Raw genomic sequence first — 137902 nt, 5'->3', positions numbered from 1 at the left:
ACACAGTCAATCATTTTCTCCCACTCTGGGCTGCCCCTCAGAAGCCTGCACTGCCAGGGCCCCAGAGCCCCTGCCCTACAGAGACCCCGTCCCCATCAGCCAGCCAGAGGGAACAGCAGGCCCTGCAGGACCTCGTGGAACTGGCAAGAGAAGGGATGAACAGCAGCCAGTGGCCCTGCAGTGGGGGCTCAGGAAGGGCCACAGGTGGGACTCTAGGCGGGGTGCCAGGCCCAGAAGGGGTACAGACTGCCTGGGTGCGGGACGATGTTCATGAGGCACCTGACCATGTGGGTTACAGCCTCGCTGTGTACCCCATGGAGTGGGAGGAGGCGCCCCAAATAAGCTGCTGGGGCACATTCCTAGCGGTGGGCACTGTGGGATGGAGTCATTTGCCTGTAACCTCTTCTTCAGGGGAGCACTGGGAGCCTGACTGCCTTCCACTGACCGGGTTTGTACCACCCTCCAAGGAACAGCACCCAGGCCAGGATGGTGGAGCTTCTTCGCTAAGACAGGTTGGGCCGTCCGGGCTCAGGCTCTGCCCCTTAGTGTTATATTCTTTAGCATCTGTGCCCTGGGCTTGGAATGAACCTCTGGGGACTTGGGTCGGTGAGGGTAGGGTTAGAATTTAGGTTTTCGGTAGTGCAGACTAGGGAAGTCTCCTAGTCAGCCTCAAATTCCAGTTTTTCGGTTCTCAAGGTGTAACACACCCACCCCTGGGTGGCCAATAGCTCAGGAGCACCGAGAAAGTGGCTGGGTTTGCTGCTGGATCACTGTGAGCCTGCCTAGATAGAGGTGAGTTCACAGTCTCACCCCTCTGCAGGCCACTCTGGACAGGCTGCTGGCTGATTTCCGGGCCATGGTCAACAACCCCCACCTGAGCGATGTGCAGTTCCAGCTGGACAGCGGGGACCTGCTCTATGCCCACCAGTTCGTGCTCTATGCCCGCTGCCCGCTTCTCATGCAGTTTGTGAGTACTGGAGCACCCCGGGGCCCTTGCCCCACCTCCCTGTGTCTCTAATCTGGGGCCATCAGTGTTAAACTTTCCTCAAGAAGGTTTAGTTGTGGGGCCAGAGTGGTAGGACGTTTGCCTTGCATGCAGAAGGATGGTGGTTCAAATCCCAGCATACCATATGGTCCCCCAAGCCTGCCAGGGGTGATTTCTGAGCATAGAGCCAGGAGTAGCCACTGAACTCTGCCAGCTGTGACCCAAAAACGAAAAAGGTTTAGTTGTGGTGAGGAGACTGGAGAAAGATGAGAGATCAGAGATCTCATTCCCATAAATAAAAGTGCCCCCAAGGGCCCGGAGGGATAGCACAGCGGTGTTTGCCTTGCAAGCAGCCATTCCAGGACCTAAGGTGGTTGGTTCGAATCCCGGTGTCCCATTATGGTCCCCCGTGCCTGCCAGGAGCTATTTCTGAGCAGACAGCCAGGAGTAACCCCTGAGCAACGCCGGGTGTGGCCCAAAAACCAAAAAAAAAAAAAAAGTCCCCCAAGAATTGCTTCCTTTTCTCTGCCTGCATCATCCTTACCACCTGGATCCAGCGGCTTTTCAGTTGCGAGCTGCCTTGGGCCCCTCTGAACACTGCTTTCTGTGGACATGTTCTTTAGGGGATCCACTGGCTCTTGATTATCCTTCATCTGATCTTGCTTGGATTATCTAGAGAGGACCAGGCCTGATGTGCTCTGGGAGGGCTACCCTGTACCAGGCATGTATTCAACACTTGAGCCACCTACAAACTCTGAATTGACTGGAAGCAAACCTGGTAGCCAGGCTGCAGGGCTGCTGGGTACAGGGAGGCCAGGGGCCGGGAGCCACGTGGGCTACACCCTGGACCTCTGACCGACCACCACTCTCTCCCCGCAGGTAAACAGCGAAGGCTTCCTGGCCATGGAGGATGACAATCTGAGAGTCCAGCGTGTGCTGCTGAGCGACACCAGCACAGAGGCCGCCCGAGTTTTCCTGCACTACCTCTATACCGCAGACACCAGCCTTGTTCCTGAGCTGGCCACTGACCTGAGCTCCCTGGCACACAGGTGTGGCCTGGTGTGGACTCACTTTGAGGCCTATGAAAGCAGCTAACAAGGATGAGTAGCGCAGGTGGGAGGGCAGGGCAGGGTCCTTTTGATCCAGTTGTGGCCCTGAGGCATGAGGATGAGTCCTGTTTGGAGCAGGATGTCAGCTATGGGCCCTCAGCTGCCTGGCCAAGAGGGTGGGGAGGGTGGGGAGCCTCAGCCTTCAAACCGTGATAGTTGCCTTGATTGTTGTCTGGGAAGCCATAGAGCAGTGTCGCTTTTCTTCCCTTCCTTTTCCCTTCCCAGGTACTGGGCATGGGGCTTGGGAATTTAGACTCAGCCTTAGGGGACAGGCTTGGGCTGGAGCAATATGAGTACCAGCAGGGCACTACTTATTTGCTTTGCACAGTCACCCAGGTTCAATCCCCAGGACCCCATATAGCTCCCTTGAGTACCACTAGGATGATCCTTGAGCACAGTCAGGAATAAGCCCTGAGCATCACCAGGTATGACCCAGGTACTAAAAACAAGGTGACAGGAAGCTTAGCTTGGCAGAAAAAGGACTTCTTCCCCCCAAAATGATGGGCTGTGCATAAAATTGTCTTATTCATGAGCTTTTGTGGCTGAATCCCCAGTCCCGGGGACTACCCTGTTGCAGTAGTTAAGTGAGTACACCCTAACTTAGTCTCAAGAGGCCTCAAACTGAGTGGTCTAGAGCATGCTGGGCATGAACAGATCGGGAATGGCCAGGATGGGTTCTTGGCATCTGTTGGGTACCTGCCAGTGCCCAGATGTTTTTTTTTTTTAACTTGGGTAATGCAGTGTTTTACTGTGGCAGGTTTGGCATCCCTGAGCTGGTGCACCTGTGCCAACAAGCCCTTGCTGTGGCTGGCACCAAGATTGGGCAGCAGGAGGAGCAGGAGGGCAGCGTTGGCCCAGCTGAGAGCTTCCAGGAGCTGCTGAGGTCTGTGTGGAAGGGGGAGGCGGAAGAGACCGAGGAAACAGCGAAGGAAGCATGTGAGGAAGACGGAGAGAAAGTGAACGATGCGGACATAGATGAGATCTATGAATTCGTAGCTACCCAGCGGAAGATGCTCCGGGATGAAGCCGGTGTGGAAACAGAGGAGAGGGAGCCGATTGAGGAGGAGAACCTGGGCCAGGTCCTGCTTCCAGAGCCCTCAGCAGGCCCCCTGGGGATGGAGTCACCTGAGAGAGCAGGCAGGGAGGCCCCAAAGGAAGAAGCCGGCCCCTGCAGTCCCTCGAGCCCTGTGGGAGGGTGCAAGGCCATGGGTGAGGAGCAGCCCTTTCCTTCGCCAGGGGACCCTGGAGTACCCAAGACTTGGAGTGAGCAGAAAGTGGAGCGCAGCAAAGCCTGGAACAATCCTCACCAGCAGACACCCGCAGTGTACCCCTGCCTCCTCCCATCACAGTCCCCACCTCACACACACTCAGGGGACTCGTCCACCCCTGTACCCTTGGCACAAGAAGACGCTTCCATGGCGCACACCCAGAACTCACCGTCCTGGAAGAAGAGGCACAGAGGGGTCTCTACCCAGCCTAAAGAGCCAGTGCGTGAGAAAGGTCGGCAGCAAAGCTATTCTTGGGAGTGCATGAATAAGGGGGCTCCGGTTTCCCCAGAACCGTCGCCCTCCATCGACTTGACCCAGTCGAAGCCCAGCCCTGGGGGCAGCAGGCCAGGGATGGCTCCATTGGGTGGGAGCAGAAGTGACGAGGTGATCCTTCTGTTGGACTCAGATGAAGAGTGGGAGCTAGAGCAAAACCAACACAAGGCAGAAGGAAGGAGTGTTCTAGAAGACAGCTCCAAATCCTGCGAATTGTTCCCCATCATCGATGTGGACTCTGATCCAGAAGACCTCAGGAGCCCAGCTGCTGGGGAGGCAGATGGAGCAAGCCCACCGCTCTTCCAGGACCCCGATGAGGCTGACATCACAGAGTCCTCGTGGCTGGTGCCTGCCACCCCACTGGCCAGCAGGAGCCAGGATTGCACCTTACACACTCGGTTGTCTGGGCAACCAGTAGGAGAAAGTGACAGGCCCAAGGCCACGAAGTTGTCACCAGTACGTCCAAACCCAGTGACCCCAGGAAGCTCCAATAGCAGAGGGCGGCGCCGCAGAATTTTTGACAATCCCCTTCCCCACTGCCACCAACACTGCTCCCCAGTGGCTCCCCCTCCCGATTCGGGGGGCCTCCCCAGTCTTTCCCCGCACTTCCAGTCCCCCATACGTAGCGCTCCAGGTGATGCCACAGCCAGTGAAGTAGTGGAAGTGGAAGACAGTGAGGATGAGCAGGAGATGGCTTCCCGCCAGGCCCACAGCAGCCCTCTGGCCGACGGTGACTCCCCCATCCCATCTGACTGCTGCTGGCATGTGGAGCCCCTCTCGCCAATCCCCATCGACCACCTAAACTTGGAATGCTCAGGACCCCTGAGCACCAGCAGCCCTGGTGGCAGGGCTAGGGAGGCCGGGCCCAGTGGTGCTGAGCACTCGCCAGCCCCACTCAGTACCACTCCAATCCGGGGCAGTTGCCCTGGCCCCAGGGGTTCTTGGGCGAGACATGCCAGGCCCGGCTCCCCAGGGAGCAGCAGGCCGAGCTTTCTGAACTCCTCTCTGTGGGACAGCTGGGATGGCGAAGAGCAGAGGTCTGCAGAGCTCCCGGTGCTGGCCAGGACCCCGACTCGGACGTCTGGACGTTTCGAGACACCAAGTGAGAAGTGATGGCAGGAGGGGCACTGAGGAACTCATTTTGGGAGATGGACCTGAGTCCATGAGGACCACAGGCCCCCTAAAGGCCCTCCCTGCCTTCTAGATCCTTCTGCATGTCTGAGGGAGGATCAGCTTCTCAGGGGCCACCTATCTGCCATAGCCTGAACTCAGCATGGCAGCTGTTAGGGATCCCTGTGCCAGACACTGAGCCAGCTTGTCCCCCCTGAACTCAGTGGGCATAAACTAGGCTCTAATGGTTTGCGATACTGAACAGAAATGACATTGAGCTTATTGGCCATTGGTTCATCTTTTTCTTTTTTTTTTTTTTTTTGGCAAGAATTGTCTACTGGGTCCTCTGCCAGTTTGTTGGGTTACTATTTTTGTGCTATTGGGGCCTCACCCAGTGACAGTGAGGTTCCTGGCACTAACGGGGCAGAGGGAGTGAAGAAGTGAGGATAGAAACCGTGCTACTGAGGCAAAGCCTGTGCGGTCTTTTGTGCCAGTGCCCATCCTCTGCTGTTGAACAAAAAGTGTTAGTGTCCAAGCCTGTTTGGAAAGTTGCTTGGTGTCCACTGTTTTGTCTTGAGGAAGGGCGCGGGTAAGGGGTGGCTAGGTTTCTGCTGCAGCATTTTTCCCGTGGCAGAAACTAAGCGAAAAGATCGGGCTAAACTCTTTCTTTTGTTCTACCCAGAAGGTGCTAATCAGAAGTTGCCCCCAAAGGTGCCCATAACACCCATGCCAAGGTATTCCATCATGGAGACCCCAGTACTGAAGAAGGAGCTGGACAGGTTGGTGATGCCCTGGAATAGCCCCCAACCAGGCTCTGGGCAGGATGGCCAAGACTACCAGTGCCCTGGATATAATCCCTCAGATTTCTTGCTCTAGGAAGTCAGGTGGCAAGTCTGCTTCAGGCTCCCATCAGGACCTATGACTCTGAGTTCCAAGGGATGGGTAGGGGACCAGAGGGTCTTAGTCTGGGAAGGAGGGCTGGATTCTCTTCCTATATTTTAGGGGAGTTGTGGGAGTATGGGCGTGCCTGGAGTGCTGAGAATCATACCCTAACCAGCCCAGGGCCTGCTTTCCAAAGCCAGCATCCAAATGGCCACAGCCCAGTGAATTCTGATTCCCAAAAAAGTCCTCACTACCTAGTGTGCAGCGCATGGGCCGGCCCTTTAGGAACCCCACTTCAGTGACGCGGCTGTCACGTGGAAACCACAGAAGTCACCCTCACCCGGTGCCATCAGTCAGTGTGTCAGAAGCTTAAAGTCATTTGTTTCCCGGTTCAGGTTCGGGGTTCGCCCTTTGCCCAAGCGCCAGATGGTCCTAAAGTTGAAGGAGATTTTCCAGTACACACACCAGACGCTCGAGTCGGACTCAGATGATAGCTGCCAGGCACTGTGTGGCCAGGCCTGCACCACCACGGCCTCTGAGGCCTCCAGGGCAGCTGGCTGTGCCCAGCCAGATGCCACCACAGGGCTTGTCCCCCAAATGTCCAAGGACCCTGCTAAGACCAAAGGCCCCCAAAGTCTGAGGCAGCAGCAGAGGGAAGACTTTGCTGCAGAGGGGATACCTGGAGTCCCTGATGATGACATCCAGCTCTCTGCCTCACAGGAGTCCACAGCTGCTTCCGTAGCCAGCAGCGACACCTTCAGCTCCCACAGGTAAAAATGGAGGGGCAGAACCAGGTGAGCTTCAGAACACTAGGTGGATGAAAGGGCCTCCTCTAAGCCAACCTAGCAGGGCCTGGGGCTTTCTGCAACGCGGGCATCTGTGGGTGGGGCTGCAGTGTTGTCTACTGCCTTTCAGTTCCTCTGGGGAGTTTGGCACAGCCTTTGAGTCCGTGGAAGAGGATAAGGAGGGCGTCAGTGCTTCTCAGGTGGCCATGCAGACAACAGCCATGGAGGAGGCTGTGAGCCGCTTCATCTGCTCCCAGCCAGCCCTCTACCGCAAAGTGCTGCAGTACCAACCACTGGAGTTGGCAGTGCTGCAGGCCGAGCTCAAGCAGCAGGGCATCCAGGTGGCCACAGGAAGGCTGATGGACTTCCTGGATGCCCACTGTATCACCTTCACCACGGCTGCGGCCCGCAAGGAAAAGGCCAGGCAGAAGGGGCAGCAGCCTGGGGTCAAGAAGAAGGGGCGAAAACCTGGCAGGCCCCGGGCCCCTTCCTCACCTGTCGCCTCCAGCAGCCAGAGGCCTATGCTCCCTGTGGGATCACAACACCCTACCTGAGCTGAGCCCAGTTTCCCAGACTGGGGGAGCAGACTGGGGGAGCAGTGGACCAAGGGCTCCTCAACTGCCTGAGTCTGTCCTGAAATGGACTTGCCACCCCAGGTTTCGTCACCAGCAGTCTGTCAGAGACCCAGGCATGTGCCAGCCTCCAATTCTCTGTGAATATCCTCCTGTGTTTTGTATCATGTGCAATAAAAGTTTTCAGACCTGCCATGCCTGCTGCTTGCTCTCCAGGACAGGAGGGGGTACCATAGCTTCAGCCTCTTCTCCCCTACTTGGTTCAAGGGGGAACCCAGACACCCATCATCTCATTTCAGATTTATTCCTCTCAGCCTGCCCATGGAGAACAGTGGAGGTATAAGTTGCTCCTGGTCACCTAGCAGGTGTGAACTGATGGGCCTTCAGTGCCTGGGCAGTCTCAGGGAAACTTTGTGAAGAGACACTCTCAGCCCTGGAGGAAGTTTGAGGGGTAAAATGGGTATAGGTGACCACAGGGATGAATATTACTCTGACCTGCCCTATATAATATACAGGAAAGGCAGAAGCCATGTGGGGTCCTGCTTTCCCCCCAGGCTCATGGGGGAGACTGACCAATGATGGTTAATGTCCCCTGCGAGGGGAAGATGGTGCCCCATCCCAGGAGGGAGCCCTGCACAGACTTGGCCAGGGCCGAGCTGGGACTGTGAAGCGGGAAGGACTAGCTGCAGGGGCCAGAGAGTACAGAGGTGAATCTCACCTTTCTGCCACCAGCCTGGGTTTGACTCAGCTCCACATTTGCTTGCAAACCTGCCCAGAGTCCTAAAAGCAACCACAGAATGTGACCTTCCTCTACAAACAAAGCCCAACTCGTCTCCAGAAACTGGTCCAGCTGACAGGTTGAGGAGGAAAACAGAATCTGCACACAGCTCTGCCCTGCCCAGTGGGGCACCAAGGGCCAGGCCCCCTATGGTCTCTTTCCCCACAGCCCAGCCCTGCCTGGCAGTTGCTCAGCAAACAACACTACACACACCCTAGGCCCTACCCCACAGGCAGAAGACTCAGGGTCTTTCTGAGTTAGGAAGGGCCAAGGTCATGCCCACCAGCTATAGGTACACAGAAAGAAGCAGGAGTGACCAAAGGAGCGCCCCCAGAGCCAGGAGAAAGGCCAGCCAGGCCCTTACTGCAGAGCAGCTGAGCAGAACCCAGGGCCCCCCCACCCACAGCTGTGTGGCTACCTCAGCCCTGCTGCTGGAGTGGGGCACACAGCTCCGGAACAACTGTTACCCTTGTGCTCTCTGGGCCCTTTTCCCTGAATGAGCAGAAAGGACCCTACCAGCCTATCACTCCCCCCACTGCTGTCAGGCTCGGCCACCAATGTACATGCAGCTAGCTCCTCAAGCGGACCCAGCAAAGGCTGGGGGGTGTTCAGGGAGTACTGAGGGGCAGCAACAGGGAGGCCCCATCAGCCCACAGCTCCTGAGACGAGGGGAGACTCTTCTCTCCAGAGTCTGCTAAGCGTGTATCCTCCTCACCCTGCCCTGCACCCCCCTAGGCTACCACCTCCCTGTGACTCCACATCAGTGGCTCCCCACCCTCAAGGTGTCTCCCACACTGCTCTGCACCACTCCGGGGCCTGTCCCTACCCACACCTCCAGAGAGTCATGTCAGGTGTTGTGTATGTAAACATTGTATGCGATTATTACTGACCCTACCCTGATCGGTGATTGTGCCCTACCCTAGGGTGTGACCTCCCATTCTGCCCCCACCCTAGGGTAGTACCTGATTCTGATTCCACCATTGGGTGGTATCTGATCCCACCATTGGGTGGTACCTGATTCTGGGGGATAAAAACAAGGGTCTGTGGAAGGCGAGGGATTTTTTGGCTGGAACTGATTCTGAGGCTTTGGACTTCAGTCTTGTCCACCGAATAAAGCTAATATTTCCACAAGCCTGACTGTCTGTGAGCTGTTTACCTGCTGCTTCACCTCAGAACTGCCAGCTGAACAGGGTGGCAGACTCATGCTCTGAGCTGGAGGGAAAAGACCTCATCCTCCATCCCTCCATCAGTCAACCTCTTCAGGAGCTGACTTGCAACATAATGGCGCCCGGACAGGCTGAACCTGGACCCTCAATAACTGTAAGTGAAATACTTCATTGAAAATTTCCTCTGCTGACCATTAAATGGTTTCTGTGGTTAGTCATGTGGATTCTGCTTACGCATTGGTTCTCTACTATACAAGTGGATTATTCCATTTTGTTTAAAACTAATTGGTTTTGATCTAAGGACAATCACTGCAGTTGGATGGTTGTGGTCTATATTTCAAATGAAAATTGCATTGTCTCCAGCCGTCATAGTTTGTGGAATTTCTGTGTTGGCTCACATTGTTACTGTGAGCATAGTTATTGGCTGGTATTTAGGAAGTAGAAAGTGTAGAAATGGTGAGGCTAAAACCAGTATGGATAATAAGGAAATCTTTCCGACGAAAATTCAGACCAAGGTGCGGGCTGACGAATCCAGCCCCACCATCAACAGTATAGGAATTTTTGCTGGAAGAAAAACAGCTCGGAAAGTTAAGCCTGATTCTAGCAAATCGCATGACACTAGTGACTCAGACAATGATCAACCTCCGGTGCTAACTCCACAAGTGAGGCCTGATTCTATTCACAAAATTGAATCGCACAATAGTGCAGATTCAGACGATGAACCACATGCATGGCCTCAGAGCTCTCAGAGTAATTTTGCTAATCCGGCCTCATCCCCTTTACATGGGGTAAATATTTCTAACTATGTACCCTATCAGTTGGAAGAATTAGATTGGTTTAAAAAAGCATGTTAGATTGGTTTAAAAAAGCATGTAAAGAGTATGGCCCAAAATCACCATACAGTGTGGAGTTACTAAGACTTTGGAGTCATAACTCATCTTGGACTTTGTATGATTTTAAAAGAATCGCTGAAATATGCCTGTCATCTAAACAGCGAACTGAATGGGAAATGTACTATTCAGAAGGCGTAAAAGCCAAATTATATAGCCTGGATGGTATGAAAAAACAAGTGGCAGGTGTTACTCTATCGTATGAATTATTGATGGCAGAAAATCAATTTGCAAATATTCAGACACACACAGCTTTACCTAAAGAAATCTTAAATTTAATTAGGGATATTACATTGTCATCATGGGAAAAATTGATTCTAACAGCATTGGTAGAGGAAACTTTTTAAAAATTACCCAAGGCCCTTTTGAGTCATATGCAGAGTTTGTAGGTAAGATTAAAGATGCTCTGAAGTTACATGTCGAAGATGAGGAGATGAGAAATTTCCTAGTAAAATCTTTGGCTTATCATAATGCAAATTCTGCCTGTAGATTAGTATTGAATACATTAAATGAAAAGGCAGATGTGAATGATTTCCTTTATGCCTGTTGGAATGTCTATGGGAAACCCCAACCCCCACCCCACTTAGACTGGTACAAACCTTCCCAGTTACCAAGGGAATGATGCCTTATTCCCCTCGGGGACAGGGCACTTTCTGTAAACCAGGTCTTTGCCCAAAATGCAAAAGGGGTGCCACTGGACGAAAGTTTGCAGATCCGGAAAACTCATTGATAATGACCTAAGTAGAGGTTTCAACACAATCCCCAGGAGGCAATCGCCTGCTACCATTGTGGAAAACAGGGGCATATCAAAAAAAATTGCCTTCTTATAAATTCAGTTCCTCAAGGGCACACATACAAGATGCAGGGAAATGCCCACAGGGCCTCCCCCCAGGCCCTTCCAAATCAGGGGCAAAGTTCACAGACAAGAATCCTTCCAAGCCCAGCCCAAGAAAATTCATCACGATAAGGGAATTAATTCACTCCATATCAGTGAGTGCCAGATTAGACATATTATGCCCAGAGGACATTACAATTTACCCAGGAGCATGCCCTTACATGTTAGAAACTGGCATTGTGGGCCCGCCACCCCCAGATACTATGGGTTTGATTCTTAGCAGAAGTTCCCTCAACATAAAGGGTATATCAGTAACCACTGGTGTCATTGACTCAGATTCTATGGGAGAAATCATTGTAGTTATTACTGTACCAGTTACATGGACCTTTAAAAAAGGAGAAGCGATTGCCCAGATAGTAATAGTGCCTCATGTCAAATTTGGGACTTCAGATAAGACTAGAATTGGAGGTTTTGGAAGCACAGATCCGGGTGCTGCTCAAAACCCAATCGTGGCTCTGGTTACTAACTGTAAAGATGAACACCCAATGATCAAACTTCACTTGGAAGGGCAACCCTTTGACGGAATGATAGATACAGGTGCTCAGGTTACCATAATTTCTGATAAAGAATGGCCAGAAAATTGGCCTCTTCAGGAAATCCTGTATTCGCTAGGAGTAGGAGGCCTGAGCTCCTGTTTGTTGAGTACAAGGACTATGATATTTTAAGGCCCAGAAAATCAAAAAGTGATAATCAGATCTCGCATGGGCCCATTTTCACCATCCCTGTGGGGCCATGACCTACACAAACAGTGGAAAGCAGAATTCCACATCCCATTAGCTCCAGAAGAGCCTGAACCTTCTTTTGATTTAAAAACCCAACATTTTTAGTAGGAGCCACTACCATAAAAACACCAGCACCAATAAAAATAAAATGGAAATCTGACAAACCAATTTGGACAGGTCAGTGGCCCCTTAAAACTGATAAATTAAGGTGCTGACAGAATTAGTGGAGGAACAGCTAAGTTTAGGACATATCGAACCATCTTTTTCTCAATGGAATTCACCTATATTCACTATAAAAAAGAAATCCGGTAAATGGAGACTTTTAATGGATCTTAGATCTGTAAATTTATCCATGATACCTATGGGCAAATTGCAGACTGGTTTACCATCACCTATAGTTATTCCAAAGGAATGGACACTAATTAAAATTGACCTGAAAGACGGCTTCTACCATATTCCTATCCACCCAGATGATAAAAAACATTTTGCATTCTCAGTTCCTTCTCTCAATAATACCCATCCCTGCAGACATTTCCAATGGACTGTTCTCCCCCAAGGCATGCTGAATTCCCCAACAATGTGCCAGTTTTTTGTAGATAAAGTTTTGATCCCTGCTCGTGAAAAATTTCCTCAAGCCATGATATTTCATTATACAGATGATATCTTGCTCACAATGAACAGTGAAACAAATTTACAGGACTTATACTCTTATGTTATTGACTGTTTACAAACATCAGGACTTAAAATTGCTTTAGAAAAATACAGATAAGGCCACCGTATCAATATTTGGGTTTTATTTTGGACTGGATGTCAATACGTCCACAAAAATTTTCTACCAAAAAAGAAAACCTCAGAACGCTTAATGATTTTAATGATTTTCAGAGACTTTTAGGTGATATAAATTGGCTCCACCCTGCACTAGGAATCCAGAATGCAGAGTTGTCTAATCTGTTTAAAACGTTGGAGGGTGATCCTGCTTTAGATAGCCCGAGAAACTTAACAACAGCTGCCAAAAATGAATTGGACATCTTCTTTTTTGGCGGGGGGGGGGGTTTGGGTCACACCCAGCGGTGCTCAGGGGTTACTCCTGGCTGTCTGCTCAGAAATAGCTCCTGGCAGGCACGGGGCAAAGGCCGCTGTGCTATCCCTCCGGGCCATGGACATCTTATTGAACACATTACAAAAATAGTTTCTCTTAAGATTCATCTTGGGAGAAAAGGTATTTCTGTTAATCTTTCCTACTATAGAAACCCCCACGGGGGCCTTAATGCAACAGTCAGGACCTTTGGAATGGGTGTATTTACACAACAAACAGCCTCGCTCAGCTGTCCCCTATTTGCAACTGATTTCAGAGATTATTATCAAGGCAAGACTCAGATCTATATCTTTACTAGGTTTTGATCCAGATATAATAATTTTGCCAATACCAAAAAAGGAAATTGAGTCAATATTGCCTCTTAAGGAATCTCTACAAAGGGCCCTCTTAGATGTCACAGGAAAAATATCCTCCCATTACCCAGCAGGAAAAACGTGGGACTTTTTAAAGAAAACTCAGTTTGTTATTTCTTCAATTGTTCGGGATTCCCCTATTCCCAATGCCAAGGTTTTTTACATCGATGGATCCCAAAATGGAAAAGGAGAAATAACTGGAGACAACATTAATATGACCATAAATACCAAATATAAATCTGCACAGAAAGTTGAATTAGCAACATTAATTTACCTATTAGAAAATGTATCTGAAGCCATGAATATAGTTTCTGATTCTTTGTATGTGGTAAATTTATGTCATGTGATAGCCACTGCTTCCCTTAATGCTAATGACCCAATCATACAGAACTTACTTAAACGGTTATGGCAGCTTCTTCAAAAACTAACTGAGCCCATCTTCATCACGCATATTAGAACTCACTCAGGTCTTCCAGAACCGATGGCTCAAGGAAATAAAACTGCATTGCTAGCAATACCTATATTTAAATCACCTGTAGAGGAACATTCAGCCCTACACACAACAATTCCCCCGAAATGCTCACCATTTACATGTGAATTACCAAATTCCATGGAGGCAAGCTAGAGAAATTGTAGAAAATTGCAACATATGTGCACCATTAACAAAAAAGACTCACATAGCAGGAGCAAACCCAAGAGGCTTACAGTCTAACGAACTTTGGCAAATGGATATAACTCAAACAGATTTATTTCCAAGAAAACCTTATCTTCATGTTGTGGTGGACACTTATTATCGTTTTATGTGGGCAATTCCTATGTCTTCTCAAAAATCTAAGGCTGTTTGTAGTTTTCTTTTACAATGTTTTTTCTGTGATGGGTATTCCATATTCTATAAAAACTGATAATGGGCCAGCCTATGTTAGCAAAACTTTTGAATTTTTTTGTAAAGACTGGCAGATAAAACATCTGAAAGAAATTCCTTACAATTGTAGGGGACAGGCCATTGTAGAAAGGACTCACAGAACCTTAAAAACTCAATTACAAAAAAAATAGAAAAAGAGGTTTACCACCAATGGATTTGCTATCTTTGACTCTTATCACACTAAATTACTTAAACTTACCCCAAGGGAAAAGTTACACTGCAGCAGAAAGACATTTTAAAGAAGATAAAGTTTTGTACCATGTTTGCTGCAAACTTGTTGAAAATGAAGCCACCTGGAATTTGTGTCACAATGTAACCCCAGAGAAAAGATCCATGGATAAAAGACCCACAATCTCTGGATCCCAGTTAAACTGTGCTATCTGAATCTCTGGTTTTTCATCTACATACACAGTGCTATTGTTGACCATTTCTACAATGGCTACCCCAGATTGTACCGATCCCAAAGAAAATGCAGAAGTCCAACCAACTCATTATGGCTTCAACCCGCTTTTCCAGACCCATCAAGTGTCTTTCGCCAGTCTTTTCGGAGTTCCAGATCCCTCATCTTTACAGATTGGTATTGGACTCTGTAGAAATTTCACCTTTTGTATTTTTCTTATAATTGTATCCTTTGAATTTATATTTGGTACTACACTTCTTTTGACTATTGTAATTAATGTTTTTCTATTTTAGTTTTTAATCTTAGAAATTGATGTTGTATTACATTAGGGTTTTGCTTTCTCGACTTTAGGTTAGTGGGTTAGATATTGTTGTCTATAATTTTCTAAATATTTTTGTCTGTTCTCAAGGTTTTTTGTGTGGGTGCATCATAGGAAAAATACTAGGTTTATAGGAGGTTCCATCCATTTTGAATGGATCCTCAAGTTGTTTATTTACACAGGGAGGACCTCTGCCTTAAACATTTTGTTTTTGTTTGTGACTTAAGCTCCCATCTATAAATAATCAACCGTATTGGTACATCAATTTCAGACATCATATGGACTTCAGCCTGGATTAAGAACTTGGATTAAGTTCAGAAGCCTATTGATTATCATTGCAGTGGCCCCCACTGTGCAGGGGGTATATGCTTCTTTCTCCAAAATAAGGGCCTAATTCAATGCCATCAAAGATGGGCTTTCTGGTCTACCTGGACATAAATGAAAATGGGTCCGGAGAGATAGTATGAAGATAAGGCCTTTATCTTTATCTTTATCTTTATCTTTATCTTTATATTCTGCCTTTCATGCAGAAGTCATTGGTTCAAATCCCGGTATCTGCCAGGAGTGATTTCTGAGCGTGGAGCCAGGAGTAACTCCTGAGCACTGCTAAGTGTGATCCAAAAACCAAATACCAAAAACCAACAACAACAACAAATAAAGAAAAGGTGCTTCTCGCCTGCTACACAAACTTTCTGGCGTCTCTTCGAAGGATCTATGTACGTCGTAGATTTATCTTCTCAGGAGCTTGTAGTTGATTCCTTGATACATATTTCTGGTTTTAGACACCCTGTGTTTAGGTTAGAAGTTTTTCTTTACATTTGCGCTTATGCAAACAGCCGTTCTTTTATTATTGACTAGTTTTTCCTTTAATAATTGTAGACAATAGGGGCCGGAGAGATAGCATGGAGGTAAGGCGTTTGCCTTTCATGCAGGAGGTCATCGGTTCGAATCCCGGCGCCCCATATGGTCCCCTGTGCCTGCCAGGAGCAATTTCTGAGCCTGGAGCCAGGAATAACCCCTGAGCACTGCCAGGTGTGACCCAAAAAAAAACAAACAAAAAAAAAATAATTGTAGACAATATTGTTTATTTACTAAAAACAAACGGGGAAATTGTTGTGTATGTAAACATTTTATGTGATTATTATGTTACTGACCCTACCCTGATCGGTGATTGTGCCCTACCCTAGGGTGTGACCTGGCATTCTGCCCCCACCCTAGGGTGGTACCTGATTCTGCTCCCACCATTGGGTGGTATCTGATCCCATCATTGGGTGGTACCTGATTCTGGGGGATAAAAACAAGGGTTTGTGGAAGGCGAGGGTTTTTTTTTTGGCTGGAACTGATGCTGAGGCTTTGGACTTCAGTCTTGTCCACCTAATAAAGCTAATATTTCTACAAGCCTGACTCTGCGAGCTGTTTACCCGCCACTTCACTTCAGAACCGCCGACTGAACAGGGTGGCAGACGCGTGATCCGAGCTGGAGGGGAAAGACCTCATCCTCCATCCCTCCATCAGTCAACCTCTTCAGGGGCTGACTTGCAACAGTCAGGGACCCAGTTTTTGGGGGAGGGCACAATGGTGGGTCCTCCTTCCTGAGAAAATCTACTGACTATAACCACATCCTGATAGTAACAGCTGCTGGGTCCAGGTGTCAAGTCTCTTACTGAGATGGACTGTGTCCCACTGGTCTGGCTGAGCTGCTCCTCTGACTCTCTGAGCATCAGGTCTGGGTGTACTTGCAGATACCAGCACCAACACCCCCAACCTCCCGCCTTACAGAGTGATGACAGAGCAGCCGCGGCCGCAGCTCACTGGCCTGTGTGCATGACTATTGGGTTTTTGACTCAGACAGGAAGGAGGGCTGAAGAACAGCAGCACAGGAAGAGGTGAAAAGGCCCAGGGCCTTGACAGCAGGGTCCATGGAACTGGCAGGCTGGGTCCCACACCCAGCTACACTCCAACCCCGGGCAGCCAGGCGAGCCCACCACTGATTATCAAGACCCCTCCTGGCCACCCAGCTACCTCCATCTGCCGGGATGCATCCCCTCAATCCCCAAGGCCAACCATCTCAGGACAGCCAGGTCTAAAAGGTAAATATCGGGGCAGGGGAGGAAAAGGAGACAGCTGGAAAGATGGCTGCATCGCTGGGAGGGGAGGTTTGGGACAGACAAACAAGCAACCGAGAATGACCCTAGTCTGCCAGGGGACAGATGGGGCAGGCATCGGCAGGCAGCGATGGCTGGGAGGGAGCCGGAAGGTTCTGCTGAGGAGGCCCCACGGTGAAGCTGGTATAGCCTCCGCAGTGAGGCCCCAGGAAGTGGCTTGGTGGGAACAGATCTGGGCCACAGGCAGGTTTGGCATGGTTGAACTCAATTCACCAGAGCATCTCCTGCTGTAGCCCCAAACTCCCTCATCCTCACTCACGACGTTCCCAACAATGTCCCAGCTGAGTGGAGAGGCATTTACCCTACCACCACACCCCAGCACAGCAGCTCCTGGCAGGGCTTCCAACCTGTGGCTGTGTCTACCGCTAGCAAAGCCTTTTCCCTGTACAGAATAGAGTCCCCAGGACCTGGACCGCACTTTGTTTCCTGGCTGGTTGCCAGGAGCTAAAGAGAAAGCACAGCAGGGAGGGTGGTGGCTTGCATGTGACCAACCCAGGTTTGATCCCCGGCCCTAATGGTCCTCCACCCAAGACTGATCCCTGAATGCAGTGCAGAACCAGGAGTAAGGGCAGAGCTGAGCACTGCCAGGTGTAGTGCAAACCAAAAGAAACAGCTGGTTTCCAGCTAAACTTTCACAGCTAGGGTGCAGCTTAGAGGTTGGAGCACACATAAACGAAACAGAGGGAAGAAACAACAGAGAAAACCTAGGCACAAGAAAACCTGATAGTCCAAGGTTGGGAGGTAACTCAGGGCTGGAGCACTGGAGGGCGCTGACATTTTAGGGTCTCCAGAGCACTGTGAAGAGGACCCTCAGGCCCCACAGCAGGCCTCCCTGAAGTTCAGTCCTGGTGCCGCTCAAGTCACATGGTCCAGACCTGTGAAACCCCAAGCTCCCCTGTCGACCAGGTGAGCTGCAGCACTGAAGGGCCCGAGCAGCACCAAGTCCTCAAACCCTCACACTGAACCACAGCCTGGTTGGGTGATAACTGCTAGGAAGGAAAGACCTCTGGGCTCCTGTGTACTGTTTGAAAGACTGCCACCACCAAGGGAAAAATAAAGTAGTAATACAAAGCCTTCCAAAATTTCTCCACAAAAATGAGAAAAATGGGGGCCAGAGAGATAGCATGGAGGTAAGGCATTTGCCTTTCATGCAGGAGGTCATCGGTTCGAATCCCGGTGCCCCATATGGTCCCCCGTGCCTGCCAGGAGCAATTTCTGAGCCTGGAGCCAGGAATAACCCCTGAGCACTGCCGGGTGTGACCCAAAAACCACAAAAAAAAAAAATTGAGAAAAATGCTTCTGAACTCAGAGTCGTACCACCCTACCACCAAAGGAAAGAAAACTCCCTTGGGGCCGGGTGGTGGCGCTAAAGGTAAGGTGCCTGCCTTGCCTGCGCTAGCCTTGGACGGACCGCGGTTCGATCCCCCGGTGTCCCATATGGTCCCCCAAGCCAGGAGCAACTTCTGAGCACATAGCCAGGAGTAACCCCTGAGCGTTACTGGGTGTGGCCCAAAAACCAAAAAAAAGAAAAAAGAAAAAGAAAACTCCCAAGCACTATTCCTAATGAGCATTAGTCCAAACCAGGGTTTCTGCAACAAAACTGTTAAGTGAAACGTGTTTCTGGAATGTACGATAGATCAGCACAGAAAATCAATCAGCTATCAACATCCCATCCCCAGAATAAGGAGAAAATGCACTATTATCTCAATACAGAAAAAGGATTCAACAAAATTTGACACCATTTGGAGAATTAAGTAATTCTCATCAAAGTAGGAACAGGAATGAAGGAATGGGGCAGTAGGGCATTTGCCTTGCATGTGGCCGACCTGCAATTGACCTGGATTCAATTCCTGGCATCCTATATGGTCTCCAGAGCCTGCCAGGAGTGATTTTTGAGCACAGAGTTAGGAGTAACCCCTGAGTGCCACTGGGTGTGGCCCAAAAACCAATCAAATAAAATAAGGAATGAAGGAATGGAATCCATGTAATTGAACCGTCTGTGTGGCTGGCAGTACGACAGAAAAGTGATGGGACAGGCAGCAGTGAGCAGAAATGTCCCCTCCACCCCAGATGGGGTACATGGCTGGCTCATTCCCATCTCTGTCATAGAAATAGGACGCTGGAGACACATCACATTGGCTGCTGAATCCTCCCTGCTGGTCTGCGGGCAGTGGGCAACACAAGTACCCAGAGAACTCTGGCTGGGCTGGAAGGTGGTGAGAGGAGCCCGTTCCAAGGATCTGTGGCCCCCACCAACTGGGACCATGGCAAGCCCTCTGTCCCCTCTCTCCAAGGCCCATGGACCAGGAAAGACTGCACCCTGAGAGCCTGGGGCCAGCTGAAGGGCATCCTGCTGGCTGCGGGTGAGCACGGGCTGGGGTGGCTCAGGTGCCTGTTAGCTGAAAAGGATGCAAAGGCTTCTCTAGTCCTGGCACTGCAGCAGGTGGGTAGGAAGGCCTGTCGAGTCGGCCTTGGGAGGCGGAACCCAGGAGGGCGGGAGACCCAGGGTGCAGGGGCAGCCCTTCCAGAGCCCACCAGCATCCCACCTCTAAGCTCCCTTGCCTTCCTTCCTCTGCCTCTTCCGATTTTTATGTTTTGGTATTTGTGTTGTTTTTGGTGCTACACAAGGCGGCTCAGTGTTTGGGTGCCCAGGCAATGCTCCCGCCTACAGAGCATGTGCTCAGCCCTGAGTCATCTCTCCAGCTCTGAACTTGCTTTCTGGGAAAGAGGAGTGGACAGTGCAAGGTTCCCCACCTTCCTAGCTCTGGGAACCCCTTAGTTACAATGCATGAACCTCCCCCTGCTCATCAGGACATCTGAGCCCGAGCCCAACCCCTTTCCTGGGGTCTCCCTGAGCTGCACGTTCCACAGTGTGGACGTGGATGGGATCCCACTGCTGGGCCTTCACAGTAGCCTCCAAGCCCTGAAAAGACTTCTCCCTGGCACCCAATAGGGTTCCCCAAGCCCACCGGAAGTGATCCCTGAGTGCCGAGCCAGGAGTCAGCCCTGAACACTATTGGGTATGGACCCAAAACATAAAAGCAAAATTAGCCTTCACACTTGGCCTGTGCGTTCTCGGTTTCGTCCCACCCCCAATTCTTGGCAGTCTCCACAGCTCTGCCTTTTCCAGAACTGCAGGGAGCTGGAATCATTCCCAGGTCACCCATGAGGACTCGGCAGCACAGAGAGCCCAGGCGGCCTGTCCATAGTCACACAGCCAGTAAGTCTGTTTGTGGGAGTGAGGGGATGGTGCTCAGGCTCCAGAGCAGGCTGTGCTTCAAGAGCCGGCCCATGTTCTGTCCCCTCTCTGGGGATTGTTTACTTGTCCCAGGCCACTGGGTGCAACCCAGCAGGCTCAGGCCCTTTCTTTGCAGCTCCTGGTGGCAAGCCTGGATTCCATGAGAAAGCAGGAGTTGTGGCCTGGCGGGGAGGCTGGCCAGGGGCATGGCACTGGCTCCCCAGCTGAGCAGGTGAAAGCTCTCGTGGACCTGCTGGCCGGGAAGGGTAATCAGGGCGTCCAGACCCCCAGCAGGACACTCGACACTGCACGGAGGCCCCAGGATCATGGTAGGCAGATGAGAGATGGATTCTCTTAGGGAACACCCACCCTTGCCCAGCCCCTTTCCTTCCCAGTCATCTGTTCTCCATCTTGCAGACTCCAGAATCCAGATGTATCGAGAGGCCCTGCTGAACAGGCTGGGGGACAGCCAAGAGCCAAGGGGTGCTGGGGCCAGGCCGAGCCGCCTGCAGCTGGTGGAGGGCCTGACAGACCTGCAACTCCGAGAACATGACTTCACACAGGTGGAGGCCACCCGCGGGTGCTGGCACACTGCTCGCACCCTTACCCTCGACAGGCTCTTCCTGCCCCTGTCACGGGTGTCTGTCCCGCCCCGTGTCTCTGTCACCATTGGGGTGGCTGGTGTGGGCAAGACCACCCTGGTGAGGGACTTTGTCCGTCTCTGGGCTCAGGGGCAGGTGGGCAGGGACTTCTCCCTGGTGCTGCCCATGGCTTTCCGGGACCTGAACACGCACGAGAAGCTGTCGGCAGACAGACTGGTGTCCTCCGCCTTCCCGCAGGCTGGGGAGTTGGGCTCCACCACCCTGGCTAGGTCCCTGTTTATCCTGGATGGGCTGGACGAGTGCAGGGCACCGCTGGACTTCTCCGACACAGCAGCCTGCACCGACCCTATGAAGGAGCTCCAGGTGGACCACCTTGTCACCAACATCATCCGGGGCAACCTCTTCCCAGAAGTCTCAGTCTGGGTCACCTCCCGCCCCGGCACCTCTGGCCAGATCCCAGGGGGTCTGGTGGACCGGTTGACAGAGATCCGCGGCCTTAATGACGAAGAGATTGTGGAGTGTTTGGGACAGATATTCCCCGAGAACCCAGCCTTAGCTGCCTGGGTCCTGAGCCAAATGCAGGCCAACCGGGCCCTCTACCTCATGTGCACTGTCCCGGCCTTCTGCCACCTGGCAGGAGTAGCACTGGGCCACGTAGGCCGCCACAGGCTGGGTCCTCAAGACACTGAGCAGTGGCAGCCCAAGGGCCTGTGTGAGCTCTATTCCTGGTACTTTCGAATGGCCCTCGGTGGGGAGGGTTTGGAGAAGGGCAAGCTGAATTCTCGCCTCCTGGAGCAGGCCGCCCCTGCAGGCCGCAAGCTGGTGGGCACGCTGGGTCGCCTGGCCTTCCACGGGCTGCTGAGGAAGAAGAGCGTGTTCTATGAGGCCGACCTCAAGGCCTTTGACGTGGACCCCACTCTACTCCTCAGCACTCTGGGTCGCTGCTTTGTGCAGCGCGAGGATGGGCTGGCCTCGGGCACGGCCTCAGGCATGGCGTACAGCTTCACCCACCTCTCCCTGCAGGAATTTGTTGCGGCTGCCTACTACCACAGAGCGGCCAAGAGGGCCGTCTTTGACCTCTTTACCGAGGCCAGTGTGTCCTGGCCCCGGCTTGGCTTCCTCGCACACTTTAGGAGCGCAGTGCAGCGGGCCCTGCAGGCCGAGGATGGGCGGCTGGATGTGTTCTTGCGCTTCCTGTCTGGCCTCTTGTCACCCAGGGTCAATGCCCTGCTGGCAGGAACTCTGCTGGCCCCAGGCGAGCACCGGGGCTACTGCATGCAGGCAGCTGAGTATCTGCAGGGCTGCCTGCGGCCCGACGTGGCAGTGAGCGCCCAGGCTGTCAATATTGTGTACTGCCTGCAGGAACTACAACACACAGAGCTGGCCCATGGTGTGGAGGCTGCCCTGGAGAGTGGGGCCCTGGCCGGGCTCACTGCGCCACCACACCAAGCTGCCCTGGCCTATGTCCTACAGGTGTCTGGCGCCTGCACCCCAGATGCCGACTTGCCCCTGCACCTGACGCAGGGTGCCCTCCGGCGCCTGTTGCCGCAGCTGCTCTACTGCCAGAACCTGAGGTGGGTACTGGGTGGACTGTCTATCCTCACAGTCAGGTCCCTTGGCTGGTCCCCAGCTACCAGGCCCTTCTGCTGGGGGCCAACCCCACAGACACCTGTTCTCTCCCTGAGCAGAGAGAAACATGTTCCCCTGCTGCCCCCCCTCTGATATGTGTGCTTTGCTGTGATCCCGGGTTCATACCCCAGATTGGACCCAACATAGCTACCCACTCTCACCCCCATCTTCCACCTTATGGCCTCACGTGAGGCATTGAGGGCACTGGCATGGCTTTGATTGACAGCCCTGCCACACAATAAAGCCACATTCTGAGGGGACTGGGGCAGTGGCACAGGGGCAAGGGGCACAGCCCAGCCTAGGAAGCTGGCAGAGCTGCTGGCACTGTGGCTATATACATCTGCTGCTGTGCCCACCAGCTGAGGAAGCTCCTCCTAGAGATCTCTGAGCACTGTGAGGTACTGAGCCCAGGGACACTGCTGCCCATCGCTGGTGGCTGAGTTCCCTACTCTGGGATGCAGGGATTTTGTCTCATCTGCTGGGGATGCTGGCACTACCCATCATCCCCTGTCACTCTTCTGATCAGGCTGGATGCCAACCAGTTCCAGGAGCCAGTGACGGAGCTGCTGGGCAGCGTGCTGAGTGGCAAGGACTGCCGCATCAGGAAGCTCAGGTAGCCTGGCCCCAAATCCCTGTGGGCTCAGCTGATGTTCTCAAGATGGGGTGGCATGGAGGTTGGTTTGAGCTGTGCTCCACTTGTTTCTGTCCCTTCCAAGAAAGAGAGGAAGGACCTGTGTGGGCCCCAGGCTGCTCTGGCTGGGACACTGTCTGCGGGCACTCATATGTTGAGGTGGTGTCCATTCCCTGGATGGCATCTTGCAACAGGTGAAAAATGTCCTTGTGAGCTGAGTGTCTCAACAGACGAGACCCTGTCTCCATCAGGACAGCAGGGTCAAGGCACCTGGGAAGGGTCCCATCTTCCTCGAGGAAACCTCTGGGCCCTGCCCTTGTCTCTAAGAAAGCTGAACCATGGGAGGAGTCAGGAGCAGAAAATGAGTTCACACAGGACAGTGGTTCACCTGAGGATCTCTTCTGTGCTGAGGGAAGGGGGTGAAAGGAGCCTCCCCCAAAACCACCTCATGTTGGCTTCAGGAGTGCTGACAGTTGCAGCTCTGTTCATGGCTATGAGAGGGAACAAGCCTGCCAGATCTCAAACCACTCACCACTTCTCTCCTTCTCCTGGGCAGCCTGGCTGAGAACCAGATCAGGAACAAAGGAGCCAAGGCCCTGGCGAAGTCCCTGCTGGTCAACAGAAGTCTGACCACTCTGGAGTGAGTGCGGCGGGCAGTCAGGCGTTCCCCCTGAACCCCGACTCGGAGCCCCCAAACACACTGCACTTGGTGGGAAACAGGAGCAGAGGAGTGGTCAGGGCTCTAAGCTTCTTCCTGGTGTCAGTCTCTCTGCATCTGGCCTTTGACCTCTTCCCGGGCCTGAGACCACAACAAAGCTGAGGGGCATTGGAGACCCTTCTTCCCTGAGGGAACTGTACATTTCTCTCTCTGACCCACCAGCCTCCGCAGCAACTCCATCGGACCTCCAGGGGCCAAGGCGCTGGCCGACGCGCTGAGGATTAACCGGACTCTGGTTTCTCTGAGGTGCATGCCCCTTCCTTCTCGAGTCCAAGAAACTCCCCCAGGGTCCTCCATGAGTGGGAGAGCAATGGCACCGGCAGGACCAGAGTAGTTCCCAATCCATTGGCTGCCACAGCACCTGGGATCCTGAGCAAGTCTCCACACTCCTTCCCAATGACTGTGGTTGAGCTGGGATAGAAATATGGGAATACAGGGAGGAGGTTGGGTAAAGCCAAGTGATGAAAGCTTCCTGTTCTTTTTGTTTGTTTGTTTTGGGGCCATACCTGGGGATGCTCAAGGGTTACTCCTGGCTTTGCTCTCAGAAATCGCTCCTGGCAGGCCATATGGGACCATATGGGGACCATATGGGATGCCAGAAACAGAACTGGGTCTGTCCCAGGTCAGTTGTGTTCAAGGCAAATGCCCTACTGCTGTGCTATCGCTCCAGCCCAGAAAATCTTCTGTATTTGCCAAGTGGGACTTCCCCCCCACCCACCCCCAGTCCGGGCACCATGTGCTCCCCTGGAGCTTTTTGCAGACATAGAAAGTCCTTCCAGAAAAACTTGGGCCGTGCCCCTGTGCAATATGTGAGTCTGAGTGTATTTCCCTCCCCCTATTCTCTGTACCCTCCCCCTAGGCAGGGTTCCAGGCTCTGCCAGGCTATTCCTCAGGTGTGGAACTTCACTATGTCACCCTCATTCACACTGGGTGCTGGGGCCTTTCAGTGGCTCTGGGGGCAGTGCAAGCCTTTGTTATTGCTACCACAGTCCCTTTTATTTTTCTCCATTTATTTATTTATTTATTGACACATCTGGCCATGCTCAGGGGTTATTCCTGGCTCTGCACTCAGGGCAATGCTCAGAAGATTGTATTGGAATGACGGGGATTCCAATATGGGTAGGAAACTCCCTGGGGAGTCTGAACCAGGGTCAACTGTATGCACGACCTTATCCGCTGGGGCCGGAAAGATAGCACAGTGGTAAGGAGTTTGCCTTGCATGCAGAAGGATGGTGGTTCAAATCCTGGCATCCCATATGGTCCCCTGAGCCTGCCAGGGGCGATTTCTGAGCATAGAGTCAGGAATAGCCCCTGAGCGCTGCTGAGTGTGAGCCCAAAACAAAACAAAACAAACAAACAAACATAAAAAGACCTTACCTGCTGTGTCCTGCCCCCTGGCCCCCTGCCATCATGTTCACCTAACAGTGGTAAGCCACAGTGCTGTGGTTTCCCGGGTCCTGAGTGGTCAGGGCAATGCTGGGCCTGGAAATATTGACAGACATCCAGGTTTTTCCTTGTCTCCACAGCCTCCAGAGCAACATGGTTGGTGACAATGGAGCCAGGTCCCTGGCTGAGGCCTTGGCTACCAACAGGAGCCTCTCTGTGCTGCAGTGAGTGGGCACCAGGCAGGCACAGGGCCTGGCCTCCCTCTGCTCAAATTCTCCTTCTCTGCCTGTTTTCTGCAAGGACTGTTGGGTGGGCCAGGGGCCAGGGTTTCCTGTCACTACTTCTGCCAGAGATCGGGGTGGTGAGAGCAATTTTAAAGTGTCTTCAGACTTCACACCAGAGTTAGACCCCACCAGACCCTGAGGTGTCCAGCACAGGGTAATGTCCCGCATGTCCCAAAAGTCAACACACTCCAGGCAGAGCCTGTTGTGGAGTAAGAGGGAAATGGCACCAGGTACCATACAGCTTCCCAGAGATGCCTGCCTGTGGTACCTGGGAGCCGTCTTGCCTGTATCTGAAGGAGAGACTGGCTCGGGGGCTGCTGAGACTGAGCAGGGAGCAGAGCTGCCTTCTTCCTGGTATGCACCCCCAAAGGGCCTGGGAAGAGGCATGTTTAGCATTTTAAAGACCCACACTCCACCGCTCAGAAAAAGGGTTTCCCAGGGAAGGTTGTGATGGACTTGCTGGGGGTGGTGTATGGCATGAGGAGGCCAGTGGAATGGGGCAGCAGACTAGCATGTGTGAGTGCCCACTCAAGAGGATTCCAGTTTTGAGCCCCATTAGGGGGCCACCCACGCCCCGTCCCTCCCCGTGGAGTACCAGTCTGCTGTCAGCACTTTGGAGATGGTCCACAGGCTTGTCCTGGAGCCCCACCCCACAAGGTGGCAACTGCATAGGCACTAGAACTGGCTCCTGAGCCTGACTGTGCAGGGGATGGCTAAGGCCGGCCTGGCCTAACGACCCACTTGTCTCCTACAGCTTACAGAACAACAGCATTGGGCCTGCCGGAGCCCAGCAGATGGCAGCTGCCCTGAAACACAACAGGCGTCTCAAGGAGCTCATGTGAGGAACGCAAAAGGACTAAACGTGTGTGTGTGTGTGTGTGTGTGTGTGTGTGTGTGTGTGTGTGTGTGTGTGTGACAGATATTTGGGAACATGGAGAGGAAGACCTGGACTGATGGGATAAAGGGATGTTGGGAGGATGGGTTGGAGGATGGGTGATGAATGGAAGCCAGGAGGGTGGTTAGCCTGGAGTCCCACTGGCTTGCCTGATGTCCACCCGGCACTTCCTGGCCAGCACCTCCAAGTATCACAAACTCTTTTCCCTAAAGGGTGGCCCTGCCAGGGAGACAGATCATTTGCAGAAGCTACTTCGAGCTGTGCATGGAGCCCCTCTGTGGTGGCAGAGATCAGACGCTCCCGAGAGCTCCCCAGACCCCCTGACCCTGGCTCGACTTCTCTCAGAAGCCTATCTCCTGCTGCAGGTTCTCCAGTAACAGCATTGGGGATGAAGGCACCGAGGCCCTGGCTGAGGCTCTGCAGGAGAACCGGAGCCTGGAGAACTTAGAGTGAGTGTGTCACTCCCTGGCACTCAGCTGACAGGCAGATCCTGCCAGTCATGCCATGCCCACCCTCGCTCTCCTCCACCTCCGGGCACAGAACAGGGCTGAGGGTATGGAGTTTGGAGAATAACCAGCAGCACCTACAGGCCCTGGGTTGGTCAGCTGCCTTGGGAACAGGGCACATACCAATTCCCTTAACTGGGGGACTGGGCAGTGAATTCTCTGCCGACTGCAGACACCACATCCTGATTCCTGGAATCTGGTGGCAGGCACCAAGGCAGAGATGAATCTGTCTCTGGGCTGGCTGTTCTGGACCTATGTATGACCAGGACCCAGCAGGGGCTCTGTCATCTCCCAGGCTGGCCCGGTGGCTCTGGCCCTGGGACCAAGTGTGCCTGTCTGCAGCCTGCAGAGCAACTCTATCAGTGACACGGGGGTGTCGGCGCTGACCCAGGCCCTCTGCACCAACCAGACCCTGCTCAGTCTTAAGTGAGTGTGGGACGGACGCTGGGGAAGGGCAGGTTGGGGCTCCAGTGGCAGCTCCTACTCAAACATCAGGTCTTCTCCTGTCCTTTACCTCCTGGCCTATGGCCCATGTCTGTCTCCTGCGTTCCTATCTGCCCAGTCTGCATTTCATTCGCTTCTCCTTTCCCAGCCTTCGAGAAAACTCCATCAGCTCCGAGGGAGCCCAGGCCCTGGCCCAGGCTCTCCGCTCCAACAGCAGCCTGAGGGACCTAGAGTACGTGCCGGGCCCATGCAAGGGGTGGGGAGAGCAGCTCCGTCGCATGCTCCTTCGGCTGGACAGCCTCTTGGTGGGGGACCTGGCATGGGACCCCACCAGTGAGGCCCCCACCGCACAGACAGGAAGGCCAGTGGCTGCTGGCTGTCTTGCTCACTTGCTCCCATTCCGTTGTAGCCTCACAGCCAACCTGCTGCAGGACCAGGGTGTCCAGGCCATCGCTGGGGCCATGAGGGAGAACCGTGTGCTCACATCTCTCCAGTGAGTCTGCAGTAGGCTTGGCAGTGGGCACTCACAGGGCTGCAACCCTCCTTTCCCTGCACCTGGGTCAACAGAATCTGTGTCTGTGCAGCCTGCAGTGGAACTTCCTCCAAGCTGGTGCCGCCCAAGCGCTGGGCCAGGCGTTGCAGGACAACAGGAGCCTGGCCAGCCTGCAGTAAGTGGGGCTACGGGGCACCCCTCATCCACCCTTTTGCTTCATCTCCAGAAGTTCTGTTCAATCTAACTACTCACAGAACACCCCGCCCACTGATTTTGAGTAGGTAAGAGTGGTGGAACCCCCAAAAAAAAAAAAAAAAAAAAAAAAAAAAAAGATGGGGCCGGGCGGTGGCGCTAGAGGTAAGGTGCCTGCGCTAGTCTTGGATGGACCGCGGTTCGATCCCCCGGTTTCCCATATGGTCCCCCAAGCCAGGAGCGACTTCTGAGCGCATAGCCAGGAGTAACCCCTGAGCGTCACCGGGTGTGGCCCAAAAACCAAAAAAAAAAAAAAAAAAAAAAAAAAAAAAAAAAAGAGTGGTGGAACCATCACCACGATCGATATTACAATATTCCCGTCTCCCTGAGGAACCCGCTGCCCAAAACAGCTGCCTCAGGCACCTACCTAGCTCCAGGCATGGGGAGTCTGTCCCCCACAGTACCCACCTAGCCACATCATGATCATTTACCTGGGTGGGTGCCAGCCTTGACTCCTCATTCCAGCTCATGGCTGGGTAGCCACTGGGAGTGGACCCCACCAGCCAGCCAGAAGGAAAGAGCTGCCGCCTGCTTGAGGGGATGTGGGATCAAGCAGTGCTCGGGAATGAGGCATCTGCAGCAAGGCTGCATTTTGCTTTTCTAGCCTCAGTTGGTCCTGACCATTTCCCCATTGGCTGTTGCTGCCCTCTCTCTGCTGGCTCTTGGGGTGACTGAAATCTGTGTCCCTGTTTCTGACCCAGTTCCTCAGACACACTATCCTGGAAGTTTGCCTCCCACCTCAGGGTTCGTTCCAAGAGCCTTCCAAGTCCCAGTGATTCCACATGGGGATGGGGTGTCTTTACAAAATGCCTGAAGGACCCCCACCAGAGAACATCTTGGTCCTATCATGTGATGCAGCAGCCAACCAATCACAAACCAGACTTAAGTTCAGTCCTGCTCACTTTCCCCCAAACTCCACCATTCCCTCCTGCCCTCTTCCTCCTCAGTCCAGGCCCTAGTGACCCTCATCCTCGTGTCTCCCTTGTCCTCACTCACTAGCCTTGCTCTATATTCTGTCCGTCCTCTCCCCAGCAGCCAAAGACCTCCCCAAATATTGATAGTCTGCCAGGGCCTGTGGAGGCAAGTGTGGCTGCTGAGCCCCACTTCATGCCCGAGTCTCGGCCATATTTCTTGGGTGCCTTTGCCCCACGTCTGTGGCTACACCCCAAGGAGGAGTCCCTGGTCCTCCTGCAGGCCCCATTCTCCAACACTCCTGACAGGCATCAACGCAGAATGCTCCCTGAAACAGATGCAGTGCTGCAGGCCCCACTGGCTGGGAGACTCGGGAAGCCTTTTGGTTCTGGGCTTTGATTTGGTGCTAGGCCTGCGTCAGTCTGCAGAGCGATCTTGCAGCCATCTCTGCCTGAGGCCTTTGCTTCCCTCCCGCAGTCGCCCACATCCCACCTGGGGGATGACTTTAGCTGTGGGCTGCAACGCCCTGGTGCTCAAGGGTCGTGCCAGGGACCAAGCCTGCGCCCCCTGCACTGTCTCCCAGCCTGTGACATCTACTTCTCTGATATTCACTCTTGTTGCTTAATTACTTACCTGCTCTTTCCTAAATAAAGCTATCTTATTTCCATGAAACCAAATATTAAATGTTGCATGGGCTGCCAGTGAGTCTCCTAGAGGTGCTGGGCAACCCATTGGTCTTATATTGATATGTTCCTCATCATGCAGACCCCAGTTTCCTCTGTGTTCTGATCAGGAGCCCCCAGGAACAGAGGCTGTGGGGTTTGTGTGTGTGTATGTGTGTGTGGGGTTAGTACAGGCTGACCCTGTGCTCAGTTTACAGGAGAACAACATCGGGGACGAAGGGGCCGCGGGGGTGGCAGGTGCCCTGAAGGTGAACACCACCCTGACCGCACTCTAGTAAGTCCTGGGACTATGGTGCCCAGGGGGTTGCCTGGTCACCTCAGTATCTGAACTCTCTGGTTTCCCAGTTAGGAAGGTGGGTCTGAGTTACTAACATTAGCAGCTATTCTCCCCAAAACTGTTTCCCAAGCTCTGGGTGCCCAGGAGTGCCCCCAGAATGTCAGAGCAGTGATCCTGGAATCCCTGGACAGTGCCTCGTGCTCCTTTGCCACTGCAACCCAGTTAAGGGAAGGCAAGAGCGAAGGAGTCTGGAAGTTGGGTGGGGACAGGGGTGAGAGTTGGGGAACCAGCCTGACCTCCTAACCACGTGCCCTCTCAGTCTCCAGGTGGCGTCCATTGGTGCCCGAGGGGCCCAGGCACTTGGGAAGGCCTTGGCCGTGAACAGAACCCTGGAGATTCTCGAGTAAGTACTCCAGTCTCCCAGGAAACCAGGAAGACGAGTCTGTTTGTACAACCTCAAATCTCAGGCATGCCACCAAGCTGCACATGGGCCCTTCCCTGGCCATCAGTGTCTGTCCCTGCCCTGTAGACCTGAACACAGTGGAAAGGGTGTTTGCCTGGTATGAACTGCCCAGGTTTCATCTTGGCATTCCATCTAGTACCTCAGACATGGCCAGAAGTGATTTCTGAGTGCAAAGTCAGGTGTAAAGTCAGATGCCCTAAACACCAATAGGTATGGATTAAAAAAAAAAAAAAAGCCTGCTCTCTGGGTCCCAGGGGATCCAGTCTTCAGAGATTCTACCTTGGTCTATGAGAAGATCCTTGGAGCCTCCAAGAGCTCAGTGGGGCTCTTGTTGTGCTGTGTTCCTTGGTGCATTCTGGGATCCGGCTCAGCCCAGATTTCCCCTTTGGAGGGAAAAAGGTGGAGGAAGGGGCTGGAGTGATAGCAGTGGTAGGGCTTTTGCCTTGGGTTTGATCCCCAGCATTCCATATGGTCCCCCGAGCTTGCCAGGAATAATTTCTGAGTACAGAATCAGAAGTAAAACAAGTGCCACTGGGTGTGCCCCCAGAAAATGGTGGAAGAAGGGGCAATGCTCCCCCAGCTGGGGTGGGCCTCAGGTCTTAGGGCCTCTGCTTACCAGATCTGAACTTCTTTATGGGTGACACTGGGACCAGCTGAGCCTCATGGGATTGAGTCCCACAGCCTCATGGCTCAGCTGTCTTTGGACTTGAGGTTTTTATATTTCTGGACAGTTTAAGAGGAAACGCTATTGGTGTGGCAGGAGCAAAAGCACTGGCAGCCGCTCTCAGAGTCAACACCAGTCTCCGGAGACTCAAGTAAGTGGCTGAAGGGACCCCACGACACAAAGCTGTACAATCCTTGGTGGGCTCTTGCCTTGGGAGCAAGCTCTTTTGTAGTTGCTTCTTCAGTTAATAGCGTGGCCTGAGCTGAGTTCAATGGGCCCATACTGCATGTATCCGTGGTGGTGGGGTCATTCTTACTAAGTCTTACTAAGGTCAAGGTCACTGACCACCCAATTTGGATCTGGCTCTTGGAAACTCAGCCTCAGCTTTTGCCTCCAAATGGGATGCTGACTCTGAGGCCAAACTGACCCAGAGCTGCAAACCACTACCCCACCCCACTCCACCTCCAGAAAGTGGAGTGTCCCAAGGCAGGGCTCATACTGAACGCTCAGACCCCACCTCATCTCTGCCTAGCCTTCAAGAGAATTCCCTGGGGATGGACGGAGCAATATGTGTGGCCAGCTCACTGGTGGAGAACCGCGGGCTCCAGCACATCAAGTGAGTGGGACCTTCCCTGCCCTCTTCGTTCCCACTTAGAATTCTCCCCCTCACATCACTGTTTCCCCTGGCACTGGGGGACTCCCAGTACACCCTGCAGGGAAAATTCAGGGGAAGAGAGACCCACTCTCTGAGGCCAGAGAGTATAGTATAGTGGGGAAGGCATTTGCCTTCCACAAGGCAGAGCTGGATTTGATCTCTGGCATCCCGTAGGATACCCCGAACTCCACCAGGAATGATTCCTGAGTGCAGTCAGGAGTAACCCTTGAGCATTGCAGGGTATGGCCCCCACAAAAAAAGAGTCACTCCCATCGGTGGGAGGACTGAGAAGCAGTTTCTGGTGCTCAGAGCTCTCTCAAAGGACCTGCAGACACTACTAGTGTCCCCACTTCTTCTCCACTTCCTCCTCTAGTCTCCAGGGAAACCACATTGGAGAGTCTGGAGCCAGAATGATCTCAGAGGCTATCAAGACCAATGCTCCCACTTGCACTGTTGAGATGTGAGCCCCAGCTAGCTTATCACAGACGGGGAGGAAGGGTCAATGCAGCTGGGAGCCTTCGAACAAGACACCTGTTTCCAGAGGTGGACATGGTGCTGACTGCATGAGAGCTGGTCTCCTGCAAGGTGATCCCACCTGCGACAACTCAGATACCCCACTACAGACTCAGGGGCACAGGCCTCAAAGTTCAGCCGTCAGAGGTCTATCTGAGTTCACTAGTACACAGAGATCTTATACTGGTGTACAATCCCACTCTGAAATATCATCGGATCTGGCGCTGGCGATAGACAGAATCTATCTTTTCAAGAAGATTTTAGGATTCTAAGATATTCATGATAAAACTGTAAGCTTCGGGGCCGGGGCAGTGGCACTAGAGGTAAAGTGTCTGCCTTGCCCGCGCTAGCCTTGGACAGACCGAAGTTCGAACCCCCGGCGTCCCATATGGTCCTCCAAGCTAGGAGCAACTTCTGAGCACATAGCCAGGAGTAACCCCTGAGCATTACTGGTGTGGCTCAAAAACAAAAACAAAACAAAACAAAACAAAACTGTAAGCTTCTTATGGAGATGGAAACATAAACAAAAAGTTCTCGGGGGGCCAGAGAGATAGTATTGAGGTAAGGCATTTGCAGAAGGACGGTGGTTCAAATCCCGGCATCCCACATGGTCCTCTGTGCCTGCCAGGAGCGACTTCTGAGCATAAAGCCAGGAGTAACCCCTGAGCACTGCGGGGTGTGACCCAAAAACAAAACAAAACAAACAAACAAAAAAACCCCAAAAAAGTTCTCGGAGGCTTCTGGCATCTTTCACCGACCACATGTACCACAGCACTCTGTGACATTTCAGTTGGCACCTAGCTATACTGTGAGGGCCCAGCTTCCTGAGAAGACACACTGAACTTCCATAGGACAGGCTCCCTCAGATATCAGTACAGCATAGATTTGATGGTGAACCTATGGCAGGCGTGCCAGTGGTGGCATGCGAAGGCCTTGCACCTGGCACGCGGGAAGGCCTGCAACTAAGATATGCGGCACGGTGGGAGGCGAGTGTGCTGGTGTCTGCTTTGCAGCTCACTTGGCAACAGGGCCGAACTGGCCATTGGGAGGACTGGGCATTGTGCAGCAGTTTGGGCACTCAGGCTCAAAAAGGTTAGCCATCACTAAGGTTATGCCATAAGGTTATGCCATAGAAGCAGCTTCCAAAGGCAAGAAATATTTACAAAGATCAACAAGGCACCCTCCCCCCCACACACATGGGGGGCATAGAAAGGAAAAACCTTTGGCCTAAAAACAGGGAGACCCTATTTGTGAAACATCCTGCCATCAGACCAACTACAGGCTCAGGCATACCAAGTAGTCTAACCCCAAAGTCTCTTCAAAGTCCCAATAAAAGTTCTCAATCAGTTTTCTCAGTCAGGTTTCTGTCATTAGAGATCTTTGTTTTTGCACAGATACTATGTTGAAGTAGGGTGTAATGGAGCATCTTTTGGTTGCATCTCACCATTAGGTAGCGATGCAGGGAAACCTGTTATGAAAGCAAGTTGCTGCTGTTTCCAAGTTGTCAGGGTTTCATATGAACCCAGTCTGAAGTAAGTTGGTGCAGGGCAGCATTAGGGCCTTCCCTGGTAGAAGTTTAATTCCTGATTCTGGTGCAGAAACAGTGCTGGTTCCAAAGATGAGATCCAAGGTTTGGGGATGAACAGCCAATATTCAATTGACTGAAGCCTACATCAAGTCACTGTGACAAATGTTCAGGGTGGAAGGCCCCCTTGTTGTATTATTATATATTAGATAAAAACTTCTTTCTCTACATTGCTCCTCTTTATTTTGGTTTTTGGGCCACACCCAGTGATGCTCAGGGGTTACTCCTGGCTATGCATTCAGAAATTGCTCCTGGTTTGGGGGACCATATAGGATGCCGGGGGATCGAATTGCAGTCTTCCTAGGTTAGTGTGTGCAAGGCAAATGCCCTACCACTTGTGCCACCACTCCACCCCTTCACCTGTTTCTTAAATGGCTGCAGGAGGCAGACTATCAGAATTGGTGGTAAAATCCTGGAGGGGACTAAGGGAAGGCCCTGCAGACAGTCCCAGTTGCGTTTGATGGGAGGCACCAGAGGTTCCTTCTTCCTGCCCACAGACCTAAAATGGCCATGGGAGGCAGAGGATCAGGACTGGCCACCTGTTACTTTTTTATTGGAAACCAGACCATGGGAATTTTGCCTTATACACCCCAGGAGTGGCATCAATCCAACTTGGTATCTGTTGTATGGATTGAAGCAGAATAGCTGCTAAGTCTTTGCCTCAATTACACATACTCTGGGAAGGTGTGTGCAAATTACTCCATGAGTTAGTTCCTCTCTCAGCTAAAAAGATTTGGATCATTTTCCTGTGGGAAAGTGTTCTTCTAGAATGTTCTTGACTCCCACTTTTTTTCTCTTGACTCAGTGGGTCCTGTGTGTTGGTATAGAAGACCTTTGGATTGGTCCTCATATTGCCTTCTAATTAGATGTCTCTCAATTGATTCCTTTGGTTTTTCTGTTAAAAAGATGTTTCCCCATTGCCTCCTCATCTGACTTTTTCCTCTCCCTTTGAGGGTGGGCTTTGTTTTTCCCAATAAATGCTACTTAGGTGACCCTGAAGGGATGGCTGACATCCTGGCTAGTGGTTCCACATGATGGAGTGACTGGCTTGTGGGTGAACAGCTTGGATTAGTTATCTGGCCTGCTATTCATTCCCAACTGTGTGGATTATTTCCTGCGTCTCTTGTCCTACCTGGACAGGGGGCATGGGAATCCCTTTCCTCTCTGGGGATTGTGGAATGCACAACCCACCACTCAACACGAGAAACAGGTCCCACTGTGCCTTCCACTCCCCAAAAATCTCCAACCCATAGTTCAGCTCTCTCTCTGACCTCTGGCTAAGGTCACCATCTCCCTGCTGACAGCAATGGCGTGATAAAACGCCCCATTTGAAAGGATTTAGCACTTGTTTACCTGGCCTTTCTTTGGAAATTCTTTCCTGCCTTGGCTTCTTTTAATCTTTCTATCTTCTCAATACAATTCTCTTCAACACTGAAAAACCATAAATTTTCTGTAATTGAAGTAAAACTGCAGGGCCCTGAGCACCACCAGACATTGTCATATCAGAGTTTTTAAAAGTCCTTTTTTATTTGCTGTCAACACAAGTACCTAAAGCGTTCAAAAAGGCTCTTCTAAATGCCGGTTTCTCATCAACCTATTCAGTCTTCCTTGAATCTGTTCCAAGCATTCACCAAAACACGTGGCAGTCACTCTCATGTGCAGAGCAGGCTTCCAGTCATCATAGTGCAGGAGAGGATGTAACAAGGCACTTGTGAGTGGTGAAAGAGCAGCTCCTGGAAGGGAGCACCCAGCAGGGTGAGGGAGAAGGGGAGGTAGGCTGCAAACAGGGGAGCGCTGGTGGCCTTTGGCAAACCTGCTCCTTGCTGGCATATTTCATCCCCGATTCTTCTGAGCTCCCCTACCACTACCTGTTAGAAGCAAGCACTGCCTAAGGGAAACCAATACCTTGTTTTTCCAAAATAGGAAGTAGGTTAGATTTGGTAAACCACAGCTACGATGGATATCCGAGAAGATGCAGGGACTGGTGAATGCGGACTCAGCCAGGTGGTGAGAAAGGTTCGTTCATGCCAATGTCTCAGGGCTCACTGTAACAGCAGCTCCAGTTCCAGATGGGGAAACTGAATGCACAATCAACCTGTCGTTGTTGGAAATTTTTGGCTACACCTGAGATGCTCAGGGCTTATCCTTGGCTCTGCACTCAGGAATCACTTCTAACAGTGCTCAGGAGGCCATTCCGAATGCTGGAGATAAAACCTGGGCTGGCTGTGTGCAAGGCAGGCACCTACGTACTGTATATATGGCACCAGTCTATCTGTACTATCATATATACAAACAATGGAGAAAGGCAATTGAGGTGAGGCAAAGCAATGTCACAGAGCTGCTCAAGATATACATATGAGTTTTTCTTCAATGATCGTATGTTATGGGTGTAAATAATAAAATGATACTCTCCAGTAAAACGTTATTTAATAACAGAAAATGGTGGCGTTAACTACACATATTAAGGGAGAAGGAACTTGGAGTCTTGTGAAATAAGGGAAATATGTGTGCGTAGAATAAGTATGCACTGCAGGGCCGTTAATCCACGGTCACTGCTCAGTGCCCTGAGGAATCCCAAGGACTCTCTGTTCAGTTTAAGACTGATTTTTATTTAAAAAATCAAACACAAATCCATATGATATTTTCTTTCTTCTTAAGATACTCCTTTCTGGGGCCAGAGAGATAGCACAATGGTAAGTCGTCTGTTGCCTTGCATGCAGAAGGACGGTGATTCGAATCCCAGCATCCCATATGATCCCCTGAGCCTGCCAGGGGCGATTTCTGAGTGTAGAGCCAGGAGTAGCCCCTGCGAGCTGCTGGGTATGACCCAAAAAATTAAAATAAAATAAAAAAAAAGAAGATACTCCCTCCTAAGGAATAAGCCAGCCTTTGAAGAGGAAAGGAGCCCTTTCAATCAGGAGCACCCTCATCTGCCTGATTCTTTTTTTGTTGGTTTTTGCTTTTGTTTGGGGGCCACACCTAGCAATGCTCAGGGGTTACTCCAGGCTCTGCACTCAGTAACTACTCCCGGTAGTTGCATAGGGGACCATATGGGATGCCAGGGCTCAAACCCAGGCATGCTGCATGCCAGGTAAGCAGCTATCTCTCTGCACCCCCTCAGCAGCCTTATTTATTTATTTTTTTTTGGTTTTTGGGCCACACCCGGCGGTGCTCAGGGGTTACTCCTGGCTGTCTGCTCAGAAATAGCTCCTAGCAGGCACGGGGGACCATATGGGACACTGGGATTCGAACCAATCATCTTTGGTCCTGGATCGGCTGCTTGCAAGGCTAAAGCCGCTGTGCTATCTCTCCAGGCCCAGCAGCCTTATTTTTAAGGGAGGCTGGTTGTATCCAATTTAGCAAAATTTCTTTTAGAAAACTAAATAGCAAAATAAATAAGCTTGGTATCACAAACATGTAGAACAAAGGAAATATGACTTTGAAAGACTGGATGAAAACATACAACCCGGGATGAGGAGCTAGTATGAAAGGGGAAGCAGTCCTGTGCCCAGCTCTCCCCACACTTGTCCCACCGCCCCTTCCTTCAGAGTAAACTACATCGACACAGGCTGGCCTGAACTCTCTCCACATCCACTCCCCAGATCATCTTTTTGGTGCACTTTGGCTCTTGTGTACGCTTTCTGCAGTTACACACTGGACATTGAAGGAGAAATCACTTCATTGAGTCTGGCTGGCTCCATCAACAAAACACTTTCTTCCTAACCTCCTATGGGTCCCTTTTACCTATATATCTGAGGGGAGGGTTTGAATCAGAAGTCATTGTCACTCTCATCCAGGGGCTCAGGCTTCTGGACCCTTCGACTGGGCTTCGATGGGGTGATAACAATGCTTTCATCTTCCAAATCATCATCTTCATCTTCATCTTCCATGTCAATTTCACTGTCCTCCAACTCTTCCTGTGGGGAAACAAAGGAAAGCCAACTGAAGTCCATCTCGTCAGCGAGCTAGCTCAGCAGACCTCACTTTCCATACTCAGTGGTTTCTGGAGAGAAGTGCAGCAATGAGCAGCATCCCCCCCAAAAGAGAAGGCATGGCTGAGGGCTGGAGAGAGTCCACTGGGTAAGACAGGCTTTGCATGTGGCCAACCAGGGTCCAATTCCCACATCACCTCAATCACTGAGCATAGAGCCAGAAATAAGCCCTATGAACTTCTGGGTATGAACCAAAAGCAAAAAAATCAAACAAACCAAAAGACCAAGAAGCCCTAGCTGAGATGCCGGGAATCTCTCAGGAATGGAGACGTAACCTAATATTGCTGGAGGAACACACAGACATCCTCAGGCTGGAGACGATGCAGCCAATAAAGCATTTGTTTCGCATATAGACACCTGGGTTCACTACCACACTACTTATGGTCCTGAGCACAGTTGATATGGTCCATAACCCTCTCACCCAGAAGACAGTCTCTGACTGTACCCCTCAGCTGATACTAGGACTTCAGGTCAGCAGATAGATCAGCAGCTGGGAGCTGAGGAAGAGGAGTTGCTTCGAGCTTTTGCCAGATAAAGGATGTAAAGTAACATGGGTAGAAAACTAAAGAGCAACATGAGGGCCAAAGAAATAGCACAGTGAGAGGATACTTGCCTTGCACATGCATGACGTAGGTTGCATTACTGGCACCCCTGAACACTGCCAAGAGTGATTCATAAGCACAGAGCCAGTAGTCAGCCCTGAGCACTGCCAGTCTCAAGTCAAAAATAAGTAAAGATCCTAGGGATATACCCTAGGAACACAAAAACGCAATACAAAAATTCCTTCCTCACATCTATATTCATTGCAGCACTATTTACAATAGCCAGACTCTGGAAACAACCAAAATGCCCTTCAACAGATGAACAGCTAAAGAAACTGTGGTACATAGACACAATGGAATATTATGCAGCCATCAGAAGAGATGAAGTTATGAAATTTTCCTATATGTGAAATTTATTATGCTGAGTGAGATAAGTCAGAGGGAGAGAGAGACACACAGAATAGTTTCATTCATCTATGGGTTTTAAGAAAAACAATGGGAGGGGGGCTGAAGAGGTGGCACTAAAGGTAAGGCATCTGCCTTGCAAGCACTAGCCTAGGACAGACTGTGGTTCAATCCCCTGAAGTCCCATATGGTCCCCCCCCAAATAGGGTTGATTTCTGAGCACATAGCCAGGAGTAACCCCTGAGCACCAAACAGGTGTGGCCAAAAAAACAAAACAAAACAAATAAAGGAAAAAAAAATAAAAACAATGGGCTGAAGAGAGAGCATGGAGGTAGGGTGTTTGCCTTGCATGAAGAAGGATGGTGGTTCAAATTCCACCATCCATATTGGTCCCCCAAGCCTGCTAGGAGTGATTTCTGAGTCTAGAGCCAGGAGGAACCCCTGAGCACTGCCAGGTATGACCCAAAAACAAACAAATAAACAAACAAAGAGAAAAACAAAAGACATTATTATTGCAATAATGCCCAAAGACAACAGAGATGAGGGCTGGAAGGACTGGCTCTCGATGTGAAGCTCACCACATAGAGTGGTGAGGTTAGTTAGAGAAATAACTACACTAACAACTACCATGACAATGTTAATGAGTGAGAGAAGTAGAATGCCTGTCTCAAATACAGGCAGGGGATGGGGAGGAGGGAGATGAGGGGCATTGTTGGTGGTAATGTTGCACTGGTGAAGGGGGGTGTTCTTTTTATGACTGAAATTCAACTACAATCATGTTTGTAATCATGGTGCTTAAAGCTTTTTTTTTTTTTTTTAAGTAGAAAGTATGACTTTCCTTTGTCAAATGGAAAACCAGAGGACAGGCATTTGGTCACTCCACCGGAACATAGACATGTTGCAATTTCCATTTCAAAAACCAGCAAAAGCATCAGGAGATAGCTCAAAACAGTGGAACTATGCCTTACATGTGTAAGAATTGGTGACAGTAAAAGGTTCCTGAATGTTCAATCAAAAATCACTTCCAAATCAGCCATATTAATCTGATTTTTGGGTGGCTTGGGGGTTGTTTTTGGGTCACCCAGCAGTGCTCAGGACTTAACCCTGGCTCTACACTCAGGGATTCCTTCTGGCAGTACTTGGGGGAGCAACTGAGGTATCAGGTATCAAACCCAGGTGGGCCACACATCTGCTGTACTCTCTCTCCAGCCCCCTGCATCCAACATATTTCTGCTATTATTTTCCTGTGCTGAAATTTCAGGCAAAAAGGAGCTGCGAGTAGAAAAGTTGTGAGCAGCCTGAGCCCGGTGGGAGAATGAGAGAAACATGAAGGTGCACGAGTCCTGCCCCAGGGCCAGGAGGCAAACAGCCTACTGGTGTTAACCAAGCCATGAGAGCCACAGAGGCCACTTAAGGTACTCAGCCTGATGCAGAAAGCTATTGCAAGGCGCCCCAAAACTGAGTGAGGTTGGTATGCCTAGACACCACAGCCTGACCAGGTCCCCTCGAGGGCACAGTAGCACAGGCTCGCTCAAATGAGCATTCACCCTGGCAAGGCAGGTCTTGGCTGGTTTCTGAGGTGCAGTCCGCCTGGGCACACCATTCAGCGGGGCTGCTCTGGGCTCTGTGTCCTCTGGTCTCCTTGAGCCTCCAGCACTGCCAGGACAAGGACTGATAGGGAAAGGTGGAAGCAGTGTCACACCATCAGGGAGCCCCATGACAAGGCTGGAGGTGTTCCTCGCTGTCAATGAGCACAGCAACAAGATCATGATGAGCCTTCAAGACTACTCTGGGGAGAGCAGGACAGCAGCCTCCCTCATCTCTGGGCCACAGTCAGTTTCAGCTCCTGGCTCAGTGCTCACCCACCTCCTCCATAGCAAGGACTACCCTGCATCAGTTTATTATTCACTATGGCTCCATGCCCAGAGCTCGGGCAGGTTCTCTGCTGGCCCCAAGCAGGCTTGCACACATACATGTATATACACACACACGCAAGTGAAAATGGAAACCAACCTGCTTGTTGGAGCCGGAACTCTTGGATTTACCTAAGAGAGCTGGTTCTGCTCCCGCCTTTGGAAAGCGAGAATGGAAACAAGAGTGAGAAGGAAACCAAAAGGCAAGCGAGCACATTCATTTGAGAGACAGAGAAAGGAGCAGCAGCCCGCAGAGCTGCTGCGGACCCAGCCAGGGCTGCACTGGTGCCCCACGTCATCAGGGGACTGAGGGCTGAACTCCAAGGCCAGCCAGGGCCATAGGACAGAGCTCACAGGGTACCGCCAGGACTCACATCATCATCCGAGTCTCCACCCTGCATAGTGCCCACGACGTGCTTGTTAGTTCTTCCTGAAGGAGCAAAAGCAAAAGGAGATTAGTCCAACCGGGGAGTGTAATTTTCCTTCAGGACAAAAAGGCTATTTTTTGGGGGGGGTCCACCTCCCCAATAGGGGAAAACCAGACCACATTTAACTGTGAATGTTAACCTCTCAGCCTTACCTGTGCCTATGCCTCGAAAAAAGAGAGCTCCTCCTGCAGAACCTAGATCAAATCCAATGGAGAGTGTTACTCCCACTACCCCCTACAGGAGTATTCATACAGGAGAGAATGAATACAGGAGAACAAATGCCATTAGATGAGAGGTTTTATCCAGTAGAAATTTGGGCTCAATCTCAAACCCAACCTAGGGCTGATAATGTTCCAAATACTATCGATGACAGCCCAGAGAGACCTGCATCTCCCAGGTATGATTGACACTCCAGCATCTCAGATGTTGAGCCAGTTAACATCTCTTCAGACTCAGAGCCTAAAAATTCTCTCCCGCCGCATAGAATAAGGTCAGAATCCAGAAGATCTAGGTCTTGGGAGCGTCTATCTTACCAAGAGCTGAAAATAAATTTTATTGGGCTATTTCAAAAAGGCTTGCGCTGCTTACAGACCCACTTCTCCATATTGTAAAGATCATTTAACTGGCTGGAGTTAAAGTGCACTTTGGACCCCCACCCCATCATTTTCAAACAGTGGCTAGAGTCTGCCTAAGCCCTTCTCAATACTTATAGCGGAGAATATAGTATAGTAATGAGGCCAAGACTAAGCTAAACTGCACAATCCAGTTCGATCTGGCAGGAGACTGTCCAGGATCTGAATCACATATGACATGCTGACATGAGAGGGAGAATATGAAAAAAAAACAAAAAACAAGCTACCCTACCTCTCACCATTCTAACATATGTACATGAGATAGTATTGGGCGCATGGGAGAGGACTGATGCAGATATAGAGTTCAAGGGTAGTTACACAAAAATCTTCCAGGGAGTCCCAGAGCCTTATGCCCAACTTATAGGAAAATTAACAGAAGCAGTGCAAAGCCAAGTGAGAGGAAAGAGACTCAGCAACATCTGATAAGGCAGTTGGCCTTCAAAAATGTCAACGGGGGGCTGGAGTGATGGCACAGCAGTAAGGCATTTGCCTTGCAAGCGGCTGACCCAAGACAGTCCGCGGTTCGATCCCCCAGCGTCCCATATGGTCCCCCAAGCCAGGAGCAATTTCTGAGTGCATAGCCAGGAAAAACCCCTGAGCATCACCAGGTGTGGCCCAAAATCCAAAAAACAAAAACAAAAACAAAAAAAGTCAACGAGGACTACCAAACAATTTTGTGCCCAATTAGGGAGATGTTATGGGCTACCTGAAACTATACTGGAACATAGGTTCCATCTCATATCAGGCACACATAAATGCCCTTGCAGCCTACACAGTACAGAAACAAGCTAGAGGACCAGGTCATCTTCACAGAATATATCAAGACCCATCCAACCATGTATTTTTGAGACCACCAACTGGACCTTGTCAGAAATGCAACAAGGGAAAGCATTGGACAAGAGCTTGTTGTTCTGCTGGGGTTTGCAGAAACCCAGACCTCACAAACTGGGAGTAGATGCTATAATTGTGGAAAATTCAGTCACTATCTCAGGGACTGCAGGACCTATCTCAGGGCCTTGCCCCCTGGAGACTGCCACCCAGGCCTTGTCCACAATGCAATGGAGGAGATCATTGGGCAAGAGATTTTCCCCAAAACCAACAAGTATCAGGAAACTGGACAAAGGGCTAACCCCAGGCCACACAAAATCAGGGGCTCCAACTCATGAAGGCCAACAGACAATAAGTTTGCAGTAACCCACCGCTGCAGGAAGTGCTGCCTTAGATATCCCCTGCCCTGATACCATCACAATAACACAGCTCAAAGTCCCTATAAATTGAAATCTGGAATAAAGGGACCAACACCACCAAGCACTGTAGGCCTACTCTTAGGAAAAAGAAGTCTAACTATTAAAGGAATCAATTGCACATGTGGGAATAATAGATCCAGACTACACCGGAGAGATAATAATTGTTATCACAGTACCAACAACATGGACATTTAAAAAAGGAGAGCACATGGCCTAACTCTTGCTTCTTCCATTTGTTATTCCTGGCCACTCTGATCGCCCAAGAATTGGAGGCTCTGTTAGCACTAACCCTCTAGCAGCCTCTGTGGATCCTCTAGTGGTCTTTACAATCTCACAGAAAGCATGCACCCACTAATAACTCTAGAGATACACGGAAAATAATTTAAAGGAATAATTGACACAGGTGCTGATGTTTCCATCAGCTCTTCTCAATACTAGGCCCATAGTTGGGCACTCCAGGAGATACCTGCAGGAGTAGGCACTTTGCCTTCTTTCTCTGTTTGACGAGTGCTAGATGGGTGAAAAGCAATGGTCCGGAAGGGAAGATAGCCACATTTCAGCCGTCTGTGGTTCACTTGCCCCTAAATTTATGGGGTTGGGATCTACACAAACAATGGCATGCTGAGTTCACTATTCTTCCTCTGGCCACTTCTCTAGCTTCTGATTCAGATAATACACATTTTTAAATTTGGCCACTATGGTAGTGTCCAGGAAGCCTATAATCAGTTGAAAAAATGCCCTCAGTCCATGCCACTGTGGCTTCTGTTCTCCCAGATGGAAGATAAGAGCGGGCAGCTGACCTGGGCTCATGCCATTCTGAATAAGTCTCATCTGAAAAACCCCATGAATCCAGGTTCTGGAGTGAGCAGAAGATCACTAAGGCCTGGGAGCGGTTCCACCGCACAGTGAAGATTGACTCGGATCTAGGGGACACCTGGGTCGCCTTCTACAAGTTTGAACTGCAATGCTTTTCTGTCATGGGAGTTCCCAATACCATCAAAACCGACTGGTCCAGCCGATTAAGGTAAAACTTCCCAATCATTTTGCAAAGAATGGCAAATCAAATGTATCTCTGGTATTCCCTATAATCTTCAAGTACAAGCCATTATTGAATGTACTCACACAGGACTCTCAAAACTCAATTATTAAAAAACAGAAAAGGGGGTATTCCTCCACTTGATTTCCTATCCTTAACATTATTTTCTTTAATTTTTGTTTTGTTTTGTTTTTGTTTGTTTGTTTGTCTTTTGGGTCACACCCGGCAGTGCTCAGTGGTTACTCATGGCTCTACGTTCAGAGGTTGCTCCTGGCAGGCTCGGGGGACCATATGGGATGCCAGGATTTAAACCACCATCCTTCTGCATGCAAGGCAAATGCTCTACCTCCATGCTATCTCTCTGGCCCAGGCCCATTTTCTTTAAATTTTTAAAATTTACCTCAAGGAGAACCACATCCAGCTGCTGAAAGATATTTTAAACAAGATATACAGGCTCAGAAAACAATTTCACCTATCTGGGTGAGAACTGATAAAGATTGGGTAGCAGACAATATAATCATCCGATGGAAAGGCTATGATATATTTCTACAGACAGTCCCAAGAAGAAACTCTGGGTTCCATTATGCCTCAGCAGAAGTTGACATCTCTGAGACTCAAAGGTTTTTTTTTAGCTTTTTCATCACTTTAAGAAACCTTGGGAGGGCCGGAGAGATGGCATGGAGGTAAGGCATTTGCCTTGCATGCAGAAGGACGGTGGTTTCAATCCCGGCATCCCATATGGTCCCCCGAGCCTGCCAGGAGCGATTTATGAGTGTAGAGCCAGGAGAAACCCCTGAGCGCTGTCGGGTGTGACCCAAAAACTGAAAACAAAAACAAACAAAAAAAAGAAACCATAGGAAAGGGCCAGAGAGATAGCACAGTGGTAGGGCAATTGCCTTGCAAGCAGCTGATCCTGGTTCTTTAGACCTGCAGAGGACTATTGACTTCCTGACTGTTCTGTAATGATAGACTATATCATCAGCTAAAATTTTTTGGATCTGACCAACATAAAACTTGATTGGCAGTGTAGAACAGTATTTGGATACTGTTATTTATTCCTACTCCCCCTCCCCCAATATTTTTTCTATGGAAAAGGGAGGAGATATAAGGAAACAGAGATTCTTATTGTTCCTGGCCATCCATAAGTGCGCTTCTGTTCTTTTAGGGTGAACACATCAGTTACCAGAAGCCTGCCCCTCGTAACTGCCATAGGATGGCAACTGCGGGCAGATATAAAAGTTCCTGGGCTGAAGTGCTTGGGGGCGGGAGTCTAGGAGACTGCTGTTGCCACCCCTGCCAGATTGCTCCTGCTGGATAGTTGCTTCTGAACTGCTGGAGAAACTGTCTACTGGACTTCCGGCTCCTGCTGTCTTTTGCTGTCTCTCCTACTGCTCCAAGCCTAACACATATGGTCCCCTGAGCATCACCAGGAATGATCCCTGAGCACTGAGTCAGGAGTCAGCCCTGAGCACTGCTGTGTCCAAAAACAAAGAGAGATATTGTACCCACATGAGAGCAGTTTGTACCTCCAAATGGCACAAGACTATTCAGTAGCACTAACAGTATATTCTGTGGTCTTGGTGAGAAATATCAGGAAGGGGCTGGAGCACAACTGGTAGAGCATTTTCTTGCACGCGGCCAACTTGGGTTTGATCCCTGGCATCCATATGGTCCTCTGAACCTGCCAGGAGCGACTTTTGAGCACAGATCCAGAAGTAACCCCTGAGCGCTGCTGGGTGTGGCCCCCAAACCAAATATATATGAGATATCATATATATTATATACACACATATGTATATATACATGTATACACACATTCACACATATAAGGAGAAAATGGGCACTTTCTAGGACCATATATGAGTGTTCATGGCCAGAATGCATACTGCTCAACAACAGGGCCTGCTAACCACCGTAGAATCCACAAGAGCAGGTACCTTGCATGAACATCTCCATAGCCGTCCGTGGCTTGGACAGCCGCCTCTCTTCCAGCTCACTGTCAGATTCATCATTCTCTTGGGCGTCAGTGTCTGAGTCGTCGTTACCTGGCAGAGATACACACAGTCAACAAGGGCAGCCATGACTACTCCCCAAACAGCCAAGGAGTCCACATTCCCAGCCTCTCTGGACAAATGCCTGTGAGAGTCTGTGAGGCAATGATATCTATGGCTGTTAGTGTTCTGGGGTTGGGATGGCTGGAGCCACATCCAGCAGTGTTCAGACTACTCCTGGCTCTGTGCTCATAGGTCACTCTTAGCAGTACTTGGGAAATAGAGGGACCCCATATAAGATGCCTGGGATCAATATGGGTCAGTTATGTGTGAAGCAAACACCTTCCCCACTGTACTACTACACCTGACACCTGCTCATACTCTTTAAGATATCCTGAACCTAGGATCACAAAAGTAAAGCTGAAGTTCAGGATCAGCGGAAGAGAGCTCAGAATGATGTTTCCAAAACAGGTAACCAGACTCCTCAGATATACTCAGGGGAGACTGGAGGTGCTTTCTGTGAAGGTACTTAAAGGCCGAGGATTTTCAGGGGAGAAAATTGCTAAGTAACTGTGTTTCTTACTTTTTTTTTTTTGATTTTGGTTTTTGAGTCATACCTGGAAGCCTCAGAGGACCATATGGGATGCCGAAGATCAAACCTGAGTAAGCCGTATGCAAGGCAAACATACTACCTGCTGTGCTAGGAGAGTCTGGGAGTCTCAATCTCAGGGTCTCAGGGGAGCAGAGTAGCTAACTATCCTGGCTCTTACCTAGGCCAGGCTTCCAACAGGGAAGCAGCTCCAAGCTACTACTGTGGATGCCTGCTTCCAGCTCTCCAGGATCATCAGAACCATACAGGAAAGAGGCTGCCTAGAGAGGCCCTGGGAGTTTCCTAAACTTGCTTGCTCTCCCTATTCACATTCCAGGGATCCCTGACATTCCTGAGAAAGGTACGGCACAGTACAGGAGAAAAGAGCTGCAAAAGTGAAGAGAGCAAATCTGAACAAATCTGATGTCTCCAAGCATGGGAAAGAGTTAGATTTTTTTTATCATGCCTGAAGCTCTGGGATCACACTATGGCATGATTCCCTAAGCAGTGACAGGAACGAGCCCCAGGAGACACAGGCTGTGGTCCTCCACCCTCTCCACCAAAATGAACAGAAATAGTGTACAGAGAAGAAATGGAAGACAAAGCCAAGCACTCAACATAAAATTCATGTGTGGCTATGGGCCTGCAGAGGCCACACTGATATTGTGGAAGTTCATGAGTGAAAAGCACTAGGTGGTCACAGGAAACTCTCAGAGATTAGGGAAAGTCCACTTTTCAGCATAGTTCTAGACAGTGAATGACAATGATGTTTACACATCAGTATGACATACAACTCAATACCGACCAGGGCTGGGTGGGGGGTGCCAGGCTGAAGATTGAAGATAGGGGCGCCCCTTACTTCCACTCTTGAGAAGACGCTTCTCCTCTTCCTTAAGCTTGTTCTGCATCAAACGGAGAGTGTTTTCAGCTTCCTGCACAATAAAGAAATGAGACTTAGATGACTTTCCTTGGAAGGAGGGTCTTACCGTTCATTAAAGGAGTCAAGAAAGATCTAAATGAGGGAAAGGAATACAGGCCTGAGCACCCAACCTTGAATGCCTGTCTCCCTTTCCACCTGTGGAAAGTTCACTCTGCCTGTTAGGTGTCCCTGCCAGGGACAGCTGGGCAGCAGACAGTGCCTTACTGGGTTTTTGAGTTACAAATGGTGGTGTTCAGGGACTTCAGGTAGGGAGAACTGGGGAGTGAACAAAAGTAGACTCTGAGCAATTCAGGTGCTTCAAGCCCTGTACTACCTCCCGCGGGTTTTGTGCATGTTTCTAGGGACCAACGAGAGGACAAAAATTGGGTCACCTGCTGGCATCCTGAGTTGTGTTCTCAAAACTCTTTTATTTCACTGACCTTTGACTGTTCTTTCCCCGATGTTTTGAGTGTCCTGAATTCCTTTCACTCTTAGAACATGCTGTCTCGTGCCCTTAGTCTTTCTGACTTGCCTCACTGCCACCTGGCTATGGTGGCAAAATAGTGACAAGGTGAAGCCTGCATGGATGTCATCCCAGTCTGAAAAGTGTGGCCTAACTAAATATTGGGGGAAGGTGGACAGTGTGACCTGTCCACCAAGAGCTGCCAAGCACAGCATAGAGAGGGAGACTCAGGCCAAACCCACCATCACAGTGATTCCAAATGACTGACTGATTCCAAATGACTGATGAGCAGCACAAATATTCTTAGGAAATAAGGATAAGTAGAGAGCAGCACAGTCCAGTTTAACCCCACTGGGATCCCAAACCCTCCTGCACAGCATCAGGCTGGGCAGGGTGGCACAGAGCAGTAGGCGCATACCTCGAACCTCTCCTGCTCCAACCTGTGGTGATCCTCAAGCTGCTGTTCCAGATAAGTCAAATTGCGAAACTTCTCCAGATAAATGTCATACTGCTTTTGCAACTCCTCCTCGATCTTCTCATATTCATCCATAAAGGCTGGCCTAGAACCATCAAATCAACTCGAAGTGAAGATTCCTGATACACAGGAGCCTCAAAGTCAAGTTCTAGCTTCCTTCAGGAATTGCTGAAGTAGCCAAGAGGCCACTCTTAGAACTACTTAAAGCAACTTCATCCAGGGCTAGAGCAAGACAGCGGGGAGGGTGCTGGCCTGGCACATGGCTGACCCAGGTTCTATCCTTGGCATCCCATATGGTCTCCAGAGCCCCAAGGAGTAATTCCTGGTACAGAATTACCAGGAAGTAATCACTGAACATCACTGGGTGTGACCCAAAAACAAAAACAAAACAAAACAAAACAAAATAAAAAATTTCTTCCATTTCCTCACAAGTAAATATATTTGAATTTTAATTAAACGAAATATGTATTCTTTGGAAAAAACAAAATAATGCTGAAAGTATTTAGTAAGCAAAAGTTATAAATAATCCTACTGCAGGTATAGGTACTTAATGTCTGAGATATATTACAGTCCTATGCATAAATAAATAAATAAATAAATAAATAAATAAAATTTTTTGTTGTTGATTTGGTTACAGGGCCACAGCAGGCTGTGCCTAGTACAGGGGTGGTAAACAAGTTTGACACAAAGAGCCAAAATTTTAAACTGTGAGAGTCAGAGAGCCACACCACGCAGTGACCTGCCAAAACAGACACTCACACAAAAGCATATAATTTTAACAATAATATATTAAACACATATTGCATTTTGCCATTTTGAGTGAGGCTCAAAATCCTGTTTGCCTAGTAGTTCCTGGTGCTCAGGGACCAAATAGTACTGGGAATAAAACCCAGCACCTCACATGTATCAGGCAAGTGTTCTAGCATGTCTTATTTCCAGCCTAAGGGAAACATTCCCTTTGGTTTATTTTGGGTAGCACCAGGCAGTGCTCAGGGCTTACTCCTGTCGGTGTTACAGGGACTATATGCGGTTCATGGATCAAACTATGGATCAAACTAAGGTAACTCCTGTACTATCCCTCCAGCCTCAAGAAAAGCATCTTTAATATGCTTTGTTTCAATAGCTTTAAATGAAGCTTTGCAATCTTTTTCTAACTTAAATGCCATATCTTTCCAAAAAGATGGGGCTGGAGAGACAGCACAGAGATTCAATCCCCAGACCACATGGTTTCTTAGGCACTGGAGGGTATAGTCCTTCAAGGCCCCTCAGCTGGCTGAGGCTGGACCCCCAGAGCACACCTGGCAGGAAGGCAGGCAGGGAGGGCAGGGAAAGGAAGGGAAGAAAGGATGCCTCTCCAGGGCTTTCCCAGTCTGAGGGCAGCTCCCAGGCCACAGACCTCAGGAGGCCTCAGGAGTTCACACTTACCTGACACTTTGCAGTGTCTGGAGCCGTTTCCGATTTCTCTCTAGCTCTAGTTTCTTCTTTTCAATTTTGGCTTCTAAGTTGGCTTCATCCGAGGCCACATTGTTGAGCAGGTCTTTTGTCTTTTGAACTTGTGCCTACATTTCAGAGGAATGGACAAGACTATGTGCTAACTCTGGCAGAGAGGGTTCCTCTGCCCCCATCCCCTCAACCCCCACCAGCAGCATCACATGAGCTACACTGGATGAGCAGGGCATCGTGCTCTCAGTGGTTCCAGAAGGAGCGACACAAAGGTCCTGATAATTACCATCCTGCTTTTGGTACCACTAGAGGGATCTCTACCTAGGGAACAATTAAGACAAGAGCACAGGGTTCCCTGTAGGGCACACATGACTCTGAACCACCAGTTTTCCAGGGTCCAGGCCACCTCCTACATTAAGGCTCTGACAGAGCCTAGGTACATTCGATTTGGGGTTTGTTTAGGGGGACAAAAGGAAACAACTGAACCATAGCCAATATCTGCAACCTCTATCCTCTCCCTGGCAACTGAACCCTGGTTAAGACTGAAATAATCAGAAAACCATAGTTTGTGGGGGCAGTGCAAGCAGCTCTCAGGTGCTGGGCTGATTGAAAGCTGCCTGCTGACCAGCCTGAGCAGTAGCAGGTCTGACTCTCAAGAGGGCTTGAGAACACTGGACAGAAACCACAGCCCTCCCATCTCCCCAGGGGAAGAAACATGGCATACACAGCAGGCCTGGGAAGGTAGCAGGAGTATGGGGGATGAAACTCCCCCAAGTACTGTGACCTACAGGCGCAATAGGGCTCTCCTACAACCTCTCAGAAGGTTAGTGACCTTTTCCTGCAGGAAACTTAAATCCCCACAGGACTCACTGACACCGAGACAGTGAACATTTGGAAGCAATCACTTTCATTGATAATTAATGTGGGCTTCATTTTTCATTTTAGTTTTTATTTATTTTGGTTTTTGCCACACCCAGCAGTACTCAGGGCTTACTGCTGATTCTGTCTGCACTCAAAGTTCACTCTTTTTTTTTTTGGTTTTTGGGTCACACCCGGCAGTGCTCAGGGGTTACTCTTGACTCTACACTCAGAAATCGCCCCTGACAGGCACAGGGAACCATATAGGATGCTGGGATTCGAACCACCGTCCTCTTCTGCTTGGAAGGCAAATGCTTTATCTCCATGCTATCTCGCCAGCCCCCAGAGTTCACTCTTGGTAGAATTGGGGGACCATACAGAATGCTGGGTATAAACCAAGGTCTGCTGTATGCAAGAGTTTTAACTGTTGTACTATTGCTCCGGCCCCTTAAATTTTATTTTTAGTTTAGCCACCAAGACTTAGCATTCTACTGTACTGTCAATGGTAGGGTTTCATGCATACCTTTCAGCACTGGACCTGCCACCACAATGTCTCTCTAGCATTGACTGTTTCCCTTCAACTCCTCCACCTACCTGTCCATACCTCATCCCATCTCACTACCCTGATAAGCTCCACTCTGGGCACAAGTTCTTAGACCATTTATGGTTCCTCTAATCTTTTTTTTTTTTTTTTTTGGTCACATCTGGCAGCACTCTGGGGTTCTCTTCTATGCTCAGAAATAGCTCCTGGCAGGCTCAAGAGTCCATTTGGGATGCCAGGATTTGAACCTTCTGCATGCAAGGCAAACGCCCTGCCTCCAGGCTATCTCTCCGGCCCCACTAATCTGGTTTTTTATATTCCACATGTGAGAGAAATTGTATCTGACTCCTGGCTGACTTCACTCAATGTGATATTCTTCTGGGCATCTACTTGAGGCATCCACAAATCCTACTCAGAAAAGACATTTGTGCCCTATGTTCACTGCAGCACTAGTCCCAAACATCTAAGAACAGAGTGGCTAAAGAAACTCACCAAAGCATTTCTTTATACACAATGGAATACACACAGTGGAATACTTCTCAGCTAGGAGAGTTTAGCTTTTTTCTAAGTACACCTCTCAGATGTCAGAATTCTGTAAATCACTATCTCCAAGAGGCTTTTGTAAAAATAATCGTATAACTGCTGAGAAGATAGTCCAAAAGGCTTGAGTACAAGGTGCATGCGGGAGCCCCAGGTTGAATCTCCAACCGTGTATGTACCCCCTCAAGCTCCACCAGGAGCAACCCTAAGCACGACTGTCTGAGTGTGGTCCCCAAACATGATCATCGTCACACCACTAAACATCATTTTGTGGCAAGTATTTTATAACCCAGACAGAGATGTGGTTCATACCCACAGGAAGATATGCGTAATTTCCTTTCAGAACCAACAGTTCAAACTGATGGTGATTATTTCTCTGAATCAAAGTAGATTTAAAAGCAGTCAATTCTTTTTTTTTTTTTTTTTGCCAGGAATGACCTTTTTATTTTCTTATTTTTTTAATTATATTTAAACACCGTGATTACAAATATAATTGTAGTTGTATGATTACAGTCATGTAAAGAACACCCCCTTCACCAGTGCAGGATTCCCACCACCAATTTCCCAGATCTACCTACTCCCCACCCCACCCACACCTGTACTCGAGACAGGCTTTTTTTTTTCCCTCATTCATTCACATTGTTATGATAGTTTTCAGTGTAGTTATTTCTCTAACTGCACTTATCACTCTATGTGGTGAGCTTCATGTCATTGGCTGCACCTACATGGGAGGATGGGGGGAAGTAAGGGTTGAGACTGAGGCAGTAAAATATTAGAAATGTATCAAGATCCCAATTCAAGATGGATATTATGGGGGCCGGTGAGTGGCGCTAGAGGTAAGGTGTCTGCCTTGCAAATGCTAGCCAAGGAAAGACTGCGGTTCGATTCCCCACCCCTCGGCGTCCCACATGGTCCCCCCAAGCCAGGGGCAACTTCTGAGCGCTTAGCCAGGAGTAACCCCTGAGCATCAAACGGGTGTGGCCCGAAAAACCAAAAAAAAAAAAAAAAAAAAAAGATGGATATTATGGATATATAGAATATATGCACACAATACTATCAATATGAAAACAAAGAGAAAAAATTTCCACTGACTGTCCCAACATAAACCAGTGCTAAAACAGCCTGCCCTCCTCCCAGAGCGCATTTCCATTAGTGTAGGGAGAGATAGGTGGAAAGCCTGTTGACCCCTATAGAGTCCACCTAGACCGGTGCCCAGGGAAAGACTGAAGTCTAGGGGAGAAAAACCCTATACCTGGCAAGAGCTGGTCTCCAGAATCAAGGAGGAAACCGGAAGCCAAATGCCCGCCCTCCTCCCCATGCACCTCCCCCCTGGAGTACAGAGGGAGGGGGGAAGCCTGAGGACCACTAAGAGTCTACCTGAACCCATTTCTGGCCATCTGAGCTGGCACCCAGGGAAGGCCTGGAGTCAGGGGAAAAAGACAAGGACGGCTGGGGGCCTGCCAAGCCTCCCAGCACTCCCCAGGCTAGGGAGAAAGGCTCTGGTATGGGGCCTCCCCAAACCCCATACCTGGCAAGAGCTGGTCTCCAGAATCAAAGAAGAAACCGGAAGCCAGATATCTGCCTGCCCTCCTCCCCATGCACCTCCCCCCTGGAGTAAGGAGGGAGGGGGGAACCTGAGGACCACTAAGAGTCCACCTGAACCCACTTCTGGCCATCTGAGCTGGCACCCTGGAGTCAGGGGACAAGGACAAGGACGGCTGGGGCCCTGCCAAGCCTCCCAGCTCTCCCCAGGCTAGGGAGAAAGGCTCTGGAATGGGGCCTCTATAAGCAGTCAATTCTGAGTCCAAAGGGCTATAGTGCAGGTCTAAGCTGGAAGGTGGTTCTTGAGCACCACCAGGTGTGGCCCCCAACAAAAAATAAACTAGTGGATTTTCTTGATCTAAAAAACAAAAAACTAAAAAACTTCTTGATGGTAAAGAATTGGTGTTTTGTTTTTTCTTTTTTTAAATTTTGGGGACACACTTGGGAGTGCTCAAGGGACCCTATGAGGTTCCAGAGATCAAACCTGGTTGGTTGCCTGCAAGGCTAAAATGTCTCTCTGGACCCAGTTGGTGCTTTTTTCCATTTTGGGCAGACATGGCAATGTTCAGAGGTTAATCCTGACTCTACATTCAGGAATCACTCCTGGCAATGCTTAGGGGACCATCTGGAATGTCCAGGATTAAATCCAGGTTGGCTGCATGCAAGAATTCTACTTGCTGTACTATTGCTCTGGCTTCAGTTGGTGCTGTTTTTGGTTTGTTTCTGTTTTGTAACCCAGTGATGCTCAGGGGTTACTCCTGGCTCTATATATACTCAGGAATTACTCCAGGTGGTGTTGGGGGACCATTATGGGATGCATGGGATTGAATCCAGGCGGGTCACATGTAAGACAAATCCCTTGCATTTTTCTCTGTCCCTTTTTTTTTTTCTTTCTTTTCTTTTCTTTTCTCTTTTTTTTTTGGTTTTTGGGCCACACCCGTTTGACGCTCAGGGGTTACTCCTAGTTATGCGCTCAGAAATCACCCCTGGCTTGGGGGGACCATATGGGACACCGGGGGATCGAACCGCAGTCCATCCACTTGCAAGGCAGACACCTAACCTGTAGCGCCACCTTCCTGGCCCCACTCTTTTTTTTTTTTTTTTTGGTTTTTGAGTCACATCCGGCGGCACTCAGGGGTTACTCCTGGCTTTGTGTTCAGAAATCGCTCCTGAGAGGCATGGGGGACTATATAGGATGCTGGGATTTGAATCACTGACCATCCTGGATCTGCAGCATGCAAGGCAAATGCCCTACTGCTATGCTCTCTCTCCAGCCCCCCCTTGCATTTTTCATTTTGTTTTATTTTATAGTACCAGTGATAAAAGCCACTAACATTTCTCTTCATTGTTACTAAGCTGAGAAGTTAATAGTTAAGTTCCAGACATAAGTATATTAAATATTAAAGACATTAAATAAAAGCAAATAAATCTTACCAAAATATCTTTGATTGCAATTCTCATCACCTTTTCAGTTTCATTTATTTCTAGAGGTCTAGCGATTGCTTCTGTTCTCAATTCCTATGGGAAACAATAAAATTAAATTACATTTCAAAAAAAAATTACATTTCCAGAAGAACTTTCTTTTTAAAATAAATTTCTGGATCTAGATGCAGCTCAAAGATTGATTCTTAATAGTTTCATGCCAGGAATGATCCCTGAGCAGAGAGCCAGGACTAAGTCTTGAGCACTGCCAGATGTGGCCCAAAAAACAAATGTTTCATGACAGGGGCCAGAGGTTTAGGACAGCAGGTAGGAACTCGCCTGGCACACAACCAACCCAGCTTCAATCTCTGAAACCCCTTTGGTCCTCTAAGCACCACCAGAAGTGATCGCTGAGCACAGAGCCAGGAGTAAGCCTGAGCACTGCCAGGTATGATTCAAATGCATAAAGAAATAAAGTTTCATGGCAATGTGGTGTTTTCTCTCTTCTCTTCTCTCTCTCCTCTGCTCCTTCCTCCCTCTCTTTCACCACAAAATTATTTCTTCCTAAACCAGCAAGCCCCTAAATTCAAAAGCACAACTGTATGCCCTCATCTAATCACATACACTTCTCAGTCAACTCTGTGGTAGAAGTGGACATCGGAGGGCTGCAGAGCTCTACAGCAGCTCGGGATGAGTCTCAGAGATTCCTAGGCAGCTCCCTGAGTAAAGGAAATGCACAAACTACTCAATGAGCACTGTTTAGAACAGTGTTTCCAAGTGGGCCACACCCCAGTCCAGCCCTGGGGAGGGTCGCAATCATGGAGGTCAAACACTCCAGGGCAAGAAAGGGGGAGAGGATAGTTTCTATTTGCTTAAAGTCGGTGTATTTCCAAGAGGCAGTTAAATTAAAATATTCTGCAAAGGAAGCAGTAGTCCAGCTAAGTCTGAGAACCTCTGGGCAGAAGAGTGTGTGCAGAGAATATGGACCTTGCCTTACATGCTGTCAACCCCAGTCCCATCCTTGACACCATGTACAGCCCCCCAAGAACTTTTAAATATCAGTGGAGCAGAGTCAGAAATAGCTCCTAAGCAGCATTAAGTATAGCATGAATTCCCTCATCCCCCTGAAAAAAGGTCTGGGAAAAGAACAAAACTTGGGATCCGGGGCCGGGCGGTGGCGCTAAAGGTAAGGTGCCTGCCTTGACTGCGCTAGCCTCGGATGGACCGCGGTTCGATCCCCCGGCGTCCCATATGGTCCCCCAAGCCAGGAGCGACTTCTGAGCGCATAGCCAGGAGTAACCCCTGAGCGTCACTGGGTGTGGCCCAAAAACCAAAAAAAAAAAAAAACAAAAAACTTGGGATCCATTCCAACTATAACCCCAACTTAAATTCCTCAGATCAATCAGTAGCTTCCTACTGCATGTTAAATCCCATCAGACTTTACACTTGACAGCCAGGCCACATTCCATACAAGTGACACAGATGGAAGTCGGGTGTCACTCATTCAAAAATGACCACAGGGGCCTCAGCAGGTAGGGTGCCTGACTTGCAGGAAGCTGACCTGAGTGGTCAGTTGATGTCTCTGACATCCCATATGGTTCCCAGGCACTGCCAGGACTAATTTCTCAGAGCAGAGCCAGGAGTAATCCAGAGCATTGCTAAATGTGGCCCCAAGACAAAAATAAAAAGGTGTCAAGGAACTCCACAGGGCATTCAAACATGGAGCTATATGCCTGGACTGCAGTGACAGGCTTTTAACGGATTTGGGACTTGGACTCAGAAGAGCATTTTGTTAGGAGATTTTGTTGTGGGCAGAGTTAGCACAAAAATAGGATCATGGGGGCCGAGTGATAGCACAGCAGGCAGTGTTTGCCTTGCATGCGGCCAACCTGGGTTCAATCCCCGGCATCCCAGATGGTCCCTGAGCCTGGCAGGAGTGACTTCTGAGCACTGAGCCAGGAGTAACCTGAGCACCACTGGGTATGGCCTAAAAATAAAAACAGGAAACAAAACAAAACAAACCAGGACCATGTCAACCATGGGCATAGGGAGAAAAGTTTCAGCCAGCCCCAACACAGTTTCCAGAATCTGTTGACCTCGGATCAGTGCCCAGTAAAGCAGAATGATGGTCTTGTCACTCTCTTTGCTAGGAGGAATCCTGCCATCTATACGGCTGCTTACCCTCAGCTCAACTTCCTTGCCCAGGAGGTCGTACAGAGATGCTCCCTTGGACGTGATTTCAGACGCAAGCTGCCGGGCGGCTTTCAAATCTGCGATCTGGAAGGAAAAAATAACCCAGAAATATCAGCGACAGATTTCCCTTACTGGTGGGAGCAGGGGAGGGACTGCACCCCAGACCTCAAGAATGAGAAAAAAATCTGACCCACGTTCAGGAAGGCAAAACCCCACAGGCTTTTCATGAGACCAGTATGTCAGCCAAGAATCCAAGCATGTCTCTCCTGTTCCCCCAGATAAGTAACCGCATCTATTACTTTTTTTCATTGTTTTTAGACCACACCTGGTAGTGCTTAGAGGACCATACAGGGTGCCTGAATGAAACTGGGATTGCCATGTGCATGGAAAGCATCCTCCTGCTATCCTCCTGCAATGGCCCTTTTATTACATTTGATCCCAGAGTGGCAGCTCCCCCTTCCTTCACAGCCTTACGGCCTGGTCCTTCAGGGGTGTGCACACGCTCCTCTCAGTACCGAGCAGGGCTCAGCTCCCACACATGTGGGACACCCCCTGTCCTACTCACACTCCCTCCTACCCTCAAGGCTCTGATATCATCCTGAAGCCTCCAAACATGCAGCTATGCCTGGGGTCCTCCCCACCTTGAGATGCGAACTACTCTGTGCTCACATTCTCAGTTTACTGCAACCAAAGCCAACCACTCCTCATTTCCACCACACCAACGTCTTCCGCTCTTCTCATTTCAGCGAGCATCACTGCAGCCTTCCAGGCTCCTTGGATGACATCTAATGTGGTACCGCGCTGCTGCATGTCAGGTATCTCTAAACTTACTGACGTGTGCAGCTTGGGCCCTGGTTCGAAGACACTGAAGCCCCAGGACACAGCAGCCCCTCTTTAGAGTTCAGCTGCTGGACAGAGCTGGTCCTCCTTGCACTGGCACTGCTTTCTCAACCTACATCTCCCCCCAAACATTCTAACCTCTAACCACTTCCTCCCACTCAGAGCTGAGCTCCCAGTTGAAATGTGGGATTTTTCAAGACCAGCCTTGAGTCATCACAGGCACATCTGGCTGCAGGTCGTGTGAAACATCGAGGGTTCCACTGGTCTGCTCACACCCGGCACCCCGTGACCCTCATATACCTCTGCTGCGGCCTCCTCCTATAGACAGGCACTTCTCCACACTGACTCAGCACTCAGCACCTTCCTACTCCCTGCACCCCCATGGCAGTTGCCCCCAGTGAGCAGAGCCCAAGACGTGGGCAGTTTGGGCGCAGTTCTATGGAGGAAGCATAGCAGGGCAAGTCCCCTCCTCTGCTTCTAGCCTCTAGCTTGCACTCTGGGAAGTGGTCAAAGACTTCATGCTCAGATGGGCTTCCTGCCTCCGTGGGCTCCCCACCGGGTCTAAAGAACTCCAGCCATCTCACACCATCTTATCTCAAGTCCCAGCCTTCCTGCTGCTCTCTGCTGCCCCAAGGTCTCAACTCAGCCCAGGAGTCAGATTCAACTCCTTGAAATCCTCTGCTCAAAATTTCTGAGTCTGCATCAGTGTTCTCAGTGCCTTCCACCCCTCTCAGTCCTGGTCCCTGCAGCCTACTCCAGCTCTTGGCACAAGGCCCCAGGTATTTTCTTACAAAGCAACAGGGCTCACTCCTTCCCTCCTCATCTGTATGACATCAAGGCCAATACCTGAGGCCAGCCCACACCCCACACATTCACCACATCTGACCTTGGTGGGTGTCTTCTGCTGCATATCTACAGCCAAACTCCCTCAGTGGAGCTACAGAAGCAGAGGCCCAGTCATAGCTTTCAGTAAAGAGCTGACTTCTCTGACCGCAGCCAGTGGCTTCCACTGAAATGCAGGTGAGCTCAAAAAGATGAGCCTCGAGGCCGGAGAGATAGCATGGAGGTAAGGTGTTTGCCTTTCATGCAGAAGGTCCATGGTTCAAAACCCGACATCCCATGTGGTCCCCTGAGCCTACCAGGAGCGATTTCTGAGCATAGGGCCAGGAGTAACCCCTGAGTGCTGACCCAAAAACAAAAAACAAACAAACAAAAAAAAAAGATGAGCCTGCCTTAGTCTGGATCCAGGAAGACTGGGTCCAACATGTTTCACTCCACAGCTCTTAAAGGGACTTGCTAGGGTTGGAGGTAGCACAGCGGGCAGGGCTCTGCCTTGCATGTGGCTGACCGGGTTTGATCCCCAGCACCACATATGGCCCCTGAGCCCTGCCAGGAGTATTCTTGAGTGCAGAGCCAAGAGTAAGCTGATGTAGCTTAAAAGAAGACAAAGAAGAAAGCAACATTCTGCCTGCTGCTGCCCTTACCTTTGAGCCCAGGTCAAACTTGAATTTGCTGATATCTTCCTCTCCAAGGCCAGAGCCTGGCACTCCTTTGCTCTTCATGGCATTGTACAGGACAGAGGTGACTTTCAGAAGCTCTTTCACCGCATAGCCATCAGCTTGATACAGTTTCTTAGTATTGAGTTTGATATGTGCCTTGGTGGCCTGTTTCCAAAACGAAAAATACACATATATTTTTAAAAGCCCTCCTCTGTATGTCAAATCTAAACCAAATCTCTATAAAGATAATTTTAAAATGTCTTGCTGAAGAAAATTGTGAGAGTAGAAGCAGACAGTGGAGAGGCAGGAGGAAACTAGGAGGGAAATGTGCACTGAATGTTGAAAAGCAGTATGAGTGGCTGGAGAGAAAGCCTTGCATGCAGAAGGGTGGTGGTTCGAATCCTGGCATCCCATATGATCCCCTGAGCCTTCCAGGAGTGATTTCTGAGTGTAGAGCCAGGAGTAACCCCTGAGCGCTGCAGGGTGTGTCCCCAAAACCAAAAGACACATGTTATTAATAATGAGTGAAAAATCAGCTTTTCAGGAGCCAATACTAGGGGTTAAGGCACTTGCCGCTAACCCCAGTATGATCCCCACCACCCTGGTCACCTCCAGGAGTGGCTGGACCCTGAGTACCACCAGGTGTACCATCTCCTCATTCAAAATAGCCACACTGATGAAATGGCTTCACTGGTATTATGAACAGGTGTAGAAAGCAAACCAAGCCTGTCAAAGGTAATCAGGACTCAGTCTTGCTAATGTTTAACTTGACAACTCAATAGCCGTGAACTAACCATAAACTGAGCAATGGCCTTAATGAAGAAAACTCGGTCTTGCTCCGTCTCAACATCAGAAGGGATGTCCGTCTGCGGCTCGTACCTGCCATGGAGAGAAAAACTGTGACCACATTCATAGTCAAGCAAGCCAAGGCAACAAATGAGAGAACAGAGGATCTGCTCCAGGAAGCTCTCGAGTACTAGCTAAGGCAAGGGATTAAGAAAGACTTCATACACCACAAAATCAAAATACCCAGGGAAGGGTCTTGACAGACACGCTGGTTTGATTCAACCAAGCACCACTATTTATGGTTAAAATTAAACTTAAAAAAAAAAAATTAGGTCGAAGCAATAGTAAATCAGATAGGGCACTTGCTTTGCCTGCAGCCAACTGGGTTCAATTCCCAGCATTCCAGATGGTCTCCAGAGCACCACCAGGAGTGATACCTAAGTGCAGAACCAGGAGTAACTCCTGAGCATCACCGGGTGTGACCCCAAAACCAAAAAATAAAATAAATAAGTTTAAGAAAAAATCATCAGGGGTCAGAGCAGTGGCACAAGTATTATGGCTTTTGCCTTGCATGCGCTGACCTAGGACGGACTGCAGTTCGATCTCCCTGGTGTCCCATATGGTCACCCAAGCCAGGAGCAATTTCTGAGCACATAGCCAGGAGTAACCTGAGCGTCACCGGGTGTGGCCCAAAACAAACAAACAAACAAAATCATCATCATGCTAAAGAGATAGCATGGAGGTAAGGCGTTTGTTTGCCTTTCATGCAGAAGGACGGTGGTTCGGATCCTGGCATCACACATATAGTCCCCAAGCCTGCCAGGAGCGATTTCTGAGCGTAGAGTGAGGTGTGACCCAAACACCAAAAAAAAAAAAAAAAAAAAAAAAAAATCATCATCGCTTCTCGGCCTTTTGGCTAAGATCAAGTGTAGAAAAATCATCAAAACAACCAACAGAGCAAATCCTCATCTAATAAATCTTATTTCAGAAATAAAAATCTATGTTAGATATCTCAAAGTTCAGTTTCAATAATTTCAATACTTTCAATACCCAGAGCTGACTGTATTCAGAAACAGCCGAGTTACTGATAACCACCAGGGGTCAGCATCCTACAGCCTGTGGCCTTTGTATGGTCTCCAAGTTAACAAAGTGTATTTTTACATTTTAAGTAGGATTATTTAAAAGCAGAGAGGATGGCTGGAGATAGTATAACAGATAAGGTGTTTGCCTTGCACATGACTGACCCAGGTTCAGTTCCTGGCACCCCATCTCCCAGAGTACACCAGAGTGATTCTTGAGCAGAACTGGGTGTGGCCCCAAACAAAAAGAATAATAAGGAAAGGGGAGGCAGAGAAGTTAAGCACTGCATTATGCGCTACTGATCCCAGTTCAATCTCCAGCACTAGTCTCCCCAGTACTGTCTTGAGGGGCCCCTGTGCCTCCCAAACACTACTTGGGGAGTAATAAATTTTTTTTTTTTTGTATTTGGTCCACACCCAGTGACAATCAAGGTTATTCCTGGCTCCTTGCTTAGAAATCAGTCCTGGCAGGCTTGGAGGACCATATGGGATGCTGAGATCGAACCCAGGTAGGCAGCATGCAAGGTAAATGCCTTACCCACTGTGCTATCGCACCAGCCCCCCACCCCCAATTTCTTTTTTAAATAAACACAAGGAAGATGCAAAACATAAGGGAAAGAATGTGCAACAGAGATTTCTTTTTTAGGCTGCATACCTAAAATATTTTCTCTGATCTTTAAAAGTCTGCAATTCATGCCAGACTTCACACACACAGGTTTACATACATTGTTTTTTCAAACAGTCAACATCTCCCCTCTAATCTGGTCTTCTTATTGGGGCTTCCCTGTCCGACCAGCTGGTTGGTTTCCTAGGCTCATGACCCCATTCTATGACTTTTTTCCACCTATGGCCATCTAAAAGGCTGATCTGGCCTGGTAGGGAAAAAGCCTGAAAGGATGCAGGAAGCAGAGAAAGAGATTGGGGGTCAAGTCCGAAGCCCACCTCCTGCAGTACTCCCTGCTCCCACACACACCAATGGTGTTGGCAGGTTCAACAGTTTGTCAAACTCCACCTGCAACTTTCCCTTTTCTTCTTGTAGCCTATGTCTCTGTAAGTGGTGAAGAGAATCTAACATTAGCTTTTAGACCGCGATACGGTGCAATTCTAACCTTTTCACAAGCCAGAGCAGCACTTCAGAAACAAGCCCAAAATTTGGTGTGCGGAAATTTTCCATAGAAATATGTCGAGGATATCCCAGGGCTCTCATCATCTCCGTAAAGTCTGTCCAGAGAGAAACATAACTCAGCTGCTTGTCTAATGCTACTTTTTTTTTGGGGGGGGGGCACACCCGGTGATGTTCAGGGGTAATTCCTGGTTTTGCGCTCAGAAATCACTCCTGGCTTTGGGAGACCACATGGGATGCCAGTTATTGAACCCAGGTCTGTCCTGGGTCAGCCACATGCAAGGTAAATGCCCCCTAATGCTACTTATTAACTTAGATTTTGGGGTCTGCTGACCCTTCTTCACAACCTACTGGCACAATTAGAGACATGTTATCAACTCTCTGAGAGGGAAAAAGAAACAGAAGAAAAATATATCAGGGACCAGACTCATGTGTGGCCAGTTTCTATTCTTGGCATCACACTTGCCAAGCATCACTGGTGTGGCCCAGAGTACTGCAGGGCCCACGCAGCACCACATTCTCAAGGCCATCAGTCAAGGCCATCACACAGAACCATAAGTCTTGTTCGCCAAAAATTATAAGGAGAGGCCCACAGGCCTCCTGAGCAATACTTGGGAGACCCTACCTAAAATAACATTCAGTCACATTCTTGGGGCACCCAAGGTTAAGACGGATTCACCCAACAAGAGTCAGGAACAGAGAGAAGCAGGAAAAGGAACCAGGGGAATTGATGGGAAATAGGGCAGAGCCTTCATCACATGGACCCAAGTTGCAAACTATTTTCCGGAACTGCATGGAACACCTGCAATCCATTTTCACAACTTACATCAACACATTCTGAAACGGATCTCAGGAGAGTTTACAGGACCAGGACACAGACTGGCAGGCATAGGACCCTTCAGGTGCATCCATCCCAACACAGCTCCACACCAGGACACACAGCATGGAGCCTCCCCTGATCCCCTGGCCCACCACAGCTCATCAAGCCGTGGATGTGGATGGTGGATGTGGCCTTGGTGGCCCCCAGTCCCACCAAGCCTTAGCAGGGGGACAGCACAGGCAGGGGCTCTGGTGCAGAAAAGCAAGGGGGATGGGAGTCATGCATGAAACCCAATCAGCAATAAAAACACAGGGCACAAACTTAGCCTAAAAAGTGCCTCCCAGGGGCCAGAACAATAAATAATCTTGCATGTGGCCGACCTGGGTTGGATCCCCGACATCCCATATGGTTACCCTGAGCCTGTCAAGAATAGATTTCTGAGCACTGAGCCAGGAGGAACCCCTGAGCATCGCGGGGTGTGGCCCAATTCCCATGGAAGCAGAGTAGGGGGAGGAGGTGGAGGCAAATGGGGGAGCACAGGGGGAGGGGGGTCATGGACCTTCTGGTGACGGACTGGGGCTCCATCATGGGACCCTGAAACCCGATCAGGGCTGCTAATTTTGTAGTTTCACTCTAAATTTAAAAATAAAAGTGGAAAAAAATGGAAAGAAATTTCCCTCCTGCACATTCTCCCCAGCCCCACTCCAGGGTCTCCCCAGAAGGGCGGGGAGCCCCGAAATCTCCCGCACGGCCACCAGGAAGCCCTGCAGGGCCTTGATGGGACAATGGGAGTCGGGATGGGCCCAGAAGGCACCAGGAAGGCGGGAGAGAAACCAGCCGGGACTCCCCGAAGCGCCCCGGCCGCTCTGCCCCACTGCACCGGGGCCCCACCGGCGGCCTTACTGCGGAGGTCGCGGAAAGACATGGCGCCGGGTCCCGCAGCCGGAGCCTCGGTCCTCGGCGCATGCGCGTTCCTATGACAACTAAGCCGGACGACAGTGCGCGGCGAGGGTCAAACTCCGCAGGCTGCGCGCGCAAGTGCGGCAACGCGCATGTGCACTGGGAATCCCGCTTTCGGTCCTGGTCCCTCACCCTTTGACCCCTGACTCTGAACCTCTCTGCAGAGCTTTACCCCTCTCCTTAGTAACTAGCCCTGAACGTATGTACTTTCGTGCCCAGCGTGCAATTGCCTGTTTTCCCTTAACTGAACTGCGTGATGCTTGCAAACATCAGTGTACTTTTTTGGTTTTATTTTGTTTTTGTTCGTTGATTGGTTTCTGCTCCACATCCAGGGCTCAAGGGTTACTCCTGGCTCTGCGCTCAGAAATTGTTCCTGGCTGGCTCAGTGGACCATATGGGATGCCGGGGATCGAAACCAGAACTGTTCTGCCCATGAAGCAATCGAAACAAATGCATTATGGTCAGTTGTCATCTATGTGATTCATTTTCTTTGAATAAAATATTTTAAAAATTAAGTAAAATGTAAAAAAAGAAATTTAAGATTTAAGAAATTTAAGAAAATTAATATTCCGGTGCTTTCCCCATTTTAAAACTGGGTTATTTGTGTTGAATTGTAACAGTTCCTTATACATATAGTCTAGTCTAGAAACTGGATCCTAATCATATATATATATATATATTTTTTTTTTTTTTGTGGGGGGGGTAAGGATTTTTCCCATTTTGGTAGGTCATCCTTCCACGGATAGTTTCTTTGGCAGCACATAAATTTTTCATTTTGATAAAGTTCAATTTATCTTTTTTTTCTTTTGCTATTTCAGCTTTTGGTAACATCCAAGAATCCACTGCCAACTCCAAGATCAAAAAGTTTTACTCATTTTCGGGCCCAGAGAGATAGCACAGCGGCGTTTGCCTTGCTAGCAGCCGATCCAGGACCAAAGGTGGTTGGTTCAAATCCCGGCGTCCCATATGGTCCCCCGTGCCTGCCAGGAGCTATTTCTGAGCAGACAGCCAGGAGTCACCCCTGAGCACCGCCGGGTGTGGCCCAAAAACCAAAAAAAAAAAAAAAGTTTTACTCATTTTCTTCAAAGAATTTTTGTCTCTACATTCACATCTTGAATGTATTTGAGTTCATTTTTTAATGCAGTTGGAAGTGCAATTCATTCTTCAGCTGATTATGTGGCAGAGCAGCCCCATTTTTGGGCAAGTCGACTCCCTATGAAGTGTGGCACACTTCTAGGTCACAGGCCACTCAATTCAGAGTTCCAGAGTTCCATATTCTACTTCATAGTTCTGGATGTCTAGGCTTGGGGTAACTTCGCACCCTTTTGGCTACAATAGTTCTGTTGCATGTTTTGATATGAGAAAATGTTCTCAAACATTTACAACATTATTTTGGTCTTTAGACTTCTGCTGTGTCATGTTTACTCCTTGACTGGATCCTCAAAGAGCTCCCAGAATGAGAAATTGATTCCAATTCTCCTTTCCCCTTGGAGGGAGGAGAGATCTTGGTAATATTTATCCGCGGCAAATAATCCACACAGACAGGAGGGTAAAAAGGCAAGAAGGTCGGATGCAGAATCTTTTGTCAGCCTACCAGCAGCTAGTTAGCTGCTCCCCAAAACGCTGAGCACCCTCGCTGGAGAACTATTTATTAGGCTCTCCACAGCTCCCCCACCTGGAAGGTCGTAGGTAGGACAACAGGCAGAGATAATGATTTTATATAAAGACTTCCAGATATAATAAGACTTCCATGTAATTTCACGTGAATTTTAGGATTAACTTCTCTGTATCTACTCACAAGTGCCCACATCCTGCTTTGAAGACGTTTGGGCTAAACTGGAGATCACACTTTTCACAGAATGGTCTTCAATCCAGGTGCAACTAAGCATTCCTTAATAGCAGCATTCTATAGATTGTACACCTTCTTGGGTAAATTGATATCTTTCTCTTTGCTAGTGTATAGAAATCAATGTTTTGTTTTGTTTTGGGGCCACACTCAGTGGCACTCAGGGGTTACTCCTGGCTCTGTGTTCAGAAGTCGCTCCTGGCAAGCTCGGGTTACCATATGGGATGCTGGGAATCAAACCCAAGTCTGTCCCGGGTCTGTTGCATGCAAGGCAAAGGCCCTACCACTATGCTATTTCTCCGGCCCAGAAATCAATGTTTTATGTGATCTTACATCCTACAACTTTCATGAACTTTGTTAGCTGAAATATTTTGTGTGGATTTTTTCCCCTTTTTTTGTTTGTATTTTTTGTTTGTTTGTTTTTGGGTCACACCCGGCAGCACTTGGGTTACTCCTGGCTCTACACCCAGAAATCACTCCTGGCAGGCTAGGGGGACTATATGGGATGCTGGGATTCGAACCACTGTCCTTCTGCATGCAAGGCAAATGCCTTGCCTACATGCTATCTCTCGGCTCGATTTCTTTTTTCTCTATATAAGGTGTCATCTGGGAATGGAGACAATGTTGGTTAGCTTTTATAGGTTGTCAGGACAGCCCAGAGGGTGGGTCTGGGCCTCCTGCATATAGAGCATGAACTCTTCAACCTCTGAAGCCCTTTGACCTCTATGATTCCTGAAAATATCTATCTTTTTTTTAATAAATTCTTTACTTGAATTGCTGTGAGATTACAGTTACAAAGTTGTTCCTGATTGGGTTTCAGTCATACAATGTCTAACACCTTGCAACCAGTACACATTCCCCCCTACCAATGTCCTGTTTCCCTCTCCTGCCCTGCTCACTGCTCTCTCGTGCCTGCCTCCGTGGCATTTGACCTTTTCGGTGGGTCACATCCAGTGATACTCAGAGCTTAGTCCTGATTCCGAGCTCAGGGATCACTCCTGCAAGGCTTGGCGGACTATCTGGAGTACCTGGGATCGAACTCTGGTTGCTGTGTGCAAGGCAAATGCTCTCCCCAAAGTGCCATTGCTCCAGACCCTGAATATTTCAGAAAACAAAACAAAACAAACAATCCCCAAAGTGTTGGCACCATTTTCCTTCCTGCCAGCAATAAGTGGCATCTCCATCTCTTCCCCACAGCAAGCTTGAAGTAGCTCCCTAAAGTCGAATGCTAAGTTCCTGGCAGGCATCTACCAAAGACTCAAGCCTGGCCACCAAACCTGCATTTTCCCAGATGAGGGAGCCTCAGGATTAATCTATTTGGTCTGTTCTAAGCCAGTAGGAACCAAGGTCCTCTCCTGTGATTCTGCCTTTTCCCTAGCCCTGGTCATCATCTTCCCCAAGATGCTGGGCCAGGAAGGTGGGAGATTCCCCTGTGACGTCACAGAACTGGTTGCCAGGAGCCAGCTGAGCACCCAGGTTGGGCAGAGTGGGGCCCTGAGTAGAGGCCGCCTGCTCCTCCCCACCACACTGGCCCTCCATGGAAGCCTTGGTCTGTGCGTTCTCTGAGCTGCGCATAAGAGAAGGTGCCAGCTGTGGGGAGGAATGGTGGGGGAGGCCCTTGGTCTCATGGGGCCCCAACCACAAGGGATACTTTCAAGGAGCTTATATCTGGGCCATGACCATGGTTTCTGCACACATAGAAATGGGAAGAAGCCTGGAGTCCCCGGGTGTTTAGGCCTTCTGGTAGCTGTGGGTTGGGAGAGGGGAGAGGGTCTAAGCTTGGGCCTGGGGGAAGCAGGGATGCAGCTGACAAGTACACAAGCCTCTAGCATAGACATGTGGCCCTTGTGTCCCCCACCGGCTACCTCCCTCCTACTCTCCCCTCCACAGATGCAGTGAGCTGGACCCAAGGACACCCCAGCTGCTCTGACCCATCACAAAACATCTATGAGGGGGGTCTGGGGGCCCAGCAGCAGTGCCCCAGTGCCCAGGGCAGCAAACCCAAGAACTTCAGGCTGCGCCATCTACGGGGTCTGGCACTCTATCTGCAGGTCCCAGTGCGGCCTGCAGGGCAGTGTGAGAGCCACTGGCTGGGCAGGCTCATGGCTGGGGGAGGTGCCCCACAGCCTGAGGCCATAGCCTGGGCCCTGGCTCTGCCCTCCAGGACTGTGGGCCCAGGGGATAGTCACCACTCAGGCCTTCTGGAGGCTAAAGTGTCCGGGAAGAGCTTACAAAACCCAGGTGAGCACCAGGCGGGGGCAGGAGGGATGCCCCAAGGGAGGGCTTGTTTAGGGGCTTTGGTGGTCCCACCTGGGCCCTATTTCATATACATATATATGGTAGGCATTTCCCCTGGCTGTATCTGTAAACAAAGGGCTCCGGTTGATGGGGCCCTTCCAAGCCTAAATGCCCCACTTCCCTCCCTGGAGCTCTTTGACCATCCCTGCTCCCCTCTGGGTTTGCAGTCAGAGGATGGGGTACAGCTTGGCCCGGGGCTCCTCTAATAACTCGCCTCCTTTCCTCAGCTTCCAGTCCTAGCACGGACCGAGCAAAGGGTGTCCCCTTCCAGTCTCGTACCCCTGAAAGTTTAGGGGTCAGGTCCAAGCGGTCCTGGGGTCCCTCAGAGGAATCTGCATGTCCCTTGAACAAGAGAACCCGCTCAGGGGGCCCAGAGAGGCCATAGGAGCTATGTGACAGGGCTGGAACTCCCAGCTTGGACCAGAGGGAACAGGCCTGAAGAGGAAGCTCCGGGAGCCTGACAGATGTGTCTGGCCCAGAGTTGGGGCCGACCTCAGGAAGATTCCAGGGGCGGCCAGAGAAGACCAGGTCAGGTTGTGCCCTTCCAGCCCAGTCAGCCACTTGGACCAGGCAGCTGGGTTGAGTACAAAGCCAGGCTCTGTGGCTGGACGCCCTCACACTCCACTTCAATAAAAGTCAAGGCCTGGCCAAAGCAATAGCACAAGATGTAGGGTGTGTGCCTTGCATGTGGCCAACATGGGTTCGATCCCTGGCATTCCAATGGTCCCCTGACCTGCCAGAAGTAATTTCTGAGCGCAAAGCCAGGAGTAATTGCTGGGTGTTACTGGGCGTGACCCCAAAACAAACAAAAAATTAAAAAGGGTCCAGAGCAATAGCAATAGAGTAGGGTGTTTTCCTTGCTCATAGCTGACCTACGTTTGATCCCTGGCCTCCTCCCATAATGTCCCTAGAGACTGCCTGGAGTAATCCTTGATTGCTGTTGGGTATGGTCCAAAAAACCAAACAAAAAAGCCAAGGCCTGCACTCTGTTCACAGGCCTTTCCCGAGAGCCAAAAGCTGGACCCTGGGATGATGCCAGAGTAACCTTCTATAGGGGAGGGCAGCCTTCCAGAGTGTGCAGGACTGGCATGGGGGATCAAAATGCAGAGGAGGGCCACTGGGCTGGTAGGGGTCCAGGTCCTGCTGAGCTGAAATGAAATCACAGCACATAAGGCACAGTGGCAGCCAGAAGTCAACCCATCAGCCCAGTCTTACCAGACAGTCAAAGTATGCCCCAAAGGTCTTATCAGCTGTAAATGCTCCCGATGACCTGACCTGTGGCTTGGATGTGACCCTCAGCAAGGCTGTCTGAGTGATGCCCGGGCAGGAACAGAACATTCACTCAACTTTGATGGGGATAGACTGGTACCGGGCTGGGCTGTCACATTGACCGTCTCACTGTATCCTGGCCTGTCCTCAGGGTGGCCCTGAAAACATATTGGCTACTCCCCCATGGGCTGCCATAATGGAGGTCCTGCTGCAACTTATTCCAGTACCAGAAGCTCTGTGATCACTGTGCTGAGTTTTCTGCGAAGCCCTTTGGTCCGGCCAGCACCCACATGGACAGCCCTGTGCGGAGCTGACTTGGCTCCCTCAGCTTAAAAAGCCACTCTCCTGAACCCATATCAGAACTGCTCTGACAGAGCCCCTGAAAGCACAAGGACAGTCATGTCTATTTATTCACCAGACCAGTCAATTTTACGCTGTACATACAGTGGCGATGTGGGGCAGGGAGGAGGGGAGGGCAGGGCCAGGCCTGCGGCTCAGTTCTCCAAGTCCAAGGCAGAACCATCTAGAAGATGCGTCCCTCTCCCCGGGGTGTAGAAAGAAAATCACATGATCACCCTTGATTGGGATTAACAGACACCAGCCTGGGTGCCGCTGAGGTCACAGTCCAGGCAGTTCACCTCCATGCCGGGCCAGGAGCTGGTGATAAGGGACTACTGGCACATGCCTGGCTGGCTGCCCCTTGGGCTGGTGCAGGAACCGTGACTCCAGGACTGCTGGGAGGAGGGTGCAGGGGAGCCAGAAGCAAGTTACTGTGGTCCGCACTTGCTGAGGCAGCAGCCTATCTCCACCCCAGGAGTGGAGGGACTACAAGGCACTGAGCTGTCTGGGGTCCAAGATGCCAGCGCTCTGCTGCTCAGGCAGGGGGCATGGACCATCCCAGGACAGCCCAGGCAACACTGTGCTCACAGTCCATGTCTAGGAGCCCAACCTGAGCCCCCAGAGTCCCCAGGCCTTCACAAACAGTCTTTTCTGGGCAGCGCCCTAATTTCAAGGGGCTCGTGAGGGGTCACACATGTCCACAATACTTATTATGCTCCTCTCTCTGGGCCAGAAGTGTTTGAAGGAAGGTGCTGGAAGGGATGGCCATGGTGGAAGCGGCTCAGGGAGGTGAGCTCTTCCTGCCCTTTTGGCTTCACACCGATGGGCTGAGGACACAGTGCACACAGTGGCAAAACAACCTGGGCCAGTGGAGGTTTCCATGGGGTCGTGGAGCCTGTGGGAAGAAGGACCAGGGAGGGCTGAGACTACAGCACTGAACCTTTTACATCCACGATGCAGCATCCTGACACAAAGGCCCTTCTGGTGACTTCCAGGGCCCTGCAGGGGCCTGGAATCCAGGACTCCCATGGGGGCACCAGTCCAGATAGTCATGAGGTGCTGCAGTGAGTGTGGGGGTGGCCCCTGGGGTCCTTGCTCTAAGCCCTGAGATCTGCCATGTCAGAGGGACCCAACCATCATGTCTTCAATTCCTGATCTATGGGAGCAATTCAGGTGCCAGGGAGATGGTGGTCCAAATTACTGGGACATGTGTTCTGCATATGGGAACCCCCGAGTCAATCCCCAGCATCTCCAGGAGAGTCCTTGGAGCATTATGAAGGGGGCTGAGAGTTTCTCCAGGAGTGGCCCCAAGACCAAATAGAAAAGTATTTGAGAAAAGAAACGGACTTGTCAATACCCTCATTTGGTCCTGGGCCAAGTTGGGCAGGGGACCACCCCCCTCCAACCTGATGGCTCCTTGCCCACTGGCACACCAGAGCTTTCCTTGCTCACTCCTGTCATCCCCACTGCCCAACCTACTTCCTGTACCTGTCTGGAGCTGGCACACCCTGCCATGTGCTGCTCCTAAGCCAGTGGAGCACTGGCTGGCGGTTAGTCATGGGCTCAGAGCAGAGGCAGGCAGAGTGGGTCTCACATGGTCCGGCTGTACTCAATGCCACCCTTGGTAGAGATGCCAGACCAGGGAAGGAAGCTGCAGAGCAGGCTATGGGCCTGGCGGTAAAGCCGGTGCGGGATGGAGCAGGGGCTCAGATTTGCCAGTGCAGAACCCAGGTGCTGGATGTAGTCTGTAGGCCCTGTTAAGGACATAGTGCTGTGCTCCACGCTTGTGTCCTCCCCAGGTAAAGACCTGGTGGTCTTGACCTTTTCTTGCCCGTTTCTGCTCTGGAGAAGCCCATGTTTTCTCTCTCAATAACACTTCTCCCTCTCTTTCCTCCCACATTTTTCTAAATAAGTTTCAATTAAAAACAAAACAAAACAAAACAAAACTATCTTGCTTTGGGGCTGGAGTGGTGGCGCAAGAAAAGAAAAAAAAATGCTAGTGCCTTGCTGGCACTAGCCTAGAACAGACCGCAGTTCGATCCCCTGGTGTCCCATATGGTCCCTCAAGCCAGGAGCGATTTCTGAGTGCATAGCCAGGAGTAACCCCTCAGCATCACAGAGTGTGGCCCCAAAACAAACAAAAAACAAATGAAAAGACTATCCTGCTTCACAAAGAAGGAGAGGGGAGGAGAGAGATGGTGACTGTGCCTGCTTCACTCCCGGGGGTTAGTGTCCCTAGGACCTCTCAGTAGCCTGCATGTCAAAAGACCATTATGAGAGTGAGAGGGTTTTGTTTTGATTAGGGGTCACACCGGGCAACTCTTTGGGGTTCCTCCTGGTTGGGAGGTCTGGATTCAAACCGCGGTTTTTCCGGGGTTAGCTGCACTCAAGGCTGTCACTGTATCTTTTACACTATACTAACTCTCAAAAGACCATTATGAATGGATAGGGAGGTTGCCAGATGCATGGGAGGGATATAGATGGATGGGTTGGTGACCGGCTGTGTGCATGACAAGTGGATGGGTACATTAGTGTGTGGACAAGCAATGTATGGTCACACACATGGGCAGGATTGTGCCTTGGTGGATGGGTGGGCGGATCACATGCCACTTGGGTAAAAACCTACCCCTCGCTGCCCTCCTGGGCTGTAAATCCAAGGAACACTGGAACTTGCCTTTGGCTCCCAGATATGCTACCAGCCCAGCATTTCCCCATGTGCATGATGGATCCACCCACAACACCCTCTACTGGTGGGGTGAAAGCCACCGGAAGGCAACCAAGAGCAATGGGGCCTGTGGGCCTGCTCCCAATGAGCGAAGGATATAGTATGGTCCAGGGAGGGTGGCCGCCGTTGAGGTAGAGGACGTAGGTGAAGCCATCCTTGAGGACCCCTCGAATGGAGTAGTAGTAGGGCAGATAGTGGTGCTGCGTGAAGTCCCTGTTCTCGTAGAAGCTGATGGCTGCGCTGTTGGTGGTGAGCACGTGAAGGTAGATGGCTTTGCAGTGGTCCTGTGCTGTCGTCGAGATGTGCTCCTTCAGACTCTCGAGTAATAAAGAACCTGTCAGAGAGGATGGAAAGGAGAGAGAGTGAGGAAGGCAACGGACTCCCCTGCCTCATCCAGCAGAGCCCCTAGACCTCTCAGTGGCCAGTGCTCACACACTAGTCACTAGGCTTTGTGACCAGGCCAGCCCAAGACTGCCTCCTAGGGGCCGGACCCATGACACCTCAGACCGCACAATGTAGATCCCAGCATGGAGCGGGTGGTCCTGGGCACAAAGCAAGACCCAAGACCCACTGGCTGAGGGGCTGAGGGTCCAGGGCCCAGGTAGTCTGGAGACAAGGGTGAGCACGACCCTGAGGGGGGTGTCACAGTGATGGTGGGTGTGACCTTCTCTCCAGCAATCTCCAGTCTAAATGGAGGAGCCAGCAGGGCCAGTGAGTGTTGACGGGCCTTCCCTAGCCAGGTCTCTAAGGGCTGCTAACTAATGGATCCTTTCCCATGGGAGAGACAGGGCCCTTATCGGCAGGGGCATAGGGGATGGAAGAGAAAAAAAGCTGAAGTTGGGGTGTGTGCCCCCTTACCAATCCCGTGCTTCCTGAATTCTTTCACCACACCCAGACTGAGAATGTACGCAACCTGGGTGTCCACAGAGAAACTGGAAGCTAGAATATCTCCGTCCTGGGGGAAGAGCAGAAAATAGTATAAGGGGGGGGTTCAGCAACGCCTGGCCTGGTACAAGGTAGAGGAGCTGCTCCCACCCGCTCAGGCCAAATGAGACTGGAGTCCATGCATGGAAGACGGGCACATGCTGAGGCTCCCATATACTAACTTGTACTGTTACTCTGGGATCCATGATTAAGCAGCAGGGGATCTGCTGTTCCAGAGTAAGGACCACCCTTCCACACACACAGGGGAAAGGGCCCATCAGGCTAGCCACGGTACATGGTCCACTCCTCTCCACCACACATCCCAGAACTGTTCAGGCACTGAACAGGTCCCCTGAGCCTGCCAGGAGTGATCCCTGAGCACAGAGCCAGTAGTAAAGCCAGTAGCATAGCCAGATGTGCCCCCCCCCCAAAAAAAACCCAAATCAATAAAGAACTCAGCTTGCTAAACCAGGGCCTCCAGAACCTTGAGGGTTGCATGGAACAAACTGTACTTTATTGTCACTAAGTTTTAATGGAAATGCGGAATTTCCTTCAACAACCACCGGGCAAATGTTCCCATCTACTCAGACTCAGCAGCGCATGACCCTCCCCAAGCCTGGCAGCACAAAAATACCTCTTTGTGGATCTTGGTCCGACTTTTGATTTCAGCCACTATCATTCCTACGATGGCACCCTGGTAAGTGGCAGCGAGGGAGAAGAACTTCTTGTTGGAGGTGATGTCCCGATACCATGAGTCTGGGTACCTGAGGACAAGCACATGTAAACGCGATGAACGGCACAGAGACACTCAGGCCACAATGGGCTGGTGTCCGAGGCTCTGGGCGACCCAGTCTCTGGTCTCCCTCTAGTGCCACTAGGTGACTATTGTGCCTGAAAGGACTGGGTTTCAGAGCAAACCCCAAAACTTGACCAACACAAAGATGCATGGTATGAGGGAACACTGACCACACTATCCCCATGAGCCAGAACTCTGGATGCTGGAGAGCCTAGTCCTCAGTGCACCAAGCTTATAATATCATCCTGGATTGCAGTGAAGTGACAACCAGCCCTCAGGGCCTATTGGTACCAGGGCTGCTGGCCAAGAAAGAAGCCAGAGTGCCAGAGAGGTAGAAAAAAGGGAGCAGGCCCACAAGGCTCCGTGGGGACTCAGAATAGGGAGGTGCCTCCTGTGAACCGAGAATTGGAGGGTGTTACCTTTGCAGCTCTGCAGTGACCACCCACTGGAAGGTTCCCTGGGACTTGGGCATCGCCAAACCACCTCCGGTCTGTCTTCAGTGCCAAGATACCACCACAGCCAATTACTGGTGGTTCACTGGCTGCCTGGCAAGGCAGGCTGTGCTAACATGCCACCCCCAGGCTATCCTCACCCACAGACCGAGTCAGCCCATATCTTGAAGGCTAGGATAGTGCAGGTTTCTGTTGCAAGTGGGGGTGGACCATCCTGTTCTCCCTTCAGGCCAGCAATGGGTGAAACACCTAGTCTGAGGCCAGGACCCCTGAAACATGGTGGGCAGCAGGATCCAGTGAGTCCAGACTTTGTGGGTGAGGATGGGCTTGGCAGCAGAGCACACACCCAGAAAGGGGGGGCCCTGTGCTCTCGCTTGGCACCAAAGTTTGCTCCCTTCATCTCACTGTAAGTCCAATGTTCACATTACTGAAGCAGACACATGGTGGGGGTTGCCACCGAGCCTGGCAGGCTCCAGCCTCGTTCCCGTGTGTCATGTGAGAAGGGCCTCTCTGTAGAGCGCTTCAGGGCAGCGGGGAAAGGGCCCCACTCACTCGATAGGGAACCAGTCTCTGCATAGGAGCTTCACCGTATCTAGGTCATCGTGGCACAGCAGGCGCAGGCTGACCTCGCTGAGGGCGCTGGGTGGCACCGCCTCTGTCATTCACACCTGCGGGGGACAGCAATAAAACATTACGGGGCCTCATCACCCCACCAAGCAGATGAGGAAACAGAAGCTGGTCAGGACCTCCAGGGCCAGCCCCTCTGACCGGTCTCCCCCTACCCCCCTGCATGCCTGGCAGTGGCCATGGGCAGGTCCAGGCTCCACAGTCTCTAAGTGGCCATACCTTCCCCTCCCCAAAAGTGCTCGGAGTGTTGAGTCACAGTGATGCTGGGACAAGCAAGGCTCAGACGTGGACAAAATCTTGCTAAGAAAATGATCTGGGGGCCCGGAGAGATAGCACAGTGGTGTTTGCCTTGCAAGCAGCCGATCCAGGACCTAAGGTGGTTGGTTCAAATCCCGGTGTCCCATATGGTCCCCTGTGCCTGCCAGGAGCTATTTCTGAGCAGACAGCCAGGAGTAACCCCTGAGCACCGCTGGGTGTGGCCCAAAAACCAAAAAAAAAAAAAAAAAAAAGAAAATGATCTGAGCCAGAGAGATAGTTTGGATGTAAGGCATTTGCCTTTCATGCAGAAGGACAGTGATTCGAATCCCCAGCATCCCAAATGGTCCCCTGTGCCTGTCAGAGGCGATTTCTGAGCATAGAGCAGGAGTAACCCCTGAGCGCTGCCGGGTGTGACCCAAAAAAATAAAAAAACAAAAACAAAAAAAAATGATCTGGGCCCAGAGGCCCTCAGATGCCAGGTACGGGTGAGTCCAAGAAAGCATGAGGTGAGCATCTACATGCAGACTGGAGGGCTGGTAGGGGGATGCTGGAGGAATCTCCAGGGAGCCCAGTGGTGCTCTGAGGCTTCGAGTGGCTTTGGATTGCATAGAACAAGCCACACACTTGGTACCATGTGACCATACCAGCCAAGATCATAAAGTAGCTTCTTTATGATCGTCAACAGATTTCCCAGAGGCAAGTCAAAGAGCAGGTTGCTGCCAGCCACACTGTGGCAGGTGACACAGTCTGAACAGTCAATCACAGGCTGGATTCAGGCCAGAGCTGCCTCAGGCGGAAGTGAGGCCAGTCGGGGCAATACGTGATAGGAGGCAGGACAGGACTGAGATAGCCTCTAGGCTGTGGGCACTGAGGTGGGCACAGGGACGCTTGCCCCTGAACCTCCCTCTTGGGTTCTCTCTGGTCTGAAGGAACAAAAGGACACTTCATTAGACAGAAACTGGAACACAGACCCATGTCAAGTGTTCAGGAGCACTAAGGCCTGGCTTCCCAGTTTTCAGGGCTCTCTGGCCTTTGGGGAGGTGGCAGAAACACAAGAGAAACAGAACCTGGGTCCTCTCAGACCCAAGAAGGCCTGCTCTCATGGCCTCATCCTTTCTCCCAAACCCACTCCTGGGGGGGCCTGATAACACCAATGTCCCCTGTGGGGCCTCTTGAGGACGTGACAAGTATCTCTGGACACTTAGGCACTCACACCCACAATTTCTTCTGTGCTTGGCCAAGGGGTATAAATGAAAGCAAATTTTTTTTTTGTTTTTTTTTTTTTTTTGGTCACACCTGGCAGCGCTCAGGGGTTACTCCTGGCTCTACGTTCAGAAATCGCCCCTGGCAGGCACAGGGGACCATAAGGGATGCCGGGATTCGAACCACCATCCTTCATCATGAAAGGCAAATACCTTACATCCATGCTATCTCTCCGGCCCCTGAAAGGAAATTTCTTTTAAATGAAACTACTTTACTTCACTCTTTTACTTCCCCTGAACTTGTCTGCCAGGAATGGCTGGCTACAGTCCCAGCAATCCTGGGCACAGAGCGACTTCCCCTCCCTCCTCCAGCTGGAGTTCCACGGGACCCCCAGGACTTGGTTGTTAGAGCTGCATCGCCAGGAAGAAGAAAAAGCATTAAATCCTCCCCTAGGCACAACACTTGTGCCAGGCACTGTTAGCGCAGAGATGGGACTCAATGCTAGAGGGCAGTGGCCTCTCTTTGGAGATGTTCAGCAAGTGCCACTCACCTGACAGACAACAGTGGGGCACTCAGGCTCCAACCCCTGGCTTGACTCAGCTACTACTTCCTGCCCAATGTCCAGGCCCCCCATTCAAACACGCTTCCTGTCACCCCTACACACTGAGTACATGCCTCACACCTTGAACAGAGCAGCAACTATGTGCACCCCCGGAATATCAGACAGGTTCCAGAGCTCTGGACTGAAACTTTCCACTAGGCGGGGAGACAGCTAGAAGCGTGGGAGTGGGTGCCAGCATGCTAAGGTCCTGAGTCTGATCCCCAAAACTGCACGGACCCCAGAAGCAGCCATGCAAGTGATTTCAGTCAAGATCCTGGCTACTCTCCGCAGACATGCGGGCTGCTCCCTCCCACCTCGTACCACGGAAGGCTTTGCCAGCAGTGCCAGCCCCCTAATCCTATGCCCCGCTTGCTCCAGACATGTCTGTCACCCCCAAATCGAGCCTTTTCATCCCCTGCAGAAGCTGTTCCTAAGCACCTTCCTGTGTCAAAGCCAAACATAAGTGGGTGTGGTTACAACCAACATAGGAGTGACGTCACTTCAAGTCACACTGGCTGTAAGTCAGGAAGATGTTTCTGTGCCTGTGATTCTGGCTAACTGGCCCCATATAAGGCCCTCAGCTGTCCAGTTCCCGGGACTACCGAGACCAAGGGCCCAGCACTGCCCTTTCCCCCCAAAGTGCGGTCCCCACATGAACTTTAAGGGCACCAAGTCCCAAAACCCAGGAGGGATTTGGGGCCTGGGACCCACCACAACTGCCTTGTCCCCCTTGAATCTGTTTGTTCTTTCCATCCCTCTTTCCCAGCCCCAGATGACCTGCTGGGTTGGGCCCCAGGAGAGTTAGATTTTTATTCCAATGTCAGTTCTACCAGTGCAAGAGCTGCCCTGTCTGTGATCCTGTCATTCTTGTCCCAACATCCCAACACTCACAAAACTCAAAACCAGGGATCCCACAGTTTTGGATGCAGTAGTGGCATTTCCAGCGGTGCCCTGCTGGGAGAGTTCAGACATATCCATCCGAGTGTGACTTTTTGTAGCTAGTCTTCCCTTGTTCCAGTCCCTGTCTCTGCCAGGCAGCAGGGGCTGGAGGGTGCAGCCCAGGGAAACCGGGGCAAGAAAGGCCAAAGTCTGCGGGTGGAAGAGGAAGTCAGGCTGCCCTCCAGGCCCAGGCTGTGTGTCATCAGACAGCCACATAGGTATTTATCGTTGCTGGGACTCTTTCCTAAAGCTTTTGGGGAATGCTCGGCTCCGACGTTGACAAGTGCAGTCAGTTGACAAGTGGGGAGCCCCGGTTTCCAGGAATGCTCAGGGGGGCTTGCAAGTGGGCCTGGACGGGCAATTGGAGCTACAGGTACGAACCAGGGAGAGAGCCTGGAGTCCCCGGAAGGGTGGCACGAACCGGGTGCTGCGCCGAGATTCCCGCACCACCTCGTCCCGGGGCCTGACAACCGCGCCCCGACCCAGCCCGGCCTCCTGCTACAGCCCGACGGACCAGCCCCGCGCCCCGCCGGGTCCCGACCCCACCGCAAGTGCCGGCCCGGAGGGAAGCTCACCTCGGGCGGGAGCCGGCGGCAGCGGACGGTGTCGGGGGAGTCAGCGCATCCCGGGCGGCCGAGAGCCGGGAGCCGGGAGCCGGGAAATGGGGCCGCGCGGGGCCCCCAGCAACCAGTTATGTAACCGGCACAGGCAGCAGCCGGGACGGAGGCGGCGGCCCGCGGCACTTCCGCCTCCCGCGCCGGGCCGGCGGCGCACGCCGGCCGCTGATTGGTCGGTGTGGGGTCACGTGAGACCGAGCCCCTGACGCCGAAGCCGCCATCTTGGAACCGGGCACGTCTCGCGTCGGGACAGCTGAAGCTGAGGCTCTTGAGTGCCAGTAGGGGGCGCCACGACCTGCAACTCCGAGTCTGGCGGGCCGCGACGTCGGTGGCGCTGTCTCCCAAGTGGGCTCGACTAAGCACTGGAGTCTTTGGGGGGAGGAGGAGTTTTTTTTGGGGGGGGAGGCAGAGCTAAATACATCCCTCAGTTGCATTTGAAACTTGATGAGGGGGCTGTTCTTGACAAGACTGAAACCCAACTACTGTAATCATATTTGTAATCAAGGTGTTTCAATAAAGATATTAATAAAAAAGAGACTTAATGAACTCGGGTAGGGGGTGGGGGGCTAAGTAGCACCCCACTAAGGTCGCTGACAGTCAAGCTCTAAACTCACAGCAAGGCCCTTTAGGGCAAGTGTCTATTGCCCTTCTCTTGCAGGAAAGTGGTTTCTAAACTCAACGTCAGATTTTGTTATCAGGGTACTGTATGCCTTGAGCAAAATCTGAAGTTACTTCTAGGGATTCCAGTGATTTACTATGGGAGAGCCGTGGTAGAGCATCAGGCTGCCTCCTATCATGTCCTTAAAAGACCATATGCGGTGCGCAAGACAAATAAATGTGTTCATCTCTGTGCTGTCTCCCAGAGTGTTCAGATGAACTATTGCAAGCATAGCACTGTAAACACTTACAACATTTTGAGCACTCTGAACAATCATATTTAATGTGTTATTATTAAATTATAATTCAGATCTGTGACAGAGAAGATTAGAAAGAGATGGATTAGAAAAGATCCATATTTGGGGTCAGAGCAATAGTTTAGTGAGTAGAGTGCCTTGGCCAATCTGAGTTCAGATCCCCAATCCCATGTGTTCCCTGAGCCTGCCAAAAGTAATTCCTGAGCAATAGAACTAGAAGTACTGAGCACTACTGGGTGTACCTCCCCCCAAGCAAAACAAAAATAAAATAACCCAAACTTATGGCAAGATAAATAAGGCATTAAAGACAGAATGGATGTGTAGAGCCATATCAGGAAGTCATATACTTCCCAACTCAGCTTCAGTCCTTCCAGAAACCACTGTGAAGTGAACTAGTGCTTACAAAACTCAGTGAGTTCATGTGTCAGACATAGTTAATTGTCTTATTACTCTTTGTCCAGACCCTATTTTAAGTAATAGCTCCATAATATATTCTCTTATTGTTTGTTTTTTTTGGCTTTGGGTCATACCTGGTGATGCTCAGGGGTTATTCCTGGCTACGTGTCAAAAATTGCTCCTGGCTCGAGGGGACCATATCTGACACTAGGGATCGAACCAAGGTCCCACCTGGATCAGCTACATGCAAGACAAATGCCCTACCGCATGTTATCGCTTCAGCCCCTCCATCATATATTCTTGAACAGAATTCTACCGGAATGGTGGCACTAGCGGTAAGGTGGCTGCCTTTGCACTAGCCTAGGACAGACTGTGCATCCCCTGGCATCCCATATGGTCCCCCAAGCCAGGAGTGATTTCTGAGCGAATAGCCAGAAGTAACCCCTGAGTGTCACCAGGTATGGCCCAAAAACCAAAACCAAAACAAACAAACAAACAAAAAGAATTCTATCTTCAGGACAAATGACTGCTAAGCTGTTTATATTTTTTAGGAACTCCCTCACCTCCTCTTACATTAAGGTGAGGCCAAGGACCAATTTTTACCTATGCCTCAAAGTGAAAATGATGTAATAACATTTGTGTCATATTCTTGAAAGGAAGATCCTCATCTGTTCATTTCGGGGCAAGTTGGTGGTATTAACGGATTTCCCCCAAAATAATCAGGAAGGGGCCTGAGCACAGCAGGTAGGGCACTTACTTTGAATGTAGCAGACCTGGGTTCAATCCCCAAAATCCCATCTATTCTCCTGAGCATCGCCAGGAGTGGTTCCTGAGTATAGAGTCAGGAATAACCCCCTGAGCACCTCTGGGTGTGTTCCTTTCCCATTTGTTTTTCCTAGGGCTTGCTAGGTGCCAGGTATTACAAAACTATATTAGTCTTCAGGAGAATCTGTATCCTTTTAGTACCTGTTGTTACAATAGTTTTTTTTTAACTTTATTGATTTATTGATTGGTTTTTGGGCCACACCCAATGGCGCTCAGGGGTCACTCCTGGCGCTGCAAATTGAAATCGCCCCTTGGAGCCCAAGCAATAGCACAGTGGTAGGGCGTTTGCCTTGTACGCCACTGCCCAGCTGCCCAGGACAAACCTGGTTTAGATCCCTGACATCCCATATGGGCCCCCAAGCCAGGAGAGATTTCTAAGCGCATAGCCAGGTATATAACCCCTGAGCTTCACCGGGTGTGGCCCCAAAACAAACAAACAAAAAGAAATCACACCTGGCAGGCTCAGGAGATCATATAGGATGCTGGGGATCAAACTCGGATCAGCCATGAGCAAGGCAAAAAACCTTACACTCTGTACTATAGCTTCAGTCCACCGGTATCTCTCTTTTACCTATTTTTTTGTTTGTTTATTTTTGGGTCACACCTGGTGGCGCTCAGGAGTTACTCCTGGGTCTGTGCTCAGAAGTCACTCCTGGCAGACCATATGGGATGCTGGGATTTGAACCGAGGTCAGTCCTCTGTTCGCTGCATGCAAGGCAAAGTTCCTTACTGTTGTGCTCAGGTCCCCTCTTTTATCTGTCTTATTTGTTTTTTGGGCCACACCTGGTAGAGCTCTGGGCTTACTCCTAACACTATGCTCAGGGAACCAGGAATAAACACGGTCTGTCCAATGAAAGGCAAATGCATATACATTGTTCTATCCTGCCCTCTTTCTGATCTGTCTGGACCTATTTCTTTCATTTAAGCTAGCAGACCACTGACTTTGTGATGAATATTCTCTCCAATTCATCCACTAAACGCATATACTGTATTTAGGTTTTCACCTTTAAAATTTGTTCTTAGTTTCCAATATAGAATTCCAGGAACATGAACTCAACACTTTGGTTTAAGAAATGTCTTCCAGAGCACAGGGATTGCTCCTTGTGTGGCTTGTGGGACCATGTGACATGACAGGGATTGAACCCAGACCAGTACTGTGCAAGGCAAGGAGGGCCTGTCTCTCAGGCTCCAAAGTGGGTCATATCCCTTCACTCAAACCCCCATTCTGAGTTCATTTTGCTGTGGGAGTGTCCATGATGAAATTGATAGATACAGTACTTTGAACTTATGGAATTAAAGAGGTTCACATCTTTTGGGAAATAGAAGTGTACATAGTTTGTCAGGCTATGTTAGCACATGGTAGTTGGTATAGCTGCCTCCTATCAAAATCCTCTTTATTCTGAAATCATGATTCATTCCGTACTGCTGGTATGTTTTCTATATCATGTTCTGCCATAAATTAAAACATTTAAGAAACATAAATGCCACTCTTATTAATGTAGTTATATACATTGTAAAAAAAATTAAGCCAGCTTCCCTAACAGCTTTTATATGCTCTAATTTTCATTGCATTTCCCTAAATTAAATTTGTTTAATGTGGTTTTTTTCATACCTTGGGAGTTTTTAGGAAGACTATTTGTAATTTTGAGTATAAAAAAGGGTTTGAAAAGTTTTAATTATAAAGCTATTGTTAGCAAAGTAATCCTTTCCTTCAATAAACTTAAGTAGCATTAATTCAAAAAAAAAAAAAAAAAAGAAATGTCTTCCAGTTCCAGATCGCTTTCTTGCAGTCTGCTGGGTGTTGTGCTGTCTTCTTACATAGTGTTGTCTGTGTTTTCTGTGAGGTGTTTCACCAGGATCTGCCTATTCTGAGTGTGCTCTGCCTCCTGCTCCTTCATATGGTGACTCCTGGTGAATTATTTCCTTCTGTCCCCTTATGGCACTTTCCACCTTCAGTCACAGGTCAGTCTGAGTCACTTGGAGGGGCCCTGAAGATCCAGCACTCAGTGGCAGTGTTCAGTGAGTGCTTGAAGGCAAGGCTCTCATCTCATGTTTCCTCAGCCATCATCCTACCCCCAGCCCCTCTGTCCAGTTTCTCTGGACCTAGAGATCTCATCAGGCACTCTGACTAGCAAGATCAACAAGTCATCAAACTGACAGGTCTGAGCCTTGGCTCAATAACCTCATTATGGAGTAATCATATAATTTGAGGAATAACACATTCACTATAACAAGAACTTCCCAGACTAAGGATCTCTCTAGAAATGAAGGCATTAAAATTTCTACCTCTTGGGGCCCAAGAGGTAGGGTAAGGCACTTACTACACATACATACATACATACATACATACATACATACATACATACATACATACATTTCTATATATATGTATATATACATATATCTGATCCAGGTTTGATTCCCAGCATCCCATATGGTCCTCAGCTGTGCCAGGAATGATCCGTGAGCATAGAAGCACAACTTAAGTCCTGGACATTGCTGCAGTGGCCTAAAACACAAGAAACGCCACCCCTCATTTTTTTACCCTGTTTCCATTTTGTTCCCATGTTGTCATCTGGCCTGGAGAATGAACAAGTTTCATTCAGTAACTTCGCTCTCTTGTTCCTGGGTAACTCAGGGTCTCTTCACCTGGGTCTCCAGCCCCAGATGGTGGGATGGGCCAGGATGTACACAGCATTGCAACCAATAGCCTTGTTTAGAAGCCTACACTTTTTCAAATGGTTTCCTCAAAGACTGAGAGTGTTGGCTAAAAATGTTAAAGCACCATGTTTTATATTTGGAAATGAGGTCCACATTCACAGCCAGTGACAGGGAAAATGGCAAAGATCTGGCCAGGGGCAGGTGAGGTGTAAGGAGCAGGCTTCGGGTGCAGTGAACCGAAGTTTCCTTTCCAGCTTGATGACGGTTAAGGCTGGGGGTTGGGGGGGCCTGAGCTGGCTCGTGGGGTACGCCCACGAGCCCCAAACAAACGTTCAGCCGGACATCAACGGCCAGCAACACTGGGCTGGGCAGATTCCCCTTGACCTTCCCCAAAACTAGGATCAGGCCTCTGCTTTCCTTTATCCTAGCCGACGCATGTTTCGGACACGCATTTCGGTACCGAAGTTTTCTTTGGGGGAGAGGGTCTGGGGTCTCCCTATCTTCTTGGTAAGCATTACACAGTCCCTGGCTTTCCCAGGGACACGCATGCAGCTCCGAGGGGGAGATTAGGCCAGGGGAAGCGGAAATACTTCCTGGCAGAAACGATGGGGAAAAACTTCATTTCCCAACATGCACCGGCTCTCACTTTTTCGGGAATCTTGATTGGACAGCTCCGGTGAAGGACCGCCCACTCGGAGGCCGCGGTGGCGAATCACAGGACAGACCAGCGTCTAAGTCTGGAAGGGGGCGGGCCTCCAGGCTGCTCTTGAGTACTTGGTACCCAAGTACCAAGGCTGCGGGGTTTTCTGGCTTCTTAGTTTTGGGGGCGGATTTTCTGCTGCATCCGGGCGTCCCCCATGAGCATCCTTTTCTCCCCTTCACAGCTCTGTGCTGAAGTCCCTGCGGTGGTGACTTGAACACAAGGCCTCCCACCTCCCTCACCTGACATTCAGGCTTCCGAGCACCGGGATGCAGGTGAGGCCACCAGGGTTGTTCTGGCACCCCCAGGTGCAGCCGCTGCTTTCTGGGCTCCTCAATTTGCCCTCCTCTGAGGCAGCCCGGACATGCCCTTGCCTCTGTTCCCAGAGCAGGCACACTGAGGAAATGTGTCTGGCATGAAGCCATCGGATCCATTCCCAACACCTGACCCTGCAGGCCGACTCTAGCTCATAGGGTCTTTGGGGAGCTGCACAACATGTAGGGTTCTAGACTTCACATTTATCCAGTAACCAGAAACCTCAAGAGACTGTTCGTCACCCCCAAATTTCTACTGACTGGTTGGGCTGTGGGTGCTAGTACCTAGAGCCTTCCCTGAAAGCAGCCTCTTAGGAGCCATATTGCAGCCAGTAGGGGACTTGTCTTGCACGCAATGGACCTTCCCTTTATCCCCAGCACCATAAAGGATCTCCAGCAATGCCAGGAGCCCATTCCTGAGTGCAGAGCCAGAGGAAGCCCTGTGCACAGCCTGTTGTCGCCCCAAAACAAAAGAACAGAGCTCCTGATGGGCCTTCTCAACCCCCCAGAGTCCATCATTCTCTGGGAGTTATACCACTAACCCCCATTTGTACTCTCCTTCAAGTCCTCGTTTCTTTCCCATTGCTTACCCCTTGGAATCTTTCACACTGTTTCTAGTGCTGCTCTGGCTTCCTAGACTGAGCTGGTTCTGCTGTTTCAGGATCCATTGCTCCTGGAGGACCTGGCTGTGTATTTCTGTCAGGAGGAGTATGTGAGCCTACACCCTGCCCAAAGGCCTTCCCGCAGTGATCCCATGCAGACGGGCTTGGAGGATGTGGCATCTTGGAGTAAGACATTTAATTATTATACAGTTGGAATTTTGGCCACTTGAAAATTAGGATTCCAACCCTTACTCACATGGTGGTATGGGAAGTTGGCCCTGCCCTTGGGTTTCTGTGTATATAGTAAGATCTTGAATGTAAGTAATAATTTTAAAGGCTGAGTATGAAAAGACAAAAGTAAACAAAAAATCCAGTCCTGGGGCCGGAGCAATAGCACAGCAGTAGGGCATTTATTTGCCTTGCACACGGCTGACCCAGGATCCCAGGATGGACCTCGGTTCGATCCCTGGAGTCCTATATGATTCCCTAAGCAAGGAGTAATTTCTGAGTGCATAGCCTGAGTATCACTGGATGTAACCCCCACCAAAAAAAAAAAAAAAAAAAAAAAAAACCACCAAAAAATCCAATCCTATTTAATCAGGATTGTGAATTTTTATTTTTATTTTATTGGGGGGGCACATTCAGCACTGCTCAGTGGTTACTCCTGGTTTTGTGCTCAAGAGTCACTCCTGGGAGGCTGGAGCAATAGCAGAGGTAGGACATTTGCCTTGCACACAGCCAAACTAGGTTCAATTCTTGGTGTAACATAATGTCCCCTAAGCCTGCCAGGGGCGTACTACTGACTCTTTGCTCAGAAATCACTCCTAAAAAGAAAACAAACAAAAAAAAAGAGGCTGGAGAGATACCACAGCGGTAGGGCATTTGCCTTGCATGCAGTCGATCCAGGACAGATGGTAGTTCGAATCCCAGCATCTCATATGGTCCCCCAAGCCTGCCAGGAGCAATTTTTGAGCACAGAGCCAGGAGTAACCTGAGCACTCCCAGGTGTGATCCAAAAACCCAACCCCTCCCCAAATATTACTCCTGGCAGGCTCAGAGGACCATATGGGATGCCAGGAATTGACTCCAGCTCTGTCCCGTGTCTGTCCCAGGTCAGCCTCAGCCACTCTCAAGCCCTACTGCTGTTGCTCCGGCCCCAGGCTCAGAGCCAAGAGTAACCCCTGAGTGGTGCTGGCTGTGGCTCAAAAATACAAAAGAAATAAATACATTAAAAAAAAAAGAATCACTCCTGACAGGCTCAGGAGATCATATGGGATGCTGGAGACTGAACCTGGGTCAGCCACGTGCAAGGCAAGCATCCTACCCACTGTGCTATTACTTCACCCTAATTGTGAATTTTTCACAACACAGCAGTTCCTAATAATACTCCCATGTACTTGTTACACACACTTTCCACTTGGGCCTATTCACTATCAGTGCCTGGCTGGCAGGAGCAGTTTGCTAGGTTCCCTGACTCCTCTGTAGCCAAAGTAGCTGATTTCTTCCCTGGCACTGCTTCATAGCATCCTTTATTTATTGCTTTATTTGTATTAACAGGAGAGGCAGGCAGGACTGAGGGAAACCAGAAGGTCAGCCAGGATTTCCTGGAAGTGGAGGAGCTTGCTCTAGGAAAATGCCCTATGGCTGTACCCACTGTGTTTAAACCAGAGATTTCTTCTGAGAATGAAGAGGGACACCCCGGAAAGAAGAAATCTGGAGGCACTTCTGCTCAAGAGATGAAGATGATAAACCTTCTGGTGACCATTGAAAATCACTTACCTTTAGTAGAGCTGTCACAGTGCCTAGAGATCAGGGCATTCTCTGAAATTTTGGAAGAAGCCACAGAGTTGTCTACATGTCCGGAATATGACAAGAGCTTCAATGACAAATCATGCCTTGTTTTACATGAGAAAATCCACCCAGGAGGGAAGCAACAGAGGTGTGGGCATTGAGAAAAGACTGTAGAAAAACAGGTCCCTCACCTGCTTCAGAATGACTGCTTCAGCAGCATACCCCTCTGTCTCAGCTTACAGACAACCCATCAAGGGCAAAACTCTATGAGGTTGGCAGGTGTGGGTGAGGCTTTCTGTGTCTCCTATGATTGGCTCGGCACACTTGTTGCCCACTGTGGTAAGTGTCCTGGTCAGAAAGCACATCTTGGGGTTGGAGCAATAGTCAGTGGGTTGGATATTCCCTTGCATGCAGCTGCCCCAGGTTAAATCCCCAGCATCCCATATGGTCCCCTGTGCCCTATCAGGAGTAATTCCTGAGCATACAACCAGGAGTAACCCCTGTGCACACCAGTGTAGCCTAAAAGAAAGCACACCATTTTCCTAAGGGAATGGTCACCAGATACTGGGTCACCTGTATGGGAAATGATTTGGATAGTCCTCACCCCTGAGCTTCTATAAGGACTTTGATTGCTGCCACAATTGTGGGGAAAATTTACATTGGTTCTCAAAACCCCAACCCAGAACGTCCTGAGTGTGCAGGATCTTCTTGGTTTTCCTGAGCCTACTGCACATCAGAGCTCCATAGTTGAGGACAGGCTCCAGTTCCATACATGCAAACCATTTGCAGCAGGCTTGGACATGAAGCCAAGGGCCGCCAGGACAGCATACAGGAGTGGGACCTTTCAGATGTACAGTGCCATAAGCCCCCCAAACCAAACAAAAGTAAAAGAAAGATGGTTTTGGATGTAGATGGTCTATCTTGCATGTGTGAAGCCCTGAGTTCCTTCCTCAGTAACTCAAAAGCCAAAACACTCATAATGGGCTCCATGTATTTCTTACCAGCATCTCTGAGATTCTGCTCTGACCAGCAATGATATTCACTTTCTCCCTGTTCTGTCAGTGTAAAAAGCTGGCATGAAGCCATATTAGCTCCTCTGCTAATTGAGAACCAAGGAAGTTTCAGGCCAGGGGATTCAGAAACGGGGACTCTGAGCATAAAGAGACTACAGAGATAGTAATAGCAGAGGAATTCCTCATCATTGCCTTCAAAAAGGATGTGGTAGGGGCAGAGTTAGGTCGTAAATGCTTTTCTATGTCTCAGTTTGGATTTTCACCTTTTACAATTAACTTCAGTTTTTATTTTTTCCCCTTCCAGATTTTGGAAGATTATGCCAAGGCTCCATAAGAGATTAGGAAAAAATAATACATTTTACAAAAAAATTTAATATATATTCTGATAAAATGCCTTTTCCTTGTGCCATTGTTTATAGTTAGTAGGCAAGGAAAAAAGTAAAACAAAACCCTGGGTGTTGGTTATTGGGACAGAGGCATATTTTTAGGTGTTGCCTTATTGTGCACTTAACCAAAAACATTTGGCAAATGTAATTCAAGATGCCTTGAGCTGAAGAAGTGGCAGAGAATGTTGCCAGTGAGTTCCATGTTATCCAGGAAGTTTGATTCTACACTACGCGGCACAGCTCAGGAAGACAATGCACAAGATTGGCTTTCAGGTTGGCAGCTATATACAACTAACACTTTCTGGATCAAAATTAAGACTGAAAATAGAAATACAGGGGCTTCATTGCTAACAACTGTTGGGTGATTGTTATGCTGCATGGATGGACACATCACAGAGGAAGACTCCTATCAACAGACAGCTTGGTTTTATTGATGAAGTGATAAAAATGTGTATCCAGTCCTAACAGGAAAGCCAGAAATAGGAGGGTGTGTAACAGTCATCACTGAAAACAGCTTTGTTCCAAATGCTAATAGTTTACATTTGTAATTTTAGAAGTGGTGAAATATTCACATTCTCAAAAGAGCTGGTCCCAAAATAATAATAGATAAGAGTCTACCTGTGTCTCCCCGATTTAGCTGAAAAAATTACTAACCCAGTAATTTAGGGATTTAAACTTACAATCACCTACCACAGTAAATGCCATTTTGAAGCTTTGATACCTGCAGTGTTGTAGGTGCATAGTTTTGCCAGCTGCAGTGCATTATACAATCTGACAAATGCAGATTTCTCAGTTCCCTGTCATTGTCTCTCTCTCTCTCTCTCTCTCTCTCTCTCTCTATATATATATATATATATATATACACACACACACACATATATATACACATACATAGACATGTATGTATGTCTGCAAAGCTGGTAAAAGTTTAGTTTGAATTGTTTGTTGAACTTTTTATCCCCATAGACTCCCAGTAGGAAAGTGTTTTTGCTTTGATCCTGTTTTGAATGTAGAGGAGTTTTTTAATCACTTTTCAGGATTGTGAGAAATGATCTGTTAGTGCATATTTATTACTCTATTTTAGTATTACACACTGAGAGAGCTCTCTATCTGCCATCAAGATGATTGTTAACATGCTTTCATAATTATGAGTATTTTTCCTATTTTTAACATCCCTTTTAATTCAATCTACAATGGAGGGGAATATGCCAAATATGTTTTTCCAACCATAAAAATATGATGCAATCTCTCCATCTCTTTAGAACCTCATGTTATAAGCCCTCATCCTGTTAATGTTTCTATATTACTGTTGTTGGTCCTTTTTGCTTTGGGTTCAAGTTCTTACTTAGATATAGCTTTATGTATCTGATGTGCAATTTGGCACCTTATTAATAAATTACTTTTCATGATGACAGTGAACTGTGTTTTCTTTGATTTGGTTTTGAGGCCACTCGGTGGTGCTTTAGGATCACTTCTGATTGTGCTTATGGATGAAGAGAGAACCCAGGTTAGCAAATGTCTAATTCGCTGTGCTCTGGGAGACACGTCTGGTAGCCACAGCCTCATCTCCAAGCATGTACTTCAAGGCACTGAGGATTAGGCTGGGGACATAAGTCTGCTGTGGAAACATCCTAAGCCATGACACCATCTTCTGGACCTTTCTCACATGGGATCAGAGTTGCTTCAATACATTTTGGAGGTACTGGTTAAGCAGCTAAGTTGCCTTTAAAAAATTGCGTCTGTGTGTATACATACATAGAGGCTTTTTAGGCTACACCTTGCAATACTCAGGGCTCACTCATTCACTCAGGATGTACTCTCCTGGCAGTGCTCAGGGCCAGTTGCATGCAAGATAACTGTACTACTACTTTTTTTTGTTTTGTTTTTGGGTTACACCCGGCTGTGCTCAGGGGTTACTCCTGGCTGTCTGCTCAGAAATAGCTCCTGGCTGGCATGGGGGACCATATGGGACACCGGGATTCAAACCAACCACCTTTGGTCCTGGATTGGCTGCTTGCAAGGAAAATGCTGCAGTGCTATGTCTCTGGATCCAACTGTACTACTTCTGTACTAATGTACTATTATACCACTCCACTGTCCTATTGCTCTGGCTTAAGTCATCTTTTGGACCTTAACTTTTTTTGTATGATACTGGAGAATTAACCCTCAGCTTCACATATGTTAAGGCAGATGCTCTAATGCCCAGCTACATTCCTAACCCCTAGTTTTGCTATTCTCATAGCTACCGACTTAGGTAAAAAGAGGAGTAAAAATTCCCTTTGACACCTTCCTAACTATACTCATTTGCTTCTCATTGTAACTTTTCTCTATCTCTTGAGTGGAGATGTGGAAGCTCTGAAGATTTTCTAAATCAAAGGTACTTTGATATAATGAGATCCCCTTAAATATGTATGTGGATGTGTGTTACTTAGAAACCCTCTGTGCTCAAATGAGTTCAACTCCCTTCATTTATCTTTTGTAATGAACTTCCAGGAATTACAGAATAGTATAAAAATATTAGAAAAGCTTTATATTGCTTCTTTCTGTGGGAGGCAGCCCAGAAGAACATAATCTCTCTAGGACCCAAACCTGGTAAGATGTCCTTACCCAACCAATGTGGGGGCTGATTCCTGCCGTGTGATTGGGCACCAGAGATCCATTATAAAGGGCTGCTGCCCTGCTCCCTGCCTTTCTTCGGGAGGCAGCCCAGAAGACACCAATGAACATAAGCTCTCCAGGGACACCCAACCAATGTGACTGATTCCTGCCATGTGATTGGGCACCAGAGAGCCATTATAAAGGACTGCTACACTGCTCTCTGCCTGCTTTTTGGATGGAGCCAGAGGAGCGCTTTCGCTCTGCATGCGCATCTTTTTTTTTTTTTTTTTTTTTTTGGTCACACCCGGCAGTGCTCAGGGGTTATTCCTGGCTCCAGGCTCAGAAATTGCTCCTGGCAGGCACGGGGGACCACATGGGACGCTGGGATTCGAACCGATGACCTCCTGCATGAAAGGCAAACGCCTTACCTCCATGCTATCTCTCCAGCCCCTGCATGCGCATCTTTTAACCCCTGAACCCCACCTCAGCACAGAGTAAAAACCACACTACAAGCGTCACAGTGGGGAAATAATGCAGGACAACCCCATGTATAGAGAATGAAGATGGCTGCTCTGATGACCTAAAAAAGTACCAAACAGCTAATTATCCTCTCAGATAAGGTGTTTAGAGAATTATGGAGGATGTTCATGGAGCTCAAAAGAAAGCATAGATAGACTTGAATGGAACACAAATAAGAATCAGGAGGATATGAAGATTGAAATTAGAAAACTTCATACTGAACTAACAGGTCTGAATAACTCGGTTTATGAATTGAAAAACCTCAAAAGAAAGCCTCTCCACTGGAGTAATGGCAGCTGCAAACAGGGTCAGTGAACCAGAGGATGAGATACAGAACAACTCCATACAGCAGAAAAGCTGGAAGAGAACCTTAAAGAAAATGGTCAGACAATGTCTAAACTACTCTAAGAATGTGAACAGATGAAAATAGAAGTCTTTGATAAACTCAACAGAAACAACATAGGAATCATTGAAGCCCCAGAGACCCAGGAAGAGAATAATAGTAAGAGGAGCTGGAACAGGGCCGAAGAAATAGCACAGCGGTCAGGCATTTGCCTTGCAAGCAGCCGATCCAGTACGGATGGTGGTTTGAATCCCGGCATCCCAACGGTCCTCGTGCCTGCCAGGAGCAATTTCTGAGCACAGAGCCAGGAGTAACTCCTGAGCAGCACTGGGTGTGACCCATAAACCAAAAAAAAAAGGAGTTGGAGGAAGAGAGAAGAGGAAGAAGAGTAAGAAAAAATAGGGGCTGGAGAGATAGCATGGAGGTAAGAGTATTTGCCTTGCATGCAGGATGATGGTTCGAATCCCAGCATCCCATATGGTCCCCGAGCCTGCCAGGAGCGATTACTGAGCGTAGAACCAGGAGTAACCCCTGAGCGCTACTGGGTGTGACCCCCCCCACACAAAAAAGAATAAGGTGAAGAAGAGTAAGAAGAATAAGAAGAATAAGGTGAAGAAAAGTAAGAAGGGGAAGAAAAGAAGATAAAGAAGAGGAGGAGACTAAGGATGTGATTCAATTTGTAGTGTAGATGACCTATATATCTCAATGCTTAGATTTGATCCCTAATGATCTCAATGTTCATGCTCTATTATTCTCACAGCTTGTATGAACTCATGTATACATATCTATGTATAAAATATGTGATTTATTTATGTACGCTCACATCTAATAAAGCAACTGTAAAAATACAGGCAGGGATGGGTACAAAGGGAGGGGGCAGTGGTGGTGGGAATGTTGCACTGGTGAAGGGGGGTATTCTGTTTATGACTGAAACCCAACTACAATCACACTTGTAATCATGGTGCTTAAATAAAGATTTTATTAAAAACAAAAACACAAAAGAAAAGCTTTATACCAATGAACTTTGGCCTTGACATCCTGGTAGGTCACTTGTCTTTATTAAAGTAAGTGCATGATAAAGATTGTCTGGTATAACAGCAAATGCTATAAATAACCATAAATAGAATATATACTTAAGTATATCTTAGAGAACCAGGGGTATACCTTCATTGTACTGCTTGTCCCTCAGCCAATGTGTCCTACTCTCCAACAGATTCCACTTCTCTGTGTCCTGATGGCCATCATATGCCTGTACACTTACAGGGCCACCTTGCTTGGCTGAGAGGTCAGGCAGCCAAATTTGTGATTGTCATGCAAAGTAAGGGGAGGGGAAACATCAGACCCTTCCTCTTCACAAAAGCATGATTCAGTCACTATGGTGGAGCCGGTGGTGCTGGTGAAGGTTTGAGCTCTGCCGAAAGCTTTTCCCACATTGTCCACACTGGTAGGGTTTTTCCCCTGTATGGATCCTTTGGTGGAGTTTCAGGGTTGACTGCCGTCCAAAGCAGTTGCCACACTCTCCACAGCTGTAGGGCCGCTCCCCTGTGTGGACACGCTTATGTCTTTTCAACTCTGAATTCCACATGAAGCTTTTCCCACAGTCCTCACACTTGTACGGTTTTCTCACCAAGTGGACGGGCTGGTGGCCAAGACGTTGCAAACAGATGCTCAGGCTCTTTTTATTTCCTTTGCTTTTCTTCAGCTCCCTCAGTGGGTGGCTTTTTAAGGGATTGCCCAAGTGTTCCAGATCCCTGCAGTATCTCTGGTACTGAACAAATGGCTTTTGAGTGGTGGGAGGGCTTATCTGTCGCCATGACAAGTGGGGTTCACTTCTATTTGCTGCTCTTGGTTCAGGACTCTGCAGACCATTGTCTCTTGACCTGTTGACTGACACCACACATGTCTTTGCTCCTTTAGGCCCCTCCTTTTGCGGATTTTCCTTGTTGTCATTTTTCATTTTAGGGGTCTCTATAATTAGAAAGAAATGTTTCATTATTTATTTTTTGGACGTTGAAGAAAGAAACCCAACATAACAAGGCTTCTCAAACCATTGTCTTTCATCAGGAATTTGCATAAAACCCCCCCGAAGTGTTTGTAATTTGGAACATAGGCTAACGACTATCAGAATTAAGATTCAAGATACCATTAAGCTGGGATTGCCTAGTGTCAAGTTAGAGGATCTAGTTTAACTACATCTAGGAGGATTTATGTGTATGAGTGACAGAGCCAATAGAGCCAATAGTCACATATGGCTTTTGAGTACTTGAAATGTGTGGTTCATATTCTTTAGGACCATGAAGGCTGCAGGTAATGAGGCAGGATCTCAGCCAAGGCTCTGGTTTCTTTACCTGCTTCAAATAGTCTCCACTTCTGAGTTCCAGCATTCATCAGATCTAAGCAGTCCACTGAACACAGCATCTGTCATGGAAACAAGGCTCTAGCTTCTTTCTAACCCTATTCTTTAACCCACTGAACATGTCCTATACTTACATCACCAAGCCTGAAAGTGTCACTGCTAATCTGGGAGATCAGGCTGGTGGAGAGCACAACCAGCTATTGAAATGTCACTGTACCAGCGACAGAAACAGATACAGGGGTTTAAAACATCAACAGTATCACAAGAAGAGGATAAGCAGACAAGAATGATGAGCCTGTTCTATAACAGGCAAAAACCCCCCAACAAACATCCTTAAGTAACAAAGCTTAGCCAAAGATTGCATGGAAGTTCAATGATCATATTGACATGTCTCTATTAAAAGAAACTTTGAAAGGGACAGAAAGTAGATTACAGAAAAATATTTCATGACAGACTAGAGAGATAAGGTGCTTGCCTTGTACACACAGACCTGGATTCAATCCCTGGCATCCCATATGGTCCCCTTGCCAGCCAGGAGTGAACCCTGAGTTCAGAGGCAAAGTAACCCCTAAGCACCAGCAGGCATATCCCAATAATAAACAAACAAAAAGTATAACCTTTCATGAACTGGACTGTCAAAAAATCATTAACAAAAAGTGATTAGAAAATTAAATTAGATTAGAAAGTTATTATATTATTATTACTGGGTATAATATCATTACCATTCTACATAGTAGAATTTGTTGTGTATTAAAATTAGGGGCCGGAGAGATAGCACAGTGGTGTTTGCCTTGCAAGCAGCTGACCCAGGATCCAAGGTGGCTGGTTTGAATCCCAGTGTCCCATATGGTCCCCCATGCCTGCCAGGAGCTATTTCTGAGCAGATAGCCAGGAGTAACCCCTGAGCACCGCTGGGTGTGGCCCAAAAACCAAAAAAAAAAAAAAAATTAACTATTACTTGAGATACTGGTACAGGGGTTAAGTTGCTTGCCTTGCCTTTAGCCATCCCTGGTTCTATGCAGGTAAGGCATTTATTTGCTTTGCACAAGGCCTGGGTTCAAGCTCTAGCACCACATATGGATCCTTGAGCCTGCCAGGAGTGATCCCTGAGTTCTGCCAGGTGTATCTTAAGAACCAAACAGGAAAAGAGAAACAAAAAATCTGGGCTATAAACAAAAAATCTGAAATACAGATATTTCAGAAGCACAAACTGCTGTGATGGTGATGGTTGCTGAGGAAAGAGGAAGCACAGTGCTTACCTGTCCTGGCTACTTTGAGGGCTGGCTCCTGAAGGAGTGGAGGCTTTTCCCAATGATGTGGGCTCAATGAGTCCTGTGATCCAGCCTGGAAAGGCTCCCCTGGAGAGTTCTCCTGGAGAGATCTCCTAGGAGTTTGCATCTGAAAGCCCAGCAGCTCCTGCTCTCCAAGCTGAGATCCCGTTTTCTCCAAGAGCACCCTCTGCCCTTGTACACACACAGCCACCTAGGGATGAGGCTTCATGTTAGAGCACAGGAGACTGACAGGGCTGCTGAGTCATCAGTTTCATCCTGGAAATCCCAGATACCAGCCAGGCTGGGGAAGAAATATTGAGAGGCTCAAAAAAAGCAGAGGGGAACATGCAGAATACAGAACAAGGTGTGGTAGCTGGTAGCCCTGGGGTCCTGTGCCTGGGATCAAGGTCATAGGAAGAGAGCTGGCCTATAGCTCTGTGCTGACAAGAGCCCATCATGCCCCATCTGCCTGCCAGAAACAGAAGGAAAAGGCCAAAAAGGGCATTAAAAACTTTGCAGATCTTGGGGCCAGAGCAGTGACACAAGCAGTAGGGTGTCTGCCTTGCACACAGCTGACCTAGGTTGGACCACGGTTCAATCCCTTGGTGTCCCATATGGTCCCCAAGCCAGAAGCGATTTCTGAGCACATAGCTAGGAGTAACCCCTGAGAGTCACCAAAACCAAACCAACCAAACAAACAAACAAAACCCTATGCAGACATTGGAACTGGAGTGATAACAGCAGATAGGATGTTTGCCTTACATGTGGCCAACCCAAGTTCTATTCCCAGCATCCCATATGGTCTCCCCAAGTCTGCCAGGAGTGATTTCTGAGCACAGTTACGAGTAACCCTTAGTATTGCTGGGTGTGTCCCCCCCAAAAAAACCCCAAAACAAAACAAACCTATGCAGATCTGGAGCCAGAGTGATAGCACAGTGGGTAGAGTGTTTGAATTGCATGTGCCCAACTGGGTTTGATCCTCAGCATCCCTATGGTCCCCTGAGCCCACTGGGAGTGCTACCTAAATTTAGTCAGGAATAACCCGAGTGCCACCAGTATAGCCAGAAACAACAAAAACAAACCTATGCATATCTATGGGGCCAGAATGATAGTATAACAGATAACGTGCTTGCCTTGCATGCAGCCAACCCTGGGACAATTCCAGGCAACCAGTTTGGTCCTCCATGCACCATGTGAAGTCATTCCTCAGTTCAGAGCCAGGAGTAATCCCTGAGCATCACTAGGTTGTTGCTCAAAAAGAAAGGAAAAAAAAAAAAAAAAACCTTGATCCTTTTTCTTTTGGGAGCAAAATGATAGTACAGCAGGTAGAGTGCTTACCTTCCATATGGTCTTGAATATGGCTGACCCAGGTTCAATCCTGGGCATCCAATATGTTCTCCTAGCACCACCAGGAGTAATCCTGGAGCATAGAACCAGGATTAACCTGAACATTTTTTAGGTGTGGTCCCAAAACCAAACAAACAAAAACGATGCAGATCTAGGGCCAGACAGATATTATGGGAGGTGATGCACCTGTCTGGCAAGTGTTCACTTCCTGACTACCTCAGGTTTGGATAACCAGGTACCCTGAGCACCTCTAAGCGCCTTCCTGAGCACAGAGCTAGGAACTGCCCTTAAGCAATGCTGGGTGAGGCCCCAACCACCTATTCTGCTGCTCCCTAAAATAAAAAGACAAAACCTTGTATATCAAATAAAGTCTTTTGTCCATGTGACTGATCTAGCTTGAGTCCTGCCCCAGCGCTGCTCCAGAATCACTTCTGTTTCCTAAGCACAGAGCTCTAACTTCCTGCTCAGAATCTAACTGGGGTCTGAGATAGTGGCCAGCTGTACTGTAATTTCCTGATCCAAAGGACTATGCTACCAGTGCACAGGGGCAAGGACAGATGAAATTCCTGAGTCCAATACCTACTCTCATGGCTAAGAAAACTTTGTAGGAAAACTTTAAGACGAATGGTTGGTGGGAATAGCTGGCAGCAAAGATTCTGCCACGTTTTTTGTTTGTTTGTTTGTTTAGAGCCACACCTGTAGATGATTCAGGGGTAACTCCTGGCTCAGCATTCAGGGATCGCTCCTAGCAAGCTCTGGGGGGGGGGGGGGAGCAGGGGTGTCATGTGGGGTGTTGGAGATCTAACAGGTGCAAAGCAAACACCCTCCCTCTGGCAGCTCTCCCAGACAATTGGGGCCCATCAACGAATGGCAGACCCTCTCTGACACAGAAGCTGAAAGAAGCACTAGAAAGCACCCAGTTCACTTCTGGGCCTGTCCCTGGGGGAAGGACGCAAAGACCAGACAACCCATGCCTGCTCAGGGGGTCCTCCCCTTACCCATTGCTTTGGCATTTTGGCCTCTCTGTGGCAATCCTCCACCAGAGCCACCATCTCCTTGCTGCTCCCTGGACACTGTCCCTGGAGCCGCTCCTGAATATCGGGGGGCAGGATGTGACGGAACTGCTCCAGTACCAGCAGCTCTAAAATCTGCTCCTTGCTGTGCAGCTCGGGCCTCAGCCACTGTCGGCAGAGCAGCTGGAGGCGGGAAAGCGCCTCCTGGGGCCCTGACACCTCCAGGTAAGAAAACTGCCTGAAGCTCTGCCTCGAGAGCTCAGGGTCGGGGCCGGCTCGGGGCGACGGGTCCCCCTTCTTCTCCTCGAGCCTCGCGACGATGTGTGTCTCGGACTGGGAGCGGGCTTGGGAGCTCAAAGCCATCTCCAACTTGGCTGCCATGTCGGGGGGTTCGGGCTCAGCTGAGGCCGTGGGGGGGCCCTGGAGGGCGCTGCTGGCTCATTCGTCAGTCAGGACTTCAGGCTCCCGAGGTAGACATCAGTTTCTGTCAGCGAAGGCGACGCCTGTTGGTTAGCTGCGACAGGCGGGATCGCCTGGCAGGAAAGCTGTGGGAAAGCGCCGAGCTCCCTGACTGGAGGTCTAGACTGGCAGAGGTTGCCGCCTCAACTTCCACAGAGCGGGGTGCAGCGGTCCCGCATCTCGCCGGGCAGCGACACCCACCCAAGGGCGCCCAGCTCGAGTCTGGAGTCTCCACAGGCCCCGGTGCAACTAACACCGGGCGGACCGGAAGTGAGTCTGGCCCGGCGCCGACTGACAGCGCGATCACCTGAGGTGATCTGCAACCCAGGTGGTCTCGACCACGCCCACCAGCTCAGAGAACCGCCCGGAACGTCCCGCCCTCTCCCTGAGCTGATTGGTTCAGACACTCCAGCCTCAGGACGAGCGCGCCTCCCACGCGCAGTGCATCCCGGGAGTTGTACTTCCAGCTGCAAGGGGATGAGGAGCGTGTCTCTTACTCGCAGTGCATCCTGGGAGTTGTAGTCCCAGGCCAGGCCCGTGCGCCTGCGCTGTGAGCGATCAGTGAGGGGATGCTCCTGACTCAGATTTCCCGCCCTCTCAGCGCCCCCATCCCTGCTCCCTGGCCTGTGAGAATGAGGCTGCTTTCCTTCTGTAGCACTTTCTGGCTCCCATAGTGTCTGTCCCCTCCCAACGCCTCAAGCTCGAATGAAGGAGGCCCTCTATTGTAGATAGTTCTTCATATCCCAATCCTGAGGGGAGTGGGGACTCGGGTCTGGAAATTTAGAGCTGCTGCAGGAAATAATCCAAACCAAGATGGAGAGATGAAACGGATCTGGGGATCTTTCCATCACACTATTATAGGGGCCGGAGCAGCAGTTCAAGTGGTAGGGTGTTTGCCTTGCACATGGCTAACCTAGGACGGACCGTGGTTCAACCCCCCAACTTCCCATATGGTCTCCCAAGCCAGGACTGATTTCTGAGTACACAGCCAGGAGTAACCCCTGAGTGTCACCGGGTATGGCCCCAAAAGCAAAAAACAAATAAACAAACAAACACCATTATTGTAATAATACACTGAGATAATAGAGATGAGGTCTGGAAGGTCTGGCCCATGATATGAAGCTTGCCACAAGAGTGGTGATTCAGTTGGAGAAATGACTACATTGACAACTACCATGGCAATGGTAGCGAGTGAGTGGAATAGAAGGCCTGTCTTGATTGCAGGCAAGAAGTGGTGGAGGAGGGAGAGGGATGACATTGGTGGTGGGAATGTTGAACTAGTGACAGGTGTTCTTTTTATTTATTTATCTATATAACTGAAACCCAACTACAAACATGTTTGTAATCATGGTTCTTAAAGATATGAGGGGGAAAGAGATAGGAACTTCTCTCTTACCTAAGATTTCCCCCATTTTATTGGACCTATGCAAAAAGGAAAAAGATGGGGCCAGAGAGATAGCATGGAGGTAAGGCGTTTGCCTTTCATGCAGAAGGTCATCGGTTCGAATCCCGGCGCCCCATATGGTCCCCCTTGCCTGCCAGGAGCAATTTCTGAGCATGGAGCCAGGAGTAACCCCTGAGCACTGCCGGGTGTGACCCAAAAATAAAAAAAAAAAAAAAGGAAAAAGATAATGCCACAGAGTACGATTGGGGGACCAAGGGGCCTATGGCTAAGTAGTATATCTAGCCCTCAGTTAATGTCATGCTTCATAATCCCCGATACATATGTCTAGTAACAACACTGTTCCTCGGGAAACACATATTCCCTAACATTTTCTACTGAACAAGTCCAAAGGGACAATATTGCATCTCCATAAAGAAAAAAAAGCACGTAAATAAGTATATATATATATATATATATATATATATATATATATATATATATATAGTAAAGTAATACAGCTAAGAAATATACATATCTCCCTTATGTCTTTTGAGTAAGTCCAAAGACAGGTAGAATCTGGATTACTGCTTCAGCCAATGAAGTGATCTTTCGGTAGATGGCAGTTACGGGGCAGATGGCTAGAGTCACAGACCAAGATATGTCCTTGAGCTAAGGTCCACTCAAAAAGCCAAATCAGGTCATGGGAAGCAGTCCATAGTAATGAGAAGTGAAAGGGGTGGCGGTGGGGTGGTCTCCAGGTCATAAGAGGTGTAAATCTGTAGAAGGTAAAGGGAGGGCAGCAATTCTGGAATAAGTGAACATAGGGAAACAATAAGAAAGGTTTTGTGTACATGGATTCTGTTTTATTTATCTTAATGTTCTTTGGCTGAAAGTTCAAAGTTAAGATATCAGCAAGGGGACTTCTGAGAATTATGTTATGGCTGATTGTCCTTCCACTGTAACTTTACCTTGTCCTCTTTCTTTGCATCTTTTGTTCTCATAATTCAAAATAAAAAAAAATTAAAAAAAAAGAAAGGTTTTGTAGAGTGACAGGCAGGGCAACAATTCTGGTATAAGTGAACACAGGAAAACAATAAGAAAGGTTTTGTAGAGTGACAGGCAGGGGGAGGGAGAAAGTGGTGCAACACAAATGGACATAAGACTAACATAAGGGTGACCACCCCACCCCCACCCCAACACAGACATACATTGAGATTGAAAAGTATGTTTACAACTGTAAAACTGACCCATTCAGGAACAGGTCAAAGTGCTTCATAGATATAAAGCTGACAGGTAAGGTGGAGAGGAAATTTTCTAATTTCTAGGTATGACTGCTGTGAGGGTAGACTTGGTTATAAAAGTGTTGTGTATGTAAACATTTTATGGGATTATTATGTTACTGACCCTACCCTGATTGGTGATTGTGCCCTACCCTAGGGTGTGACCTGGCATTGTGCCCCCACCCTAGGGTGGTACCTGATTCTGCTTCCACCATTGAGTGGTATCTGATCCCACTATTGGGTGGTACCTGATTCTGAGGGATAAAAACAAGGGTCTGTGGAAGGCAAGAGGCTTTTTGCTGCAACTAAGGCTGAGACTTTGGACTTCAGTCTTGTCCACCGAATAAAGCTAATATTTCCACAAGCCTGACTGTCTGCGAGCTGTTTACCCGCCATTTCACCTCAGAACCCTCGGCTGGACAGGGTGGCAGACGCGTGCTCTGAGCTGGAGTGGAAAGACCTCATCCTCCATCCCTCCATCAGTCAACCTCTTCAGGGGCTGACTTGAAACATAAAAGTATCATAGGTTAGATAGTGCATATAACATTCTTAAAACAATCAACTTTTCTGAATTCTACCTTCAGCATATCACTACAGCGTTTTCCCCAGAATTTGCTAATTTTATATTGAGCCCTGTAACAAGAGTAGATCACAGAGCATCATATTATGAGTCTAGAACACTCAGATTCCTTTCCTGTAGAATTCTGTAAACAAAACATTAGGACATGATTGCAGAATACTTAAATTAAAAATAGTTGCCAAAACATTATCATAATGAGCACTGTAATAAGAATCTATAGTATCCTCCTTCTTTCTCCATAGATATATGTGAACAAAAAATTAGAACATTTTTTTCAAGCATAATCAATTTGAAAATAATTTATTAAGACAAAAAATTTGTTAAGACATTCTTATAATGAGCTCTGTAAGAAGAGTTAGTATAGAGCACAGTAATGTGTATCTAGGGCATCCAATTTTTTTTCTCCAAAAACCTCTGTGAACAAAAACATTAGAAAGTTATTGCAGACATATCAGTTTGAAATTAAGTTACTAAAACATTCCGTATAGTGAGCACTGTAATGGGAGTCCATGACATTCAAATATCTTCTTCAGAGATTTCTTTGGGCAAAAGCATTAAAACATCATTGTAGGGGCCAGAGCAGTGGCTCAGCAGTAGGACATTTGCCATGCACATGTCTGACCTAAGACGGACCACAGTTTGACTCCTCAGCATCTCATATGGTCCCCTGAGCCAGGAGCGATTTCTGAGTAACCCCTGAGCGTCACTGGGTGTTGCCCAAAACACACACACACAAAACAAACAAAAAACAAACAAAAAACAAAGACCCACATTATTGTAGACGTCTATGAAAGGCATAGTTGGCTGAACTATGTTCAGTTAGCTGAACAACTGCTTTAATTTATCCAGTTGTATCCATTGTTATAGGTCCCATTGAATTATAAAGAGACTATAAACTGCTGAAGACTTCTTCTTTTAGAAAATCTCTCTGCACTATGCAGTGATTGCAATAAGACCATTATTGTCTGCTGGTTTTTCTTCTTTGGAAAATAACTTGAACAATTCCATAGTTTACTTGTGGATGCTAATGGCAAGGATAGATGCATGAAAAACTCAAACCTCTGAGACTTTCTGTAACAGGTGAAGCAATGGACTGTGGATTTAAACTGGCCTTGAAAAAATATAATAATAATAGACTTATTGAGTTGCTTGTGTCTCTGTCAAGCATGGTCTGCAGTTTTTAAGTTATCAAGATGATCATTATTTTCCTCTTTATGTCTTTTTTTGTTTGTTTGTTTTTGGGCCACACCTGGTAACGCTCAGGGGTTACTCCTGGCTATGTGCTCAGAAGTCGCTCCTGGCTTGGGGGACCATATGGGACGCCAGGGGAATCAAACTTCGGTCCGTCCTAGGCTAGTGCTGGCAAGGCAGACACCTTACCTCTAGCACCACCGCGCTGGTCCCCCTTTATGTCTTTTTTACCTGTCAGAAATAGCTTTATTCAGGTCTTCATGGAGACTATTCATTAGAAACAAAATAGTGGGCCCGGAGAGATAGCACAGTGGTGTTTGCCTTGCAAGCAGCAGATCCAGGACCTAAGGTGGTTGGTTCGAATCCCGGTGTCCCATATGGTCCCCTGTGCCTGCCAGGAGCTATTTCTGAGCAGACAGCCAGGAGTAACCCCTGAGCAATGCTGGGTGTGGCCCAAAAACCAAAAGAAAGAAAAAAAAAAGAAAGAAACAAAATAGTTTATATGAATCGTGTTCGCTGTATCCTGCAAACTTGTTATTGAAATATTCAATGGTTATCTTAAAGTCTTTTGGGCTGATATGCCTTGCTGTCCTGCCCACAGAGCATTTATAATTTTGCCAAATTCTTCTCCTACTTTTTCTTTATGTCCCTGAGGATTTGACTGTTAAGATCATCCTTGTAATTGTTTCAGTTAAAATAATTAACCAAGGGGCCGGAGAGATAGCATGGAGGTAGGGTGTTTGCCTTGCATGCAGAAGGTCGGTGGTTCAAATCCCGGGATCCCATATGGTCCCTCAAGCCTGCCAGGAGCGATTTCTGAGTGTAGAGCCAGGAGGAACCCCTGAGCGCTGCTGGGTGTGACCCAAAACCAAAAATTAGCCAAACATGGGGTGTTACACAGGCACTTAATATTGAGTTCATGTGGCAACAAGTGTTCCCTACGTCCAGTGAGAGCCGGACCAATTCCCACAAAAATGGAAGCAAAATTCGGAAACTGGTCAGTCCTAATTCCTGTAATCCCTGTTTTAGTGTGATATGTTGACCTGTCCAATTACCTGTTGGGATTGGTGCTGGGTTTTTTTTTCCTCTTTGTCTCTTGAGTAGTTTGTGTTGGATCTGGGGAGGATCAGCAATGCTTTCCTTATTCTGTTGACCAGGAATCTGATTAAGTTTCATCATTTGTGAGAATTCTGCTTCTGACGAGGCATAGTGGAACCCAGAGATTTTTGGTGGGACTGTCATCAATAATTTAAGTGGGGGCCGAAGAGGTAGCACAGCAGTGGGGTGTTTGCTTTGTATGCAGCCGACCCAGGAGGGACTCCGTTCGATTCCCGGCATTTTGGATGGGTCCACAGCCTGCCAGGGATTATTTCTGAGTGCAGAGCTAGGACTAGGCCCTGAGTGCCACCAGGTGTGGCCCCAAAACCAATCAATCAATAAATCAATCAATAAAGTTTAAAATATTATATATATGGGGGCCGGAGAGATAGCATGGAGCTAAGGCATCTGCCTTTTATGCAAAAGGACGGTGGTTTGAATCCCGGCATCCCATATGGTCCCCTGTGTCTGCCAGGGGTGATTTCTGAGCCTAGAGCCAGGAGTAACCCCTGAGCACTGCCGGGTGTGACCTAAAAACCAAAAAAAAATTAAAATATTATATATATAAGCATATCTTTGTCTCAATGAGGGATTACAAGTTATCTTTTCTTTATCAATTTTTACCCAAATAGATGAGTTAACTTTTTTTTTTTTAGTCTGTGCATCTTCTTGAAAAGTGTCTTTCTACAGCTGTGTGGGACTTTCCTTAGAAAAAATTTAAGAAGTTTAGTGAAAATAGTGTTAAGGATAGAAGGTCAGCCTATGGCGTGCCCCTTTTCCTGTATTATAATAATTGAGTTTTGAGGGTTCTGTGAGCACGTTCAATAACACTTTTCCCCTGAGGATTGTAAGGGATACCAATGATATGTTTGATTTTCTATTCTTTGCAGAATGATTAAAAGGTTTTACTAGTGTAGACTGGGCCATTGTTGGTTTTGATGGTATGGGGAACACACATGACAGAAAAATATTTTAGTAAGAAGGAAAAAACAAGCCATAGCTTTTTCAGAAAGCATAGGTGTTGGGGCTGGAGCAGTGGCACAAGCTGTAAGGCTTCTGCCTTGCGCACACTAGCCTGGAACGAACTGTGGTTCAATCCCCTGGTGTCCCATAGGGTTACTCAAGCTGGGATCGATTTCTGGGCTCATAGCCAGGAGTAAGCCCTGAGCGTCACTGGGTGTGACCCTAAGACCAATTAATTAAAAAAAAAGAAGTCATAGGTGTTGAAGAAATGGCAGTTGAACTTGGACATGTCTCTTGAATGCCCCCACTTGGCAGTAATTCTGGATATGCCCTTCATATACCTCCACTATAATGACAGTTGAACATGGACATGCCCCCCTTGGCATGCCAGCTATAAAAGAAAAAACTTGGATCATTATGGGGTATCCATGATAGTGACCAGAGAAGCCTACCTACTCGTGGGGGGCCAGAGATAAAGCATCAGAGAGATGCTTCCTGTTTTGTATCTATACCTTTATCTCTTTTTTTGTTTTGTTTTGGGATCACACCTGGCAGTGCTCAGGGGTCACTCCTGGCTCCACGCTGAGAAATCACTCCTGGAAGGCTTGGGGGACCATATGGGATTCGGGGATTCACACCACCGACCTTCTGCACACAAGGCAAACGCCTTACCTCCATGCCATCTCTCCGGCCCGCCTTTATCTTTTTTTCTTGTACCTGAGTTTCCCCCAGAAACTTCTGGCTGGTGAATCTCTCTCGCTTTCTTTCTCTCTGAAGCCCCTGGGTTAGCTACATGCAAGGCAAACACCCTACAGCTTGCATTACCACTCCAGCCCCAACAGCAGTAAGGCTATATTGCCTTGCATGCAGCCAACACAGGACAGACCCGGTTCGAGTCCCGGAATCCCATATGGTCCCCCGAGTCTGCTAGGAGCAACTTCTAAGTGCAGAGTCAGGAGTTACCCCTCAGCATCACTGGATGTGCCCCCCAAATAATAATAAGAATAAAAAAAATACTTGTAAAGCTACCTTTAAATTCAATTATCTTCATCAGTCTTTTTTCAAGGACACAATGCCACTTCACAGACCAGCTTTAAAACAGCATGAGGATGGGGCCAGAGCAATAGCACAGTGGTGGGGCATTTGCCTTGCACATGGCTGACCCAGGGTGGAACTCAGTTCGATCCCCGGCCTGGAGCGATTTCTGAATGCATAGACAGGAGTAACCCCTGAGCATCACTGGGTGTAGACCCCCAAAAAGAGGTGGAGTCACCTGTCTGTGGGAGTATGCAAAAGATCTCACACCTGAAAGAAGTTCATAACTCAAGTGAACCCCTGAAATCATCCTTACAAAATGATTTGTAGTGTGAAGCTTGGTTTTAGTTTCATCATGGAGCATTGTTTTCTACTGCATGTATTGTGAGGATTCAGGTAGGTCTTAGCACTGTATGAAAATCCTGAGGAGTCCAAAGCCTACCCTCACAGCTCATCATCAGCATTCTTTTCATCTGATATATTAGTCTCAGCAGATGGTGATTTCTCTGGTTTAATGCCAGTGGCAAGTGGCAAATTATTGTCTGTGGGGTGGGTTTTAATTTGAGCACATGTGACCACTGGGAAGGTGCTTTTATGTTTTGGAAGTTTGGCCTGTATATTCCACAATACACAAAATATAAAAAAGGACCAGAGTAGCATAAAGCCTACTAAGAATAACACCAAACTGCGTAGTATAATATTACTCCTGTAAAGGACATGGAAAAGGATGTAAAAACGGTGGTAAGGGTTGTAAAGAAAGGCCAAGGTCCCTTGTTCCAAAACCAGAACAGTAGCATAGCCTTGATCCAAAGAGGTACTATGGCTTTTACACAATGGGGAATTATCCCCATAATTATCCACTTGGTCCATCCAGGAATCATCTCACCCTCCATAGTTAAGGTTCCTGTTTGAGCACCAGTTAAGATAATTGCCCATTCCCCCATCCCAAGGGACGATGGGGATGCGGGTCTGGAAACAGGGTTACTGCAGGAAATGATCCAAATCAAGCTGGAGAGATAAAATGGGTCTGGGATCCCTTCCACCACGTGGAGAGAGTGAGATCCACTGAAGCCAAGAATAGGACCACCCCATGGGTGAAGAACAGGTTGTGGTAGAGACTACCTAGAGGTTCTTTCTGCCCAGTTGTAAAGAAGAAGTCATCTTTGATTAGGATGAAGACTGTAGATAAGATATTAATTATGGAGTTCTGGATGGGGCGGGATAATGGTGAGATGGATGGAGAGGCTCCTCCAACTCCCTCCAGCTGGCAGGTCTGAGGGTTCAGGATAGTGGTGAGGAAAAAACCCACAGCAATCAGGTTTCAGGAGATGTCAGCTTTATTCAGGCCCTAGCCACCACATGTGGCTCCTAAGCTTTAAAACCTTTTATGCTGGTTCCATAGTCAGTCCTGTCACCTCAACCTCTTTCTGCCATCTCTCCTCCTGCAGCTTCTTCTTCCATCTCCCGCTGAATCTTTAACGCAATCCTCTTGTTACCTACCAAAGACTCCTCCCAGAAATGGGCAGGTCTTACCATCAGGTAAGGTTACACAGGAAGAATGGAGGGTGGGGGTAACAAAGACCAGTTAATGCATCACTCTCCCACTTCCATCCTGCTCTCTCAATCATTGTCAAATAAATTTTTGGTGTGTTTTCTTGAGTCACTTCTGGCAATGTTCAAGACTTACTCTTTACTCCGTGCTCAGATCGCTCAGGGCTAGAGGTACTGTATAGAATTGAACCCCGTTGGGTTACATGCAAGCCAAGTCCCAGCAGTGCTCATGGTTCATTTCTGAATAGGCTCAGGGGCAGTGCTTAGGGGCAGTTCTAATAGAGCTCAAGAACTATATGCAGTGTTAGAGAGCAAACCCAAATTTGCTGGCCCCTGAGCACTGTTGAGTGGGACTAACCTCCTGAAAAAAGTGTCTGAAGGATGCCTATTTTCTTTCTATTTCACCCCAAGTTATTTTGCAGCTTATTGAACTGTCTAGAGGTCCCCATTTAAGTCCCTTGAATGGTCCAAAGAATATACAGAAATGTGTCAACTGGCATTCTTTAAAAGGGTTTAGTCTTAATCTAATCTGGAGGTGCTAATTAATAAATAAATTGAGTCAGCAATAGTCTGAACATTAATACATCAAATGATGTCCCTGACAGGCCAGTCCTGAGGACAGTGCTCATCTTCTTATGGAAATGCCAAGAGAATGGGTCCCAGCTTGAAATTACACTACAGACATGATATCACTCCATGTCTGTAGAGGGCAAAGAAAAACACGCAAAGGGGAAACCAAGGTTGATGTGTGACCTGATGGTAGCAAACCTGAAAGAGCAAACACTTCATTTCACCAGTTCATGGGAAATCAGGACTCTTGAGATGTCATTCAATTCACTAAGCATTTATTTAAGGACATATTCCTATACATGAGACGTGTAAACACGGTTACAACATAGAAAGATGGGGGCCAGAGAGATAGCATGGAGGTTAGCCATTTGTCATTCAAGCAGAAGTCATTGGTTCAAATCCTAGCATCCCATATAATCCCCTGTAAAAAAAAAAAGAAAGAAAGAAGGAAAGAAAGAAAAAAAAAGAAAACAACATAGAAACTTGGAAATATTCTCCTGTCCATACTATCTCTCCTGCCCTGAAGGAATATGCTTTAGCTATAAAGGTTAATGCTATACTTGTCAACTGTGAGGTGACACAGAGGGTAATGGGATACAGACTAAAAGGAGAGGACAGTAAGATGGTCAAAGATACACGGTTGGGAAGTATGGGGTTCTTCTTTCTTTTCTCGTTTGGTTTGGGGCTTCCCCTGGCCAGGCTCATGACTTACTCTGGGCTCTGGGCTAAGACATTATTCCTGTCAAGGCTTGGGAGACCAAATGCAGTGCTGGGGATTGAATCTGGGTTGGCTGCATACAAAGCCAGCACCCAAGTTACTCTGCCATGTCTCTGACCATGACAGACTGGATTTGTGAAGAGATGGAGTGGGAGATGGACAAAAATGACAAAGACAAAGTAGGTAGGATGCAAAGAACTGTTTGGTTCATCACTTGGGGGTCCTAATAGCTGCCTTGATTTTATGGGATTGCAGTAGCATTATGTAAGATACTACAAATGGAAGTATTTTCTTTAAAAAGTACAGAACACTCTAGAAATACAAGGCCTACTATGTAACAACAGAGACTATGTAACAAAGACAGGAGCTATACTTCAGTCTCTAGTCAGACACATCTGCCCTGACAGATGGTGTCCACACAGGGTTTTTGGTAAGTTAGAATATGCCAGAAAACACTCACCACAGCCAGCAGTGGAGGTTTAATGGAAACACGTGTTGGAGGTACTGGGTTTAGTCTTCCTCTCTATTCATGGGGTTTGAGGAGGAGAAACAGTGTTTCTGTCAGACACAGAACCTGGCCTTGTGCCCCTCTCAGCTCACTTCCCTCCCCTTCCCTAGCAGTCTCCTCAGTGCCCCCTTCACCTCCTTGTTCCTCAGAGTGTAGATGAGAGGGTTGACCATGGGTGTGACCACAGAGTAGAAGAGGGAAATGAATTTGCCCTGGTCCTGGTTGCTGCTCTTGGCAGGAAGCAGATAGCCATAGATGGCTGAGCAATAGAAGAGGAAGACCACCAGAAGGTGTGAGAGGCAGGTGTTGAAGGCCTTCTTTCGGCCCTTGGCTGAGCCAATCTTTAGCACTGCCCTCACAATGTAGCAGTAGGAGACAAGAATGATGCCGAATGGGACAGCAGTGAAGAAGGTGCAGACACCACTGAGCACGGCTTCATTGAGACTCGTGTCCCCACAGGCCAGTTTGATTATGGCAGGCACCTCACACAGGAAGTTGTCCACTATCCGGTGTCCACAGAGAGGGAGCTGCAGTGTGAACGTGGCCTGAATCAGGGAGTTTCCCAGCCCACTTGCCCAGGCCACGATGGCCAGCTGCCAGCAGAGTCGAGGGTTCATGATGGTGGTGTAGTGCAAGGGACGGCAAACAGCCACGTAGCGGTCGAAAGACATCACTACCAGTAGCATGCTCTCAGTGGCCCCGAGGCAGAAGAAGACATAGAGCTGGGTCACACAGCCACCGTAGCTGATGGTCTTGTCTGGCCCCGACAGGTTGACCAGCATTTGGGGAATAGAGCTGGTCGTAAAGGCCAGGTCCAGGGTGGAGAGGTTGCTGAGGAAGAAATACATGGGAGTATGCAGCCGGGAATCCAGGCGGGAGACCAGAATGATGGTGAAGTTCCCAACCAAGGTCAGCATATAGGAGAAGAGCATGACGGTGAAAAAGACCATCTCCAGCTCGGGGCGGTCAGACACTCCCCTCAGGATAAATCTATCAGGGAAGCTGCTGTTGGATGGGGCCATTGCCTTCTCAGGTTTCTCTCAGAGCCCTGAGGATCTGTTCAGGAGAGCAGCAAGGGAAGCAGCAGCTATTTGGTCAGTCAGTGGCAGAGTTCCTTAGGGTGTTTGGAACCTTTGCAGCCCCAACATATTCCTGTCTGGCCCACAATGATAGAAAGCTATATTCCATCCAGATGTCAAATTTGGCTACCACAGAAATGCATGGCATGTCTTCTGGAGACAGAAACAAAAGCTTGGGTGCTTCTTCTATAGGCCGCTATTGTAATTGGAGAGAAAGAGAAATGTAGAAATGCTCAATACATCTCTCAATAAAGGTTTGCTAAGGCCATGGAGCAGGAAAGCAGATCTACTGCATTGGAATAGTCTTGGACGCCTGCAACCACCTTCTCTCTTCTACAGTCTCCCATCCCAAATGGATGCCCCTGAACCACGGTGATAAAGTTTGAGGAATACAGATAACCCTCGCTTAACGACCAAGTTCCGTTTCAACGACTTGTACAGTATATGCATAGTTCTTGACAATACAGTATTCTGACTAGGTAAAGTAACGAGAAAGATCAAACTGAAAACTTCCACAAGTTTTAATTTGCATAGGTTGTGTCATTTACACACAGTACTGCAATGTATTACAGAACATAAAGTTAGTAAAGTAGGTACAGTAAAGCACCAAAAATCACACTACTGTACTGTAGAGTGTACAAGATGGAAAAGGGATACTTAAAATAAAATAACGGTGAAGAGATGGTCGTAAGTGCGAGTGGTCGCTAAACAGGTAGATCGTTAAGCAAGGAGTATCTGTAATATGATATATCTATAAAATCAAGGAGGAAAGAATGGAGAATGAAAATAGACTAACCCAATACCCGAGACACTAACCTGTGGGACATGGGTGGATAATGCAGAATGAGCAAAACTTTATGGAGGTCAAGTCAGTCCAGGTGGGACAGGTAGGAGGAATAAGCTGGTTTATGCAAAAAAGGAGTCAGTCATCTTACAAGCCCCCGGAGCCAGTGCAGGAAGCTGGGTGACTTCAGCAGAGACCCTTGACCACTACACCAACCTCAAAACCAAATATAGGGGCTGGGCGGTGGCGCTAAAGGTAAGGTGCCTGCCTTGCCTGCGCTAGCCTTGGACGGACCGCGGTTCGATCCCCTGGTGTCCCATATGGTCCCCCACGCCAGGAGCAACTTCTGAGCACATAGCCAGGAGTAACCCCTGAACGTCAAATGGGTGTGGCCCAAAAACAAAAAACAAAAAAACAACAAATATAACAATTAAAAAAACCTCTTGTTAATACAAGGCAGAGATTAACCCCTTTCTTGGGGAAGATCTAGACTGTTCTAAATTTCACCAAAGTCTTCCTACAAATTCATAATAAATAAACAAGTGGAAGGGAATAAATGGAAATATCTGTTCTGAGACAGCTTCTCATTGGATAGTGAAGGTGGAAAGCAAAAGGTCGATTCTTCCTTGGGACCAGGATGGCACCAAGGGTTTCACACATTCAAGCTGGTGAACTAAAATTTGACCCATTTCCTTGGCTGAGTTTATTTTTGTATTGGTTTGGCTCTGTACTTGGGGTCAGCCAACTCCCTAAGCTCAAAACAGTTTATGAGAATTTATAGATGATTCCCAACTTAGTCTGTCTGGAAATTTAATTTGAAATTCAAGATATCGATAGACTCGAGTGATAGTACAGGTAGGGTCGAAATTTGCTTTATACGCAGTCAACCTAAGTTCAATTCCTGGCATCTTATATGGTTCCCCGTGCCTGCCAGGAGCTATTTCTGAGCAGACAGCCAGGAGTAACCCCTGAGCATCGCCAGTGTGGCCCAAAAACAAAAAAGAAAAAAAAAGCAATAGCAAACATTTAAATAAGCTTGATTCTGCATTCTTTATTGCAGAAGAGAACTTTTTTTTTTTGGTTTTTGGGCCACACCCAGTAACGCTCAGGGGTTACTCCTGGCTATGCGCTCAGAAGTTGCTCCTGGCTTGGGGGACCATATGGGACACTGGGGGATCGAACCGCGGTCCGTCCAAGGCTAGCGCAGGCAAGGCAGGCACCTTACCTTTAGCGCCACCGCCCGGCCCCAAATATTCTTTTTTTTTTTTTTTTTTGGTTTTTCGGGCCACACCCGTTAGATGCTCAGGGGTTACTCCTGGCTAAGCGCTCAGAAATTGCCCCTGGCTTGGGGGGACCATATGGGACGCCAGGGGATCGAACCGCGGTCCTGATCCTTGGCTAGCGCTTGCAAGGCAGACACCTTACCTCTAACGCCACCTCACCGGCACAGAAGAGAACTTTTTTTTTTTTTTTTTTTTGGGCCACACCCTGTGACGCTCAGGGTTACTCCTGGCTATGCGCTCAGAAGTTGCTCCTGGCTTCTTGGGGGACCATATGGGACGCCGGGGGATCGAACCGTGGTCCGTCCTAGGCTAGCGCAGGCAAGGCAGGCACCTTACCTCCAGCGCCACCGCCCGGCCCCATCTTTTAAGAACTATTTTGTCTGGGCTGGAGATGGCTCAATGTGCTGAGCACATGTTTTGCAAGCAGAAAACTGGGACTGACTCTAGCACTGCATAAACTCCTGAGCCCCACTATGGGTGACCCCACCACATGGTTGGGAGTAGCTCCTGAGCAGCACCAGGTGTGGCCCCAAAGCAAGATTATGGTTAGTACTTCCTGCATCAGGAACCAGATGATGGTATAATTCCTGAGGGTTCTAGCTATTAAGCATATCAAGTTCTATGTGAATCCTTTGCTAGAGATTTTGATCAGAGTTGATGGCTTATTTTTTAAAAATTAAGCTAGTTATGGAGTGAAAAGAAAATGTGCTCAAGAAAACATACAAGCTTCTTTAGGGAGGGCCAAACAACAACCTCATGAAATAAAATAAAGGAGTCTTTTTTTTTTTTTTTTTGGTTTATGGGCCACACCCTGTGACGCTCAGGGGTTACTCCTGGCTATGCGCTCAGAAGTCGCTCCTGGCTTCTTGGGGGACCATATGGGATGCCAGGGGATCGAACCGCGGTCCGTTCTAGGCTAGCGCAGGCAAGGCAGGCACCTTACCTCCAGCGCCACCGCCCGGCCCCATAAAGGAGTCTTAATGGGATGCAGGTGATAGCAGAGTAGAATGTTGGAATTTTATCCCCCAAAATTTTAGCATCCAAGAATGAGATAGAGGAGTTTGAATCTTTTTTTGTTATTTTGGAGGGAGCCTCACCTAGCTTTGCTCAGGGGGTTATATGGGGTCATGAGTAAAATCCAGGTTGATCTTGGGCCCCTGAGAAATGTGAATCTTAAAAGAGACATTGGACCAATACAATTAAAAACCTCATAGTTTATAGCAAGTATTTGAAAATTTCACTCCTAAGAGTCCTCTTAATTCTCAAACAGTGAGAATTATGAAACCTATGACAATGCATGATGCAGTCTATGGTGCTGGAAAGATTTTCATCTTGACATTCCACCTGGGAAGACAGCTATGCTCCCTTTTAGGAGTTTTGGACTCTCCTGTGGTACAAAGGATGCTGGCAGAGTGGACATGGGGCCCACTCAAAGGCAGCTCCAACAGGCATAGGGCATTATAAAAGCGAAGAAACACCCACACAACAAAGCTCAAATGCACAAACACTGTACCCCTTACTCAAGGTCAAAAAAAATTGGACAGGTGTTCCTGGGGTCACTCTCTGGCCGGGTGCTTGCTGGGTGACTCTTTTTCCTTGGGGATCAAAGAGGTTTTCTCTGAGCCCAGGAATAGCATTTTTCACCACAATCTCTCCTTAAGGGTCACAACATTTTGGTCTGTGTTTCTAGTTGTTTGAGGCCCAAATCCATTGGTGCTCTGAGGGGCTACTCCTGATTCTGTGCTTGGGAGTCAACTCTGATGGTGCTCAGAGAACCATGTGGTACCAGGGATCAAAGCCAGGCTTCATGTATGCACTGCATCCCTCAGTTACTGGGCCATATCTCGGCCCCCACCCCACCTGCTGCACTATTGTTTCAACCTGAAGTCCGCACATTAAGCAAATAAACATGCAAAAAACTGAAGAGATACCTCATAGGCAGAATCCACATGCTTTGCATGCAGGAGCCTTGGACAGGATCTATAGCATAGCATAGTGCTATAAGCACAGGCAGAAATAACCTCCGCATTATCAGGTGTGACCAAAACCAACAGAAAAGCACACAGGGAATGTGTTTGTGTTTAGAGAAGTTGGATCAGGAGACAAATAAACCAGGTTCTTGGGAGAACAGCCACATTAGATTATCTAGAAGGGGCTGGAGGTGGTGGTTCCCAGTTAATGTCTGGACTCCCTGGTGGAACTTTAAAGAAGCATGTTGGCAAAAAATAAGTATGAAGCTCTGGGACACTGTTTTGATCCGGGAACTGGAGACAGGTTGACTTAGAAGCCAGAGCAAAAGTGCTGGAGTCTCTGCAGCATTAAGTACAAGGCAACTGACTTTTCAGTGGCAGGTTTTGCCCTGGAGCCAGGGGACTCACAAAACATCTCTCTGCTTCTGGTTTCCTGCATGAACAACCTTCCAGCTCCTCTCCATTCTGTCACCTCTACTCTGACTTTCAGAAACTCCCACTTTCTGAAACGTTCACTCCCTCTTGAAGAGAGGTGGAGGTCCCACCCTCCACAAAGTGGCTCAAGACCCCAATGCCATGTCACTCACAGCCTGTGTTCTGGACACCCCTAAACAGTGCCTGAAACAAGCCACTGGGATATCTCTCCCCACAGTGCTCTTTTGCTCCTCTGTTTCTCCCTCCTAGACCTCATGTGCCCCTTAGGGCAGCAAGCCAGTAGTTCCAGGAAATATACCTTGAGTTTAGGGTTCTGCTGTTGATGCTGGCAGGCTCCAGGAGAATCACAGTGAACCTGCTGTGGCTGCCCTTGCCCAAGAGGTGGGACTGAGGACTTTTAACCCAGGGGCTGTCCCTGGCCCCTGAAGGGCACAGCGGAGCACAGGAAGCCCAGCTCACTCTGGCTGATTCTGCAGAGCCCAAGGGGGAAGTCTCTGTCCCCCACCGGCAATTAACACCAAGCACCAGTTTGGCCAGAATGCAGGAAAAGGCTGTCCCCAAAGAACTGACTTTCCACAAACAAACAGAGCCTTGTAACTAAAACAGGGGGGAGTAGGAGAAAGCAGGAAAATGTCCAGCAGTCTTCCTGCACCTCCAGGGCTCCCTGTTTAGTGGAAACTAAACAGCCAATAACATCTTCATCAAAGGCTGCCTGAGTTACTACCCAGACACAGGCATTCTTGCCCTGTCTCCATGCGCCCCTCTTTTTTGTTGTTGTTGTATGTTTGCTTGTTTGTTGGGCCACATTCAGTGACACTCAGGGGTTACTCCTGGCTATGCGCTCAGAAATCGTTCCTGGCTCGGGGGCCCTTATGGGACGCTGGGGGATCGAACCTCATTCCGTCCTAGGCTAGTGCAGGCAAGGTAGGCCCCTTACCTCTAGCGCCACCACGCTGGCCCCATCCCCCTCTTTGGTTTTGAGGACACTTTCTAGAGTAACTAAGGCCGAGGTTTTCTCCCCACCTACCTGGCAGATGAGTGGGCTTAGGGAAGAACCAAGTCCTGGTGAGTCCCACTCTTGCTGGCATCAAGAAGCAATGAGGAGCCAGAGGGGTGGCACAAGCGGTAGGGCGTTTACCTTGCATGTTCTAAGGCCTAGGACTGTGGTTCAATCCCCTGGCATCCCATATAGTCCCCAATCCAGGAGCAATTTCTGAGCGAATAGCCAGGAGTAACCCCTGAGCATCAGCAGGTGTGGCCCTAAAACAAACAAGCAAAAAGAAATCAGTCCTGGCAGGCTCAGAGGATCATATGGGATGCTGGGGATCAAACCTGGATCAGCCACGAGCAAGGCAAAAACCTTACCCTCTGTAATATTCCTCTAGTTCCCCTGTATCTCTCTTTTTACCGATTTTTTGTTTGTTTGTTTGTTTGTTTTTGGCGACACCTGGTGACGCTCAGGGTCTACTCCTGGCTCTGTGCTCAGAAATGGCTCCTGGCTTGGGGAACCATATGGGATGCCAGGGACCGACCCAGGTCCATTCTGAGTCAGCCATGTGCAAGCCAAATGCCCCACCGCTGTGCTATGGTTCCAGCCCCTCATCTATGGGTTTTAAGAAAAGTAAAAAACATTATTGTAGGGCCCAGAGAGATAGCACAGTGGCGTTTGCCTTGCAAGCAGCCAATCCAGGACCTAAGGTGGTTGGTTCCAATCCCGGTGTCCCATATGGCCCCCATGCCGCCAGGAGCTATTTCTGAGCAGACAGCCAGGAGTAACCCCTGACCATCACCGGGTGTGATCCAAAAACCAAAAAAAACCAAACCAAACAAACAAAATACATTATTGTAATAATACACAGAAACAATAGAGATGTGGTATAGAAGGTCTGGCCCATGATATGAAGCTTGCCACAAAGAGTGATGAGTTTAGTTGGAGAAATGACTACAATAACAACTACCATGGCAATGGTAGTCAGTGACAGAAATAGAATGCCTGTCTTGATTGCAGGCAAGGAGTGTCGGAGGAAGGAGAGGGAGGGCATTGGTGGTGGGAATGTTGCACTGGTGATGGGTGTTCTTTATTTTTTTATTTATATAACTGAAACTCAACTACAAACATATTTGTGATCATGGTTCTTATATAAAGATATGAAGGGAAAATGACAGGAACTTCTCTCTTACCTAAGATTTCCCCCATTTTATTGGGATTATGCAAAAAGAAAAAAGATAATGCCACAAAATACGATTGGGGCACTTGGGGGCTATGGCTAAGGAATATATGTAGCCCTCAGATAATGTCATGCTCAATAATCTCTGATACATAGGCCTAGTAACAACACTGTTATTTAGAAAACACATATCCCTGGAGAGATAGCACAGCAGCCTTTGCTTTGCAAGCAGCCGATCCAGGACCAAAGGTGGTTGGTTTGAATCCCAGTGTCCCATATGGTCCCCCGTGCCTGCCAGGAGCTATTTCTGAGCAGACAGCCAGGAGTAACCCCTGACCATCGCCGGGTGTGGCCCAAAAACAAAACCAAAACAAAACAAACAAACAAAAAGTAAACACATATCCCCTAACTTTATTGTTCTTTGTTTTTTTGGGTCATACCCAGTGGCGCTCAGGGGTTATTCCTGGCTCTCTGCTCAGAAATCACTCCTGGAAAACATGGAAGACCATATGGGATCATTGGGTCAGCACTTGCAAGGCAAACGCCCTACCGCTGTGCTATCTCTCTGCCCCCCCAACATATTCTACTAAACAAGTACAGTGGGACAATATTGCATCCCCAAAAATAAATACGTGTAAAGAAATATATATAGATATAGTAAAGTAATACATCTAAGAAATATACATATCTCCCTTATGACCTTTGAATAAGTCCAAAGCGGATTAGAATCTGAATTACTGCATCAGCCAATGAAGTGTTCTTTCGGTAGATAGAAGTCAGGGGCAGCTGGCTGGAGTCACAGGCCAAGATATGTCCTTGAGCCAAGACTCACTCAAAAAGACGAATCAGGTCAAGGGCAGCAGTTCATAGTGATGAGAAGTAAAAGGGACGGAGGTGGGGTGGCGCTCCAGGTCATAAGGGATCGAAGCTGTAGAAGGTAAAGGGGTTTAATAATAAAGAGGGCAACAATTCTGGGATAGGTGAACATAGGGAAACAAAAAGAAAAGTTTTGTAGAGTGACAGGCAGGAGAGGGGGAAAGTGGTGCAACACAGATGGACCGAAGACTAACATAAGGTTGACCACCATCCACCCACCACAACACACAGACATACATTGTAGATTGATCAATAAGTTACAACTATAAAACTGACCCATTCAGGGTCGGAAAGATAGCATGGAGGTAAGACATTTGCCTTACATGCAGAAGAATGGTGATTCGAATCCCAGCATCCCATATGGTCCCCCGAGCTTGCCAGGAGCAATTTCTGAGCATAGAGCCAGGAGTAACCCTGAGCGCTGCTTTAATTTATTCAGCATATCCATTGCTATAGGTACCATTGAATCCCAAAGAGAATATAAGCTGCTGAAGACTTCACAGAAGAGGTGGGATATCCAAAACTTTGCAATCATCAAACTTAAACCAGCATTGTCTTGCTACATATTTTGCAATAGACCAAGTAGTGATTAGCTCTGAATCTTTTCCATTCTGTTATCCTGAACCCTCAGTCCTACCAGGCCAAGGAAGCTGCAGGCACCAGGGCAGGTTGAGAAAGGCCATCCACTCCATCCACCATCATCCATCACCATCCAGGACTCCTATTAATTTAACTAATTCATCAGGCAAGACAAGGGGACATGTTCAGGAGTGTGTCCAAGTCTAGCTGCCATATTCTTGGTCCCAGTGGGCAGTCCTACATATTGGTGTTCCTGGGTGAGCTCTTGGTTCCACCCAGCAGCTTGGCTCTACCCTACATGAAGATAGGGTTTGTTTGGGAAAAAAAGATGAACATGTTTAACATCCATTTGTCATAATACATTTGTCTGCAAACACTGGAGTTAGTTCCAGCTCCATGTGATACACAAAATAAGGGTGCACAAACCTTGCATTCCCGGACAATCTGTCTGGCTTGTCCCCCTTGAATGCGATAATGAACATGAATGTAGTGGGCGTTTGTGTGTAGGGCTTGATGTTCTTCTAAAGGTGAGGTAAAAAAGGTACCATCAGGCAATGAGCAGTTTTATTTCCTTGAGCCATCAGCTCTGGGAGGTCAGAATATGATTAATGAAAATAGTCTCAGAGTGCTTTTGCAAAAGAGTTTGTAATTGCTGAAGCAAATTTGGAACCAAATAGTTATGGGCATTAAGGAAGGCAGTGACAATGCCAGGGAAAAGGCTGACTACGTTTGCTGAGTCACTCACCACAGTACGTGGGCCTTAGATATGGGAAAGCAAGTAAATCAGTGTGGCAAGTTCACCTTGTTAGGTAGACTTATAATTTATAGACACTATTGTTCTCAATGAGGGGCCACTGGTACCACTGCCCTGATGATGAGGGCAGTGTAAATATATAAACACCAGATCTGGGGGAGAAACGTATTATTGAAGATGTTACAAAATGTGTCCTTCTGAAAAAAATACCAGGTTCTCTCAATGGGGTAATGGAAGGAGATGTCTCCAGATAAATCAGCTAAAGCTCTTTGAAGAGCCTCAGAGGAACAGAATGGATTAGATTTCCTTCTTTGGAATGGGCAGAACTATGACATTAGGATCGTATCGCAGTAGGAAGAGTACCCACAGCCTCGCTTTAATTATCAGAGCAGCTCTAAATATGACACAAGGGTATGAGTATGTTTGTTATGTAAATAAAGCATATGCTAATGGGCCAACATTGGGCTATAGTGACAAATGGGGGTTGGAAGGATTGCAAAGATCAGTAACTCCACATTTTCTTCAGGTGTGAACCTGAAAAGATAGGATTTTGGGAGCCATTCTGTGAAAAAGTCTAATTCCTCTTGAGCTTGCTTCAGAAGTTAATTGAGTTAATTACTTAGGACTAGTCAGGAAAGATTCCCCTTCCAGGGTGTGAAATAGATTGCTGAGATCAGAGTTGGAAATTCAAGGGAGGAATGGATCTAATTAATGTCTCCCAACAGCTTTTGAAAATCATAAGAGTTCTGAAATTTTTCTGATAAATGGAGATTTTGTGGGACTGCACTGTAGTCTGCTCCAGGACATAGCCCAAGTATTCACATGGAGGCAGTGTCTGCATTTTTTTCTGTGGCAACTGTAAGCCAGCCACCAGCAAACATGTCATGATGTCATCATATAAACCCTGAAACTCTCTGTTCATAGAAAATGCTAGAAAAATATTGTCCATCTAATGGTTAATATTCACCTGGGGAAACTTGCACGAGCAGAGCATAAATCCATATCAAGAAAATAGTGGTACATGGTAGGTGAATTGATTGTTCCCTTAATATAAAATAGTCCACTGAAATTGCTAGACAGGGGCCCTGTTGTTAAGAGAGGGAATGGAAAATGCAAAGTGTTTGCAGTCTTCTAGGTGTATGGGGATATTATAAAAGCAATCTTTTGAGTTTATTACCACCATCAGCCATTCTTTAGGTATTACCACTGGGTGGGCAGACCTGGTTGTAAAGCATCCATGGGGGATAGGGGGATAGCGGTAACAAAGACCAGCTAATGCATCATTCTCCCACTTCCATCCTGCTCCTTCAATCATTGTTGAGTGAAATTTTTGATGTGTTTTCTTGAGTCACACCTGGCAATGTTCAAGACTTACTCTTTACTCTGTGCTCAGATTGCTCGGGGCTACAGGTACTATATAGGATTGAACCCCAGTGAATTACGTGCAAGCCAAGTCCCATCAGTGCTTACAGGCCATTCCTGAATGTTGTGTATGTAAATATTTTGGGGGATTACTATGTTACTCACCCTAAACTGATTGGTGATTGTGCCCTACCCTAGGGTGTGACCTGGCATTCTGCCCCCACCCTAGGGTAGGACCTGATTCTGCTTTCACCATTGGTTGGTATCTGATCCCACCATTGGGTGGCACCTGACTCTGGAGTATAAAAACAGGGGTCTATGGAAGGCTGGGGCTTTTGCTGGCTGGAACTGAAGCTGAGTCTTTGGACTTCAGTTTTGTCCTCCGAATAAAGCGAATATTTCCACGAGCCTGACTGTCTGCGAGCTGCTTACCCGTGGGCTAGACAGGGTGGCAAACGCGTGCTCCGAGCTAGAAGAAAAAGGCCTCATTCTCCATCCCACCATCAGTCAACCTCTTCAGGGGCTGACTTGCTACATAATGGCGCCCGAACAGGGACCTGAACCTGGACCCTCAATAACTGTAAGTGAAATACTTCATTGGAAATTTCCTATGCTGACCATCAAATGGTTTCTGTGGTTAGTCATGTGGATTTTACCACCCTTTGTCTTACGCATTGGTGCTCTAGTATACAAGTGGATTATTCCATTTTGTTTAAAACTAATAGGTTTTGATCTAAGGATAATCACTGCAGTTGGATGGTTGTGGTCTATATTTCAAATGAAAACTGCAGTGTCTCCAGCCATCATAGTTTGTAGAATTTCTGTGTTGACTAACATTATTATTATGAGCATAGTTATTGGCTGGTACTTAGGAAATAGAAAGTGTAGAAATGGTGAGGCTAAAACCAGTATAGATAATAAGGAAATCTATCTGATGAAAACTCAGACCAAGGTGCGGGCTGACGAATCCAGCCCCACCATCAACAATATAGGAATTTTTGCTGGAAGAAAAACAACTCAGAATGTTAAACCTGATTCTAGTGAATTGCTTGACAGTAGTGACTCAGATAATGATCAACCTCCAGTGCAAACTCCACGAGGGATGCCTCGTCTAGTCACAAAATTGAATCGCAGAGCAGAGCAGATTCAAACAATGAACCACATGCTCGGTCTCAGAGCTCTATTCAGAGTAATTTTGCTAATCAGGCCTTATCCCCTATAGACGGGGTAAATGTTTCTAACTATGTACCCTATCAGATGGAAGAATTAGATCGGTTTAAAAGAGCATGTAAAGAGCATGGGCCAAAATCGCCATACAGTGTAGAGTTATTAAGACTTTGGAGTCATAACTCATCTTGGACTTTGTATGATTTTAAAAGAATCACTGAAATATGTATGTCGTCTAAACAGCGAACTGAATGGGAAATGTACTATTCAGAAGGCGTAAAAGCTAAATTATATAGCCCGGATGGTATGAAAAAGCAAGTGGCAGGTGTTACTCTATCGTATGAATTATTGATGGCAGAAAATCAATTTGCAAATATTCAGACACAAGCAGCTTTACCTAAGGAAATCTTAAATTTAATTAGAGAGATTGCATTGTCATCATGGGAAAAAATTGATTCTAACAGCATTGGTAGAGGAAACTTTTTAAAAATTACCCAAGGCCCTTATGAGTCATTTGCAGAGTTTGTAGGTAAGATTAAAGATGCTCTGAAGTTACATGTGGAAGATGAGAAGATGAGAAACTTCCTAGTAAAGTCTTTGGCCTATCATAATGCAAATTCAGCCTGTAGATTAGTATTGAATACATTAAATGAAAAGGCAGATGTGAATGATTACCTTTATGCCTGCCGGAATGTCTATGGGGAACCCCAACCCCCACCCCACTCAGACTCAGTACAAACCTTCCCAGTTACCAAGGGAACAATGCCTTACTCCCCTCGGGGACAGAACACTTTCCGGAAACCAGGTCTTTGCCCAAAATGCAAAAGGGGTCGCCACTGGGCGAAAGATTGCAGATCCAGAAACCTCATTAATAATAACCTAAGTAGAGGTTTCAACACAGTCCCCAGGAGGCAAATCGCCTGCTACCATTGTGGAAAACAGGGACATATCAAAAGAAATTGTTGTCTCCTTATAAATTCAGCTCCTCAAGAACACACATACAAGATGCAGGGAAACACCCACAGGGCCTCCCCCCAGGCCCTTCCAAATCAGGGGCAAAGTTCACAGACAAGAATCCTTCCAAGCCCAGCCCAAGAAAATTCATCACGATAAGGGAATTAATCCACTCCACTTCAGGGAGTGCCGGATTAGACATATTATGCCCAGAGGACATTACAATTTACCCAGGAGCATGCCCTTACATGTTAGAAACTGGCATTGTAGGCCCGCCACCCCCAGATACTATGGGTTTGATTCTTGGCAGAAGTTCCCTCAACATAAAGGGTATATCAGTAATCACTGGTGTCATTGACTCAGATTCTATGGGAGAAATCATTGTAGTTATTACTGTACCAGTTACATGGACCTTTAAAAAAGGAGAAGCGATTGCCCAGATAGTAATAGTGCCTTATGTCAAATTTGGGACTTCAGATAAGACTAGAATTGGAGGTTTTGGAAGCACAGATCCGGGTGCTGCTCAAAACCCAATCGTGGCTCTGGTTACTAAATGTAAAGATGAACACCCAATGATCAAACTTCACTTGGAAGGCCAACCCTTTGATGGAATGATAGATACGGGTGCTCAGGTTACCGTAATTTCTGATAAAGAATGGCCAGAAAATTGGCCTCTTCAGGAAATCCCGTATTCCCTAGAAGGAATAGGAGGCCTGAGTTCCTGTCTGTTGAGTACGAGGACTATGCTATTTTATGGCCCAGAAAATCAAAAAGCAATAATCAGACCTCACGTGGGCCCATTTTCACCATCCCTGTGGGGCCGTGACCTACACAAACAGTAGAAAGCAGAATTCCACATCCCATTAGCTCCGGAAGAGCCTGAACCTTCTTTTGATTTAAAAACCAAAAAATTTTAGTAGGGGCCACTACCATAAAAACACCAGCACCAATAAAAATAAAATGGAAATCTGATGAACCAATTTGGACAGGTCAGTGGCCCCTTAAAACTGATAAATTAAAGGTGCTGACAGAATTAGTGGAGGAACAGCTAAGTTTAGTACATATTGAACCATCTTTTTCTCAATGGAATTCACCTATATTCACTATAAAAAAGAAATCCGGTAAATGGAGACTTTTGATGGATCTTAGAGCTATAAATTTATCCATGATACCTATGGGCAAATTGCAGACTGGTTTACCATCACCTGTAGTTATTCCAAAGGAATAGCCACTAATTATAATTGATCTGAAAGACTGCTTCTACCATATTCCTATTCACCCAGATGATAAAAAACATTTTGCATTCTCAGTTCCTTCTCTCAATAATACCCATCCCTGCAGACGTTTCCAATGGACTGTTTTCCCCCAAGGCATGCTGAATTCCCCAACCATGTGTCAGTTTTTTGTAGATAAGGTTTTGAGCCCTGCTCGTGAAAAATTTCCTCAAGCCATGATATTTCATTATACAGATGATATCTTGCTCACAATGAACAATGAAACAGATTTACAGGAATTATACTCTTATGTTACTGACTGTTTACAAACATCAGGACTGAAAATAGCTTTAGAAAAAATACAGATAATGCCACCGTATCAATATTTGGGTTTCATTTTGGACCGGACGTCTATACGTCCACAAAAATTTTCTATCAAAAAAGAAAACCTCAGAACGCTTAATGATTTTTAGAGACTTTTAGGTGATGTAAATTGGCTCCGCCCTGCACTAGGAATCCCAAATGAAAAGTTATCTAATCTGTTTAAAACGTTGGAGGGTGACCCTGCTTTAGATAGCCCGAGAAATTTAACAACAGCTGCCAAAAATAAATTGGACATCTTCTTGAGCAGATTACAAAAATCGTTTCTCTCAAGATTCATCCCAGGAGAAAAGGTATTACTGTTAATCTTCCCTACTATAGAAACCCCCACAGGGGCCTTGATGCAACAGTCAGGACCTTTGGAATGGGTGTATTTACATAACAAATAACCTCGCTCAGTTGTCCCCTACTTGCAACTGATTTCAGAGATTATTATCAAGGCAAGACTCAGATCTATATCTTTACTAGGTTTTGACCCAGATATAATAGTTTTGCCAGTACCAAAAAAGGAAATTGAGTCAATATTGCCAATTAATGAATCTCTACAAAGGGCCCTCTCAGATTTCACAGGAGAAATATCCTCCCATTATCCAGCAGGAAAAATTTGGGACTTTTTAAAGAAAACTCAGTTTGTTATTTCTTCAATTGTTCGGGATTCCCCTATTCCCAATGCCAAGGTTTTTTACATTGATGGATCCCAAAATGGAAAAGGAGGAATAATTGGAGACAACATTAATATGACCATAGATACCAAATATAAATCTGCACAGAAAGTTGAATTAGCAACGTTAATTTACCTATTAGAAAATGTATCTGAAGCCATGAATATAGTTTCTGATTCTTTGTATGTGGTAAATTTTTGTCATGTGATAGCCACTGCATCCCTTAATGCTAATAACCCAATCATACAGAACTTACTTAAACGGTTATGGCAGCTTCTTCAAAAACGAACTGAGCCCATCTTCATCACACATATTAGAGCCCACTCAGGTCTTCCAGGACCTATGGCTCAAGGAAATAAAACTGCTGACTTGCTAGCAATGCCTATATTTAAATCACCTATAGAGGAACATTCAGCCCTACACACAAATGCTCACCGTTTACATGTGAATTACCAAATTCCATGGAGGCAAGCTAGAGAAATTGTAGAAAACTGCAATGTATGTGCACCGTTAACAAAAAAGACTCACATAGCAGGAGCAAACCCAAGAGGCTTACAGTCTAACGAACTTTGGCAAATGGATATAACTCAAACAGATTTATTTCCAAGGAAACCTTATCTTCATGTTGTGGTGGACACTTATTCTCGGTTTATGTGGGCAATTCCCATGTCTTCTCAAAAATCTAAGGCTGCTTGTAGTTCTTTTACAATGTTTTTCTGTGATGGGTATTCCATATTCTATAAAAACTGATAATGGGCCAGCCTATGTTAGCAAAACTTTTGAATTTTTTGGTAAGGAATGGCAAATAAGACATCTCAGAGGAATTCCTTACAATTGTAGGGGACAGGCCATTGTAGAAAGGACTCACAGAACCTTAAAAACTCAATTGCAAAAAAATAAAAAAAGAGATTTACCACCAACGGATTTGCTATCTTTGACTCTTATCACACTAAATTACTTTAACTTACCCCAAGGGGAAAGTTACACTGCAGCGGAAAGACATTTTAAAGAAGATATTCAGAGACAAGAAACAACCCATAAACCTATTTGGATCAAGGAGGATGAAAAATGGATAGCTGGATATCTTCTCCTAAGAGGAAGGGGTTATGCCTATGTTTCTATAAATGACAACCCTCACAAGAAATTTTGGGTTCCATTACGCCTTGTTAGAAATCGAGCTAGCACAAATGATCAGGTTCAGACTACAAACTTTCCTTCAGAGCAAAAACAGAATACTTCAGACACTAACAGCAGTAATATTGCTGAGGTCTCTGGGGCAGGGAACAACGATTTAGCTGTCACACACCATACAATGAGTGAGACTGATAGTACTGATAAACTCTTATACTCCGAGATGCAAAAGGAAAGACAGGAACCTGTCTTAACTGGGCTCCAAAATATAGGAAACTCTTGCTACATGAACTCAATATTGCAATGCTTGTATAATATTTCAGACTTGACTCAGTATTTTCATAAAGATCATTATAAAAAGGATATTAACAAGAAAAATCCAATGGGGCATAAAGGTAAATTAGCAGAAGAATTTGGTCGGCTCATCAAAACCATGGGAAATGGATTTCATAGATATATTAACCCTGAAAGCTTCAAAGTAACAATTGGTTTACTTAATGACCAGTTTGCTGGACACAATCAGCAGGATCCTCATGAACTATTGATGTTCCTAATTGAGGGACTACATCAGGACTTGCTTACCGTAAATCTAATGACAGAAAAACTACACATCTCATGGAAAATGAAAATTATGAACAATTTAGTACAGAACACCAAAAGGCTCACAAATCTATTATTTATGATCTCTTTCAAGGACAATTCAAATCTATACTCCAGTGACTCACTTGCCACCAAAAGTCTGAGGTTTATGAGACATTTGTTCATTTGTCTCTGGCTGTTACATCTACAGATAAATGTACATTACAGGAATGCCTCTCTGAATTTTTTAAAGAAGAAGAATTAAGAAATGACAACAAAGTTCTGTGCAACAGTTGCAAAACTAGAAGGGATTTTTCAAAGAAAACGTACTTATGGAAACTGCCACCAGTACTTATAATACACTTGAAACGTTTTGCTTTTGATGGCAAACAAATAAAAAAATTGCATACTTATGTAGATTTTCCTTTAGAAGACCTCAATTTAGAGGAATTCACTTCAGAGAATAAAAGCAAGATTAAGAAATACAACTTATCATCATCAGTGTCAAACCATTATGGTAAAGTTCACTATGGGCACTGTACTTCTTACTGTAAAATTGCTGCAAAACAACACTGGATCAATTTTGATGACAAGAAGATCAAAAAAGTCCCTAATACATTGGTGAAATCCACAGCAGCATACATCCTGTTTTATACTTCTTAAAGATCTACAATGAACACCAGATAATAATTTCACTTCCTTATCAGTTGCTATTAATGCTCTAGGATTCTTTCCACAGGCATGATCAATGAATATAGATTGAAAATCATGAATCCCCAATGTGTTTCCTTGTAGGATGGATTTATGTCTTAATTTCATTATTGCTCTAGGTCTCAGTTAATCCTGAAATTTTACAAATTAATTTAGTCAAGGTTCACCTGAAAGAGAAATTTCTCATCATATTAATGTTGTTTTTCTTTCTAGGTATACTCATTTAACGACTTTTATCTTTTTATTTTAACATCATTGCTTTATTTCCATCAATTTAGGTTTTAAGACGCTGACATAATGATAATTTTAGGTGGACTTTCTTCACAGTGCTTCTTGCCTATGATTGATTATCATAAAGTTACTGTTATACAATAACTTTGTATATATACTGATATACACTTATAGTAGAGTTTTCCATGTTTGTATTACGCATGAAATTCTCTTTCAGATCTGCTCAGCTCTGCCATAAAAAAAAATTTTTTTTTTGAATTTGAAACAATTGCCGGCTATTACATTTTAAGGCGCTTTTAGTTGATTCAGCTGAATTCTCTTTTCTTTTGCTCTATTTTGGATCCTTTCCAACAAATAATTTTTAGTATGAGTGAGTGTTATGGCCATATTTTTTGTGAAGTCTGTATGTGTATGTCTTGTTTAGTGTCTGTCTGTTCTGCATATTTTGTATATAGTTCCCCTTTTCCTAACTTTATCTTCCCCAATTTAGTCTTCCTTATCCTTCTTTCTCTCTTCCTAGTCCTTAACATTTTAATTTTCAGGATTCCCTTCACATGTGCAACTCATCTCCTTCACCCACAACTACAAGCTTCCTGATCTCGGCTGGAAGAAGAAATCCGTGACTGTTGGAGTTTTACACCATATATGCTACAAACTTGTTGGAAATGAAGCCACCTAGAATTTGTGTCACAATGTAACCCCAGAGAAAAGATCCATGGATAAGACTCACAGTCTCTGGATCCCAGTTAAACTGTGCTATCTGAATTTCTGGTTTTCCATCCACATACACAGTGCTATTGTTGACCATTTCTACAATGGCTACCCCAAGATTGCACAATCCCAAAGGAAATGCAGAAGCCCAATCAACTCATGATCTAATAATGTAACGCTTGGGGATGCCCCAACATATGGATGACTGTACTGGCCTTCCTTCTTCATTCAGCTTGATGTTATCTCCTGTACAAGGCTTCAACCCGCTTTTCCAGACCCATCAAGTGTCTTCTGCCGGTCTTTTTGAGTTCCAGACCCCTCTTATGTACAGATTGGTATTGAACTCTGTAGAAATTTCATCTGTTGTTTTTCCTATAACTGTAATCCTTTGAAGTTATATTTGGTACTACACTTCTTTTGACTATCGTAATTAATGTTTTTCTATTTTAGTTTTTTTTTTTTTTTTTTTTTTGGTTTTTGGGCCACACCCGGTAACGCTCAGGGGTTACTTCTGGCTATGTGCTCAGAAGTTGCTCCTGGCTTGGGGGACCATATGGGACACCGGGGGATCGAACCGCGGTCTGTCCAAGGCTACCGCAGGCAAGGCAGGCGCACCTTACCTTTAGCGCCACCGCCCGGCCCCACTATTTTAGTTTTTAATATTAGGAATCGATGTTGTATTACATTAAGGTTTTGCTTTCTTGACTTTAGGTTTGTGAGTTAGATATTATTGTCTATAATTTCCTAAATGATATTTTTGTCCGTTCTCAGGGTTTTTTGCATGGGCGCATCATAGGCAAAATACTAGGTTTATAGAAGGTTCCATCCATTTTGGATGGGCCCTCAAGTTGTTTATTTACACAGGGAGGGTCTCTGCCTTAAACATTTTGTTTTGGTTTGTGACTTAAGCTCCCATCTATAAATAGTCGACATCAATTTCAGACATCTTATGGACTTCAGACAGGATTAAGAACTTGGACTAAGTTCAGATACCTATTGATCATCATTGCAGTGGCTCTCCACTGTGCAGAGGGTGTATGTGCCTCTTCTTCCGAAATAAAGGCCTAGTTCAATGCCCTCAAAGATGGGCTTTCTGGTCTACCTGAACTTGAATGAAAATGGAGCTGGAGAGATAGCATGGAGGTGAGGTGTTTGCCTTTCATGCAGAAGGTCATTGGTTCAAATGCCGGTATCTGCCAGGAGCGATTTCTGAACTTGGAGTCAGGAGTAACTCCTGAGCACTGCCAGGTGTGACCCAAAAACGACCACCACCACCACCAACAACAACAACAAATAAAGAAAAGGTGCTTCTTCTTGCCTGCTACACAACCTTTCTGGTGTCTCTTCGAAAGATCTATGTACGTCTTAGATTTATCTTCTCAGGAGCTTGTAGTTGATTCCTTGATACATGTTTCTGGTTTTAGACACCCTGTGCTTAGGTTAGAAGTTTTTCTTTACATTTTCCTGTGATGCGCTTATGCAAACAGCCGCTCTTTTATTATTGACTAATTTGTCTTTTAATAATTGTAGACAATATTGTTTGTTTACTAAAAACAAACGGGGGAATTGTTGTGTATGTAAATATTTTGGGGGATTACTATGTTACTCACCCTAAACTGATTGGTGATTGTGCATTCTGCCCTACCTAGCATTCTGCCCCCACCCTAGGGTAGGACCTGATTCTGCTTTCACCATTGGTTGGTATCTGATCCCACCATTGGGTGGCACCTGACTCTGGAGTATAAAAACAGGGGTCTGTGGAAGGCCGGGGCTTTTGCTGGCTGGAACTGAAGCTGAGTCTTTGGACTTCAGTTTTGTCCTCCGAATAAAGCGAATATTTCCACGAGCCTGACTGTCTGCGAGCTGCTTACCCGCCGTTTCACCTCAGAACAATGGGCTAGACAGGGTGGCAGACGCGTGCTCCGAGCTGGAAGAAAAAGGCCTCATTCTCCATCCCACCATCAGTCAACCTCTTCAGGGGCTGACTTGCTACACCTGAATAGTGCTCAGGGGCAGTGCTTAGGAGCAGTTCTCCTAATAGAGCTCAGGGAACTATATTCAGTGTTGGAGAGCAAACCCAGGTTTGCTAGTCTCTGAGCACTGCTGAGTGGGACTCACCTCCTAAAAAAAGTGTCTTGAAAAAAGTGCCTTGAATGGTCCAAAGAATATACAGAAATGTGTCAACTGGCATTCTTTAAGGGTTTGGTCTTAATCTAATCTGGGGGTGCTAATTAATAAACAAATGGAGTCTGCAACAGTCTGAACTTTAATTCATCAAGTGATGTCCCTGACAGGCCAGTTCTGAGGACAGTGCTCATCTTCTTATGGAAAGTGCTAAGAGAATGGGTCCCAGCTTGAAATTACACTACAGACATGATACCACTCCATGTCTGTAGAGGGCATAGAAAAACACGCAAAAGGGGAAACCAAGGCTGATATGTGACCTCATGGTTGCAAACCTGAAAGAGCAAACACTTCATTTCACCAGTTCATGGGGAATCAGGACTCTTGTTTTTTTGGGGGGGGCCACACCCGGCAATGCTCAGGGGCTACTCATGGCTGCCTGCTCAGAAATAGCTCCTGGCAGGCACGGAGGACCATATGGGACACCGGGATTCGAACCAACCACCTTTGGTCCTGGATCGGCTGCTTGCAAGGCAAACACCGCTGTGCTATCTCTCCGGGCCCAGGAAATCAGGACTCTTGAGATGTCATTCAATTCACTAAGCATTTATTTAAGGACTCGTTCTTATACATGAGACATATAAACACGGTTACAACATAAACATATGGAAACATATGCCTGTCCATGCTATTTCTCCTGCCCTGAAGAAATATGCTTTAGCTGTAAAGGTTAATGCTTTTCTTGTCAACTGTGAGGGGAATAGAGAGTAATGGGATACAAACTAAAAGGAGAGAACAGTAAGATGGTCAAGGATACACGAATGGGAAGTATGGGGTTCTTCTTTCTTTTCTCGTTTGCTTTGGGGCTTCCCCTGGCCGTGCTCAGGACTAACTACGGGCTCTGGGCTAAGAGATTATTCCTGGCAAGGCCTGGGAGACCAAATGCCGCGCTGAGGATTGAATCTGGATTGGCTGCATACTAAGCAAGCACCCAAATTACTATGCCATGTCTATGACCATGACCGACTGGATTTGTGAAGAGACACTGGGAGATGGACAAAAATGACAGAGATAAAGTAGGTAGCATGTAAAGAACTGCTTGAATCGTCCCTTGGGGTTCCTAATTTCTGGCTTGATTTTATGGGATTGCGGTAGCATTATATAAGATACTACAAATGGAGGTATTTTTTTTTAAAGTACAGAACTCTCTAGAAATTCAAGGCCTACTACGTAACCTGTGGATAACAGAGACAGGGTCTATGCTTCAGTCTCTAGTCAGACACATCTGCCCTGACAGATGGTGTCCATATAGAGTGTAAGTTTGGTAAATTAGCATGCCAGAAAACACCACAGAAAACAGCCAGCAGTGGAGGTTTAATGGAAACATGTGCTGGAGGTACAGGGGTTAGGCCTTCCTCTCTATTCATGGGGTCCGAAGAGGAGAAACAGTGTTTCTGTCAGACACAGAACCTGGCCTTGTGCCACTCTTAGCTCACGTCTCTCCCCTTTTGCAGAAGTCTCCTCAGCGCCCCCTTCACCTCCTTGTTCCTCAGAGTATAGATGAGGGGGTTGACCATGGGTGTGACCACAGAGTAGAAGAGGAAAATGAATTTGCCCTGGTCCTGGTTGCTGCTCTTGGCAGGAAGCAGATAGCCATAGATGGCTGAGCAATAGAAGAGGAAGACCACCAGAAGGTGTGAGAGGCAGGTGTTGAAGGCCTTCTTTCGGCCCTCGGCTGAGCCAATCTTCTTACTGCCCTCGCAATGTAGCAGTAAGAGACAAGAATGATGCCGAATGGGACAGCAGTGAAGAAGGTGCAGATACCATTGAGCAGAGCTTCATTGAGACTAGTGTCCCCACAGGCCAGTTTGATCATGGCAGGCACCTCACACAGGAAGTTATTCACTATCCGGTGCCCACAAAAGGGGAGCTGCAGCGTGAACGTGGACTGAATCAGGGAGTTTCCCAGCCCACTTGCCCAGGCCACTATGGCCAGCTGCCAGCAGTGTCGAGGGTTCATGATGGTGGTGTAGTGCAAGGGACGGCAAACAGCCATGTAGCGGTCGAAAGACATCACTACCAGCAGCATGCTCTCGGTGGCCCCAAGCCAGAGGAAGACATAGAGCTGGGTCACACAGCCACCGTAGCTGATGGTCTTGTCTGGCCCTACTAGGTTGACCAGCATTTGGGGGACAGTGCTGGTCGTAAAGGCCAGGTCCAGGGTGGAGAGGTTGCTGAGGAAGAATACATGGGAGTATGCAGCCGGGAATCCAGGCGGGAGACCAAGATGATGGTGATGTTCCCGACCAAGATCAGCATGTAGGAGAAGAGCATCACGATGAGAAAGACCATCTCCAGCTCAGGGTGGTCAGACACTCCACTCAGGATAAATCTATCAGGGAAGCTGTTGTTGGTTGGGGCCATTGATCTCTCAGGTTCCTCTAAGAGTCCTGAGGATTTGTCCAGGGAGAACTGCCAAAGAAGCAGCAGCTATTTGGTCAGGGAGAGGGCAGAGTTCCCTAGGGTGTTTGGACCCTTTGCAGCCCCAACACTTTTCTGTCTGACCCCCAATGAGAGGAAACTATATTCCATCCAGATAACAAATTTGAGCTACTACAGAAATGGTTGGCATGTCTTCTGGAAACAGAAACAAAAGCTTGACGTGCTTCTTCTACAGGCAGCTATTATAATTGGAGAGAAAGGTTTGCTAAGGCCATGAAGTGGTAAGATCTAGACTGTTCACCAAATTCTTCCTACATTTTTCTAATAAATAAACAAATGCAGGCATGTGCTAAAAATTCAAGCACTGCTTTACTATTGATCTTAAGGAAAGGAAGGAAGAAAAGGAAAGAAAATAAAAGAAAGAAAGACAGAAAGAAAAGAAATACAAAGAAAAGAAAAGCAATTAAATAAAATAAACACTTAAATAAGCCTTGTGGGTATCCCCTTCCCCACCTGAATTTATCCCACTTGAATGATCAGAATTGCCCACACCTGGAGTGGGCTGGTAGAGAAGTTTTCTGGGAGGGAGAAAGAGGGGATAAGAAGAGGAGAGGCATCATCAGGAGGGAGAGCCGTCATCATCAGAGATACTGCATCAGATTCAGTATCATCAATTCGGTATCATCAAAGAAGCAGCGGTAGGAACATTACCAGAGGGAGTTGGTCAGCCTGGGAGCCAGTTAGGAAACCGAGAGAGCCTATAGGAGTGGAGAAGTAACGTCTAGGAAAAGGCTTAGTATGGAGGCCATGTGAGGGGATATGCATGGTGGTAGGGACTGTGAAATAAAGCTAGCTGACTCCTGAAACTTCATCTGACTGCTTTGTGAATCTCTCTGCCCTCATCCTGCAACCTTCAGACCTGCCAGAGCGTAGGGGCTTCGGGAGCCGGGTCGAGTCCAGTAAGACCTTACCATCCCCACACCAACAATAGGACTCATTAATTTATATTAAGACAACAAGCCTAATTCTGCATTCTATACTACAAAATAGAACTTTTAAGAACTATTTTGTCTGGGCTGGAGATAGCTCAATGTGCTGAGCACTTGCTTTGCAGGCAGAAAACTGGGACTGACCCTAGCACTGCATAAACTCCTGAGCCCCACTATGGGTGACCCCACCACATGGTTGGGAAGTAGCTCCTGAGAGCACCAGGTGTGGCACCAAAGCAAGATTATGGTCAGTACTTCCTGCATCTGGAAGCCAGATTATTGTATAATTCCTGAGGACTCTAGCTATTAAGCATGCCAACTTTTTTTTTCTTTTTTTGGTTTTTGGTTCACACCCGGCAGTGCTCAGGGGTTACTCCTGGCTCTACACTCAGAAACTGTTCCTGGCAGGCCAGGGGACCATATGAGATTCCAGGATTCAAACCACTGACCTTCTGAATGCAAGGCAAAGGCCTTACCTCCATGCTATCTCTCTGGCCCCCAGCATGCCAACTTCTATGTGAATTCTTTTGTTTGTTTGTTTTGTTGTTGTTTTTTTTTTTTGGTTTTTGGGCCACACCCGGTGTTGCTCAGGGGTTACTCCTGGCTGTCTGCTCAGAAATAACTCCTGGCAGGCACCGGGGGGGGGGGGGGGGGCATATGGGACACTGGGTCCCGAATCCACTGCTTGCAAGGCAAACACCGCTGTGCTATCTCTCCGGGCCCAACTTCTATGTGAATTCTTTCCTAGAGATTTTGATCAGAGTTGAAGGCTTATTTTTTAAAAATTAAGCTAGTTATGGAGTGAAAAGAAAATGTGCTCAAGAGAACATACTTGCTTCTTTGGGGGGGGCAAACAACCTCATGAAATAAAATAAAGGAGTCTTTTTTTTTTTTTTTTTTTTTGGTTTTTGGGCTACATTCGTTTGACGCTCAGGGGTTACTCCTGGCTATGCGCTCAGAAATCGCCCCTGGCTTGGGGGGACCATATGGGACGCCGGGGGATTGAACAGAGGTCCATCCTACGCTAGCGTTTGCAAGGCAGACACCTTACCTCTAGCGCCACCTTCCCGGCCCCTATAAAGGAGTCTTAATGGGATGCAGGTGATAGCAGAGTAGAATGTTGGAATTTTACCCACCCCCGAAAAAAAAATTTTAGCATCCAAGAATGAGATAGAGGAGTTTGAATCTATTTTTGTTATTTTGGAAGGAGCCTCAACCTAGCTTTGCTCAGGGGTCATGAATAGTACCCAGGTTGATTGCTTGCAAGGCAAGTTCCTTACCTACTGAACTATCTCTTAGGCCCTTGAGAAATGTGAATCTTAAAAGAGACATTGGGGGGGCCGGGTAGGTGGCGCTGGAGGTAAGGTGTCTGCCTTGCAAGCGCTAGCCAAGGAAGGACCGCGGTTCGATCCCCCGGCGTCCCATATGGTCCCCCCAAGCCAGGGGCGATTTCTGAGCACATAGCCAGGAGTAACCCCTGAGCGTCAAACGGGTGTGGCCCAAAAACCAAAAAAAAAAAAAAAAAAAAAAGAGAGACATTGGGGGGCCGGAGAGATAGCGTGGAGGTAAGGCATTTGCCATTCATGCAGGAGGTCATCGGTTCAAATCCCGGTGTCCCATATGGTCCCCCGTGCCTGCCAGGAGCAATTTCTGAGCCTGGAGCCAGGAATAACCCCTGAGCACTGCTGGGTGTGACCCCCGCCCCCCCCCAAAAAAAAGTTAAAAAAATAAAAAAAGAGACATTGGACCAATACAATTAAAAACCTCATAGTTTATATTAAGTGTTTGAAAATTTCACCCCTAAGAGTCCTCCTCATTCTCAAACACTGAAAATTATGAAACCTAGTGACGATGCATGACAAGTCAGTCTATGGTGCTGGAAAGATTTTCATCTCAACATTTCACCTGGGAAGACAGCTATGCTCCCTTTGAGGGGTTTTGGACTCTCCTGTGGTACAACAGATGATGGCAGAGTGGACATGGGGCCCACTCAAAGGCAGCTCCAACAGGCATAGGGAATTATAAAAGAAGCATCAACACACCAAAGCTTAAATGCACAAACACTGTATCCCATTCACTCAGGGTTAAAAAAATCCAGACAGGTGTTCCTGGGGTCACTCTCTGGCCAGGTGCCTGCTGGCTGGAGGCAGTCTGCAAAGAGTGACTCCTTTTTCTTGGGGATCAAAGAGGTTTTCTCCGAGCCCAGGAATGGTATTTTTCACCACAACCTCTCCTTAAGGGTCACAACATTTTGGTCTGTGTTTCTAGTTGTTTGAGGCACAAACCCAGTGGTGTTCTGAGGGGCTACTCCTGATTCTGTGCTTGGGAGTCAACCCTGAGGGTACCAGAGGACCATGTGGTACCAGGGATCAAAACCGGGCTTCCTGTGTGCGCTGCATCGCTCAGTTACTGGGCCATCTCTTGGCCCCCACTCCACCTGCTGCACTATTGTTTCAACCTGAAGTCCTCACATTAAACAAATAAACATGCAAAAGCCTGAAGAGATACCTCATAGGCAGAATCCACATGCTTTGCATGCAGGAGCCCTGGACAGGATCTCTAGCACAGCATAGTGCTATAAGAACAGACAGGATTAACCTCCGCATTACCAGGTGTGACCAAAACCAACAGAAAAGCACACAGGGAATGTGTTTGTGTTTAGAGAAGATGGAGCAGGAGACAAAGAAACCAGGTTCCTGGGAGAACAGCCACATTAGATTATCTAGAAGGGGCTGGAGGTGATGGTTCCAGTTAATGTCTGGACTCCCTGGTGGAACTTTAAAGAAGCATGTTGGCAAAAAATAAGTATAAGTATGAAGCTCTGGGACACTGTTTTTTTTTTTTTTTTTTTTTTTTTTTTTGTTGTTGTTGTTTCTTTTTTTGGTTTTTGGGCCACACCCGGCGGTGCTCAGGGGTTACTCCTGGCTGTCTGCTCAGAAGTAGCGCCTGGCAGGCACGGGGGACCGTATGGGACACCGGGATTCGAACCAACCACCTTTGGTCCTGGATTGGCTGCTTGCAAGGCAAACGCCGCTGTGCTATCTCTCCGGGCCCTGGGACACTGTTTTGATCTGGGAGCAGGAGACAGAGGCTGACTTAGAAGCCAGAGCAAAAGTGCTGGTGTCTCTGCAGCATTAGGAAGGAGGCAACTGACTTTTCAGAGCCTTCCTGTGGCGGGTTTTGCCCTGGAGCCAGGGGACTCACAAAACATCTCTCTGCTTCTGGTTTCCTGCATGAACAACCTTCCAGCTCTTCTCCATTCTGTCACCTCTACTCTGACTTTCAGAAACTCCCACTTTCTGAAACGTTCACTCCCTCCTGAACAGAGGTGGAGGTCCCACCCTCTACAAAGTGGCTCAAGACCCCAATGCCATGTCACTCACAGCCTGTGTTCTGGACACCCCTAAACAGTGCCTGAACCAGGCCACTTAGATCTCTCTCCCCACAGTGCTCTTTTGCTCCTCTGTTTCTCCTTCCTAGATTGTTGGGTTACTGATCCTATGCTAATCAATAATTGTGCCCCACCCTAGCTAGGGTGTGGCCTGGTGATAGTATATTGGATTATTTCTTACTTGGTATTCTGCTCCAACCCTAGGGTGGTACCTGATTCTTGTGTATAAAAGCAAGGGTCTATGAAAGGCTGGGGCTCTTTCTGGGACTCATTTCTGGGAAGGCTTCTTCAGACTTATCCACTGAATAAAACTGATAACTCCTGAAGCCTGACTGCCTGTGAGTTTTCTACCCGACGCTATCCTGAACCTTCAGACCCGACGGCTGAACAGGGTGGCAGACACATGGTCCAAGCTGGAGGAGAAAGACCTCATCCTCCATCCCACCATCATCCAGCCCCATCCAGGGCTGACCTGCAACACTCGACCTCATGCCCCCCCTAAGGGCAGCAAGGCAGTAGTTCCAGGAAATATACCTTGAGCTTGGGGTTCTGCTGGTGGTGCTGGCAGGCTCCAGGAGACCCACAGTGAACCTGCTGTGGCCGCCCTTGCCCAAGAGGTGGGACTGAGGACTTTTAACCCAGGGGCTTTTAACCAGGGGCTGTCCCTGGCCCCTGAGGGGCACAGTGGAGGTACAGAAAGCTCAGTTCATTCTGGCTGATTCTGCAGAGCCCAAGGGGGAAGTCTCTGTCCCCCACCAGCAATTAACACCAAGCACCAACTTGGCCAGAATGCAGGAAAAGGCTGTCCCCAAAGAATTGACTTCCCATAAACAGAGCTTTGTAATTA

At 48.1% G+C, this 137902-nt stretch overlaps 8 protein-coding genes, 1 long non-coding RNA gene and 1 pseudogene across 11 annotated transcripts in view; 5 read left to right on the top strand and 5 right to left on the bottom strand.

Moving 5' to 3' along the window:
- SLX4 (SLX4 structure-specific endonuclease subunit) overlaps positions 1-7177 on the top strand; it is an 11724-nt gene extending 4547 nt beyond the window's left edge. Inside the window, exons 7-14 of the mRNA XM_049768548.1 lie at positions 25-204; positions 412-512; positions 821-967; positions 1865-2034; positions 2852-4737; positions 5428-5524; positions 6023-6397; positions 6543-7177. Of these exons, the coding sequence (XP_049624505.1) occupies positions 25-204; positions 412-512; positions 821-967; positions 1865-2034; positions 2852-4737; positions 5428-5524; positions 6023-6397; positions 6543-6966 (3380 nt within the window). The 3' untranslated portion in view covers positions 6967-7177. The remainder of the gene's footprint in view (positions 1-24; positions 205-411; positions 513-820; positions 968-1864; positions 2035-2851; positions 4738-5427; positions 5525-6022; positions 6398-6542) is intronic.
- Positions 7178-20088: 12911 nt separating this feature from the next.
- Positions 20089-31886, top strand: NLRC3 (NLR family CARD domain containing 3). Its single transcript, XM_049768441.1, has 17 exons — positions 20089-20257; positions 20346-22104; positions 22686-22772; positions 23347-23430; positions 23671-23754; positions 25035-25118; positions 25933-26016; positions 26439-26522; positions 26922-27005; positions 27172-27255; positions 27433-27516; positions 27608-27691; positions 29554-29637; positions 29960-30043; positions 30835-30918; positions 31300-31383; positions 31796-31886. The coding sequence occupies exons 1-17, from the start codon at positions 20089-20091 to the stop codon at positions 31884-31886; spliced, it is 3198 nt and encodes a 1065-aa protein (XP_049624398.1).
- A 5295-nt stretch (positions 31887-37181) lies between these two features.
- CLUAP1 (clusterin associated protein 1) lies at positions 37182-63804 on the bottom strand. Of its 2 annotated transcripts, XM_049768487.1 has the most exons (13): positions 63742-63804; positions 62005-62116; positions 59825-59909; positions 59016-59195; positions 56680-56775; positions 54511-54594; positions 49578-49711; positions 48096-48237; positions 47155-47227; positions 45653-45760; positions 40747-40802; positions 40473-40529; positions 37182-37437 (listed from the first exon to the last, which is right to left on the bottom strand). In XM_049768487.1, the coding sequence occupies exons 1-13, from the start codon at positions 63761-63763 to the stop codon at positions 37291-37293; spliced, it is 1296 nt and encodes a 431-aa protein (XP_049624444.1). In that variant the 5' UTR covers positions 63764-63804; the 3' UTR covers positions 37182-37290. The 2 variants fall into 2 exon arrangements, with proteins under 2 accessions (XP_049624444.1, XP_049624445.1); XM_049768488.1 differs by lacking the exon at positions 40473-40529.
- LOC126002944 (uncharacterized) lies at positions 60713-60882 on the top strand (annotated as a pseudogene).
- A 3377-nt stretch (positions 63805-67181) lies between the features above and the next one.
- Positions 67182-68327, top strand: C2H16orf90 (chromosome 2 C16orf90 homolog). The gene is made up of 3 exons (XM_049768529.1): positions 67182-67227; positions 67535-67885; positions 68170-68327. The coding sequence occupies exons 1-3, from the start codon at positions 67182-67184 to the stop codon at positions 68325-68327; spliced, it is 555 nt and encodes a 184-aa protein (XP_049624486.1).
- A 1278-nt stretch (positions 68328-69605) lies between these two features.
- NAA60 (N-alpha-acetyltransferase 60, NatF catalytic subunit) lies at positions 69606-78823 on the bottom strand. Of its 2 annotated transcripts, none has more exons than XM_049768497.1 (6): positions 78651-78823; positions 75000-75115; positions 73834-73963; positions 73134-73230; positions 72177-72609; positions 69606-70445 (listed from the first exon to the last, which is right to left on the bottom strand). In XM_049768497.1, exons 2-6 carry the CDS (start codon positions 75107-75109, stop codon positions 70220-70222), a joined length of 996 nt encoding a protein of 331 aa, XP_049624454.1. In that variant the 5' UTR covers positions 75110-75115; positions 78651-78823; the 3' UTR covers positions 69606-70219. The 2 variants fall into 2 exon arrangements, with proteins under 2 accessions (XP_049624454.1, XP_049624456.1); XM_049768499.1 differs by lacking the exon at positions 69606-70445 and adding an exon at positions 71140-71297 and having other exon boundaries at positions 72375-72609; positions 78651-78817.
- A 5584-nt stretch (positions 78824-84407) lies between these two features.
- On the top strand, positions 84408-88962 carry LOC126001326 (uncharacterized). The gene is made up of 4 exons (XR_007492871.1): positions 84408-84463; positions 85164-85290; positions 86662-87234; positions 88213-88962. It is a non-coding gene; the product is annotated as an uncharacterized LOC126001326 (long non-coding RNA).
- Positions 88963-93079: 4117 nt separating this feature from the next.
- ZNF174 (zinc finger protein 174) lies at positions 93080-98313 on the bottom strand. The gene is made up of 3 exons (XM_049768555.1): positions 97727-98313; positions 95370-95592; positions 93080-93722 (listed from the first exon to the last, which is right to left on the bottom strand). Exons 1-3 carry the CDS (start codon positions 98120-98122, stop codon positions 93121-93123), a joined length of 1221 nt encoding a protein of 406 aa, XP_049624512.1. The 5' UTR covers positions 98123-98313; the 3' UTR covers positions 93080-93120.
- Positions 98314-109161: 10848 nt separating this feature from the next.
- LOC126001308 (olfactory receptor 15-like) lies at positions 109162-110100 on the bottom strand. Its single transcript, XM_049768542.1, has one exon. The coding sequence runs from the start codon at positions 110098-110100 to the stop codon at positions 109162-109164; it is 939 nt and encodes a 312-aa protein (XP_049624499.1).
- A 21620-nt stretch (positions 110101-131720) lies between these two features.
- On the bottom strand, positions 131721-132657 carry LOC126001268 (olfactory receptor 15-like). The gene is given in 3 exon segments (XM_049768504.1): positions 131721-131983; positions 131986-132477; positions 132480-132657. Coding segments are annotated over 3 exon segments (933 nt in total).
- Between the last annotated feature and the right edge of the window lie 5245 nt (positions 132658-137902).

The sequence above is a fragment of the Suncus etruscus genome, chromosome 2, assembly GCF_024139225.1.
Source record: "Suncus etruscus isolate mSunEtr1 chromosome 2, mSunEtr1.pri.cur, whole genome shotgun sequence".
NCBI lineage: Eukaryota > Metazoa > Chordata > Mammalia > Eulipotyphla > Soricidae > Suncus > Suncus etruscus.
This window is presented reverse-complemented; position numbering and strand designations above follow the sequence as displayed.

Excerpts from the sequence above, each read along its gene's own strand:
- NLRC3 (XM_049768441.1), top strand. The coding sequence starts at position 20,089 with ATGAGAAAGCAGGAGTTGTGGCCTGGCGGGGAGGCTGGCCAGGGGCAT. Across the intron at positions 29,638-29,959 it reads ACCACCCTGACCGCACTCTA|TCTCCAGGTGGCGTCCATTG; the intron begins GTAAGTCCTGGG and ends GTGCCCTCTCAG. Across the intron at positions 31,384-31,795 it reads CGCGGGCTCCAGCACATCAA|TCTCCAGGGAAACCACATTG; the intron begins GTGAGTGGGACC and ends TTCCTCCTCTAG.
- CLUAP1 (XM_049768487.1), bottom strand. The coding sequence starts at position 63,763 with ATGTCTTTCCGCGACCTCCGCA. Across the intron at positions 48,238-49,577 it reads CAGACACTGCAAAGTGTCAG|GCCAGCCTTTATGGATGAAT; the intron begins GTAAGTGTGAAC and ends TGATGGTTCTAG. Across the intron at positions 47,228-48,095 it reads TGGAGCAGGAGAGGTTCGAG|GAAGCTGAAAACACTCTCCG; the intron begins GTATGCGCCTAC and ends TTTATTGTGCAG.
- C2H16orf90 (XM_049768529.1), top strand. The coding sequence starts at position 67,182 with ATGGAAGCCTTGGTCTGTGCGTTCTCTGAGCTGCGCATAAGAGAAG. Across the intron at positions 67,228-67,534 it reads TGAGCTGCGCATAAGAGAAG|ATGCAGTGAGCTGGACCCAA; the intron begins GTGCCAGCTGTG and ends TCCCCTCCACAG. Across the intron at positions 67,886-68,169 it reads GAAGAGCTTACAAAACCCAG|CTTCCAGTCCTAGCACGGAC; the intron begins GTGAGCACCAGG and ends TCCTTTCCTCAG.
- NAA60 (XM_049768497.1), bottom strand. The coding sequence starts at position 75,109 with ATGACAGAGGCGGTGCCACCCAGCGCCCTCAGCGAGGTCAGCCTGCGC. Across the intron at positions 73,964-74,999 it reads AGAGACTGGTTCCCTATCGA|GTACCCAGACTCATGGTATC; the intron begins GTGAGTGGGGCC and ends GCTTGTCCTCAG. Across the intron at positions 73,231-73,833 it reads GGACCAAGATCCACAAAGAG|GACGGAGATATTCTAGCTTC; the intron begins GTATTTTTGTGC and ends CTCTTCCCCCAG.
- ZNF174 (XM_049768555.1), bottom strand. The coding sequence starts at position 98,122 with ATGGCAGCCAAGTTGGAGATGGCTTTGAGCTCCCAAGCCCGCTCCCAG. Across the intron at positions 95,593-97,726 it reads CCAAAATGCCAAAGCAATGG|GTGGCTGTGTGTGTACAAGG; the intron begins GTAAGGGGAGGA and ends CCTCATCCCTAG. Across the intron at positions 93,723-95,369 it reads CCTCAAAGTAGCCAGGACAG|AGACCCCTAAAATGAAAAAT; the intron begins GTAAGCACTGTG and ends TTCTAATTATAG.
- LOC126001308 (XM_049768542.1), bottom strand. The coding sequence starts at position 110,100 with ATGGCCCCATCCAACAGCAGCTTCCCTGATAGATTTATCCTGAGGGGA.